Here is a 138919-nt window from a genome sequence, read left to right on the forward strand (position 1 = left end):
CCCCACTCAGCCAGACCTGCCTCCCGTCACGTCTGCTCCTCTGACGGATTCCACGATCGTCGCCGAGCCAGCTTGTACCGCCACTCCAGCTACTTCTGCTGCTCCGACGACTCCAGTCGAGCAGAAGTCTTCTTCGGTCGACGACGACTGGACGGACGACGACGCCGACGACTCCGCCGCTCAGTTTTCCACCGGACCCAGCAGGAAGACCCCGCCTTCTCCAGCTCAGGATTAGATAGCCTTTCTTTTTGGTGCTTTGTTGCCAAAGGGGGAGATAGATAGGGGGAGTAGAGATAGGGGGAGCTTGGTGGTTTGTGGCGTGTTTGGATCTTCATGGTTTTTGTGTATGGACATGTTATTTGGATATTGTGTATGCTCTGTGTTGACATGTCCCTACATGTGCTTTATTTCGAGTAATGCATGCTTGTTTATCGCTTTCAATTTCTTAAAGTATGTATCTCTACTTTGTGTTGTCATCAATCACCAAAAAGGGGGAGATTGAAGTGCATCTAGGCCGATAGATGTAATGGTAAGTTTCGGTGATTAATGACAACCGTATGCGACTAACGTGTGTTTTGAAGGAAAAATTAATGATTAATTTAGTCTCATATGAAATGCGAAAAGAGACCCCTCAATTCGGAACAACCATGCGTGCCAAGGACTCAATTTCAAAGATTAAGGACCTCTCTAGTCTCAAGTGTCACTAGGAGATGAAGGACACTTGATTTAGATAGGGTTTATAGTTTTTAGTTCTTGACTGTACTATTAAGAGGGGTTCATGAGTTAGTAGCTTGATCAAAATTGAGTTGACCTTAGAAATCATGCACACTCGCTCTAAAACAGCCCAAGATGGTAAATAGAAGTCAACACAACACTTGGAAGAAGAAACAATCGAAGTTACATTCGAATCCAAGTCAATTCAGCTGAAAACAATGAAAAACAGCAGCACCGGTTGAACCGGTGCCCTAGCATCGGAGCATCCGATGCTTGGCGGAAGGACCGATGCCCTGTCGGTCTATCTTCTCTGGATGAAGACAGAAATCAAGTCTAGCACCGGTTGAACCGATGGTCAAAAAAATAAGCACCGGTGCAATGGAAGTTCTTTGTTCCAGAGAGCATGTTTTGGTGGACTTCAACTTCTCTTCAGCACCGGTTGAACCGACGCTTCGGAATCAAAGCACCGGGGGAGGGGCACGGGCCCCGGCTGAGAAGGTATAACGGCCAATACACCCGTGATCCTTTACTCGAGTTTTTTTTTAATATGTGTGAGGCCCGTACCAAGTGGTTGTTGCCACTCCATTATCCACCAACACTGATTATTATTATTGTTGCTAGCAGCTAGTGACAGGAATCAATATCTTTCTTAGGTCTCTCGCCAGCCAAGAGAGTGAGTAGCAGAGGTTGTCATATGGTTAATCAGGTGGCATGCTAGCACGGATCTAAGATATTTATGATTATTTAGATATGAATTTTCATAAATATGGGATGCAAGATCTTCCCCATGGCATTGTGTTGTAGGAAGAAGAGACCTCACGGGTGGAGAAAATCTTTGAACTCCTCCCCCGGCACTCATACACAATGGCACTGCAACTCTTGTGAGACTAGACCGGCCTTAGACTTGTGTTTTGGAGTATGACGGACCAGAGAATTTTTAATGTGCTCCACTGAAGAGAGTATGGAGGGAGGAATTATTACTCCTCGACCTCTGAAATTCTAGGAGTCAAGTAACGCAAAACGGAAGTCACAAAATGTCCTTCCAATTTGGATCTACACAAGAAGCAGTCGCCACGTTGTCCAAACGTCTGAGCCCACCATTCGCGGTCGAGCGCCTGCCACTGTTCGCGGCGGCGGCGGCGGCGGCGGCGGAGACGGTTCAGCGTGCGCGCCCGTGGCGATCGAGCAGGAGCCAGGAGAGTGTCTCTAGCGCGTGTTCGACGCCCGGTGTCGCCTCGACCGCGAGCCGCGCCGGCTGGCAACGTGCTGCGCGCAGTTGAAGCGACGGAGAACGCCACACGAATTGCAGAACCCCCCGCCAAACACGCCCGGCCGCCCTTCAGAACCAACGGAGCTCAGAAGGCTAGGCTGATCGACGACGTTGCCAGATTTGTCCCTGCTCAGCAGGCTGCCCTTCTCGAGGCCACGCTGAACTCCGAGGGCAGGACCGTCTTTCGACGTGCCCCATGCCCTGCCGCTGCATTGCTATTTGTCAGTGCCCTCATCTCCCTTCCAACTTCCAATTGTCGCAGACTCGCAGTAGCCTGCAAGATGACGGGGGCGGCGGACTTCCATGCCCAGGCCGATGCCCTCTTCAGGAAGAACCTCGCGATCCAGGTATCTATCTTGCAGTCTCCGTCCCCTGATCCCTCCACCGTTTCCCGATTCTTTTCGCATCGAGTCGTCTGCTGGAGATGTCTGAGATCAAGCTGATGCGCTCGATCCAACTAACAATCCGCAGAAGCGCGCGTGCAAGACGAACTGCTGCATCGTGCTGTTCCCGCTGATCGTGTGCGGGCTGCTCGGGGCGACGCAGTCGATCATCGACAGCTTCTTCACGGCGGGCGGCGACGACGAGGCCGACTGCAAGGCCTGCGCCGGCGCGCGCCTCCGCGAGGACGCCGTCGGGGGCCCGTCGTGCGCGATGGAGTGCCCGCTGCCGGCGGCCCCGCGGTGGCCCGTCGCGCTGCTGCTCCCCGGGGGGAACGAGGACGCCACCGGGGAGGACAGGGCGGCGCCGCCGCCGCCCGACGACGCCGCTAATAAAGAAGAAGAATCGCCCGAGGACCTCCTCAAGTCCCTGATGAAGCCGCCCAAGTGCAGGAGCACCGAGTCGTGCGCGGCGCCGGCCAAGTTCCTCGTCACCGGCGGCAACAAATCATTTGTAGAAAGTACATGTTCATCATGCAGATCATGGCGGATTCCTTTGTTCGATCGATTCGTTGCAAAATGTTGTCCCCCTAGCTAATTCTAAAACCTGATGATGCTCTTGCAGGTCTCACGGGCAACATGCTCCCGCCACACGCGTCGGCGAACCTGACGGCTAACATCTCCGGCCTGGCTGATTTTGCTCTGGTTGGTTGCATCATTGCTTGTTGTGTGATCGTGTCATTGTGTGGTTCTCGTCAGCTGAGCAGGTCTGATTACTTTTGCATGCAGGCAACAGATGCAAATGGGCTTGGCGCTCGTAACTATGACTCCGCATTTGGTATGGGGGCGCTTTACTTCCTTCAGAGCAAATGCACTCCCAATTCTACACTTTCATTTGAAGTTCAGAACGGTCCAGAAAAGTCCACCAAGGGTGAGGTACTTAACTCACCTAGATATACAGAGAAAGCAAATACTGTCTAAGTTTTTAAGTATGACACCATCGGTCCAGACTAGACTTTGAAAAGATCTGGTGCCATTAATAGATGAATCCTAACAGCTATTGCTAACTGAAACATCTGAACAGCTGCAAAATGCACTCAAGGATTCTTTGACTGGTGTGAGAGTTCAGAAGTCATGAACAATGAATTGTATAGAGGTTACAACGAAGACAAGACCAAGAAAAGGGTGCAGAATAATAATGCTGTTGTTTCAGGTTTTACTATTCCATTATTGGTTCCTTTTTGTCCCCAAAACTGATATTCTTATTAATCGGCTATGTAACCTGTATTCTTCTGCTTACAGCATATGATCTCACAAACTCAGACCTCAAGAAGTTCAACTTTATTGTCCAATACAATCCTGACAAACAAAACGTGCTTCGGGTTGCACGGTTAATGAATCTGGTAATAACATCTTTTTCTCAACTTGGAAGAGAACATCCAGATCATATCTCTTGTGTATCATAAGAAGCCAAGCTGTCGAATAAAGTCCAAACTTCAGTTTATACATTTCCTTCTTGTTTTACAAACTGTGGTTTTATAGAGCTTATAGCTATTTTGCAGGCCTCAAACGCATACCTTCAATTGAGGGGTAATAATACTAAGCTGCGATTTGGGTTTGTTAAAGACATGCCTAGAGATGGTCACCCTCTAAAGCCTCCTGATATGTCTTTCCTAGTGGGCAAGCTGATTTTTGTATGGATTGTGATGCTTCTATTCCCGGTAAGACCTGTTTTTACCATAGATTAGAATTACTATTTTGAAACTATTTTCTTTTCCAATATTGAAATTAAATACTTAACCAGGAGAATCGGACAATGTTAAAGTATTTTTTTACATGAAAAAACAACATAATAGAACAGACGTATCTTATTAAATATTGACTACAGCTATAGTGGAAAGAGGTCCCATTGGAGGGGGGGGGGGGAGAAGAGACCAAACTCTGATATTAATGTAATGTTATGTTATGAATATAATTTCTTGTCCTATGAGGACTCTAGGGCAAACACATATATGTTTACATGTGTGGTTAATATGCACAAAACCCCTTATACAATAGGGAAACATAAAAGAGGAAAACAGACAATTAATCATTATACTACAATAATATATTGAAATTGCAGGTCATCCTGAGCAGTTTAGTCTATGAGAAGCAGCAGAAGCTAAGGGCTATGATGAAGATGCATGGCTTAGGGGATATAGCATACTGGACTATATCCTATTGCTACTTTCTTCTCATATCGCTAATTTATATGCTCTTATTGGTTACATTTGGCTCCGTTGTAGGTAATATGACACCTTTCAGACTTGTATGGAAAAGCTCCATTAAGTTTGCTTTATTACTCCCTAAGCTAATGGTTGCACAAATTCCAAAAAAAGTTAACTGATTTAAATGTGCTTTCATTTCTCTCGTTAATAATATCTGCTTTGTCTCAGAATATCTTTCAAAACACATATCATGGTCCTTCTGTAATTGCTCTTTTTGTCTTGGGTGGAATTACTTCACTTCAGAAATTAATTTACTTGTCTTTCTATTTCCAGGTATAAAGTTATTTGCATCGAATAGCTACGTGTTACAGTTCATAATCTATTTCACTTACATGAATTTGCAAATTTCATCCGCTTTCCTTATGACATCATACTTTACTACTGTCACAACTGCTACTGGTATGCTTCTACTTGAACTTCTATATTTTTTCTTTGTTCAGATGGTTGTGACAAAGTATCTACTCTCATTACATGGAACTGCATGGTGCAGTGACAGGATATCTCTACGTAATTGGATCTGGCTTTGTAGGAGAATATTTGTTCAAGCCTTTTGTTGAAGATACCTCTGTCTCAAGTCTGTGCTCAACCTTCTTTGGCTATTAACTTTCAGAAACTTTCTAATAATTATATTGTCCATTTATCCTGTCCTTCAGGAAGCGCGATTACGCTGATGGAGTTCTTCCCGCCATTTTCTTTGTACCGCATAATCTATGAGCTCTCTCCACCCCCAGCAACGGGATTTTATTCGGACTTTTCTGGTGTACAACTGGGAGATCTGAGTAATCCGGAGAATGGAATTTTAGTCTTGCTAATAATAATGGTACTTGAGTGGGCCACATTCCTTTTCTTGACATTATACTGGGATGAATTTGGTTGCCTCCAAAATGTAATGAGAAGCCGTCAGGCTCTTCAGAAGCCATCTACACAGCCTCAAAAATGTGAAGCTTCAATTGAAATAGACAGGACTGATATTATGCGAGAGGTGCGACCAAAATCTTTATATATGTATATGTCTTGTCCTGTGAGCCATAGGGCAGAAGGGGGTTACAGACTGTGTTCACCCATATGCAGTTATTGCCCCTAAGTCAGTTATGTACTATATTAGGAAGTTACTCTTTCTAGTCTTCTAGATATGGATTACTAAAGAGTAGATTAATCTCATTTTAGTAGCTCCTTAGGGGTCAAGTAATCCCTTCTATAGAAAGGAATACAATGTTTCAATAAAGGTGCAAGCAAGTGCTAGAAGGGTCAAATTCCATCTGGTAATCCTACACAGTAACAATATGTATTTTTATGTTATGCTTAACATGATCTTTTAACATTTTACTTCCATCCTAACTGGATAAAATACATAGTTTGGTATTATTCAAATAAAGACACTGGTATTTTTTTCGAAATTGCACCTGCATGAATGTGATATGTTGAAAATAATGTAGTTTCCCCTCTTTCTTCTTTTCAGAGAGAGATAGTTGATAGATTCTTGCAACAACCAGATAATAGTTATTCCATCATAATTGACAACATTAGGAAAGTGTACCCTCCGAAAGATGGAAATGCAGAGAAAGTTGCTGTCAAAGGCTTCTCACTTGCCATCCAAAGAGGAAAATGTTTTGGACTTCTTGGTTCAAATGGTGCTGGAAAAACCTCTCTCATTAGCATGGTATGTAAGCACATTTTGTATAGTAAATTTCTTGACCTTTTTATAGTCCTTGAGAGGTAGGACATTAGTGTTATATGTTTGGCCTCTACAGTAGTATTTTTAACCTCTTGGTGATGAAAATGAAAACAATCAAATATTTCTTTTCAAAAAATATGACCAACTCTAAGAATGTAGGCATACATTTGTCTAAATAAGGGGTCAAAAGGCATCAATTTAAGACACTCATGTAGAAATAGAACTACAACCCATGATGTGCGGCAACAATTTTTTGGACAAAGCTTTCTTGTTTTTATTCAGGTGCAAATAATATTGATTTTTGATTGCTACTTCACATTACCAAATTCTCTTATCCTCAGCTGACTGGATTTACTAAACCTACATCTGGCACGGCTTATATTGATGGACTGGATATACGGAGGGACATGAGCGAAATTTATACGAGAATAGGTGTTTGTCCACAGTTCAAGTAATTGCAGATTTTCACTCATAATATTCTCCTTATTTCAATGAGATAAACCTCTTTGCAGGATTCCATACTACATTATTGTAGTACAATCTAATTTGAATATTTGTTAACTTGTGCTCACTACTCCTTTTATATTTTCCATGCAGCTTGCTGTGGGAAACACTGACTGGCCGAGAGCATTTGATGTTTTACGGCAGGCTTAAGAGATTGAATGGTGCCGCATTAATTGAGGTAACATCTAGAAACAGGTTCCTCACTACTATATTTTGGTTTGGCATTGTTAATGTCCTATACTTCCATTTTCAAGCTGAAGCACCATCCAACCATTTCTATGCATTATCTACTTATAAGATGTGTGTATTCCATTTAGATATTATTGGGTCGATCGATTTACCTTTATCAGTTTAGAAATCATCTGCATACCTCTATAATAGAGGTTTCTGGAAACGTCTGTGGTAAATCTGTGTTACCATATAATATACACTAACTTACAGTTGGTACAAAAGCTGACTAGTTTACAAATATAATTTTGAACTGCTCTCTGTTTTTCTAAGAGGAAGTTCTCATATATTCTCTCGCCTGCGCGTTCGAGAAAAAAGTTCTCATATATTCTGGTGTTACTGCTAGCCCGTTTATTAGTCCTTTTTTTTTCTTTTTTGAGAAGCTAGCAGGAACACTGCTGTATCATTTAAAAAGGTAGTCCATGTTTCTCTAAGGGGCTCAAAGCTTTCTATTTCTTTCGCCAGGCTGCAGAACAGTCTCTAAAAGTATTACGGATATTTGAGGGTGGTGTTGCTGATACTTTTGTGTCACAATACAGTGGTGGCATGAAACGTCGTCTTAGCGTTGCTATATCTCTAATCGGTGATCCTAAGGTACTTGTACTATATAGTTGTCCATGATTGATGAAACAGATAGAAAAATATTTTCTAAAATAAATATAGAAAAAGCAGGTATTTTGCCCAACTGAAGATTGTGTATTTGGAGCAAATGCTGCAGGTTGTTTACCTGGATGAACCAAGTTCAGGGTTGGATCCAGCATCAAGGAATGCCTTGTGGAATGCTATCAAGTTTGCCAAAAAGGACAGAGCCATAGTTCTCACGAGTAAGATTTCCACACATACATTTTCAGACATGAACCCACACAACATTTTTCATCTGCTTGACTGGACTTGAAATCATGAAACTTTTTTCATTCAACTTTCAGCCCATTCAATGGAAGAGGCTGAAGCTCTTTGCGACCGGATAGGAATATCCGCATATGGGCGTCTTCGCTGCACTGGAACCTCCAAGGAGGTAAACTTGTATCCCTGTCAGACTCAGTTTTCAGAAAGGAGCACTGACCAGCGGTGCTAAATATCCCCCAAAATGTTTTTCCACCAGCTGAAAGCCAAGTATGGAGGCACATTTGTGTTCACGGTGACAGCCGCGGCTGGTGAGGATGAGGCGGTGGAGCAGCTAGTCCGCTCGATCTCCCCTACGGCGAAGAGGACGTACCACATCGCGGGGACGCAGAAGTTTGAGATGCCGAAGCACGGGGTGAAGATCTCTGAAGTCTTCCGGGCCATGGAGCAGGCAAAGGGATCGCTGAACATCGTCGCCTGGGGCCTGGTTGATACAACGCTGGAAGATGTCTTCATCAAAGTTGCCAAGGAGAGTGAGAAATGCCCTGATTAGATTGGGCATTTCTTGGGGGCGTGTTTGGTTTGCTTAAATGCTTGCTTTTTCTTAGACGATCGGAAGAATCTTGCCTTGCTTTGACTACCCAGGTGTATTCAAACTAAAGTCTTACTTTGAATACCTGCAGAAGAACATGTCTTTTTTTAGATGAACATGTTTTCTTTGTAAGGAATATTGTTGGACCAAAAGTTTGGGCACCTGAAGCGCACGTTCTTGAGCTGTACCGCGCACGCACTGTGGCCCATCCGACAATGACGATAGCAATGTGCACAGGATTGGCAAGCGTGCAGCAATGGCCGACACGCTTCAACAACCCAACCGAAGATTGTTTCTCCTTCCATCTTTAGCGAAACAGATTCGGGAATGCAGTATCCTTGATTTCTTAGTTTGTTTTGATCTCGTGTAAACAGGGACGATTCTCTAGGTCACTAGGTCGACTCAAAACTCATTTAACTGAACTAGTAATGCAGATTTTGAAGCAAAGTAAATAATGGAGTGATCAGAACTGCCCTTGTGGACCAGTGTAATACTTGCATCATTGACTAATCCGTGATATAAGCCGATTATATTGGTACATGAATGACATTTAACTGAACTAATCTTGATTTCGTGCTTTGCCAGCCGGCCTTATTACCACGTGTTGTGTGATTTTGACACTTCAACTTTGCCATTTCGGTATATATGCTCATATACTAGCAAGTGCATGTATATTTACGTATATGTATCAAACCCATTTCGCCCTTGACGAATTTCAGTTGTTCATACTTGTTTTTTTTTTGCGAGTACAGTTGTGTTCATACTTGTTTCGATCATTAGGTCGCCAAACAGACATAAAATAACCCACTAAAATTAGAGCAGGGCGAGACAAATGCATTGCAAATTTGGAGCAAAGAAGTTCCACACGAATTCCCAGGGATAGAACCATCCACCTAAAAGGTGCACTTTCTTTTTAAATGATGGGGCCTACATCCATCCCAAACTCAATCGTTTGAGGCCGATTTATAAATAAATAAATGCCAAATCCTTTTCCCGGGATTGGATTCCCCGAAATTGGTGTTCTGCTCCCGTGATGGAAATGAAATGGCATCCAAATTCGATCATGGAGACTGCTAAAACTGACCACGCACAACAGCCAAACCCACCCACCCGGTAGAATCAATGCCACTGCACCCTCTCGCCTAGCTCTTGTGACGTCGTGCCGTGAGTTACCGAAACTGCCCTTGCTTCGAAGCAAAGCAAGGACGCTCTCCTGCTCTGTGCAGGAGTCGAGGGCTGCAAGGGCAACACCGTCTTTTGTACGTGGCCTGCGGCTGCTTATGTAACGCTTTGCTGCCCGCGTACAACACTACTATGCATCGGCCAGTTCACACTTCACACGCCTGCTTCCACTCCAAGTGTAGCAGGCAGCAGCGTCTCGTCTCCCCTGCAAGCAAGGGGAGAGGAGGAGCGAGCGGCCATGGGCTCTGCCAACTGCCTCGCGCAGACCAATGCGCTCTTCAGGAAGAACCTCGTGATGCAGGTGACCAGTCCTCGATCAACTCCTCTCGTCAGACAAATCTCTCTTCCTGTTTCTGGAATCTGGTGGATTCCTCTTTTGCTGGAAATTTTTTTCTTCGAGGTTTTCGCTTCTGAAGATTCAGTACGGCCTGCTGGATCCTGTGAATTTCGAGGTACTGTTGATGAATGCAGCTTCATCTGTTTTGTCCCAAGAGGCCAAGATTCGATCTTTTTACCGTGTCACATATGAAAACCCCCAAAATTCTCGTCTCACCGTGCTGCCTACAAATCTACTGCTTTTTTCACTGAACACTGATGTCACCTTGTCTGACGCTTGATTCTGACATGCTCTTCACTGCCAATCTGCAGAGGCGAAATTGCAGGGCCAACTGCTGCCTCGTCTGCTTCCCCTTCCTCATATGCTTGCTGCTCGGAGGGACGCAGCTGCTCGTGATCATAGCTTACCGCAGCTCACACAGGTCCGGGATCGACTGCGGCTACTGCGCCGCTGGCACGAAGAGTTGGATCGACAGCAAAGTTGGGGGGCTCGATTGCCCAATCCAGTGCCCCCTGCCGATCGCGCCGAAATGGCCCCCGGTGCTGCAGCTGCCGCTAGATTCAGACCTCGTGAACGAGCTCGGCTCCTTCAAGTCTACCAACCTCACGGATACGTCGATCAGAAGGGCAAAACACTCCCCGGTGAAGTTCCTTGTCACCGGAGCCAACCAGCCATTTGCAGAGAGTATGTAGTTAGTACATCTTTTTCAGTAAAATTTGGGAGTTCTTTGCTTGCAATAATGCCATTTTGGCAGTGAGTGGCAGGTTCTGAATTTCACGGTTTCTGGTCCTTGCTTGCAGGTGTCATGAGTAACATGCTCCCCAAGCATGATGATGGGTTGAAGTTTGTAGCCGACATCTCCACCTTGGCTGATTTCGTGCTGGTTGATTCCATAAATTGAGCTTAGTCTGTGTGATGCTCACTGGCTCACCCGTTGATCTAAACCTTTTTTGTAAAACTTTTTCAGGGTACATATGCAATGCGCGTTATGTCTAGTGGTGCTGATGAACTTGGTTCCGATTTTGATCACTACAGCCACCTTTTTTTCCTTCAGAGCAACTGCGCGGCGAAGTCAAAACTTTCTTTTCTAATCCAAGCAGGTCGTGGCAATTTCACCAAAGGTGAGATTCTTTATTCTTACAGGCACAGCTGCTATTTAGATAAATAAAACGATCAGCTTAATACATAGCTACTGGGACAATATGTGATTTTCTGATTTTTTTAATAAAAGGAAAACAGGATTATTGTTTAGAATTTTACCCAGATATTTTCACTCCATAAACGTTCGATGATTTGTTATAAATATGAGCAGACTTTGTACCCTTTCTCAATATGAGAAGACTAAGACCTGGTGAAATAAGATGAACGCTAACAGCTATTCTTAACTAAACCGGCCTTAAGCAGATGCAGAATGTATTGAAGGATTATTTCTTTGGCGTGAGAATTCATCAGTCATGAACAGTGAATTATACAGAGATCGTTACCAAGAGGATAAGGAAACCAATAAAATTGCTTCAGGTTTTACCATTCTTCTCCTTGTTTGCATTTGCTCCCTAATTTGACCACTTCATTGTGTAACTTACATTGTTCTGTTTACAGCATATGACCTCATGAGCTCAGACCTCAACAAATTTAACTTGGTTGTCTCATACAACTCATCATACAAGGGTGCTACTCAATTTTCACTGTCGCCGTTATCTTCACTTTCATTTTCACCAATCATGCTTCGAATTCCGCGGCTACTGAATCTGGTAAATTTTTCCTTAAATTAGAAAAATATTTCCCAGTTTAAATGTTTTGCCACAACATACTATCATTTTTCTCAACCCTCTGGTATGCTTTATATAAATGTAATAAGGAGCTACAAGAAAAAAAGTATTGCCATTTTGAATGCACTTTTAAATCAAAACCTTGTGTTATTAAATAAATTATTGTTCAAAAAATTGTTGAGCTGTTTACACAGTGTCCTAATTACTTTTATGGAGGCCCTATCTACTATTGCAGGTCTCAAATGCGTACCTTGAGTTAAGGGGCAGTCATACTAAGATGCAATTTGAGTTTGTTAAAGACATGCCTAGAGCTGCTCAACCTGAAATGACTATTGATATATCTTTCTTAGTGGGGAAGGTGGTTTTTGTATGGATGATAATGCTTCTCTTCCCGGTATGACCTTACTATATATATTATATTTAACAGCATCTAGTAGATTTGTGCTTTTCCTTCTTATATAGACATTAGCTAAACCGGAAAATCTGATGTAAACACATGTTGCTATGGCAGGTCATCCTGAGCAATTTAGTCTATGAGAAACAACAGAGGCTAAGAACTATAATGAAGATGCATGGCCTAGGAGATATGGCATATTGGACAATATCATATTGTTATTTTCTTTTTCTATCACTACTGTATATTCTCTTCTTGGTTGTTTTTGGATCATGGGCTGGTAAGATGATGATAAATTCCATATTTTAAAGAGATGTGCATCATTAATGTTCCAAATAAAAAGGGAATTCATGTTAAAGTTGTCAGGATTGCACAACGTTATTGTTACGACACAAATTTTAGTTTGATTTTGTTTTCTTCAACTAATAGCTTCTTTAGATTTTTGCCTAATTTACTTGGAAAATCTTCAAAGCATACAGCAGGGATGACTTGTGCATTTCGAATAATGGGAATTATGATTTTACTTTGCATATAATTACTCGTCTCTCTGTTGCCAGGTATAATGTTATTCAAAATGAGTGAGTTCAGGGTACAATTCCTGGTCTATTTCGCCTATATGAACTTGCAAATTTCGTTTGCTTTCCTTATGGCAACATACTTTTCTAATGTCAGAACTGCTAGTGGTATGCTTCTACTCAAGTGTTCGCATTTCTATTTTGTCATATGGTTCCAGCAAATTATCGACTCTCATTATGTGAAACTTTTTTTGTGCAGTGACTGGATATCTCTTCACAATTGGGTCTGGCTATTTAGCAGAATATTTATTCAGGCCTATTTTTGAAGATATGACCCTCTCAAGTCTGTGCCCAAACATTCCTATATTTTGGCTAAGTCTATTGTTGATATATCTTATACCCTTACTATTATTTTTAAGAAAAGATATCTTCTTTTCCTGTGTTTTAGGAAACTGGACTACACTCATGGAGTTCTTCCCACCATTTTCTTTGTACCGCATAATCTATGAGTTTTCTCCACCACCATCACCATTTTATCTTACGGACTTTTCTGGAATACAGTGGGGAGACTTGAGTGATCGCAAAAATGGAATGAAAGAAATTCTCATCATAATGGCACTTGAGTGGGCCACGTTCCTTTTGTTAACATTCTTTTTGGACGAATTCGGAACCCTCAGAAATGGAATCAGAAAAATGGTATCAGTTTGTCACTCAAGCGGGGATGGGAATTCTCAGGCTTCTCAGAAGCAGACTATTCAGCTTCAAGAATCCGAATATTCAGTTGAAATGGACAGGACAGATGTTTTGAGAGAGGTGAACCTCCATATTATCTGTAACTAGTATCCTTGTGTTTTACACAAAATCTTTTTGTTTGTATGCTTTTATGTTATGCTTGATTTTAATTTGATACTTTGAACACTATATTGACCCCTAATGCCTCAAGTCCTCCCACCAAACTTGGATGTTGTTGATGGTGTGGCTTCCACTAAAATTTTCAAATAATGATCTTTATTTCCCCCTCTTTCTTTTCAGAGGGAAATAGTTGAACAACTCTTACAAGAATCAGATAGTAGTTATTCGATCGTATGCAACAATCTTAAGAAAGTGTACCATGGAAAAGATGGAAATGCGGAGAAAATTGCTGTCACAGGGTTATCGCTTTCTATGCAACGAGGCCAGTGTTTTGGAATTCTTGGTCCAAATGGTGCTGGGAAGACCTCTCTTATTAGCATGGTAAGTATGAACAGCCTTAGATGCATAAATTGGTATTGTGTAAAGCATATTGTGCACTGCAATATCTCCTTTTTTAAAAAGCTCTGCAATATCTCCTTAGAAGGAAATATGACCAATTTAGTAGTGTTGCTATACACATTTTTAAATCAGCAAACATTATGTTTTTCTCTTTGTCCCAAAAGATTCTAACTATTGTTCATCAGTTGATGTGCATATATAATTGATTTTTCATTTCTATATCACATTTGATTAACTCCTAACCTGACAACAGTTAACTGGATTTACTAAACCTACATCTGGCACGGCTTATATTAATGGAATGGACATACGATTGGACATGGGCAAGATTTATACAGGAATTGGTGTTTGCCCACAATTTGAGTAATTCAACACCCCCCCTTTTCAACCCCTGTTTCAGATAAAAAAAACAACTTACATGATTTTGAACCAAATATTCTAGTATAGTTTAAGGTGAATAACTACTTTCTGTTGATCATCTCCATGCAGCTTGCTATGGGAAACACTGACAGGTCGAGAGCATTTGATGTTTTACGGCAGGCTTAAGAACTTGAGATGTGCAGCATTAGATAGGGTAATGTCTGCCAACAGGTTTATTTTGTGCTGGTTTAGTTTTTGACATTCTTTGGACGAAGTTGATAAATTTCACTGCCATTGCTATTCACTTCCTTCAAGATGAGGCAACATACTATCATTTCCTCATATTACTTGTTTAAAGTCGTACAGGATCTGTACATTTTAGAATTGGTCTGTCCTGAACTCACCCACACTTGGGATATCTCAATTCTGAATTTTTCAGATAGACCTATTTTCTAACCCCCCCCCCCCCCCCCCCCCCAATTCACATTGCTATAATATCAATTGCATTTATATTTATGCCTGATATATCAATTTAATCAAATCTTACTATTCCTTCCCTCTAGGCTGTAGAACAATCTCTGAAAAGTGTACGCTTATTTGATGGCGGTGTTGCTGATAAGCGTGTGGCAGAATACAGTGGTGGCATGAAGCGTCGTCTCAGTGTTGCTATATCCCTAATTGGTGATCCTGAGGTACTTGTATTTACCCACCTGACCAGAATTCAGGAAATAGAGTGCGTTTCTTGTACAGTTAGAAACATTAGTACTTTTCTGAATTCATGTAAAAGGTTATGTATTTGGAGCATTTTCTAGGTTGTTTACATGGACGAACCAAGTTCTGGATTGGATCCAGCATCAAGGAGAGCACTGTGGAATGCTGTGATGTCTGCCAAACAGAACAGGGCCATCATTCTGACAAGTACCACATTCCACCTAAATTTTCAGACACCGCTTAGCTAGTCGTAGAATTTTCATCAGCTAACGTCTTGAACTTCACATGACATGACTATACTTCCTCAGCGCATTCGATGGAAGAGGCCGAAGCTCTATGCGACATGATAGGAATCATGGTAAACGGGAGCCTTCAGTGCATTGGGAACTCAAAAGAGGTAAACCTTATACATGTCACTTGACTCTGTACTTTTTCAGACATGACCACTAATCTACATAGTAGGTGCTAAAATTTTTCCACCACAACATGGCTTCCCCAGCTGAGAGCCAAGTATGGAGGCACATATGTGCTCACCGTAACAACTGCGGCAGGCGAGGAGGAGGAGGTGGTGGAGCAGCTGGTCCGGTCACTCTGCCCTGCGGCGAACAGAGTGTACCGCATCTCGGGGACACAGAAGTTTGAGATGCCGAAGCAGGGTTTGAGGATCAGCCAAGTGTTTCAGGCCATGGAGCATGCCAAGAGCTGGCTGAACATCGCTGCCTGGGGCCTCTCTGATGCAACGCTTGAAGATGTCTTCATCAAAGTTGCCAGCGAGAGTGACATAACCTCTGTGTAGAGGTGTTATCAGGACTTGGACCGTCCATGGACTCTTTGATATGAATTTAATTTCGACTTTGTTTGAATGGATATATTTGGATACTGAATATTTGGTGTATCCAAAGGTAGCAACCTTACATGTGAAATTCTACTCAATAACTACAATGTGTCAAGTTGGTATCCACATGCATGTCCTTACCAATTTGGACAATGTAGAAATTGAAAGAAAAATTGCACATCTCAGTGGTACGCGATATATGGCCATTGACAGTGGCACGCTTATGGTGACTTCATCAATATCAAGATATGCTAATCTAGTCTCTTGGAGGTATTCGTAAATGTAGGATATGTATGTGCGTATATACTTAGTATTGCATGTATGTAAGCGTTTGTACATGTAGTGTGCTTTGTAAACAAAATATAAGAAAGTTATCATATTTTTTGAAGGAAAACAAAAAAGGTGCACGGGGGCCACGGCGCAGCCCACCTCTCACCTCTAAAAGCTAGTTAGCGGGCATTGACCTGTCGTCAATTAGCTTTTTCCGTTGGAATTCCTGTCAGCGAGAGACGGCCATAAGGAGTGTAAATTGGACCGAATGTGTTCAATGACAAAATCTAGTAATGGGCCTGCACTCATAATGGGCCAGGAGAAATTTGTGCTATAGTGTCATATCCCAGAGTGGCTAGTAGACTTGGGCCGCCTATTCTGGATTGTATGCTCTGTATGGGCTGTATCACAGGTCGCCTTGGCCCAGTTTAGACTTGTGGGTGGAGTATATAAACCCACCAAGGCCTGTGTAATGAACAACAACCGAATAACAGAATTGCCGTCTCATATCGGCCTTCCCCTGTTCTTGTTCTGTTCTTCGTCTTCCTTCCGCCATTCCCCTTCCTCTTGCTCTCTGATTCTATCCTTGGCTCGACGAGTTCGTTACAAATTGGTATTATGTTCTTGTTTTCTTCCCTCCTTGGGATCAGATCGATCTACCTTCTCCCACAACGCCCCACAAATCTCCCTTTGCTCCTAACATTTTTTCTCCCCTCAGAGTTTTTTCAAACAACTTTGTAACAAAACTAAAAAAACATCAGAAAGAACATCTTGAAATTTAGCATTGTCGTGACAAGTCAACAATAGCTAGAATAAGCCAAAGTGGCAAAAAGATATAGACTCCGACTCCGTCTTCCTGATGACGACAAGTAGAGTGGAATCGTCTACTTGGTCTATCAATCCATCATCACCATTAGTGAAAGGCCACTGGCAGGAAAATAACGGCGACCATGCTATGCAATGGTGATCTGTGCATTGTCAAGTGCGCATGTTTTGACGACGGGTTGCTGCTGGGGAAGTACACTGTCCAGCAAAGACCACGGCAGCAAACCATCTCGCTTGACTTCAAGGAAGCGACGACAGGTTCCGCTCGTGCCCGGCTAGAAAAGGAAAGCAGCCAGTGCCCATTACGATGACACGACGACACTTGATCGTTCATCATCAGATCAGTCCCGGTTTTAACAGTTGGATGATTTTTGCTATCCTGTTTTATAGTTAACGGTTGAAAATCAGATTTTTGTGATAGTTCGAGGGTGTAAACTAGATTTTTTTTCCCAATTTTTGAAGGCGCCTACTTCAGCCCCTCTTCTGGTCGTCTGTTCCGATTCTTCAGCATGAATAAGAGAGAGCCCACTAGATGTCAAAGTAACCGGTGAGTCAGGATGTAGCTGATTTCTCCCATGCCTTGTTGTCTCATAGTTAGAGAAGTTTGATTTAGGGTAGAGAAGTTTCGACCTGTTCTTCCGAAGTCAAAGTTAGAAATTGAACAAGCTCACCCTCTCTTAGAAATCATTTGCTGAGATCATAACAAGACTTTCTTTCTCGCTCATGTCATTCTCTTTCCGACATTATAGAATCTTTTCGTAGCTAACATAGCTTGAACAAGTCCACTGTCTGGAGGTTTTGGTTATTGCCTGCTATTTTCTTCATCTTCAAGCAACAGAGAGCTGATGCAGCGTCGTCCAAGAGATAGCACATCGTACCACACACATCTATTTATAGGTCCTTAGCTCCCCCACAGCAGCATCCGGATTCAACTTCAAGCAAGTGAATCGTGAGTTAGGGTGGCTCCACCATGAGAGATGTTCGGTTCCACCTTGACCTACAAGTAATCCTTGTGTTGTGCCTTCTTGTGCCAGTGTTGTTTCTGCAGGACTCTGTCACCGGCTATGGCGGTGATGAACCATTGATGTGCAATCACGGTAAGGTTTACAAAGTATCTTTATATTTCATTCATTCATATTTTTCTGATTTAGGGACCATTCGGAATAATGTGCAAATTATTATCTTGACCAAGACAAGACTGAAAAGAATTCTGATAAATTTCTGTGTTAGTGAACGGGTCATTGGTTTACAGCTTTCACATGGTCTCTCTGCATAGTCCGTAGCCTGTTTTGTGTTTTTGTGTGTGCTCTCGTTTCAAATGATATTAATTGTCATTTATATGTACATGCCAGTGAACTGCGAGGAATCAGAAATGGCTGTGCCCACCACAGTGAAGCGAGAGAGCTACCGATCGATTCCAAGAAAACTGACCAGACCTCTTCCAATTCCGACCATGTCAATTGCTGTGCAGAGAAAATTAGCAGATAAACGTAAGATGAAATTAGGTTCTCTTTTATTTTCTCCAAGGGTAGAATTATTTGCTAGACTTCTTATTAATTTCGTTAGTTGTGCTAGTTCAGTGTCCATAAATGTTCATTTTAAGTAGAGCTTTAGTTGGTTGAATACTAAACATGAACTTGGCAGATACTCCCTCTGTCTCAAATTATTAGTCATTTTGGTTTTTGTAGATACATCAATTTTGCTATGCAACTAGACATATGATATATATTTTGATGCATAGCAAAAACTATGCATGTAAAGTCAAAACGACTAATAATTTAGGAGGAGGGAATATGCTATTTTTTTCTTTGATAGGTTGGTTCTATACAGTAATTTTGGGATATAAGCCATTCATTATTACTTTTTAAGTTTAAGATTTTCATTTTCAGCTAATTGGGATGGAACACACCCGATTCCAGACTTCCAGTCAGTCCGGCAGCACATAACTAAGCAATACAGAGACCAGGCAAGTGATTAGGTCAGCGAAGTTGAAGGTGGTGTACCGTAGGCAGAGATGTACTACATTAGTTTAGTGTTTACTTTCAGTGTGCAATAATATAAGAAATTTGTGCAAAATGTCATGCTTATATATGGCAATGAAGCGAAAGCCATATACATTGTTCTCATTCTCACTAAATCTGACCTCAGGAATTTGGTAAAATTGAATGTTGTTGGGGCTTAATGTCTTCGGCGAACATTGGAAACAGGTGGGATGCAGCTGATGAGCAAGGTCACCGGGGCGACAATGGAATTAATTTTGTGTCATACTTTATAACAGAGAGTAGTAGAGCGATGACTGGTGATTGATGAGAGGAACACGATTGCTGAAATGTTGGCATAAAGACCAGGTCTTATGCAATAAAAAATGAAAATAGGCAATACATTTATCTAGTTACAAAGGAAATAAACATATCCTTATAAGGCCTGATTGGAAGAATAGTGACACCCAATCGAACTTGCACCCATTTGTAAATGCTAGAGAAATTTCGACCTCATTTCATAGGTCAACAATAAGTGAGCCCGACCACCTACCCTCTTAAAGAGAACATCAATGAGAAAAAAAAAATCTGAAAATCAGGCCTGAGAGCCTGGGACATGGATTGGGTGTGGCTAGGGATGAAAACGGATCGGATACGGACAGATATTGCTGATATCATATTTATTTTCATATTTATGTTTGAATACGAAGTCGGATACGGATAGTGTTAGTTTTTGTCGGATAAGATTGTAATGGATATCGACATTATAAAATGTAAATTTTGAGCATTCGGATACGAATCGGTTACAGATATTGAATACTCGAAAACGGATATGGACGGATAAAAACTTTTTTAGACCCGATCGAATTCGAATACGGTCGAAAAATATCCGTACCATTTGTATCATTTGCATGTGTAAGTGTGGATGTCCAGTGGGTTCCGGCCAGTATTCGTCAGATTATCGCGTCAGCCACGCCGATTCTGTCTGCCTCCTCTCCCTTCTCTAGACTCCGGTCCGGTGGAATCAAGGAGACTGTCGTCACCCTCAGGATCACGGAAGGGTTGCATACCGGCGCGGCGCGCGACCGCATCAAGGCAGTGTATCAGCGCCGTCTCGCCGGTGATGGACCGGTGGTGGCGCTGGGGAGCGAATACGCAGCGGAAGGAGCACGACGGCCTGTGACTCACGTGACCCACCACTAAGAGGTCTGTTTTCTCTTCCCTCGCTGAATCCAGTGTGCCTATAGCGCATATTCGTGTTCCCACCTTCTGGATGCAGCTGTTGTGTTCGTGCGAATGCCGCAGAGCAATCTTGCTGCCCGTCATTCTATTATGCGCTCTAACCCACCTAGCACTATGGATTTTGCATCCGTATCATGTTCATATGCCAATCTACATTGTGGTCTGAACATTGAAATTGCTGGGTTAAGTCTCGTTATAAGTCCAAGGTTTTTCTTTATTTTTGGAGGGGAACCAGGAGGAGAGTAAAGCACGGATCCGTGCTGTACATGTTAGGATCAAGAGGAAAATCACTTCTGCAATTCAGTATGACATGAAAGGTACCCTTACATAATTGAGCTGAATTATATACTAGTGTTCCACGGACATTACTAATTGGAAAATGTCCATTTTTGGCCATCTAACTATTGTTCGAGTTTGGTTTTGGCCATGCAGCTCCAAAACCGGGTATCCTTGACCATTCAACTCTCAAAACCGATCAGATTTGGCCATCCTGGTGGTTTTGGGTGTGGTTTTGCTGACATGGATGCCATATGACGGTGGAGCCCACTTGTCAGCCCTCCTCTCCTGCCTCTCTCTTTCTCCTCTCCTCTCCCTCTCCTCTCACCCTGCGCCGGCCGCCCTTCCCCGCGCGCCTCTCCAGCTCACCAGGTCGGCGGTGTTGGCCCGCGGCGGAGCTCGAGCGGTGCTGGCAGGGCAGGCCGTCGCAGCCGCCGCCCCGCACAGGGCGCCAGGGCCGCCGCGGCCGCCGCCGCCGCGCGCAGGACGCAAGCATAGCAGAGCAGGAGGCGCGAGGAGAGCTGCATGCCCATATGAAGCCGGCGCGGTCAAGGAGGAGAGCTGCAGGGAGAGCCTCACTTCGCCGGAAAAATTCGACGCCGGTGAAGCACCTTCGTCCAATTCCTTGCGTCATAAGGTCCTTTGGGTACCCATGGATCTGTCTGAGCCATTTGTTGGCCAGGGCTGTGTCGCGGTGGACCGGAACGCATGCGCCGCCGAGACCCCGAGCCACGGCCATGGGAGCCGCTGTGGAGATCTCACCTCTAGCCATCCAGGGCTGCGGCCAAGAGATGCAGCATGCTCAGGGGGTCGCCATGGTGCTGTAGGAGTAGTTAGTTTAGGTCAGGAGGGGTTGTCGTGGTGGGTTGTCGCGAGACAAGGTCCGACCACTTGCCGGCGACGGCGTTCGCCGTGAGGAGATGGAAGAATAACCACGGAGGCTGGCCAGGAGAGCTCGAGCTCCGCCGCGGGCCCGCACCGCTGGCTTGCCCTGCCCTGCTTGAGCGCCATGGCGGCAGTTGCGGCGGCCTGCCCAGCCAGCCCAGCACGTGGCGGCGGCTGCAGCGGCCTGCGCGTGGCGGCCCTGCGCGCGTAGGCGGCTGCGGCAGCTTGCCCTGCCAGCACCGCTCGAGCTCCGCCGCGAGCCAGCACCGCCGCCCTGGCGAGCTGGAGAGGCGTGCGGGGGGAGGGCGGCGGCCGGCGCAGGGTGATAGGAGAGGGAGAGGGGAAAGGAGGGATGACAGGTGGGCCCCACCGTCTTGTGGCGTCCACGTCAGCAAAACCACACCCAAAACCACTAGGATGGCCAAATCTGACCGGTTTTGAGAGTTGGATGGCCAAGGACACCCGGTTTTGGAGTTGCATGGCCAAAATCAAACTCGGGCAATAGTTGGGTGGCCAAAAATGGACTTTTTCCTTACCAATTTAGGCACCAACAAGAACAGTGACCTAAGAGCAGAACATTTTTGTCAGAGTAAATTCCTTCCTTGACACCACTAAAGTGAGTGCTTCCTTCCTTGACACCCTTTTTTTTGAACTTCCCTATTTAACATCACCTCTAAATTTTATGCCCAGGATGACACTACCATTCACTTCTATTACTCCTTCCGTCAAATATTGATTCGGACCTGTCAGTTTTATTGTGAACGGATGAAATTACCCTTAGCAGCCAAAGATAGCCAGCCGTACGTGGACACTTGGGGAAAACATTTGTATTTGCACAAAAACATTGCTTTGGATTATTTTCACATCATTTAAAAGATTTCATTATGTTGAACTTATTTGTTGTACATGACATTGGAGCAAATAATGCATCAATATATATTTGTTCTCACAAACATGAAATGAACAGATTCATGGAGCATCATCAATAAATGTTACAGATACATGCATGGCATAAATCGAGTATATTTTTTACATATCACTTATGCTGATTCCCCCACTGTAAAGCTCAGCAAACGCTTGTTTGATGTCGAGTATTGCAGCAGAAACTTGTGCCATTCCTAATCGATCTCGTGGCGATGCCATGGAGCACAAGAGGCCCAACTTTAGCATTGGGAGGACACAGCTCTGTATCATTTCTGAATTTCTACCATCTATGTCATTTTGTAGCATAGTAGGGTCTAAAATCTCAGCTATGGCACCAGGAAAATTGGTTGCCACATGTCTGTGGAGGCTCATGCCATCCTTGAATTTCTCATCAGTAGGGCATCTTCCAGTGAATATCTCTAGCAAAAGAATTCCATAGCTATATACATCACCCTTCGATGAGATTGGTCCACCCATGCCATATTCTGCATTTAATTTCAAAACGTAAACAAGGGAAACCCCACTCTGCAAACATGCTATGCATAAATATAAATGAAACGAGTGGAACCTTTTTGTCTCGAATATGCAAGCGAGCTACATATCATTGTATTAATAAGTGAAACGAGTGGAACTTGTGTCAACAAAATAGTATAGGCTCATAATTTGGATTACCTGGTGGAATATATCCAATGGTTCCTTTCAGGTTGGCCAAACTTGTAGAATTAGCAGGCACTGTAGTTGAAGTAGTACACATGAATCTCGCCAACCCAAAGTCACTGACATATGCAGTCATTTCATGATCTAATAGGACATTGCTCGGCTTCAGGTCACAATGTATTATTGGTGCTGCACATTGGTTATGGAGATAATCTAAAGCATATGCAATGTCCAGAGCTATGTTAATCCTTTCTCCCAAACTCAGGAATCTTTTCTCGTCATAACCATGGTCCTTGGCGTGCAGCCACCATTCAAGGCTCCCATTAGGCATATACTGAAAGATAAGTGCTTTAAAATCCGAGCCAGTGGGATCAACTGTAGAACATAAAGTAATGACTTTGACAAGATTCCGGTGGCGAGTGGTTCTTAATGCTTCACACTCCGAAACAAAGCTTTTGGGTGCTCCATGGTGGTTAAGGTTAAAAACCTTAATAGCGACCGGATCATCCTCAGAAAGTAAAATGCCCTTGTAAACAGCACCGAAGGATCCCAAACCAACCAAGTTTACTTGAGAGAACCCATTTGTAGCCTTTGCAATGTCTGCATACGTTATTTTCTCTATGTGCACACTGGAGTGCTGCAAACTTGGTTCCCCTTTTCTTCTCCTGACAAGAATGACAACTAGACATAACAATAAAATTAAAACTGACACTGCAATCGGGATCACTATCTCCAAAACAACAGATTTGTTTTCCCCCTTTGATCCCAATTCTGGACAAAGGGGCAGGCTTGACCCTGGAGTATTTGCACATAACCTGTGGTTTCCTTTCAGGAATACTCTGCTGGAATTGCTAAAGATACCACTTGAGGGTACTGGTCCTTCAAAATCATTTAGTGACAGATTGAGTGCCTGCAAAGAACTCAACAAGGCGAGGAACTCTGGAATTTTCCCTGACAATTTGTTTCTAGAGAGATCCATTTCCTTGATGCTTTTCAAGTTCATGAGAGATTCTGGAATATTTCCAGTGAGAAAATTCCCTTCCATGTGAAGAAATTCCAAAAGCACACACTTACCTAGAGTAGATGGAATATCACCAGTCAAACGGTTGCTGGAAATACTAATGCTTCCAAGATTGATGAGTCCGCCGATCTCCATCGGTATGGGCCCAGTAAAGAAATTGTTTGACAAATCCAAGCTTTGTGAAAGTGATGAAATATTGAAGATCTCACTTGGAATGCTTCCGTCGAAGGAATTGTGAGAGACATTCAACTTCTGTAATTGTTTCCATTGGCCTAAACTTTCAGGTATGTTCCCACTGAAGTTGTTCCCATCCAGATAAAACTCAGTTAGTTGATCAAGGTTGCCAATAGAATCCGGAACATATCCAGAAAGGTTATTTTGTGCAAAGCTTAGAACCAATAAATTGCTCAAATTTCCTATGGTAGGTGGTATACTGCCACTGAACAGGTTCAGATCCATATACAACACTTTGAGGCTCCTAAGGTTTCCTATCTCCATTGGAATTCCTCCAGTAAATTTGTTTTGATTGAGCCATAGCCACTCCAGTTGCGAGGGAAGGTTACCAATGGAACTTGGCAAACTTCCTCGCATACCATTCCCATCCAAGAATAGCCATTTTAGTTGAGAACAGTTTGCAAGGGATGAGAGAAAGCTCCAATCACCTGGTTCAAGCTGGTTGTAGGAAAGATCAAGCTCCTGTAGGTTTGGTAAGGACCCAAAGGATGGCACTGTCCCACTGAGTCCAGTTCTGACAAGATAAATCATTTCTAGTTTGGATGCATTTACAAGAGAAGCCGGAATTCCCCCACTCAATTGTGTTTTTGATAGAATCAAGCTCTGCAAATTTGGAAGCCTGTAGCCAATGTCTTGTGGCAGCCGTGCGGTGAGTGAGTTATTGGCCATTTCTAGAAATTTCAAAGAAGACATGTTGAAAATAGACTGAGGCACCGGTCCAGACAAGTTGTTGAATGTGAGAATCAGCCTCTCAAGGGAAGGGAGATTACTTAAGCTTTCTGGAATGCTTCCCACCAAGTTATTTACTGCAAGCGACAAACGAATCAAGGAGGAAAGGTTGCCTAGTGTGGCTGGTATCTCACCTGTAAGACTATTCTCGGCTAGACTTAGCTTTTCAATAGGTGCAGAAGTTCCTGTGACGGTTGGTATGGGACCAACAAAGTTGTTACTCTGGAGGTAAATGGTAGTCAGAGTGGAAGTGTTGAAGAGCGATGGGGGGATCTTCCCAGTAAGGCTATTTTGCATCAGCCTAAGCACTTGAAGAGATGAGCTATTTGCCAAGAACTCTGGTATTTCTCCTGTTAGCTGATTCGCCCCAAGATCAAGATAGACAAGAGATGGGCTGCTGCCCAGCAATGAAGGTATGTTGCCTGTGAGGGCATTGTTGGAGAGATTCAAAGTTTCTAGGTCACGAAGCAGCCCAAATCCTGTGGGAATGCTTCCTTGCAACTTATTGTTGTTGAGCGCAACTTTCTGGAGATGAATGCATTGGGTTAAGCTTTGTGGGATCTCACCTTGGAGGTTGTTTTCCCATAAGCCTAGGATCTGGAGACGGCTGCAGGAAGAAAGCGCATCTGGGATGTAGCCATCAAGAGAGTTGATGCTCAGGTTGAGGTGGATGACTTTATTCAGGCGCCCAAGCTCAGATGGGATGCTTCCATGGAATTTGTTGCTCGACAAATCAAGGCTTTCCAGGGAGCTTAGGTTTCCCAGGCATGGTGGCATTGAGCCACTAAGACCTTGAGAGCTGAGATTTAACGCGGTGACTCGGAGTGGAGTCTGTAAGCTGCATGAAACTCCGCTCCAATTGCAGAAGTTAAAGGATGTGTTGCTCCAAGAGCTTAAGACTTCAGTAGGGTCATAGGTTTGAGACTTGAAGCAGAGTAGGGCTAATCGATCTTTATCAGTATCATCACAGGTTGCTAGTGGCAAGGAACATGAACACATGAAGAAAGCAAGGAGTGGAATGAATTTTGGACAAGAAACACTTGAGCGGGTCATCCTGAACAAGGCTAAAGTTCTTTTGTGTTCAGGGAAACTTAAAGTCCAGACACACACAGCCTTGTCTTAAATACTTGCGACCGCAATAAGATGGGCCAATTCCCTCACATTCAAAAAATAAATTTTCATAGTAACTGCAGATAATTGTATGAATGAATTATTGTTTTTATTTTTGAGTTCTGAGTTGACTATAACAACTTTCTCAGTTTTCTCGCAAATTATTCCATGCTGGAACGTTGAAAAGTATTGTGAAAGACAAAATTCATTTCGAAAATTAAAATAAAAATAGAAACAGCTAAAAAACATGAAATATTTTTCCACGTACCCTGGTACCCAGGACAGGAGGCTGCCATGTAGTTTAGGTAGTTATGCATTTTTTAGTTATCATACTGTTTACAAGACCTGAACCCACAACGTCCACCCTCATGTGTGTCTTCTCTCCACTGCACCATAAACTCAACTATAACCTAATGAGTTATGGTATTTCTTTTATATTAATTTTGTAAGGAATTTCTAAACCCTAGATATCATTTCTATGAGCGGACAGACATATACATGTATATACTGAGACAATATATATTTCATATTTCTTGAATTTTTTAAATGCATTGACAATCACATACTTATACATCTATATTATTGAGTCAACACACATACAATTTAATGATTTTCTGGACTACTAAAAAATCTAAAATAAAAAATTGTCAACTACAAAGTTTTAGGTCTCATCGATCTTTATATTTCTGATATAAAGTTTACCTTTATCCGAAATCTTATGAAAAAATATGAATTTATTTGCCTAGAAATATTTTTAGGGGCGGGCCACATCGTCGGCACGAGACTATTTCTATGGGTGGGTCACATCATCACGGCATCACCCGCTACTAGAAATTATCCCTATTTACAAGCACAATTTCACCCCACGGTTCACCTCTACAAATGTTTATTTCTAGGACCAGGTGATATTACCGTCCACCCTTAAAAATCCGGACTAGGGGCGGTTCACTCTGCAGTCAACCCCTGGAAATGAATTTTCAGGTGCGGACTGGAAGCTAAAGTAGGGAACTTTTCATCCGCTGCTAAACAAAAAGGAGAAACACCTAAAATTATTTTTATAGTAGTGCTAGCATGCATATACAAATTTGGGCATGGCGCGTTGAAGGCTAAACTTTGGTGAGGCGGACTGCTGTCACATAGTTTGAATTTTTCGCCTCGCTGTAAAAAATGGCGAGTTTTATCTTTTGGAACGAGGAAAGGCAATAGATTGTTACTATGGGGTACACGCATAATAAAACACACAGGGATATTTACTCCCCCCCCCCCCCCCCCACCCACATCCGGTCCTGAAATAACTAATCTACGTGCAAACCAGAATATTTGTGAGATTTACGTAATTTAAGCATAGACATGTGCTATAACTTGTATTATATTTTTCTTCTTGTTAATTCAAATACAGAAACAAGGTGTCTATATTTACATTATTTCTTTGTTTTTGTTGTTAGAACTGTGGAGTCATCATCAACTCTAACTTCTCGTGTACGCACACGACGTCGATGTCGGCATATAATCGCGTGTTTACCAAGTTGTTGCAAACTGGCACTTGTAGTATCCGATCGAATAATTAGTAAGGTCCGGTTATTCAATTCAAACATAAGAAAAGTAGTAAGGTCTGTCTGGTAGCTCGATATATAGCAGCGTTTGGAATAGAAACCCAGGCCAGTTTCAAACCAGTTGTGCATAGAGCCAAGCATATATTCCACGAAGTTCCGGTTGATATGGCGCGATCTTGACCGAAGAAACCCTGGCCGGTTTGTCAAGTCGCATGAGCGACTAACTTGTTACGTCCCTTTGACAGTACTGCAGGCCGGCCGGAGCACATGATGCATGTTTAGAGTTAGTTTCTCACTGAACTCGAGGAGTCAAGGTGACTAGCTAGTTTTATGCATGCGCGTTGAAAATTATCAAATTTGCACCAAGGTGTTGTTGAAAAATACGGCGATTTTTCCCCCCTTCCAGATGTTCCACCAAATCTTCGTAGAATTGTCTCCTTGGTCTATCAATCTATCATCACCGCCAGTGAAAGGCCATCGGCGACCATGTGATGCAATCGGCTGGTGATCTGTGCATTGTCAAGTGCGCATGTTTTGTCGACGAGTTGCTGCTGGGGGAGTACACTGTCCAGCAATGACCATGGCAGCAAGCAAGCCAGGTCGACTCCCTTGACTTCGTCAAGGAAGGAAGCGACGACGACAGGCCGGGTCCGCTCGCGTCCCGCTTGAAAAACAAGCAGCCACTGCCCACAGCCCACTACGGTGACAGGACTGACTCGATTGTTCAACATCATATCAGTCTGGCCAGACTCCTTCCACCGTACGGCGGCCCTCGTTCGGCAGCTTCAGCAAGCCATGGCATGCGCTCGTCTCCGCGTCCGGTCGTCGCCGCCGGCGGTGCTGCCCCTCCTCCTCCTGCTGCTGATGCTGGCGCCGGCGTTTCTGCACGGTGCTGCCAGCGACGAGCCTCAGATGGTGCCTGAGGTCGTCGTGAGGCTGGAGGTAGTATCCTCCAGCCCGAAGGGGCGAGAAGGCCGTTCCTTACCTCCGGCGAAACTGGCGCGACCCCTTCGGATTATAGCAGGTGAGACGACTGTTCTGGCGAGGAGAAAGGCTGCTGCTGGTAGATCAGCTCCAGCAGACACTCTAAACAACCTCTACCTAAATTAAGTTTAAAGGGTTAAGTCAGAAAAGATTCACTTTAGCAGATCCTCCGTTCGAAGAGGCCTTAAAATTCTCTCCTCCACCTTCCATCTCTAGAGGGTCTCTAGGGAGCAAATTTGAACACCCCTAAAAAATAGATGCAACTTTCATTTAACATTTGAAGGATTTGATTTAAGAAACTATTGCTAGCGATGGTAAGTAAGCTCGCTCTATCTCATTCTAAACTTCACAGGGGCGTACGCTCCCTTATTGATATCTATTCTAACTTTTGTGTACTTTCTGCTAGCGTTTGACGGGAGCCATGTGATTCCTGTCTCCCCGGGAGTGGGACACCGCTAGGCACGGTGATGCAAGTCGCGCAGGTTGGCAGGTCCAGCTGATGAGATCTATGGAGTCTGCTGGTCTGGTATAGCAAAATGCAAAAGAAAAAAAAAGAGAAAATGAGCTATACATCTACAGGACCTGACTAATGCACAGCCGGCTATAAATTAAACTGGTTGACTGGTGGTTGTACGGATCGGCAAACAGATTTGCAGATTTATTAGCTAACTTCCACTCCTCTTGTGGAAAGTACTAGTTTATTTTTTTTCAAAAGTAAAAGGTTGTTATGGACAGTGCTCGGTGCCAAGCAGCTCCCGCCGTTTTACTGCCAGGAAAACAAGCAGTCCACAGGCTCTTTGCCGAGTGTGGCACTCGGCATACCGCACGTTGGCGGAGCGGCCTCAACAGAGGCTATGCCGAGTGCCGGACGGAAAGCACTCGGCAAACTTGGTGACTTTGCCGAGTGCCGGATCTACAGCACTCGGCAAAGTTTCAAAGTTTCAAACTTTGTCGAGTGTTTGACTTGGCATAGCTCCCGTCTTTGCTGAGTGTATTTACCATGACACTCGGCAAATTTAAAGTATTTATTTTTGTTTTTGCTGTTTCCTCATGTATATGAGCCCCACACATTAAACATCAAACATAGCACAATATATACATCACAGCAATTAATATATACATCACAGGCAGTTAATCTATCACAAACATCGCACGTATAGCACAAATATCACATATCGGAGTCGAACAAATATCACATAATATTCAAATTTAGTCCACAAATCTGAGTCGAACATCCAAAAGCACAGGTCCTACATTGACAGGTCCAACATCCACACGTCCAACATCTACAAGTCTAACAACCACTAGTCCAGCATCCAATAGTCCAGCGTCCAACACACACAAGTCCGGAGTCGAACAATACCTTAATCATCTCTGGCTTGATCCCCTAGCCGGCCACTGCGACGCCGGCGAGTGCTCGTCCGGAGGCTCATTCGATGCCACCCCCGATTGATTCTGCAAAAAGGAGAAGAGACAAGATTATATTCCCGAGTCAATATTAAATGCAACTACATGGTGTCCCTACATTCTAATAGGTGAAGATATGTCTTAATTCCACCCGAGGATGCGTAGATGCGGTCAATTTCTATGGTCCACTCCTATCTAAGACAGAATTTCGGCAGCACCTCCCCACTATTCTTGAGATACACATTCCGGAAGGGAGATTGTGTATCCAGAGAACAACGGAGAGATGTTACCGAGACTCTGTCTCGGGTGGGAGCGGACCATAGAAACTAAACCCATCTATGCATCCTCGGACTGTCCAAAAAACGTGGACAATTCAAAACAGATATAGCCATAGATATGCAAAGATCTGCATATTTCCAACCGTATCTGTTTCGAATGGGAGAAGCCTAACCGGCTTACGTGGACTACAAACATAATACGAAAAGAGAGACTTCTACACGTGCTCACCTACAGGCTCGACGGCAGGCCAGGCGGTGACGCGCGTGTCGGTGCAGCTCGACCACGGCGTGCGGCGAAGTGAATGAGTCGAGGACGGTGAAACAACCTCCCTTGTCAACAAAAGAAAAAATAGTGTCAACAAAAGAAATGCATGCATGGTTATCATCATACATACAAGAAGCTGAAAAATAAACCTCAATGAGTTGCTTCTTTCAAACATTTCAAAAAAAAACAGATGTTTGTTGAACCTATACTAATGCTATAACAAACAATGTGAGAACATGTTCAGTAATGCTATAACAAACAATTTGATAGCTTCCCCTCCTACCATTTCCATTTTCAACTAATCAAATAAGCTCAGATAAATAAATTCACAAATGTGAACTAAATGTAAACTAAATCGACCAGCACGGTGTCCAAGCGGAGCTTCAGCAGCTCATATATTTGTCTGTTGATCCCTCTAGCTGTCATCACAAAAGATCAGACACTAGAGAGTAGATGAGCCTCTCATATATGCTGTTCATGCATGTATGCCTTGCAGCATTGGAAAGACATCACGCACTGACAGAAAGAATTGAAAGGATCGGAGATTTTTCTCAGCTAGATTTTGGAACAGTGAAACAGAGATATGAAATACAGAGATATGAAACTACTAGCTGATGATGACCAAATTAATTTACTAGTTCAAACTCTACCGTAGGTCATTAAGCAACAAGCCAATAAGCAACTAAATAACCAAAAATATATGCTATTTACTTCTCATGATGCTGAGAACGCACGGTCTAGTCACCCTCACCAAGCTAGTCTGCAGATCCAAGGTGACCGGGTGGCGGCAACCCCACGGGGTGGTGGTTAGCTTGGCAGTTCCTATACACCAATGTGCTACTCAAGTGTTTTGTCAAGTCTCCCACCACTCGCATTCTGTTTGAACTGGCACGATTGACTCCTTAAGTATAGTGAACCATGCATTTTCTTTTGTAAGATTGATATGTGGGTCCCATTTATCGGCTACCGGCGAAGAGGGGTCGAGTCCTTTCCCGCGCATCTTCTAAACCTATCGGCGGCGCCAGCTGAACTTGGGATTTTAGGTATAGGCATGTGCTATAACTTGTATTATATTTTCTTCTTGTTAATTCCAATATAGAAACAAAGTGTCCATATTTTATTTCTTTGTTTTTGTTGTTAGAACTGTGGAGTCATCATCAACTCTAACTTCTCGTGTACGCACACGACGATGTCCGGTAGTCGCGTGTTTACAAGTTGTTGCAAACTGGCACTTGTAGTTATCCGATCGAATAATTAGTAAGGTCCGGTTATTCAATTCAAACATAAGAAAAGTATTAAGGTCTGAGCTGAATTTCCACTGTCGCGACATGGTGAGTTGTCTAAGATGTTGCTTGGAATGTTCTGTTTTTAATTTGTGAAACAGTAATACAGCTAGCAGCGTTTGGAATAGAAGTCATCATCAGCTATAAATATGCTAGTATATGGCAGCGTTCGGAAAAACTCAGCTGTGCTGGCCAGTTTCCAACCAAGCATAGAAACCCATATGGCCGGTTTGTCAAGTCGCAGGAGCGACTTAGCTTTGTTACGTCCCTTTTACTAGTATACGTACGTTGCGGTCGTCGTCAGGCGGCTACAGTACCGCAGGCCGGCTGGAGCATGATGCATGAAGGCGCCGCCGTTCGGATTGCTGATTTCCGACGCCAGCTGAACTGGAATCTACTGTAGCAGCTGAAAATCACTGTACCAGCTAGACGGAGTGCCCTTTGCTGGCTGAACGGGGTGTCCTTTGCTTATTCCAGCCGAACAGCTGGTGCTGCACCGGCTGTGGCTGGGCTGATCAGCCAGCCCAGCCCACCCATCCTAACGGCACCTTTATCCCCGTCGTTTCCCCGGGCCGGAAGCCCACGCGGAATTCTTCCACGCGGAGTCCAGCATGAGACTTTGGAAGCCTGCTACATGGGGGTTTCCGGCTCGGGTGAGCCCGATATTCCCGTGGAATCACGCCCGGCCTACGAACATCGGGGAGAAGTCCCCGTCCGACCGTCCCTCGTCTCGCTCGCTCGACTCCGCGAGGTCGAAGCGGAAGTGCCGCCGTGTCGTCGCGAGGTTGGAGGAGGAGATCAAGTGCAGCTTCTCCTCTGCCGGTGTCCCTGCAGCCTCCTCCTTCACATCAAGTGATTCCCCTCTTCCCGTTCCCTTGCATCTCCTTGCCCCCACGCTAGGGTTCCTCCTATCCTCACATCTTTTCTTGTACATCTTGTTGAAGAAAATTCACAGCCAGGAGCAAGAGGAGATCCTGGCGTGGTTTCAACGGAGCGGGCGATCTGATATGCACGCTCCTCTCCATTCTCCCTGACCCCTCCCAGATCGGCGCTTGTAACAGGGAAGAGGCAAAGATCCAGGCTTGGGTTAAGCTTGGGTTAACCTGGAGAGCGCCAAGGCCGAAGCACAATCAAGAAAGCTGGAGGTAAAACCAAATTTGCTAGTACCATCTTTTGCATAACTCATGGGCGAAATCCGATTTTTGTAATATGAAACTATGCATAACTCATGTGGGTTTGATTATGGCATCATAGTAGTCTGCATCATGTTTCAAGTTCAGATTACATGAATTAGAAAGTTGTAGGTGCTAATTGGTTGCATTTGCAAGTCTGAAGGGCTGTGCCATTCAGTTATAGTAAGCAGAGTTTTGCGGACATTTTCGGAGACCTGTGATCTCTACCCTATGTAGTGTTCACTGAAATTAAATTTAAATGGCTTGCCAAAAGCTTGGGTATGGGAGAATTGGGGATAGGTTGTCCTAATCTTTGGAACTGGAATAGGATCTGACTTCTGACCCTGACTTCCTGACCGTGATGGCATGCTGCGGGGTCTGCAACCAGTTGAACTGCAAACTGAGCTGAGTTTTTCAAATCAAGCAGCTACATGTCTGTTTTGAATTTATCATATTACATCCAGTTCAAACATTTTTTATCATGAATTTATCCAGTTCAAACTTCCCACCTTGCATCGAAAACTTCATGTCGGTGTCCCGACCCGGGGGTCCGGATCCCAACTAGTAAATGCCGCGTGTTTCCTCGTCCCAGATGATGATGCAAGAGGCAACACAGTAACGTACGGGTTTATTCTGGTTCCGGCCACGGGGCCGTACGTCCAGCAAAGGGGTGTGCGAGGGCACTGTATTATCTTGCACTCGGAGTGCTTGTAGTAGGGGGTACAAGCGAGGCCAGAGAGGGAGGGAGGCTCCCAAGTCTCTGCTAGAAGAGAGGTTTGAGCGTGGCGAATGACGATGTCGGAGCTAGGAGTAAGTGCGTGTGTACTGAGCGGTTGGTGTCTAGAGAGTTGACTGACCCCTTTAAGGGGTGCCCGCCTCCTCCTTTTATAGACACAAGGAGGGACGGGGTACATGCGTAGGAGAGCACGGAAGTCGCCATCTTCCCCCGAATCGTGGGGTGCAGTGGTCAAACACTGTAGAAAGTACACTATGGGGCATGGCGTTGGGCGTGGCGATCGTCCTGGCCATCGTCCTTGGTCTCGCGGAGATTGCGCCGGTGTCCCGCCAACCCCTGCAGGTGGTGTGGTCGTCGCTGTAGGGCGTACAGTTCTTCAGATGTGGCGTTCCGTGGGCCCTGCGGGTCAGGGTCTTGTGTACCCCAGCGGCGGCAGGGTACGCGGCGGTCCCGGACCCCCTGGACGGAGTGCTGACGTGCACACCAGGAGGTCCAGAAAACACGTGGAGATCTCGGACCCCTCGAAGGGTGGAGGTCCGAGCTCCTGGCTGCGAGTGATGGGCGTCCCTCTCGGAGGGGCTCGTGGCGACACCGGACCTCCTCCCGAGCAGGAGGTGGGTCCGGGGCCATACGTGTGATGATGTAGAGTCCGAATGGCAGGAGTTGGCAGAATAGTACGGAACTGTGCCGAGCGCGCCTCACCCCGCGTCACAGGTCCCGCAGTGCTGCCACGGCACCCGGGATGGCGGAGCAGTGACCGGAGTTGGCGGATGGGACTCCGGTCACAGCCACCGTGGGAAATGGCGGTCTGACACCATCTGTCCTGAGCACTGTGGAGGAGTGGTTGGCACTTAAGGCCTCCGTACGACGGGCGGGTGAGCTGCAGGGCTGTTTGTCCCTCACGCCGAGGGGTAGCCTCGAGCGAGGCGGAGATGAGTTACCTGCTCGAGGGTAGGTTTGCTACCCTCCAGCGAGGCGGACATGGTTTGCCCGCTCGAGGGTAGGTTTGCTACCCTCGAGCGAGGCGGAGATGCGGGGCGCAGTCGAGGGGTCTCGACGGGGACCCTCGAGCGAGGCGGAGATCGTCCCGCGGGTTCGAGAGGAGCGTGGATGGAACGCTCCGTGTCAGTGGGCCGTGTGTTGGGCTTCTTTGAGTCCTTTCCTTTCTTCCGGATTGGAAGGAGGCCGTGGGTCTTGGTGAGCCCAGTTGCCTTAGCATGTGTCCCTGCCTTTCGACAGGCTTGAAGCTTGGCGTTCGACGCAGCTATAAATAGGGGTCGTGGGGTTCCCTTTCTTCTCCACGCTCACTGCTCCTTCTTCTAGCATCGTCTAAGTCTTGTAATGTTTTTCTTTGCCTTTCGTGACCGGGCCCCGGATGGGGTGGCCTGGCTTTTTTAGGCTTTGGTGCTAGAAGAATGCTTGCGAGTGGCGGGGGAAGATCGGGGAGGGCGTGCGCACCATCCCTCAGCTTGAGTGGGATCAGCAGAAAAGCATTGGGCCCGTGGGGTCCTGCTCCTGCGGTGTCCCCTAGCCTGAAGGGGGATGGAGACGCCTGACCGTGGCGCTGGCGCCAGGTCTGGCGGCTGTTCTTCGCATCGTCCCCCTCGACCCCCCGCGTAGTCTTCGGTGGAGGAGATGCTAGAAGAAAGCTTGCGATGAGAGCGTCCCGCTGGACCCGCGAGGTCTGGGGGCTGTTCCTCGCATCCCTAGCAGCCTGGCCGTCGTGTCAGCCAGGGGCTCAGTACCCTTCTTCGTCACTCGCTCCTCCCCAAGATAGGGAAAATTGCCACGCAGGTGGCAATGTGTTTGTATCTTTTGATGGCTTCGCGCCGGTAACCCTTTGTAATCTTTATTTGCATTGATCAATAAAGTCCCCCTTTCTTCTTTACAGGAAGCATGATAGAAGGTATAGGGGTGTGCAGAGGGTTACAGTCCTCGAATATGTGTGAGGTCTCCTTCGCGGGGGCGCGTCAGCGCACCCGCGGGTGTAGCCCCCGAGGCCTTGGAGGAGAGTTTGTGCTCGTCCAAGGGCTATAAACGTTGCCCTACCGGGTTGCCTCACCGGGAATGGCCGTCCAGCGTCTTTTTCAGCCGGCAACGACACTCTTTCAGCCGCCCTCGGCGTTCTCCGTGCTGGTACAGCGACCCGGCGTTCAGCTTAACCATCAGAAGAGCGCACGTTCATAGCGGGGGATTTGGTTAGACACGTGGAGCTTCACAATTGACGGTCGTCGACTTATTCGAGGATACGGTCTGAACCATGGTGCGCGAGGAGCCCCCGAGCCTAGGCCCATATGAAGGCGTTCATGGGTACCCTCGACTTTGATTACGACCCCCGTCGCCCTTCCGCAGGGAGGAGGGGTGAAGCGCACCATGCTACCCATGCCCGGGCCACGAGCTATGGCTGCTTCGGTGAGCTATTAGCGGGTAATTCAAGCGGACGTCCGTGCCCCGTTCGATAAGGGTCGGCTCGTGGTCCATGGACATGTCACATAGAGCGCTCGCGAGGGTTCACTAGGCGGGGCTCAGATCCGTTCGATAGGATCCGAGGGTTCGATGCTCTCCCTCGATGGGATCCCCCTTCTAGGCACCCTCGACTGGCCTTGAACACTGCGTGGGATGTCTCGAACTCCGCGTTTGAGGGTGGCTTGTACGGCACATCCCTGCAGTCCCTGACTCTGGCGATCTGGGGCGCCTGTCGAACCCCCGAAGGGACAGGCTTCGAACCCCTGATCAGTAAGGCCTCGGAATGCGATTCCTTCGAGGGTAAAGGGACCCCCGAAGGAATATTCTGTCTTGATTCGAAAACGATGCAGAGTCGCGAGTCACGCGCGCGGTCTTCCGCTGGTGGTGGGCGACGTGGCCCGATTCGTGCGGTGCGGTGTGGGCGCGCCTTTTCAGGCGGCAGCCTCGGTCAGACGAAGCGGCGTGGGCAGCGGTTGACGGATGGGATAGTGCAACAGTCGCGCCGCGCCCGCCGGTTACCGTGCCGCAGTTACTGCTGCGTGCGCGCGTGGGAGACTCAGCGGTCGCGGGGCCCAGCCGTCAGCGACAGGGAAATCTACCGCATTCAATGCGGCAGATTCGGGCTGAGGTGGCGGACCCACCCATCGTAGTAAATAAAAAACAAAGAGAAGGGGGGTGTTTGGGCTCACCTGGCTGTTTGCCTTCATCTCACTTTGCCTTCTCCGCCTCCCCTGCATCCTGAGCCCGCAGCCAAGAGCGAAAAGGAGGAAGAAGAAGGAGAGAAAGAGAGAGAGAGCACCTTAGCCATCCCGGAGCCTTCATTCCCTCGTCCCCCCTTGACTCGGAGAGATGTCGGACATCCAGAAGGCCTTGCCGTGGGGGAAGTCCTCCGCCACCATGGCGGTCCTGGAGCAGTTGGTCGTCGACCGGCTGCTGCCGCGGAATCCCGAATCGGGGGCGCCGGCATGGATTTCCCCGCATCCGGACGAGACCTAGCCGAAGCCCCCGCAAGGCTATGTTGTGAGCTTCGTGCGCCTTCACGAGCGAGGCTTCGGCGTCCCCGTCTGCAGGTTTATGTGGGCGTTGTGTGATTATTATGGAGCGGAGCTGCACAACTTCAGCCCCAACTCCATCTTGCAGGCGGCGGTCTTCATCGCCATCTGCGAGGGGTACCTCGGGATAGAAGTGCACTGGGATCTCTGGATCCACCTGTTCCACGGTGAACTCTTCGTTGAGAGCACGCAGGGCCAACCAAGGCGGTTCGCGCGCGCTGGTGGCCTGACGTTCCACGTGCGTCACTCCCGGAAGAACTTATACATCCCGAGCAAGATGACGACGAACAACGCTGGGTGGAGCCGAGGGTGGTTCTACCTTCGGAACTACAGCGGCGCGCTCCCGGCGTTCATCAACAGAGTTCTCCGGGAGCGACCGCCAAAGTTGGACTGGGGGTGTCACCCCTAGCACAACAAGACAAGCTCGAAGTCCTCACCGATGCGCTGGCGCATCTGGCGAGGAAGGGGTTGACGGCAGCGGCCGTCATCACAAACTTCCACCGGCAGAGGGTGGTCCCTCTCGTGGAAAGGCCCCTGCTGATCTTCCAGCTCACCCCCGGGAGCCAGGCTGAGGGCTCGAGGACGTCGTTCAAGCTGCTTTCCCACGCCACCGCCGCCCGGAGGGCAAAGTATGTGGTGGCGGAGTTCCCCCACGATCCCGAGGATCTTTGGAGGATCAAGATGTGCCCCGAGACGGGGTTCATTTCTTTGGTAAGTTTTGATTTAGAATCCGCTGTGTCTTGTGTAGCCCCCTTTCCTGACTCCAACTCGGGCATATTTTGCAGGGGTTGAAGTGCCACCCCTCGAAGCCTCCGGTCCTGGAAGAACGCCTAATCAACCGCCTCCACGCGGAGAAGTTGAAAAGGCGGAAGGACGCGGCGGAGACAAAGGCCGAGAGGAAGAGGAAGAGGAAGGCGAAGCATGACAAAGCGTGCAAGCTTGCTCGCGCGGAGGGGAAGCCGTGGCCCGCCACGCCCGAGTCCTCGGAGGAGGACGAGGAGGAGGCCTCGGACGCCGAGGACCACACTCTGAGGGGCGACAGGGCGGCAGTGGGTGCGAGCTCCCCGCCGACCTACCGGTGGGATGATGACGAGGGGGCGCCGGCGGCGCCGGAAGAGACAAGGGCCGTGGCGGAGTCTTCGGCGGGTCCGTCCCTTGAGGGTGCGGAGCGGGAGTCGTCCCCTCCAGCAGCCGGTGAGGAGACGCCCACGCCCCAGGTGCTTGTCCGTGGCGACGAGTCTGCGGCGGGCATGGAGTCGTCCGTGCTGGCAGCCTCGAGTCACCAGGCCGACACGAGGGGCGCGCCTTCGGTGCAGTCTTCGAGGGGCGGCGCGGTGCCGCGGGCCCGAAGAAGCGCTACGAGGAAACGGAGCATGAGTGCTCGATCCGGGTAAGTAAACTTGGGTTTCGTTTCTGTTGCGTGTTTGGTCGATTTCTCGATCCCGTTGTCCTCAACTTCTGTTCCTCGGTTTCCAGCCCTGGGGCCGTCGCCAAGGATGCGGTCCAGCTTGCCCCAGCTAAGGCCCTCAAGACCGGGGTACGCAGCACGCCGCACACGGCGCCGCAGCCCCTGCCTGCCGTGGACCTCATGGCGGAGGCGGTGAAGCTGCGGGAAGCCATGGCTCGAGGGGCCCAGGCGGCCCAGCAAGCTCGAGCGCATGAGGAGGAGGGCGATGTCAGCCGAAGCGGTGCCGAAGTAGCCGCTCAAGTTGATGACGCCGAGGAGACCGGCCGGGGCGGTGTGGATGGCGCCGCCCGGCCGGACATCGAAGTCGAGGCCGGTCAGGGCGATGCGACTAGTGCCGCCCGACCGGACACAGGAGGAGAACCTGGTGGGAGTGCGCAGGAGCGCCCTGCCGACCAAGCGGAATTTGAGACCCTCGTCCCCGAGCCCCCGAGGGCTGAGGGCGAGGGTGTCGCAGAGGAGACGACGCTAGGGGTGCCAGGGGTGGAAGGAGCCCCCGTCTTGGAGCCCACCGAGGCCCGGGACGAGGGTATCAACGCGGTGGTGCCGGTACCAACAGCGCAAGGGAGCGTGGTGGCAGTGGTGGAGCTGCCGGACAGCAGCGAGGAGTACGGGGACTCGATGGACATCGACCCCACTGCTGCGGCTAGCGCCGCCGCGCACATTGCCGAGTTTGCGTCGGCTAGCGCGAACGTGCTCGAGGCGGGGACGTCTAAGGGGCGTCATCTCGGGGCGATCGTCCTGTCCGGGCTCCCCTCGGAGTTCCTCCGCAAGGAGCAAGAGGAGGAGGAAGCCTGGAACACGCAGCTCGGCGTCGGCCGCGAGATCCTACATGCCCTCGACCGCGCGTTCCAGGTGCATCTGGGGGCGGATTACCAGGTCAGCCAGGTAAATGCTTTCCCCTGAAAATTGCTCGGATTCGATTTGTCTTTAACATGTTTTTACCCACGCCCTCCCACCTACAGCGGCTGAGGGACATCTCGTGCGAAAAGAGCACCGAGATGACCCGGATGTACTCCCAGATGAGCCAGCTCGGGCAGCACAATGCCGAGCTGGTGCTCAAGAACATCGAAGCCAACACGAAAATGGCGGATCTGGGAGCGCGTCAGCAGGCGCTGGAGGAGGATCTGGCGCGGGTTACCGATGATCGGGATGTCCAGAAGGCGGCAGCGGAGCAGAAGGCCCGGGAGGCTGAGGCGCAAGCTGCCGAGCTGCAACGCCTCCGGACGGCGCTCGAGGAGAAGGCTCGGGAAGCCGAGGCGCAGAGCGCCGGGCTACAGCGCCTCGGGACATCGCTCGAGCAGCAAAAGACCGAGCCCCTCCACAAGGAGGTGGCCATAGCTGCGCTCACCGAGACCCTCTGGGAAATGGGCGAGGCCCTCAAGGGGAAGGAGGTGGCCCTCCAGAACGTGGGGGCGCCCTTAGGGAGAAGGAAGCCTCCTTGTCCTCGCTCGAAGAGGCCGCCCGAGCCCAGAGCGAGGAGGCACAGAGGAACATCACAGGTGAGTACCTTTGAGTTTTCGTCGATTTGTTTCTTTTCATAGCTTACATTGATTTCCTTTGCCCAGAGCTGAGGCAGAAGGTGGCGGACGAGTCCGCGGCGAAGGAAGCAGTCCACACCGCACTCACAGCGGCGCAAATGGAGTTTGCTGAGCTAGAGCAAACCGCCGTGAACGTGTGTCAAGAGCTCGAGGGGGAGGGTGCTGTCTCGGGCAGTTCGGTGATCAGCCGCCTGCGCGCGCTAGGCGGTCGGATTGCCGAACACGCCAAGAGTACCTTCTGTCTCGGTGTACTGCGGGCCCTCGCCGTGGCCTCGACACACTAACTCATGGATCTCGAGAGGGTGTCATCGGGGTACATCGTTCCCGATGATGCTGATGCGGACGCCGCGTCGGCCATCATGGACGAAGCCGACGCAGCCGCAGAGGAGTTCGCCACCATCCTCGCCGGGAAGCTCGAAGCCGACAATCCTCCCATTGCTGAGTTCGACGCCACTGAAGACCTGCAAGGGGGGATGGTAGCCTGTAAGAAAACTGGGCCTCGAAGCCCATGTAATAGATTAGTGTTTATCGTAGTCACGCTTTGTAGTCGCATCTTATGAATATAAGAGATTTATTTTCGTTAAATCGACTGTGCGGCCCATCGAGGCCTTGTGCGTTCGAGCCTATGTTTTCTTTACTTTATTTCTGTGTTCTCGTATGCGACTTAGACGAACGTCTGTGAGGAATTTTGCGTTCATAAGCAACGTAGGCGTGGGGTGGTGAGGGGGGTGCCGTATCCCGGAGGCGTAGGCGGCCCGCGACTCAGCCGGCCCCGTACCGTAGTTGCTTACGCCTCGCGTCCGTTTTTTCCAAGGATACGAGAAGCTTAGGGGCGAAACGGAAATATTTCGAAAAACATTGGCGATTTTTGGGGACGTTCGGGGGTTCCCCCCGTAGTAGCCCCCGAGGGAGGCGTGGCTTTGCCGAGGGTAAAGCCAGGCGTACCTCAGTGTTCGTGCGCATCCGAGCCTTCGAGGGTTCGGAAGGTTCCCAAAAATAAACAAGTAAAGCGTACTTCTTTATTATTTTGGGAAATCGAAAATGCGAGTACAAAGGATGTACAAATAGCTTGGAATTCTAAGGATAGAAGCGACGTAGCTGTTGTATGTTCCAAGCGTTGGAGATGACTTCACCTTTTTCGTTCGCCAGCTTGTACGTGCCGGGTTTGAGCACCTCGGCGATTATGTACGGTCCTTCCCATGGAGGTGAGAGCTTGTGGCGGCCTCTGTTGTCCTGTCGAAGCCTCAGCACCAAATCCCCTTTGTCTAGGTCTCGGCGCCGGACTCTCTGCGCCTGATACCTTCGTAGAGACTGCTGGTAGCGCGCAGAGTGTAGGAGCGCCACGTCTTGAGCCTCATCTACTTGGTCCAGCGAGTCTTTGCGGGCCCGCTGGTTTTGCTGCTCTTGGTATGCCCTGAGCCTCGGCGACCCGTATTCCATGTCTGTGGGGAGTATAGCCTCGGTGCCATAGACAAGGAAGAACGGGGTAAAGCCCGTGACTCTGCTTGGTGTCGTCCTCAGGCTCCAAATGACCGAGGGTAGCTCCGTGAGCCATCTCCGACCAAATTTGTTCAATTTGTTGAAAATTCGTGGCTTCACTCCTTGGAGGATCATGCCGTTGGCACGCTCCACTTCCCCGTTCGTCTGTGGGTGTGCCACGCCGACCAATCCACACGTATGTGGTAGTCATCGTAGAACGTCAAGAACTTCTTGCCTGTGAACTGGGTGCCATTGTCGGTGATGATCGAGTTCGGGACCCCGAACCTGAAGACGATGTCGGTGAAGAATAGAACCGCTTGTTCGGATTTGATCTTGCCGATGGGTCGAGCCTCGATCCACTTAGAGAATTTGTCGACTGCCACCAGCAAGTGGGTGAAGCCCCCGGGCACCTTCTGCAGCGGACCGACGAGGTCCAGTCCCCACACAGCAAAAGGCCATGTAATGGGAATGGTCTGCAGAACGTACGCGGGGAGGTGCGTTTTTCGAGCGTAGAACTGACAGCCTTCGCAGGTCCGCACGACGTCGGTGGCGTCGGCGACCACGGTGGGCCAGTAAAAGCCTTGCCGCAACGCGTTCCCCACGAGGGTACGTGGTGCGGCATGATGGCCGTAGACGCCAGCGTGGATGTCGCGGATCAGCCCCTTGCCCTCGGGGATGGGGATGCATCGCTGCAAGACACCCGAGGGACTGCGCTTGTACAGTTCGTTGTCGATTAGGATGAAGGACTTGGCCCTCCTAGCGAGGCGCCGCGCCTGAGCGCGGTTCGAGGGTAGAACCCCTCGAATCATCCAGTCAAGGTACTGGACGCGCCAATCTCGCGAGGTGGGGGCCTCGTCAACTTCTATTGCTTCGGCCTCGTCCGCGGAGGTGGTCCCGAAGTCAATGTCCATGGACTCAGCCTCGTCCACCGGGGGATTCCCACCGGAGGGCCCGGCGGACGAGGGGCCCAGCTCCTCCGGATCCTTGAATTTGACGGAGGGTTTGGTGATGTCGCGAGCGAAGATGTTCGGGGGAACGGTGGTCCGCCCCGACGCAATCTTGACTAGTTCGTCGGCATCCTCATTGTACTTGCGCGGGACATGATTGAGTTCTAGGCCGTCGAACTTGTCTTCGAGGCGGCGCACTGCATTGCAGTATGCCTCCATCTTCAGGTCGTGGCAACTAGACTCCTTTATTACTTGGTCGATGACGAGTTGAGAGTCGCCGCGTATGTCGAGGCGTTTGACGCCGAGCTCGATGGCGATTCGGAGACCACTAAGGAGGGCCTCGTACTCCGCCATATTGTTAGACGCAGGGAAATGCAAGCGTATCACGTACCGCATGTGTTCCCCGAGGGGTGAGATGAAAAGGAGGCCGGCACCGGCACCGGTTTTCATCACCGACCCGTCGAAGTACATGGTCCAGCATTCGGCCTGGATCTGTGGTTGGGGTAGCTGAGTGTCCGTCCACTCAGCCACGAAGTCAGCCAAGGTTTGGGACTTAATTGCTTTGCGAGGGGCGTAGGTGAGGGTTTCTCCCTTCAGCTCCATAGACCATTTAGCAATTCTACCCTTAGCTTCCCGGTTGTGGACTCTCTCTCCCAAAGGGAAAGACGAGACCACGGTGACGAGATGGGCCTCGAAGTAGTGGCGCAGCTTGCGCCGAGCCAAGACCACTGTGTAGAGCAGCTTCTGAATCTATGGATAGCGTGTCTTAGTTTCAGACAACACCTCGCTGATGTAGTAAACCGGCCGCTGGACGGGTAGAGCATGGCCCTCCTCTTGTCTTTCGACAACGACCACTGCGCTGACCACTTGGGTCGTCGCAGCTATGTACAGAAAGAGGGGCTCGATGTCCATGGGTGGTGTGAGAATGGGGGCTTGAGTGGGTGATGCCTTCAGCCTGTCGAGGGCTTCTTGGGATTCGGGGGTCCACGTGAAGCGTTCGGTTTTCCTCAAGAGTCGATACAGGGGTAAGCCTTTTTCGCCGAGACGCGAGATGAACCGACTGAGGGACGCTAGGCATCCCATGACCCTCTGTACCCCCTTTAAGTCTCGGATCGGTCCCATCCGAGTGATGGCCGAGACTTTATCAGGGTTGGGTTTGATGCCCCGCTGGGAGACAATGAAAACCAAGAGCATGCCTCGAGGCACCCCGAACACGCACTTCTCGGGGTTGAGTTTTACCCCTTTGCCCCGTAGGCAATCGAACACGATCCTGAGATCGGCAACCAGGTCGTCCACCTTCCTGGATTTTACAATGATATCGTCGACATATGCCTCTACGTTGCGCCCGAGATGGTCTCCGAAAACGTGGAGCATACATCGCTGATATGTAGCTCCGACATTTTTGAGGCCAAAGGGCAACGTAACGTAGCTGTACATGCCGAAAGGTGTGATAAAAGAAGTCGCGAGCTGGTCGGACTCTTTCATCTTGATTTGATGGTAACCGGAGTAAGCATCAAGAAAGGATAAAAGTTCACATCCTGCAGTAGAATCTACGATTTGATCGATACGTGGCAAAGGAAAGGGAACCTTCGGACATGTTTTATTTAAACTAGTGTAATCTACACACATCCTCCAGTTTCCACTCTTTTTCTTCACTAATACAGGATTAGCTAGCCACTCGGGATGGAATACCTCCTTGATGAACCTGGCCGCCAGAAGTTTCTGCAACTCCTCGCCGATCGCCCGGCGCTTGAGCTCGTCGAAGCGTCGCAGGCGCTGTTTCACCGGCTTGGAGTTGGGTCGGATATCAAGGGAGTGCTCGGCGACCTCCTTCGGTATGCCGGGCATGTCCGAGGGGCTCCACGCAAAGATGTCTGCATTGGCGCGGAGAAATTCGACGAGCACCACTTCCTATTTGCTGTCGAGGGTGGCGCTGATCTGCAATGCCTTGTTGTCGGAACGATCCGGATCGAGGGGCACCCTCTTGATACCCTCGGCGGGCTCGAAGCTGCCCGCGTGTCGGTGCGTGGAGTCCAAGGCCTCGCTTGCCATTTTGTCGAGGGTGGCTGCGAGGGCCTCGTACTCTGCCTGAGCCTTCGCGTGCTCAACGCATTCGACGTCGCATTCGTAGGCATGCTTGAACGAAGAGCCAACGGTGATGACGCCCTTCGGACCCGGCATCTTTAGCTTGAGGTAGGTGTAGTTGGGGATGGCCATGAACTTGGCGTAGTAGGGACGACCAAGAATGGTATGATAAGATCCTCGAAACCCCACCACCTCAAAGGTGAGTACCTCCTTGCGGAAGTTGGTTGCCGTGCCGAAGCAGACAGGCAGATCGATCTGGCCGAGGGGTTGGACGTGCTTCCCCGGCGCAACGCCATGAAATGGCGACTTGTTGGGGCGAAGCTTGTTCAGTCTGATCCCCATGAGCTCCAAGGTGTGGGCGTACATGATGTTTAGGCTGCTGCCTCCATCCATGAGCACCATGGAGAAGCAAGTGTTGCCGATGACGGGGTCGACAACGAGTGGGTACCGTCCCGGGTGCGGGACGTAGTCGGGGTGGTCCTCGCGGCCAAAGGAAATGGTATCCTCCGACCAATCGAGGTAGGATAGCGTGGCCTTGGTGACGGAGAAAACTTCTCGGCGCTCACGCTTGCGCTGCCGGGAGGTCATGTTCGTCGTTGGTCCTCCAAAGATGAAGAAAGCGTTCTCCACTGGGGGGAACTCGTCGTCTCCACCTTTGTCGCCAGCATCCTTTTTCCTATCCTCGTCGCGATGCGCGACGTGGTTGTAGTACTTCTTGAGCATCTCGCACTGCTCGAGGGTGTGGTTGACCGAGCCCTTATGGTAAGGACACGGCTTCTTAAGCATGTCGTCGAACAGGCCACCACCGCCTCGAGGGGGGCCTCGAGGTCCTTTACGGTCCGGGGCGGCAGCGAAGGCCTCCTCGGAGTCCTCTGCCCGCCCCGATCCGCGCTGGTTTGGTGGGACCGACTTCTTTCCCTTCCTCTCCCGCTTCTGTTTCTTGGCGGGGGCGTTGGGCTTGACGTTGCTGCCCTCCGCGGGCGCATCGTCCTTGTGCTTGCTCGGCTTGTCATCGAAGATAGCACCAACGGCCTCCTCGCCGGCGGCATAGTTGGTGGCAGCGTCGAACAACTCATTGGTGTTGACGGGCCGGCTTCTCGCAAGCTCGTGCACCAGGTTCCTGCACGTCGTACCCTCGAGGAAGGCATTGATGACCTCGACGTGGGTGACGCTAGGGAGCTCAGTGCATTGCTTGGAGAAGCGCCGCATGTAGTCGCGCAGGGACTCATTGGGCTTCTGGAAACACCCTTTGAGGTCCCAGGAGTTCCCAGGGCGCACGTATGTGCCCTGGAAGTTGCCCACGAAGATCTTGACTAAGTCGGCCCAATTGTGAATCTGGTCCGCGTGCAAGTGCTCGAGCCACGTTCGTGTGGCATCAGCAAGGTGAAGAGGAAGGTTGCGGATGATGACCGCGTCTTCCATCGCACCGCCTAGCTAGCACGCTAGGCGGTAATCGTTGAGCCAGACTGCAGAATCAGTCTCGCCCGAGTACTTGACGAGGGTGGTGGGTTGTCGAAAGCACGGGGGAAAGAAGCGGTTCGAATCTCCCGGCTGAACACCCGGGTACCCGAAGGTTCCGGGGACTCACCCCTGTCGTGCTCGGGGTCGAAGCGTCCACCCCGTCGAGGGGTGTACTTCCTGCCGCCGACGATGTAGCGGGTGTCGCCGTCTTCGGCATGCCCACGTGTGTCGAGGAGCCGTTCCCTCGCGGGAAACCTCCCAATGCGGTCATGCACCAAGGGTGCCTTCGCACCGGGCGCCACGGCTGCCTTGCCCTTCGCTGTTGGTGGAGTGTGCACTGAAACCTCATGGTCCTGGTGCGCAGTCCCACCAGGCAGCTCCAGGGCCTTTGAGCGCATGCGAGACGCAGAGGTCTCGTCCTGCTGCACGGCAGCTTGCTCGATGAGCGCCTGTGCCTCGCGGCGCAAGTTGCGGCCCGAAGGCGTCGATGGCTCGGGCATGGCTTGGAGTAGGTAGGCCGCAGCGACGAGTTTTTCGCCGGCCGTCTTCAGTTCCGGAGGTTTGTCGACGTTGTCGTCGGCCAGGATGCGTTCCCGGGCAACGCGCGTCGCCGCCTGGGCACGTGCACCATGTGCGGTGCGCTGCTGCTCGAGCGCGGTGCGCAGCTCCTGGGTCTGCCATCGCTATTCATCGAGCTTGGCTTGGAGCTCTTTGAGCTGTGCCAGCTGTGCTTGAGCTTGACGAAGAAGAAGGGGCTGCAGGCAGCACCACCGGTGGGTTTGCCTGTGCGTCAACCCCGCCGTCCCCGTCGTCGCCCAGGGCGTTGTTGTTCTGCTCGTCCGCAAGATCTGCCACGAAGCACTCCCAGGCGGGATCATAATCCCCCTCGCTGGAGTCCTCAGAGCAAGTGAGGCAATAGGCCGTTGCGAGTTGGAATGAGCAGAATGCGTCAGGGTCGCGGACCCCGGAGTAGTCCTCGGCCTCCTCGGCCGTGAAGTTGTTCACGAAGAAGTTGATGTCGTTGGCGATCGAGCTCGCCGTCTCGGGGTAGTTTTCTTCGGGGGACGACGCGATGAGGTTGCGGATCGACAGAAGGTGATGACCCGGCAGATCCTCATACTCGGTGAAGTTAGTGCTGATCGAAGAAGCGTAAGTCGCAGTATTGCGCATCCCGAAGGGGAAGGGCGACGGCGAGGTCGAGCCCCCCTGGGAGGCGCTGGTGCTGAAGCAGATGACGGTGCCGGCGCAGACGACGCCGAAGCACATGATGACGATGCGGTGGCCCCGTTGGCCGCGATGCCGAGTTGCGACATGCCAGCCTCAACCCACGCGGGGGAGCTGGGACATGACGCACGGCGCCGCTCCGCGCGTGCTTGTCGAGAACGCTGGCCCGAGCGCATGTTGCGCTGGGCTGGTGAAGTCGAAGGGACGGGGTTGCGTCTGGGCGAGAGGAGCTGCATGAGGTAACCGTTGCCGGTTGCTCTGAACTCGAGACTCCCGAACCAGATCACAAACCCTGCTGGGAGCGGATCCGAAACACCCATGGGGTATGGGTTGGATCTGCCCGCCATCCCTGGAGATCAAATGGGAACAAGAGAGAAAATGTCACGCAGCGACCCCCTACCTGTCGCGCCAACTGTCGGTGTCCCGACCCGGGGGTCCGGATCCCAACTAGTAAATGCCGCGTGTTTCCTCGTCCCAGATGATGATGCAAGAGGCAACACAGTAACGCATGGGTTTATCCTGGTTCCGGCCACGGGGCCGTACGTCCAGCGAAGGGGTGTGCGAGGGCACTGTATTATCTTGCACCCAGAGTGCTTGTAGTAGGGGGTACAAGTGAGGCGAGAGAGGGAGGGAGGCTCCCAAGTCTCTACTAGAAGAGGGGTTTGAGTGTAGCGAATGACGATGTCGGAGCTAGGAGTAAGTGCGTGTGTCCTGAGCGGTTGGTGTCTAGAGAGTTGACCGACCCCTTTAAGGGGTGCCCGCCTCCTCCTTTTATAGACACAAGGAGGGACGGGGTACATGCATAGGAGAGCACGGAAGTCGCCGTCTTCCCCCGAATCGTGGGGGTGCAGTGGTCAAACACTGTAGAAAGTACACTATGGGGCATGGCGTTGGGCGTGGCGATCGTCCTGGCCATCATCCTTGGTCTCGCGGAGATTGCGCCGGCGTCCCGCCAACCCCTGCAGGTGGTGTGGTCGTCGCTGTAGGGCATACAGTTCTTCAGATGTGGCGTTCCGTGGGCCCTGCGGGTCAGGGTCTTGCGTACTCCAGCGGCGGCAGGGTACGCGGCGGTCCCGGACCCCCTGGACGGAGTGCTGACGTGCACACCAGGAGGTCCGGAAAACACGTGGAGGTCTCGGACCCCTCGAATGGGGGAGGTCCGAGCTCCTGGCTGCGAGTGATGGGCGTCCCTCTCGGAGGGGCTCGTGGCGACACCGGACCTCCTCCCGAGCAGGAGGTGGGCCTGGGGCCATACGTGTGATGATGTAGAGTCCAGATAGCCGGAGTTGGCAGAATAGTACGGAACTGTGCCGAGCGCGCCTCGCCCCGCATCACAGGTCCCGCAGTGCTGCCACAACACCCGGGATGGCGGAGCAGTGACCGGAGTTGGCGGATGGGACTCCGGTCACAGCCACCGTGGGAAATGGCGGTCTGACACCGTCTGTCCTGAGCACTGTGGAGGAGTGGTTGGTACTTAAGGCCTCCGTACGACTGGCGGGTGAGCTGCAGGGATGTTTGTCCCTCACGCCGAGGGGTGGCCTCGAGCGAAGCGGAGATGATTTACCTGCTCGAGTGTAGGTTCGCTACCCTCGAGCGAGGCGGAGATGGTTTGCACGCTCGAGGGTAGGTTCTCTACCCTCGAGCGAGGCGGAGATGGTTTGCCCGCTCGAGGGTAGATTCGCTACCCTCGAGCGAGGCGGAGATGCGGGGCGCAGTCGAGGGGTCTCGACGGGGACCCTCGAGCGAGGCGGAGATCGTCCCGCGGGTTCGAGAGGAGCGTGGATGGGCCGCTCCGTGTCAGTGGGCCGTGTGTTGGGCTTCTTGGAGTCCTTTCCTTTCTTCCGGATTGGAAGGAGGCCGTGGGTCTCGGTGGGCCTAGTTGCTTTAGCATGTGTTTGTGTTTTTAAAGCGATCTTAGTGCCCCGATTAGGGTGTCCCTAATCGTGGTACCCGACACTTCATAATGGCCATTGTCAGTACAAACAGAGGGTGTAGTGTTCAGTAACCATGTGTTTGAACTTGGTACTTTCTGTTTTGTGCATCGAGAAATTTCAGAGTTAGAAATTGCAGAGGTAGGTTGGGACTTGGGATCAGATCACGGTTGTCATTTCCGTGTTCCTTCTTACATTTCCACGCGAATTCTTGTCCGCCACCTCAGTGTCGCCTTGCTAATCCGAGTTGTTTAGAATTGTGGGAACCATGATTGTCCATTGCTTTCTATGCAATCACACTCTCACTTTTACCAACAGTGCATCGGGGTTCAGAATCCTTTGGCCGGTTTTGTTCTGAACTTGGATTGTCATCCTCAAAACCATGTGAAGAACTTCGATCCCAGAGCGCCGAGCAATATGATATCCGTTTAAACCATGATGTAAGATCAAGGCATGTGCTTGATGGCATTGTTATGGTGACACATTGCAGCAGTCCACAGCATGCTGCAAGATCGGTTTTCTGGAACCTAGTTGACATTTTTTGATGCCTTTCCCTACTATAAATATTGGCATGCATGCATGCCGGAGCCTGTTAGCATCTTTATATGTACCTGTTAGTTGAATGCATAACGGTTACATGTGTTTAGAGAAGTAATATTGGCATGCATGCTGGTGTTTTGAAGTTGTGTCATTAGTTCTTCACGAGTGCTTTAGTAATTAAAGTTAATTTTCTTTGCGTTACTTTGCAGAGCGCTTGCTGTACAGAAGGTAGAAGTTATTTTGTGGCAAGACACAAGAGTGGAGCAAATGCAGATTGGTTGATTATTGTGTTGCTCGTAACTTTGAAATCACAGATATTGGTGCTTGAGTTATTCCTACTATCCGAATTTTGTTCCAGTTCAAAAATTGTCAAATAAATTGGCTCATGTCTCATTTTATTTTGTACTATCTATCTGTGTATGTGCATGGACATGACCATATGTAAGCCATTCATCTTGGTTGGCAGTATATCTTGCTATTCAGAAGGCCACATGATTATGTTGTTGATCTATTTATCCCCTGAAATTTTCTTTATTTTCTAAATCTTTCTAATGTTCCTATATGCATGGAAATATTTGAAAAAAGTGAGCTGCAAATGGTGACTGTGTTGGAATTATATGGGTAGATAGAATATATGCTAGAGAATATACATATGGCGTCTCAATGCTGCCAAACAGCAATGGGGGAGGTGGGGTGCGGCACCCAGGGAAGCACAGGGAAACAACTAACCACAAAAATCCCCCTTGGGGGTTAACGTTCCCTAGGTTCATAACCCTGTACTCCCAAACTAAGCCTCAGAGTTAGTTTCCCACTGAACCATAGTTATTAGGACTGGACCGGCAATCGAACCGGTGAGGCTGTCGGTCCATTGGTCCAACCGTCGTTAAGAACCAGTTGAACCGCGGGTTCGATAGTATTGGACCGGATGAATGGACTGCCCAGAAATACTTCAAACCGGTGCAATAAAATAATATACAACAACATATAATTAACAATATACAGTTGACCATATATATAAAAAAGATGACAAGAAACACAATTATATAACCAGCTTGTCACTAATATTGGTGCTCTAGGTTTGTTTGACAAGATATGCAAAAAAAATGTGAACAAAACATATTATATTCTATATGAGCACTTACAAATTGGTGCAAAATGACTAGAATAGTAATCTAAATATTCGTCGTTGCAGGACAATCTCAACTGCTAAAATGAGTGCACCATTGCAAAGAGCTCATTAAAATAATCAAAATAGATATATTATTTATCTAATTTAAAGCTTATTTGGAAAAGTTACACAATTGTGAAATTTAAAAGTCAATCCATTCTCGAGCAGAGCACCACACATGACATCCAACGTTCCAAATCAGGCAGGCAGCGCGAACGAGCGCTAGCTCGGCTGGTGGGAGTGCGGAAGCGAAAACCACCGGGTCGGGGGTTCGATCCCCGGCTCGCACAGGAAAAAACTCCCTCGCTTGTCCCACGTCCAAAGCACTGTGGAGTCCGGCTTAACTCACAAGGCGACGGCCCCCGTGTACGGGTGGGGCAGGGGTTCGGGGGTTTTTTTGGCCTGCTGTGAGAAGGTCATTCTACCTCTCAAACAATGCAGTGGGGGCGGTCTCACCCTCGCAGGTCAAGTTTTTTTTTTTAAATCAGGCAGGCAGCATGACAGCAGCCTAGGCGCCTAGCGGGCCAGCGGTGGCAGCCATGCATGTAGGGATGAAAATGGATCGATGTGGACGGATATCACTAATATCGTATTTGTTTTCATATTTGTGTTCGAATACGGAGTCGGATACGGATAGTGTTAGTTTTTATCGGATAAGATTGTAATGGATATCGACATCATAAAAATGTAACTTTGAGCATTCGGATACGGATCGGTTACAGACATTGGATACTCGGAATCAGATACGGACATTGGATACTCGGAATCGGATACGGACGGATAAAAACCCTTCCAGACCGGATCGAATTCGAATACGGTCGGAAAATATCCGTACCATTTATATCCCTATATGCATGCGTGTCTCCACACCGCACACTGCAGCATGCTATCAGCTCAGAGCCACGGACCAGAACAGTTCATAATTAAGAAACCGAGCGGTTCACCGGTTCCACAAAAAACCGATCGGTTCAACCAGTTTTTTCCAGATTCGATTGCACAAGCAGTCTTTTAAGTGAACTCGAGCCGGTACATTCTCTGGTTCGTGGTTTTTTCTGTCCAACCGGCGGTCCTGTCCGGTCCTAATAACTAACCTAACTTGAGGAGTTGAGGTGACTAGTTTTCTGCATGCGCGTTGAAAATTATCACCTTTTTTTATTGACCTGGTGATGAATGATCTTAATATGCACCAAGGTGTTGTTGAAAAATATGGCGATTTTTTTCCCTTCCAGATGTTCCACCAAATTAATCTTCGTAGAATATAACTAGGTATGTGCCCGTGCGTTACGACGGGCAAAATAAATATTATATCTCATGATGTCATGAAAAGTAAATAAGACAATGTATAAAGAAAATAAATATATTTCGAAGAATATGCTTTGTATTTGGTCGGAGATCATTCAATTCAAACAGCTGATTTAAAATGTAATGCCAACTGCACTTATTAGCGATGCACTCCTTAAGCAGTAGTCTTTTAGAACTGATGGCCAATTGTCTAGTTCCAAAGATAGAAAAATATACAGATATCACACATAATATTTCAATCATTCTTGAATCCATGGTCATGTTTTATAGGCAATGCTCGGTCACAACCGTATCAGTCAGCTCCGGCAATGCTCTCCGCGGCTCTTTGTACCCCCACTCTCGTAGTGACATGGCAACCAGCAAGATGAGGAATAGCTAGGCAGCTCATATATTAGGAGTACCAACATTATACCACGTCATAGTTGTCACAACTCACAACTTCTGAAACCAAAATATTGAACCAAGCCATTTAGGTATGCCTTGTAAGTGCAAGAATATTCGACCTTTACTTGACGACATATGAAAACTTGAAAATTGGTGTGAATATGCAAGAACCAACTGCATTATATAAGAAAGACAGGTCTATTTAGGAGAACATATAGATGCAATCATATTATATCAAGAATGTAATCTTGAAAACTTTATGCGGATGCTGAAAGGAAGGGCCTAAAAGTGCAATGGCAAGAGGATTATTCATGAACTGAGGACCACCAAATAATGTGAGTAATACAAACTGAACTATAAACAACTACCAACAGTTCGTAGTTCAAATTATGCATTGATAAAAATAAGAATTTTAACAAATTACTTGCATCAAACCTAGCAAGATAGAATAATTTTGAGCACTGTACAGAAAGAAGGTTATTAGCAACCAATCATAATTAAAAGGAAAAATTGGAAAGTCTTACTTGTAGGGTTAGTGTCCTCAAAGGAGACAGGAGAGACAGCACCCTTGAATGGAGGAAAAGAAACTGAACAAACTGAAAATATTATGGTTTTGCAATTTCCATCAAGGCGAGGACTTCATACAAAAGATCATGGTCCTGATTGCTTTAGGAGGATATGTTCAACATAAATATCATGAAAGTTGACCTAGAAATAGCTGTGATTAACTTAAGCTAGTCGCGGCCTGAAGCACAAGTCACCAAATAGTCAAAATTAAACTGAACATTCTGCACTGCTTCATGCAACTGTCAAAAGATCATACCACATTGAATAGGCACATCAATTTATTTATCCTAGTGGAGAGTTACATTTGTTCAACTCTCTACCTCTAACAATAGGAAATCAACGGGGGGGGGGGGGGGGATTAAACAGATTGTTGCAGGATCCTTCATATATATTCTTCCAGTTAGATCATGTCTGCTTCTCATCTTCAGAATTCACTGCATGACAATTCATTGCTATCATACTTCTGTTTTGTACTATAAGCTAATGCATTCGGTTTTTCTCTACTAACAGATCGAAGCTCAGTACTACTCTTAATTCTAAATCAGCTATTTCACTTTCTTTAGCCATTATTAACTAAGAGATCATCATTTAAGCTATTTTTAGTACTTATTATGTAGTTCTGTTGAAGTATTTGATACTCCACAAAAGAACTCATATATTTGCTCCAAAACTTTAAGAAGAAAGTATGTCAAGCCAGCAATTACAAAACAACCTATCATGAGCAACTATTTCTTCCAGGCAAATATCTACGAAACATTAACCTGGACATCTCATGTTGCTTTGTCATTTTCCATCTACAATCATACATATATACATTTTAAATGAGCAGTACATCAGTAACATGATTACTGGGTCCAGCAATTGCTAAATCCATTGATAGAATGTCAGACCATTGACAGAAGAGGCTCATATTAAACATAAGAAAAAAAAATTACATCTCTTCTGTGCTACTATTTGCAAATTGATAAAAGTAATCACATCTCGTATTGAACTAATAAAACAAGCATGTGTGCGAGCTCGGCAACAGATCAGTAAACAGAAACTGTCATAGTGCTACCTGCTACCAAACTGAAGATTCACAGTGTAAATTCATTTTCTGTACAGTACACTCCAATCATCCATGGACATGGGAAACAGCATATACGTGGACAGGGATTATTAGAGTACAGAAAGAACAAACCTTCAAGCAATGGGTGTAGGAGGGCAGTTGTGTCCACATCGACGTCCTTGGTGATTTGGATCTTTGCACCCGAGCTCCACGGGGTGCTTCGCAAGATCTGCGACAAGCAACAAAGAACAATCAAGAGATCAGGAGCCGATCGCGGCAAATCGGGGCGAAAAAAGAGGGGAGAGTAGGAGGCTGACCTCGCCTCACCGGAGACGTCGATGAGGGAGAGCCCCTCCATGGGCGCAGCGCGGAGGCTTGCAGCCAGTAGGAGTCGCCGGAGACTGGTGGGGATCCCTTGAGCGCCCGCCAGTGTGGGGGCCTGCCTTGCCAGCTTCTTATCGGCGGTGTAACGGGCACGGGAGGCCACGGCGGCAGAGCGCACTGCGCTTGTGGCCCTGTGACCTCCTCGTCTCGCTGCCCCGGCGAGCGCAGGGAGAGGTGCGCGGATGCAGCGGCGCGAGGTGGAGTGGAGGGCGCGACGGGGGCGGGGGTGAGCGCGGAGAGAGGCGTGCGGCGGGATGAGGGGGAGGGGGGCGCGACAGTGGCTTGGGCGAGCTCGGGGAGAAGAGCTAGGGCGATTGCGCAATGGGGAAGAGCGCGATAGGAGGCGGGACGCCGGGATCTCGGGAGTGGGGGGGGGGGGGGGGGGGGGGGGGGGGGGGTAAGACACCGCGTCCACTACACGAGAAGCAGCGAATCGTCGGGCGGGTGGGTGAGTGGGAGGCGGACCGACGGAGCGGCGGCGGCGTCACAGCTCGGCGACGGGCGACTGGCAAGCGAACGGCGGCGCGATGGGCGCGATTGTAGGTAAGGGCGCGGCATTATCAGCGATTCGGCGGCTCCAAAGACGGGCGTGCGGGAGAATCACGACTGTCGGAGGCTTAACCAAAGTTGAGGAGGGGAGGATGAGCACAAAAAAAAACGTCATCCTTAGCCTCTTAGAGATTGTCTCCTTTGGTCTATATCAACCTATCATCACCATCAATGAAATTAAGGCCATCGGCGAGCATGTGATGCAATCAGTGATCTGTTCATTTGGCAAGTGCGCATGTTTTGTCGACGAGTTGCTGCTGGGGGAGTACACTGTCACTGTCCAGCAACGACTGGCAGCAAGCAAGCCAGGTCTGCTCGCTTGACTTCATCAAGGAAGCGACGACAGGCCGGGTCCGCTCGCGCCCCGCTTGAAAAACAAGCAGAGCCACTGCCCACTACGGTGACAGGACTGACTCGATCGTTCAACATCGTATCAGTCTGGGCAGACTCCGATCCTTCCACACCATACATTGGCCCTCGTTCGGCAGCTTCAGCAAGCCATGGCAGGCGCTCGTCTCCGCGTCCGGTCGTCGTCGCCGGCGGCGCTGCCCCTTGTCCTGCTGCTGCTGCTGCTGGCGCCGGCGTTTCTGCCGGCCGGTGCTGCTGGCGACGAGCCTCAGACGACGCTTGAGGTCGTGAGGCTGGAGGTAGTATCCTCCGGCCAGAAGGGGCAAGAAGGCCGTTCCTTACCTCCGGCGAAACTAGCGCGACCACTTCGGATTCTAGCCGGTGAGACTGTTCCGGCGAGGAGAAAGGATGGTGGTAAGGAAGCTCGCTCTATCTCACCCAGCGTACGCTGCGATCCCTTGTTGATCTATCCTAACTTTTCTGCACTTTCTGCTAGCGTGGGACGGGAGCCATGGGACTCCTGTGTCCCCGGGACACCACCAGGGTTTCAAATCTCGGCCGGGAACCACCGGTTTCCGGGTTTTTTATGGTTCCCGGTCCGGTCCGGGACGGTAAACCGGGTCCGGTTTTTTATATTTTATGCTTCTAAATCTAAAAATACAAAAGTAATTTTTTTGTGCTACTGTTCCGGTTTTGAACAGTGTCACCGGTTTTTGAAACCCTGGACACAACTAGGCACCGGTGATGCAAGTCGCGCAGGTCAGCACGTGCAGCTGAGATCCATGCATGGAGTCTGCTGGTCTGGTATTGTAAAATGCAAAAATAATAAAAAAAGGAGCTACGCGTCAATAAGCGTTGAAAGGGTCCAATAACAGAGTTTCTTAGTATTGTGAACTTTGGTTAATGTAGCAACCATGTAAGAGTATACTAGGATTGCAAGTACTAGTAGTATTGTAAAGAAAATATACTGTACTGAAAAAAAGAAGGAAAACATGTGGCTCCCTGACAAATGGAGAACTTTCCATAGGCCTCGTTTAGTTCGCGAAAATTTTTGAATTTTGGTACTATAGCACTTTCGTTGTTATTTGATAATTAATGTCCAAATATAGACTAATTAGGCTTAAAAGATTTAGCTCGTCGTTTACAGTTAAACTGTGTAATGAATTATTTTTTCAACTGTATTTAATGCTCCATGCATATGTACGAAGATTCGATGTGACGAGGGTGGCCAATAGTGGAATACAGATGATGGGAGCAGCTACATGCTCATGTAGATAAAAATTCACAATATATTAATTGCAAACAAAAGGAGGAACTGTGTCAGAGTTAATAGCTTACTGACAAGTGTAAATTATCAAAAACTTCATCCAACCAATACGATCCCTTGCTTTGTCAAATTTCGACTTCACCTTTAGAAAGTGCAGGGTGTACGGGTACCATCATGAGCTCCGCTATTTCTCTCTAAATATTTAACAAATCTTCTCATAAGAAACAAGACAACATATCATATGTAAACTTGCAAACTTCTAATCTGGGCCATAGGATCAACATCCAAGAAAGTGTGCAGGGGGAGTGGCAGGAGGAATTTGCAAAAGTATGATTAGGGACAGGCGGGTAAGTATAAAATTACCCAATCCCCCAATGCCCCTTATGAAACAGGTGGGATGCAGCTGAGCAAGGTCACCAGGGCGACAATGGAATTAATTAATTTTGCGTCATACTTTACAGAGAGTAGTAGAGTGATGCCATGAGAGGAACACGGTTGCTGACCACTCTACTATTTCTAAAGCAAGCAATGATTCCACTGTCCATCAATCGGAATCCTAACCAGAATTCAAAATCGAAATCCTAATCGAACCCGAGCAAATAAATTGGAATCCAAATAAAAAACCGGACAATTAATACTTCGCCTGGTCGCGGCACACATTGTACACATGTAGTTTCCATCAAAAAATAGTGCTCTCATGTATATATAGGTAAAATATTACTCGTAGTAATGTATGGGCACTATGCTAGTGCAATAAAAAATAAAATAGACAATATATTTATCTAATTATGAAAAAATAAACATATCCTCTGTAAATCAATCAACTTGCACCCATTTGTAATGGCGGGGGAAATTTTGACCTCATTTCAGAGGTCAATAATAGATGAGCCCTACCACGTACTCTCTTAAAGAAAACATCACTAGAGCATCTCTAAGAGTCTTTTTAAATTTCAATCTCTAAATTATCATTCAGACAGACTTCTGCATAAAATGAGTTGCTTTAAATTTTTTTCATTTCTCTTTTCTCTCTAACTTAAATATTAGACACGTTCCGTTACATCATTCTTTGAATCATTCCATGGTCCATGGGTTGGCCGGACTTCCATTCATCATCCTATAAACCATCACGGTCAAAGTCCATGTCTGACGTGCTTATTGTTCAGAATTTTTTTTTATCTTTTCAAAAAAAAGAATTTTTTTCTGAAGAATAATTTTGTGATCTTATGCTTGCGTGCGCTTGACGTGATCTTATGCCGGCATAATATTCTTCCATTTTTTATATGAAAGTCTTTTTTATATTTTCTCTATTCCACTCCATTTAGATCTAAGAAACAACCAATACAATGAAGGTAGTCAAGCTAGAAAACGTACACAGAAAAAAAGGAAATATGTAGACAAGTGCAATGGTCATTATTCTTTTATGAGAAATTTTACGGTACTTGGAGTTTTTATGAACCGTTGAGGGATTCAGATCCAATGGTTTAAAAATAGGAGGAACTAGTTACGAAGAACTAAACATGTGGGCCATGAACTATTATTTTGTCGACCAGGAACCACTTATGAAAATGATCTTAAGAGTATTTTAGTACGCCGCCATCCAGCCCTTGCCTGCGCATGTCCCTGGTCCGGGGACGGAGGCGTGGCACGGGGCCTTCTAGTGGTGCACCAGGGGCGTCATCTTCATTGTTGTCGCCGCCGCCGCTGCCGAAGGCCACCCCAGCCGCTGCATGTCACTTGGTCATGGGGGGCGGGGGCCGGGTAAACGGTGGAGCATCGAGTAGACTGACAACTGGGAGGTGCGGAGCTGGCATAGGGCATGGGGGCACAGCGCTGGGCAAGCTCGCGCCGCCGCCGCGCGCCGACATTCGAGACCCCTCCCGGCAAGAAGCGGCTTGTTCTCCCATCCCTTAAATGGCTCCGGCCTCTAGGAAGCGAGATGCCGCCCACCTACAGGATAGTGGATAGTGGATACAGCTGCTACAAGGCCTCTGCTACAAGGCGTCGACGCGCTGCTGTCCAGCGGCTATAGCTGTCCAAACGTGCCGGCACGGCACTACACGGCACGGCACGTGCCAGGCACGGCACGGCCTGGCACGACACTAAGTGGCACGGCAAACTAGCCGTGCCGTGCCCAGTAGTGCCACCGTGCCGGTGTCAAGGCACTAGCACGACACGGCTAACACTTTGCCGTGCCGTGCCGTGCCAAGGGGCACAGTAGTGCCAGTGCCGGCACTAGCACTATAGTGTCAAAACACATCATTCAACTCTAAATTTCAAGCACTTTCAAGTTTCAAACATATAGAAGCAAATAACAGATAAGAAATTGAACTGAATCAAACTCAGACACAAACCAAACTCAAACAGTTAACAAAAAATCAATTTTATTAGGAGCTTGTGCAATGGCTGCCTCATTAAAAACCTCTCTAGGTAAAACTCACCCTTGTGAGAAACCCTAGAGAGGGAAAAAGAGTACAGCCAAGCTCCAATTAAGTAGTTCATTACATCACAGTTCAAACTTAAAGTTCTAGAGTCCAAGTCCTAAATATTACAGGCCATTGCATAAATGATCATGAATCAAGATAAAGTTCTTCAAAAGCTTCCTCAAGCTCCTTGTCCTCCACATTCTGTTGCAGTCTTGCTTCTGCAGCCTCCCAGTCTTTGATGCAAGTCAGCATCTCCACCATTTCAGGCTTCAAACTCCTTCGCCGCTCCTCGATAATCCTGCCAGTCATACTAAAAGTGGATTCTGAAGATATGGTAGACACAGGAACAGTTAAGATATCTTTAGCCATGATTGACAGTACTGGATATGTAAGTTTGGGTTGATGCCACCAGTCCAAGATGTTAAAGTCATCAGTTAGGTGGTTTACAGTGTCACAGTCCAAGTAGGACACAAGTTCAGAAGCATTAGAAGCTGATGACCTTACTGCATTCAGTAGAGAAGTTGCAGATGTATGTCTAGACATGTTAGGATTACCAGGCAAGATACCACCACCCAAAACAGGACCATCATCATCATATATTTCATCCCAAGCAGATCTTGACTTACCAGACAGGACAGGAGGGTCAGTCCTCCTCAACCTAACAGCACCATATTTCTCATCATATTTATTATAAACATCAGCAAGTCTAGCTCTAGTGCCAACCAATAATCAGTACTGGTGAGATTACCTAGCCTTCTTAGCACCCTAGTAAAACCTTTCATTTTAGCTCTGGGGTCCAAGATGAATGCAAAAGAGTAAAGCAAAGGTATGTCCCTCCAATACTTATTATATTTGTCTATCATAGGTTGCACCACAGATCTGATGTGCACATCATTAGCATAGTTTTTTAGGTGCAGAGAAATCTTAACAAGATAATGAATCATAAGTGGAGATGTAGGATAGTACACACCAGACAATGTGACAGTAGCATCATAAAACAACTCAAGAAAGGATAGCACTTTTTGTGCCATCATCCAATGATCCTCAGTTAATAGCAAAGGCTCACCTTCATCCCTAGGATACTGAGCTTGGATGAAAGTAGTGAAAGGGGACTTATGAGGAAACAGATGTTTAAGCATTAGGTAGGTAGAATTCCACCTAACCTCCATGTCCAGTTGAAACTTTCTAGGCCTAACACCAGTTGCAATGCAGTAGCTTTTATATGCAGCAATCCTCTGATTAGATGAATTTAAAAATGATATTGCAGTTCTAAATGTTTCTATCAAAGACTTAAGAGTAGTTAGTGCCTCCTTGACAATCAGATTCAGAATATGACATGCACAACGCTGATGCAAGAATATAGAATTGACTGCATTGTTTAAACTAGATGATGCATACTCTGATTCATCAATTACTTCAAGATCAAGGTATTTAGACAAAATAGGTTTCAGTTTATGCATGGATGATGCATTAGACGATGCATTGTCCAAAGTAACAGCAAACACCTTTTCAGACAAACCATAATTAGCAAGAACAGATGCTACACGGTCAGCAATATTTTGTCCATTGTGGGACACATCAATAAGAACCAGACCAAGCACCCTCTTCTCTAGTTGCCAGTCAGAGTTTATGTAGTGAGCAACAACACTAATGTAATACTCTTTGGCATTACCAGACCAAATGTCGGAGGTTAGACACACACAGTTAACAGAAGTAGTAAAAGTCTCAACAAGTTTAGCCTTGCAATCGGTGAAGTACTTCAGTATGTCTCTAGATGTGGTTTGCCTAGACACTTTAGTATATTTAGGATTGTGAGCATTTTTAATGTACTCGACAAAAGCCTCAGATTCACCAAGAGAGATAGGAACATCAAGTCTAGCAATCAATCGAACAAGTTCAGTACGAGCGCGCATAGGACAGTAGTCCCAAGTACGCATACTACCATCAGAAGTAAAAGAGATTTGAGACTGAGACATGCGATCCTTTTCATGCTTCTTAACGCAAACTAAAATGTGCCGGGATAAGTGACCAGTGCCACCACTAGAGAAAGCAGAGTAGACCTTAGAGCAGTGAAGGCATCGAGCTCCATACCTGACCGTCTTACCATTGATTTCCTTGAATAGTTTCTCATAGTCAGCCCAGACATGAGAGGTAGAGGGGCGTGGGCGCTTGGCGGTGTTACCGTCAGGTGCAGGTGGTTCCTCAACGTGTTCGCCGTCGCCGTCGACGGGAATAGCATCATCAGCGGTTGCGCCGAATAGGGCCGCGCGGTCCTCGTCCATGTTGTCCTCGTCGTCATCTCCGGCCAAGCCGCACAACCGCCGCTCCTCGTTCATGCCCACCTCCACCGTCTCTTCGTCAGATCCGGCCATGCTCAAGCGCCAGTGACCTGGTTCCTCAACAGCTACAATGCAAACACAGAAAAGAACAGGGGTTAGGGTTAAATCTTGGAGAAGAAACGGTACTGGATGACTGGATCTAGGATTAGGGTTAGGGTTTGGGACTTACCTTTGTAGCTGGAGCACCAGGTGCACCGGCGACGTGGATGAAGCACGGATCCAGCCCTCCGCTTCCAGCCCTGGTTCCTCAACGGATCCCTTCTACATCTACAGAAGAACTGAAGAAGTGAGTGGGAGTCTGAGACTGAGAGAGAGCGAATGAGAGGGAGAGGATTCGTTTCACTTATGCTAGATCCGGATCCGGAGCACCAGAGTCCGGCGGCGGCGATGGCGACGGAGATGACGAGGAGGAGGACAAGGAGATGAGGACGCTACATGGTCTGTGCGAGATCGAGATGATGGGTCTCCAAGACCGTGCCGTCTGCTAGTGCCGGCACCAGGCCCCGGCCTCTCACCGGAGCTCAGGAAGACAGGGGAGAGGCCGAGAGGCGAGAGGGTGAGAGATCAGAGACGAGAAGAGAGGCGAGGCGAGCGGCTGCCGGGGGAGGAAATGAATCAAGATTAGGGTTGGGAGGGAGGGCGGCCGGCGCCGGGGCTTATATAGCCCAGCCACCAACGAGTGGATCACCTCCCCAACGGGACGATCCAACGGTCACCGGGGGCGCGCGGGGGAGGCTGCGGCGTGCCCATCGGGCCGCCGCCGTGCCTCACGGGCCGAGGCCGTGCCTCCCCGTGCCGCCGCTTTTGTCGGGCCGGGCCCGTGCTAGTGCCGCGGGCCTTGATCGCGACCCAGGCACGGCCCGGCGCCTGGCACGGGCCCGGCACTAGCCCGCATGCTCCCGGGCCGGACCGGGTTAGTGCCGTGCTTTCTTGGGCCGGGCTCGTGCCGGCCCAACGGGCTCGGCCCAGTTGGCCAGCTATACCAGCAGCCGGTGATTGCGCAGCGACGCCGCCGGCACCTCAGGTTGGTGGATGAGCGATGAGGGAGGGCTGTGCTCTGGCCGCCGGCAGTCGCAGGTTGGGGATGATATGCGAACAAGCATTGATGGTCTAAGAGATTTGTGACGAGGGGTAATGACTAAACTACTCCCGGTTAAAATGAAACACATGCTGTTAAAATCAACGATCCAAATATTTTTGACGGGGAGGAACCACTGGTTCCTCTCAAGCACCGTAACAGTCCTCTTCTTTTATATATATACTCTAGAAATTTGTTTTGTGAATGAAAAGTTCTAAAAATTTGTATAGAAACTTTCTGAAAATCGAGCCTGAGAGCTGGAACTTGGATGGGCGGCCATGGCCAGTGTTCGTCAGATTATCCGTGGGCCACGTTGGTTCGTCCAGCATCTTCTCCCTGTCTCCAGACTCTGGTCCGGTGGCATCAAGGAGACTGTCATCACCCTCGAGCATCACCCTCGAGCTGGCGGATTTCTCCCTGTGCCCATCGAGTCAGGTCCGCACGCCAGCACAAGATTGGCCACCGATGAAGCCCACAGCCATCAGTACGCCGGCCACCCACAGGCAGCCACACCACGAAAGCCCGGCGGCAGCACCTTGCCATCACGCCGGCCTCAACTCTTCCACGCCCGCCACCAACCGACGCGACAGCCGCGACTCAGCCTAAATCGCGTTGGGATCCGCCTGGAGCCATGGACCACGGAGGGGCAAAGGGCTGCGGCTGTGCGATGTGGAGCTGAGTGCCGCCGCGTCCGGCCGCCGGCGCCGCTATCGCTAGGATTTTGGCACTTCGTCAGAGGGCGAGCGAGAGGCCTTTACCCTTTGGGGACGGTGAGTTCTCGTCGTCGGGGTTCTGCTGGTTTCGACGTCGAAGAGCGACAGCCGACAGGAGGTTGCATTGGTCCTTTATGGTTGTGCTTCTGGGCCACACAGCTCGGGCCTTGAAAAATTAAAGTCTAGGGTCGTGGCCGGTGGCCCTAGGCCCAAATCCGTCCCTTGGCCTCAGGATCAGGGCAAGGCAGAGTGTATCGCCGCTCGCCGGTGATGGACCGGTGGTGGCGGCGCTGGGGAGCGAATACGCAGTGGAAGGCGCACGGCGGCCTGTGACTTACGTGACCCAACATTCAGAGGTTCGTTTTCTCTTCCCTCCCTGAATCCAGCGTGCCTATCGCACATATTCGTGTTCCCAGCTCTGGATGCAGCTGTTGTGTTCGTGCAAATGCCGCAGAGCAATCTTGCTGCCCGTTATGCTTTTATGCGCTCTACCCCACCTAGCATTATGGATTTTGCGTACGCATCATATTCATCTGCCAATCTACGTTGTCGTCTGAACATTGTAATTGCTGGGTTAAGGTTTAGTACAAGGTTTTTCATTACTTTTGGAGGGGAACTAGGAGGAGAGTGAAGCACGGATCAGTGCTGTACATTTTAGGGTCAAGAGGACAATCACTTCTGCAATTCATTATGGCATGAAAGGTAACCTTACATAATAGAGCCGAATTATATACTAGTGTTCCACGGACATTACCAATTTAGGCACCAACAAGACGACTGACCTAAGTGCACAACATTTATTTTATTACATATGGCATACATCGGCTATATTTACATATCACTCACGCTGATTCCCCCACTGTAAAGCTCAAGAAATGCATGTTTGATATCGACTATTGCAGCAGAAACTTGTCCCATTCCTAATCGATCTCGTGGCGATGCCATGGAGCACAAGAGGCCCAACTTTAGCATTGGGAGGACACAGCTCTGTATTATTTCCGAATTTCCACCATCTATGTCGTTTTGTAGCATAGTAGGGTCTAAAATCTCTGCTATGGCATCAGGAAAATTTGTTGCCACATGTCTGCGGAGGCTCATGCCATCCTTGAATTTCTCATCAGTAGGGCATCTTCCAGTGAACATCTCTAGCAAAAGAATTCCATAGCTGTATACATCACCCTTCGATGAGATTGGTCCACCCATGCCATATTCTGCGTTTAATTTCAAGACATAAACAAGGGAAACCCCACTCTGCAAACACGCTATGCATAAATATAAATGAAACGAGTGAAATTTTTTTGTCTCGAATATGCAGGAAACCTACATATCACTGCATTAAGAAGGGAAACGAGTGGAACTTGTGTCAACAAAATAGTATAGGCTCATAATTTGGATTACCTGGTGGAATATATCCAATGGATCCTTTGAGATTGGCGAAACTTGTAGAATTAGCAGGCACTGCAGTTGAAGTAGTACACATGAATCTTGCCAACCCAAAGTCACTGACATATGCAGTCATTTCAAGATCTAAAAGAACATTGCTCGGCTTCAGGTCACAATGTATTATTGGAGTTGGACATTGGTTATGGAGATAATCTAAAGCATATGCAATGTCCAGAGATATGTTAATCCTTTCCCCCAAACTAAGGAATCTTTCCTTGTCATAACTATGGTCCTTGGGGTGTAGCCACCTTTCAAGGCTCCCATTTGGCATATATTGAAAGATAAGTGCTTTAAAATCTGAACCAGTAGGATCAACTGTAGAGCATAAAGTAATGACTTTGACAAGATTCCGGTGGCGAGTAGTTCTTAATGCTTCACACTCCGAAACAAAGCTTTTGGGTGCTCCATACTGGTTAAGGTTAAAAACCTTAATAGCAACCGGATCATCCTCAAAAAGCAAAATGCCCCTGTAAACAGCACCGAAGGATCCCAAGCCAACCAAGTTTACTTGAGAGAACCCATTTGTAGCCTTGGCAATGTCTTCATATGTTATTTTCTCTATGTGCACGCTGCAGTGCTGCAAACTTGGTTCCTCTTTGCTTCTCCTGACAAGAATGACAATTGAACATAACAATAAAATTACAACAGCTGACACTGCAATCGGGATCACTATCTTCAAAATAACAGATTTGTTTCCCCCCTTTGATCCCAATTCTTGGCAAAGGGGCAGGCTTGATCCTGAAGTATTTGCACATAACCGGTGGTTTCCTTTCAGGAACACTCTGCTGGAATTGCTGAAGATACCACTTGATGGTACTGGTCCTTCAAAATCATTTAGTGACAGATTGAGTGCCTGCAAAGAACTCAACAAGGCGAGGAACTCTGGAATTTTCCCTGTCAATTTGTTTCTAGAGAGATCCATTTCCTTGATGCTTTTCAAGTTCATGAGAGATTCTGGAATATTTCCTGTAAGAAAATTCCCATCCATGTGAAGAAATTCCAAAAGCACACACTTACCTAGAGTAGATGGAATATCACCAGTCAAGCGGTTATTGGAAATACTAATGCTTCCAAGATTGATGAGCCTGCCAATCTCCATCGGTATGGGCCCAGTAAAGAAATTGTTTGACAAATCCAAGCTTTGGGAAAGTGATGAGATATTGAAGATCTCACTTGGGATGCTTCCGTCGAAGGAATTGTGAGAGACATTCAACTTCTGTAATTGTCTCCATTGGCCTAAACTTTCAGGTATGTTCCCACTGAAGTTGTTCCCATCCAGATAAAACTCAGTTAGTTGATCAAGGTTGCCAATAGAGTCCGGAACATATCCAGAAAGGTTATTTTGTGCAAAGCTTAGAACCAATAAATTGCTCAAATTTCCTATGGTAGGTGGTATACTACCACTGAACAGGTTCAGATCCATATACAACACTTTGAGGCTCCTAAGGTTTCCTATCTCCATTGGAATTCCTCCAGTAAATTTGTTTTGATTGAGCCATAGCCACTCCAGTTGCGAGGGAAGGTTACCAATGGAACTTGGCAAACTTCCTCGCATACCATTCCCATCCAAGAATAGCCATTTTAGTTGAGAACAGTTTGCAAGGGATGAGAGAAAGCTCCAATCACCTGGTTCAAGCTGGTTGTAGGAAAGATCAAGCTCCTGCAGGTTTGGTAAGGACCCAAAGGATGGCACTATCCCACTGAGTCCAGTGCTGACAAGATAAATCATTTCTAGCTTGGATGCATTTACAAGAGAAGCCGGAATTCCCCCACTCAATTGTGTTTTTGACAGAATCAAGCTCTGCAGGTTTGGAAGCTTGTAGCCAATGTCTTGTGGCAGCCGTGCGGTGAGTGAGTTATTGGCCATTTCTAGAAATTTCAAAGAAGACATGTTGAAAATAGACTGAGGCACTGGTCCAGACAAGTTGTTGATTGTGAGAATCAGCCTCTCAAGGGAAGGGATGTTACTTAAGCTTTCTGGAATGCTTCCAACCAAGTTATTTACTGCAAGCGACAAACGAATCAGGGAGGAAAGGTTGCCCAGTGAGGCTGGTATCTCACCTGTAAGACTATTCTGGGCTAGAATTAGCATTTTAATAGGTGCAGCAGTTGCTGTGACAGTTGGTATTGGGCCAACTAATTTGTTACTCTGGAGGTAAATGGCAGTCAGAGTGGAAGTGTTGAAGAGCGACGGGGGGATCTCCCCAGTAAGGCTATTTTGCATGAGCCTAAGAAGTTGAAGAGATGAGCTATTTGCCAAGAACTCTGGTATTCCTCCTGTTAGCTGATTAACCCCAAGATCAAGATAGACAAGAGATGGGCTGCTGCCCAGCAATGATGGTATATTGCCTGTGAGGGCATTGTTGGACAGGTCCAAAGTTTCCAGCTCACGAAGCAGCCCAAACCCAGCTGGGATGCTTCCTTGCAACTTATTGTTGTTTAGTGCAACTTGCTGGAGATGAATGCATTTGGTTAAGCTTGGTGGGATCTCACCTTGAAGGGAGTTTTTCCATAAGCTGAGAACCTGGAGATGGCTGCAGGAAGATAGCTCAGCTGGGATATGTCCATCAAGTGAGTTGATGCTGAGGTTGAGGTAGATGATTTGGCTCAGGCTCCCAAGTTCATTTGGGATGCTTCCACGGAATGCATTGTTTGACAAGTCAATGCTTCTAATGGCACTCAGGTTGCCTACACAAGGTGGTACTGGGCCACCAAGACCTTCAGAGCTCAGGTTTAGTGCCATGACTTGAAATGGGATCTGTGCGCTGCACGTAACACCTTGCCAGTTGCAGAAGTTAAGGGATATGTTGCTCCAAGAGACTAAGGCTCCACTGGGATCAGAGATTTGAGACTTGAAGCAGAGGAGGGCTTGTCGATCAGTATCGGTGTCATCACTAGTTGCTAATGGCAAGGAGCATGAGAAGATGAGAAAAACCAGAAGTGGTATGAGCTCTATACGGGATGCACCTAAGCTAATCATCTTGCTGTAGGTGCTGGGCAATGCCGAAGCTCCGTTGTGCTTATGAAAGTGAATACACATCCTTGTCTTATATACATTTTCGCTCACCCAGTGACATGCCTAATCTCACTAGTTTAAAAACAAATTCTCTTCCTATCTGAAAATATTGATACTGACACATTGATTCTATTGTATATGTTAAACCTTGTGAGTTGACTACAGTTTCTGAGTTCTGACTCATATAATCTATTTGACTGTTAATTGCTTTATTTTTTGTCTCGCATTTGAAGATGGCAATAGCCTAATGTCATGTTCACCATGCAGTTCCTCAGGAGATTAATAGAAAGTAATGGAATTTAGATTGGAGAATATTGGTACGTATACATACTTTTGCAGATCGTAGATGTATTGTCATATTTATGCTTTGAACATAACCTGTTGACGTGGTCCTTCTTGCGTACTTGTGCTTTCTTCTAATACACTATGCTGCCATGAGGTATGCTGCCATTTGACAGTGACATTTAACAACTAAATTTTATAATAACTTAGTTGAATAACCAGCATACTGAAAAGGACTGAGAAGACAATGCTGATTACTGAATTGAATGGATAACAGACAGTAGTAATAAGAGTCTAGGACAGTGATTTCCAGCATTGGACAGAAAATTTTTTATTTACTGTTTTACTCCCCTATGACATTCCTTAGCAGCGCGCATAAACAGTAAAGAGTTTTAGCCTTTGTAGGCAAGACAAATTGTGCCCCTGCACATTTTGAATAATAGTTAAAGTTTCATGTTAGATGCAGTATTATCCCAGTCAGGATTTAAAGATATAAAATATTGCTCATGTTTGAATTTCATATCTGATATATATATTATGTGCATCCTTCGAATATTTATATTGTATGTTGAGATTCTTTCGAAGACTCATTTTGCACTGGTCTCCTATCTTCAGGGTAGGCGCCAAGGAAGATAGTCCAAACATAGATGAGACTGACTCTGCCTGTACATGGAATCAATGATCCGAACTCAGTATTGTATAGCCAATGTGAGTGTCATAACTTGAAATAATATAAATAATTTAAGCTTTATTTCTGTGCAATGTTCCTTGACTTCGTACAGTTTTTGAAACATAGCTTACTTATGTTGTGAGTGCAATTATCTCTTCAATACTAGTCTGTACTTGAGTACTTTAGACTTGAATATTGGTCAGTTTTCACAATCTTGTAATGGGGTGAAGGATGAAGCTTTGGCATGATCTTCTTCTGACTGCACAGCAGGATTATAAACAGATAACGTGAAAAATTGGGATATCAAGTTGGAGAGGGATGATTGTGACTGCTGACTGATTGATTTTGAGATGACTCAATCGGTTTGGAAACACACTCTAAATAAAAGAATAAGAAAATAAGGTCGATTGTGTTGAGATAAACCTTGATAGATAAAATAAAACTGTACCTCCCTTTGTTGACCTTGCGGTGCAGATATGTAGGAGCAACAGAATTTAGACTTCGAAATGTAACATGTGTGTTTTTGGGTAAAGATGAAGTGCAGAAGGTCGTCCCCTGACTTTTCTGAAAAAATAATATAGTGTAAAGGGATAGATGCAGTGCTTAAGGTTACCTTAGTATAGGCTTTATACAGAGTCCAAACTTGTCATACATGTAGGCTCTATTCATCTTTGTAGGCCACTATGCCTACTGACTCCAGTTTACGCAAAAAGAAATTCTTACCCTTATAAAAGAAACTCCTCGAGCCCAAGCAAAGGACCACTGCAACGGTACTTTTTGTTTATCAGCCTATCCAACTCTCCAGTCTAAGACCATAATGTTTCCGTACGCGTTGTTCCACTTTGTTGGTCAAAGTGACATAGGCTATCACATTATTTGTGAACCAGAATCTTCATTAATATAGTTTATAATAACTTGGTAGGCACGTGACAATAAACATTATGCGAGAGAAACATAAAAACTCATTAGGGTTGACTCAACATCATGATCACAGTTCACAAAATGAAAGAAATCACCATCCATTCTTTTTTTTATTATCAGGGTAAGAATTTCTTTTTGCGAGACAATAAGAGCCTACCACACAGCTGCAGCCAATTAGGTTCCTCGTCTAGTGTCCCGGTCGTGTCACTAAGAGAGAGTAAGCTCTTGTGTGTGTTTGTAGGGCGTGTTACAGGTCCTTTCTGTAACTTTTTTGGGGTCTTTACCCTCTCTTATTCTTAATATATTGATGCGCAGCTCTCCTGCGCATCCGAGGAAAAAAAAAGATCCCTGATTTAGACAAATCCAGATTTTTCAACTGACTTCGGATGGCTTGATGGCAAGAGTATACAACAATCCTTCCCTAACTTGTTTGGAGCAGTGGCTGCTAGAGCAAGAAAAAGAAAAGTGGCTGATGCACTCCACAACAGAAGATGGATTTCTGACATAAAAGGGGCACTCACAGTTCAAGTTTTGATTGAATATATTCATCTATGGCAGCAGCTATCAAATGTTGTTCTGCAGCCAGAGGTTGAAGATACGCATATTTGGCAATTCTCCACTGGTGGCCAATACACCACAAAATCGGCTTATGAAGCCCTTTTCATTGGATCTACACAATTTGGGGCATGGGAGAGAATTTGGAAGAGTTGGGCCCCTGGAAAGTGTAAGTTTTTCTTGTGGACTGCTGCACACAAAAGATGTTGGACAGCAGACCGGCTGGCAAGAAAAGGATTAGAACACCCTGCTGCTTGCCCACTATGCAACCAAGCTCAGGAAACGATTGATCACCTATTAGTGTCTTGTGTGTTTGCTCGCCAATTGTGGTTCAATTTGCTACTAAGATTTGGCCTTCAAGAGCTGGCACCAAACCTTGAGGATGAAAAGTTTGATGACTGGTGGGCAACTGCAAGTCGAAGGGTGACTGGTCTGGTTCTTAAGGGATTGAATTCCATCATAATTCTGGGAGCCTGGAACTTGTGGAATCACCGCAATCGTTGTGTATTTGATGGCGCTTCACCCAGCATCTCTAACATCATCTCATCCACCTGTGTAGACATGCATCAGTGGTCTATGGCTGGGGCTAAAGGAGTTTCCTATCTCCTTGCACTGGCACCTAGGGACAGTTAGAGGTTTTTTGGATTTGGTTTTTGGTCCTGTCCTGGTCAAGTCCTAGTTTTGGAGTGTTCATGTCATAAGGATGTATTTTTATGGGGGGTTACAGCCCCTTCAAATCTGTAACATTTGGGGATAAAACCCCTTCCTTTTTCTTCTTAATATAATGATGCGCAGCTCTCCTGCGCGTTCGAGAAAAACTTCGGAGACAACTCGATACCAAATAATTGACATAGCATAAGATGGATAGGGAGACAATAAGACATCAATAGCCTCAATTGTTGACCAGAATTTTCTTCTTCATATACTTCCCTTTTTTTCAAACAATTCACATATACTTCCCTTCATCATGCATTGAAATTTTGGCCTCACATCATAGGTTAGACAAACTTCGAGTCCTTTCACACTACTATAATCCCTACTTTCTACTCTGATTCCTTTATCCTTGTCTTCATCTACTTGATCATCGTATTATAATTTTTTTTTTACATAAGTACAGCTGTACTTGTACTCAGTCCAACTATGCAATTATCTGCTGCTATTATTTCTTATGATAATCCACATCTATGAGCCTTTTATATATGCACCTTTTACAAGCTAGGAATTCTGGATTTTGATCTTTAGGTCTTTCAGTCTTTGTATCAGCTTTTGGAATTGGTAATGGACATTGAGTTGTTACCCTAGGAGCTTCTTGGCCTTGCATCTCGATACAAGCATTGCTAGTACTGCCAGTCTTGCTACAATTTCTTTACGCCCCATGTTTGCCAATGCAAGCAGCGAGCATTTGATGCATGAGTTTGCTTTGAAACAACCATTTTATTTCTTATTGTACATGATCTGGCTATGGCATTGCGTTTTCAAATACTTTGTTCTCTTAGCAGTTATCACCATAGTTCTTGTTTTCTTTTTGGTGCCAAATTGGTCAAATGAGTGCACGGCTTTCCTGTTAGTCAATTTATCATGTTGCAGTGCATAAAAAAAATTTCAAAACATCATGTATGTGGCACACATAAAGTTAATGTAGTTCTAAAGTTCAGTTTTGATTTCGTCCTAGATTCAAAAACAATATAGATAACCATTCAACACTGTTCATCATGTGCCCACAGTAACACTTGTGTTTTCTTGAATCTCAATGTGAAAGATAAATTTGAGATTAAATTCTTTGCAGGTTTATGTAACTTTGCGGTGTACTACATACATGATTTTTTGATATTTAACATTATAACATTTAGGATTAACCATATTTTGGTTAAAAAGGCCACCGAACCCCAGGACACCTTGGTCGAATAATGTAATGACCCGTGAAATAATCTGCATGTGTACACTGCGCAACAATTGTCACATGATTTGGCATACTGATGCAGTTGCTTACTGCGCATGATGCTTCATTCTTAATTTTTTAGAACAATAACATGTTTATTGTATAATCTCAAGTGATTTGATTGCTTCCATATGGCAGTGAGAAGCAACAAGGCGAGACAGTGACCACTGACCAGATCGACACAGGAAGCAAGTGATCTGTGTGAATTGATTCAATGGAAACACGAAGGTCTTACACGAATAATCTCTTCCTCTGATTTTTTTTGAGAACAGTAGCATTGCATAAGACACGAATAGCATTGCATGAGAAACGAATAATCTCTTCCTCTGAAGTGATCTGAAATTTATTCCACTGGATGTCATGCATTATAACATATATATATCATCTCCAAGACTTTGACTTTGACGTTTGACCTCGTATTAGCCCTTAAGGCCAGGGAAGGGCAACATCATGGAGGCACGAAGGAATTCTGAATCGCCATGGGAGCTACAACACTTCGTGTGTCTCAAGTATATGCAATGCTAGTCCTGTGCATAGTCACAGGATTCGGGGTCGATGCCTCGTCCCTCGACCCGGTAACGTCGTTCCGATTCGAGGGTCGGGGTCGAAGAGGGTCAGTGTCCCATTCAAGGTTGGATCGTGTCCCGGTTTGAAAGGGGTCGCAGCCCCATTGCTATCAGATTTAATTGGGATAAGGAGGTTAAGGACAGTGGATTGGTGTGGTTTTTGTTAGACAATGAGTTGAGTACGTGTAGCACGGTCTAAATGTACTCTTTTATATGTTTCTTATATGCTTGTGCAGATTAATTTCTTCATTAGTAGCACATATATAGTTTTTGTCTTTATCGACCCGAAGATATCGACCCCGATGAATTAGGGTTGCGTTCCACATAATAATTTATCGTTCCATAGATGTATACCCCCTTCGTACCACAATTTTATAAAATGACGACCCTCGACCCCGTTCCTCGACCCGGTCGACCCAGAAACTTTGTGACTATGGTCCTGTGCATCTTGCTTCTGTCGTTTCTACCTGTTTCCCTCTCTGCCCATCTAGGTAACCCACACCCTTTATTCTTGGTTTGTGTGACCGTGTCACCAGTACTCTTCTTTCTAGTTCAAGTGATTGATTTGGTGCAACTTGGTAAGAGATGGCCTAGCTAGATATTTTGATTATGATCTTCTTCAGTATCAACTAATGGCAGTGGTTGATGGCAAACTGGAGGGGACGACTGTGCCTTCCTGGCAGATGCTAGGAGGTCATCAGCTAATTCACGATGGCTCAATGAGACGGGATCGAATTTTGTTGAATGGCGGTGAGTAATTCTAACAGAAAAAAATCACACTGATTCTTTTCTTTGAGGGTAATACGATTTTCTTTGCAGAAATGAAACATTTGGAATTAAACATCTCTTAGAAACAAAGAAAATTCAAATCTAATAATTAACTTGGGACAACGCCATAGGTTTTCAAATTACACCATCACCTTGTGCGACGCTGATGTAGATGCTGGTGATGCGAGTCACTGAATCCCCAAGTACTGCAAATTGGCAGCAGCATGCATTTTCTTATTAACATGAATTTATACTTGTATTTGCTCACGCTTAGAAGGACGACATACTGCTAGGGCTTCTACTGAATGCATCCATTAGATTCCATTTGCATGAAGTTGAAATGAACTGAGCTCCCACTTCATTCCCAGCTGCGTCTAGTCAAAGTTGACCCAGAAAAAAAGCACTGAAAATTCTTTTCAGGTACTGGCTGGGGCCACCCCGTTCCCATCAACTCAGCGCGGAAAACCATATGAGGAAAGCCTGGCAATTGATATTCTCAACCGGAAAAGAGTGAATGTACCGGTGGAGTGAATCCGTGGTAGATGCTTTTCATGTCCTGGCTGATATAGTTTGATGTGCTCCATGGAGAGGGTATAAACTGTTGGATGATGTACTATAGTACTAGAAGTACATTACTTGGACCCATGACTGCCATCACTTATCTGTTCTTGTAACGAGATGTTCTAGCAACTTATAAGCAAACTTTATTTATTTGACCTTTGAGGACTGATCTTAAATGTGAAAATCTTTCCTCTTCTCTTGCAAACGCATACGCAAAATCTGTCGGTCATAGCTCTGTCATCTCTTTTTACCACCATGAAACAAACAAAATAGCAATCCCAACCCTAAAGAACTTCTAGAATCAAATTTGCGCCTGAAATGTGAATTTTGGGCATTTCAGCCAGTACTTGTAGTTCATCCATCCTGCCAACCGAGCAGAAGTGTCAAACTTTGTTGCTTGGTGCATCTCAGGTGCAAATGCCATACAATGGAAAATGGCACTAGTTTTTTAGGAAAACATACATGGAAGTTTTCAGAAAATTGAAACTTTGTACATGTCTAGACCTGGTTGGTTGGCTGGCCAATCACACAAACCATTCAGTTAGATAACTAACACTGTGTCGCTTTCGAAGTTGACATAACCATGCAAAGCAAGATCTCTGCTCTTTCGCTGCATCTTCTGATCTTCCATGTAAAATTATGGTCGAACAGTAGTGTTTGATCATTTGATGGGATAATGGCATGGATGAGAGTAGTTAAGACTTAGGAGAGGTGTTATTGGATCGATTCAATGCCCCTGTTTGCCGGATGACCAAAGCCTGCAATCATTTCTGGAAGGAGATAGAATAAGCCGATGCAAACTGAAGAAGTGGTCTCTGTTGCGACCTTTGATGCAGAAAGATCACGGAAGTCTTTGAGCTGTCTTTTCTTCGATCGTTCCGTGCTCCTCCAAACATGTTCCTGTGGGGACACGTTTAACGAACTTTGATTTGGTTGTCACCAAGTAGGCTAATGACTAACATCTTTATCTTTATTTAAAAGAAACTTTGAATTGGATGAACTCATTCATATCGAAAGACCAATATATTTGAACGGAGAGAAAAATTGTATGATAGATGACAGGGACTAGACGACCAGATCAAGATTGATTACGCATTAGTTAGCTAGCCGCGTGATACTAGAATCATGCTTTCTGCGCCTGTCTTCTTCCTTCTGACTCTGTCTTTTTCACTTATTTTTGGTACTTCAACATGGATGCAAGGACGAGTAAAGTCATCAATCTGGTTCTTAAGATTGAACATGTCTTCTGACTTTTGTTCCACTCAATCACGTCATCCATGATCGTATCATGACTTGAGCACCACTAATAATGCTTTGTATAGCCCATAAGACCAGCCCTGGGCAATTAGTTAAGAACATCATAACCGTGTGTCCTTGTGCATCTTGCATCATAACCATATGACTTGGATCGGAGGGTCTCCCTAGAAAACCTTGTGGTAAATTAATGTGTGATTGGCAGTTTATCTCACCTTACTAGGCTCTTATAATACAATAATTTTAATGTGTATGAATGTATACTCAAGTTCATAGTATTTCTCATAACCTCGGACAAAATGGTCATGTATGTAAAGTCATTCTGTGGCTGAAATGTATAAATATCATTATTACTATAGTAGGGAATGTATACGAGCTTGTCAAATATGTGCCCGTACGGTCACATGTATACCACCTAGGAAATTGTGAGCACACAGATACTATACATGCCGGATTTATGCGGGTTTATATATAAGCAGCATATATATAAAAACGTGGCTCATGGAACGAAGGTAGGCAATATGACGCCTATTAATTTAAAGGCTTGCAGATCAGCGCCATGAATGGGAACATCTTTATTTTGTGCCTCAAAACAGGCCCACTCAATTATATCTTGCTTAATATACGTCAGAGTACGACATTCGGTAGTATTATATATTACTACCATTTTTTAGATTAAATGTTATTAGTAGCATTATTTTGGAGAAACTATTTTTTATCGGATATACGCAGAAGAGTTGCACATTATTGTATTAAGAAGAGAAAAAGTTTGTTACCACAGAACAATAGAGCTCACCCAACACGTTAGGCACTAATGCAGTGCTAAGAAGCAAACAATGCCCCCTAGGGCCAACCCTGAACAGACCACTTGTTGCGCTTTAAACAACCCAAGCATCTCGCTCCGGCCTCAACCCACTACTCCAGCACCCCTCATCACCGCCGGTTTGTAAGGAGTATCACCAACGGTTCGGGAGGCGTTGGATTTAAGTCGTTGATGATAGCGAGGCCATCACCGCCGGTTCTACAACCGTTGGTGATGTGCACCCATCACCGCCGGTTCGTATCTGGAACCGTTGGTGATGGAGACATCAACACCGCCGGTTGAAGACACGAACCGGCGGTGAAGACATTTTTCCCATCAAAAAAAATATTTTCATATAATAATATTGCATCATTTGTACAACATATATAATATATAATTATAGCAGCAGAATTCAACCATATGAGCTCATACATCGAGATTAAACAAAAGAGTCCATACAATCACCTCTCAGCCTTCTCTGTATGATGTTGATGTGCAATACAAAAGAAGCAAATGGCCGTTCAAAGCACAAATCTATTTTACAGGCTACAAAGCACAAATCTATTTTACAGGCTACAAATGGATGTTTTTAAATGATAATCAAATCTATGTGACTACTAAGTTCATGCATTCCACACAGATCCTAGTATCAGTACTTGCAAAAAAAGACTTTTGTGTGCACCTTGTCAGCAAGCATCTATGATGCAGCATCTTCACCTCCTCAGAAGCCGTACACCAGCAGATTAACCGACAAAGCACTCCGCATTTCGGCTAGAGCTTCACATATAATAAACCAGCCCTTTATTAGATCCAACCTTTTTAGTGGCGATTACCAACGAAATGGCACAAATATGAAGGCCATTGTTACTGTAAGAGAAGCTCATTGATCTACCAAGAATGAGACTTAAAACAACATTACAAAACTATTTTGGTGAATGGTTTTACTTCAATGGAATGAACATCGAATTTTACTAAACAATATTGCATACCGAGATGCCACAAACAAATAAGAAGGCAAAGTCTTTGAATAGAATAGGAAGCTTCAGCATATTTATTGAGTTTAACCTTGTATCATGTGCATTCAAATTTTCAGATATAGCATTCTTGTGGTTACACATCCCCTACACATATAGCTAAAAGGTTGGTTATCAAGATAGACAAACTTCTCATTAAGCAAATGCTACGAACATGCACATGTTGAACAAAATGAAAAGGTATAAGCTGCTACATTATGTAGCTGCTCTTAGTGCTTTCCATGGGACTGATCATATATCAGGAACTCGAAAGATGCATCTACTGATTTCGATGTACAAGTTGCACCACAAAATTTTTGAACATGGTACCTCGACATAGAATAGAGAATCTAAATTGAATCTATCCAGCCAAAAAAAATTGATAACAGTAAATATATATTTTCTGAACAATATTGAGAACAGGGTAATGCTGGAACAAATAAAGAGAGGAACAAACCTCTGCATTTCTGGTCGACAGAACATTATTTGGCCCATGAAACTTGCACATCTCCGCTGCTATGCATCATATTCTTTCATCTCCCCTCTTTTTCCAGATGACATACGAACAGTTCTCCATATCATCATCTTCTCTATGCTTTAACCCTAAAAATTTCCAGTGTTATGTTAGCCTCCAACACCCTGGGTGATTCATCATTAAAATAGAGAAATGCTAGACGACTCACCTTGGCCTATTAAATGGAGAAGGGCTGGAATGCCTGGCAGCCTGATCATCCATCAGACCAAATTGAGAAGGCAAACAAAAAAGATTTCTTTACAAAATATGCCTAAAGATGAGATTACAAGGTTCTCTAGACACCAAACCAAGGTTACGTGTATTAGACTGAAATAAGAGAAATATTTTAGCCAGCTGAATCACAATCTTTGTTAATTGGAAATTCACAACTTAAGGTAGTGCCCCCAAACCTAGCACTCGTGATTGGGCTAATAAGGGCCTAGAATATTGAAGGGCAAAGGCACGACAACAAATCAGATAGTGCAGTCAATAAATATAAGATGAACTTCATCATACAGAAATGCATGCCAGTAAATCAAAATTACCTGGATGTAGAAATTTGTGCCGCCAACAATAATAGGGAGGCCACCTCCATCTAGTTTTTCTTGTATAATCTGTGACCAGAGTTAAAGATGTGAGCCATCCGTCAAAACCAATCATAACGGAACATGAAGAGTAGAGGGAAATCAAAATCAACGGGATGGGCCATCTCCAATTTCCATCCATCAAAATCAATCATCAGTGTGTCGCCATCGAGCTCTGAAGAAGACGGGTGAGGCAGCACCGCGGGAAGCGGCGCTCGAGCGAGGAAGGCAAATCGACGCCTCACCTGTGCAACCACCAGGTTCTCCATTGCAGATCCAGCCGCATCCTTCGCGGATGCCATCCATGCCTACATCGCTTCATCCACGAGGAGCTGGATGGATTGCACAAAACTTTAGAAGAGGGGAGGCGCGAGAGGGGCTGTGGATGGAGGGGTGAGGTGGTGGAGGGATTCGCGAGCAAAGAAGGTGCGGCAAAAGGGGACTCACTGATAACGCTACGACGGAGACGGCGCGGGGAAGAGAAGTTGCGGCCTCGCGGCTCACGCCGCCACAGCCGCTACTCGCATTGCTGAGCCCACGCCGCTGCCGCGGCCGCAGCGCACGCCGCCGCTGCCGCTACCCGTGCCTCCACTGCTGCGCGCGCCGCCGAGCACATGCCGCCGCTGCCACTGCCCGCGCCTCCACTGCTGCGCGCGCCGACGGGGACGGGAAGGAGAAGGGGGGCAGGGGGTTGGAGATGGGGATGAGAAGAGAAGAAGGTTCTGAGGGGCATCGGTGCGGAGCTAGGATAAGGACGCACGAAAAAAATCTGAGGAGATAGGAAGACAGATCACCGTCGGTTCGTAATACGAACCGTTGGTGATGTTTCATATCACCGCCGGTTCGTATTACAAGCCGGCGGTGATGCGCTCGCAGGCCATCACCAACGGTTCGTACCACGAACCGGCGGTGATATGAAGCATCACTGCCGGTTCCAACGGTCACTACGGCCACTTGGTCTGGACCCGGCGGTGATACCTCATCACCGCCGGTTCGTGTTGAACCGACGGTGATAGCCCGTTTGCGATGACCAATTCTCTAGTAGTGACCCAAAGTCTATCTCCTGTCTCTCCTGCAGACAGATCATCGAAGCCCTGGTTTCATCTCAACCACTACTCGAACCACGTCATCACGCAATGCTCTAGCTAGTGTTAAGACACGGACGTTCCAGGATATAGCTAGTAGGTTGATTTGATCCATGGAACGACAACAACCGTAGAAGGTCGGCAGCACAGGCACATCACTCAGGCCGTGATGCCCACAGCCGGGCAGCTAGCACCGGCAGGAGTTTTCAATGCCCAAGCCTTCTTGGAGTGGCCGTCGTCGAGCTTCTCCTTGTAGGCCGCCTCTGGGATGACCTTGAAGCGGCGCATCAGCACCACCTCCGCGTGCTTGGAGGAAGACATTGGCTAGAGGATGGTTTGCCAAGGGTACACTCGTAGTTGAGAGCGACCAAGAATCAGGAGGAGATGCTATATGTGTGCCGGGCAATTTCACATAGCACACACTCATATACCTTCAGTTTGGATTTTATGTAAATGTTCTATACCAAATTTCAGATAGTGTACAACTTGTGTATGCTCAACTGATGGCCACTATTGACAATGCAAACATCTTGTATCTCTACACACATTTGATGTGATAGTTTTGAAATTTTGAATTTTGCATCTAATCAAGGGCTATATATGGAAAAAATACGCTCGGTGGGGCACATGTAGCTATTCATGCACATATTTGACAAGTTCACATATCCACAGCACTTACGCTTATAAAGTGATACCACCATGCCAAATTATGGTTTAGTAAATATAGTTTACTCAAACTTTTATTCTCTCACGATATCACAATTCACAAATCTGTATCCAAATGTTCGAATCACCGCATTCTTTCACGGGAAAGGCTCCGATCCCCACTGTTCTTCACTTTAATTTATTCTCCCAGGCATGAGACTAGATCATCACAAATTGTCTCCCTGAGACGTCCCGTCCGGAACCGCTCTCAAGCGACGTACGGGCTTGTACTGCGGCTCACCGACAGCGGACGACGGCGCTGTCGCCGGCGCGGCGGACGGGGCGGCGAGCTGATGGCGTCGCCGCTGGCTGGGGCAGTACATCCAGCACTGGTGCTGTTCCCAGAAGCACGTGCCCTGCAGCGTTTGGCAGCAGTAGCAAGTGTTGTCGCTAGGGCCGCTGCACCACGTCTTGAAACACAAGATGATGTGAATCTTGCTGCTTCCGCCGGCGACGACCATCTCCTCTCGGTCCGGCCGCCGCCGGAGACCGCCCGCCGCCGACCTCTCCGCGCCACCACCTTCGCCTGCAAGCATCATTTTTCTCGCATCATATATATTTCTTCCTAATTAAAGTATACAATAATGGATCCAGTGATGCGGTGAAGTGAAGAAGGCATTACATTTCGCAGGGGACACGAGGCATGCCAACACAAGGGCGAGGAGGATCGGCGCCATCATCCCCTTGGCATCCATCTCGCCGAGACGATGAACCTGCAAATGTTTTTTTGTCGACGAATTGAGCACACACAGATAGTATACATGCCGGCCTTACACGAGTTTATATATAAGAAACATGTAAAAAAATTGCTTTGTGAAACTACTGGAAGGCAGGTATATATGCATGCGCCTTTAATTACGGGATTGCAGATCAGCGGTATGAAGTATGAACGGGAACATCTTTATTTTGTGCCTCAAAACTGGCCACTTCAATTATTTCATGCCTAATCTACTTCAGAGTTCAGAGTACTACACTTAGCAACTGCATATATAGTGCATTTATTTGGGAACAGTTATTCTTCGGCTACCAATGGACTTGGACCTGTGAATCCCAAAACATATATATAGTACAGTTACTTGTTAACCCTAAATTCAAAACTATGTTTATCACAAAGTTAATGTAGGCTATATAATGTCCTAAACCATATTTTAGTATGAGAAACTAATACAGGCTATATATTGTCCTAAACCGCATCTCAGATTTTCAGTATGAGGAAGTCTTTATAAGCATTGTCAATTTGCTACAAAAGCAACATCATCTAAAACCTCTTTTTTGTGATATCGATCCTACTGCTAGATAGAGTAGTGGTAGATGACATCATGTTTTTTTTTTTTGAGAGCGTGCCTTAAGACGTATTCTATTAAGATGAAAAAGAAGAGTTACAACACCAAAGCCAGTGCAGGGGACCGGCCGGCACAAGAAGCACCAAAACAAAAACTTACAACGTTACAGACAGTTTTGCGACCTAGTAATAACCTGCCAAGGAAGGAGTGAACCTGCAGAAAAGAAGCCGGCAGTTGCCCAAACCTTGAGTCCTTGCCAAGCGATTTGCGAAAGAGCGAAATGGGCGCGTGTTCAACAGGGAAGTCCTCTATGCCTTGAGTCCTTGCCGACAAAATTGTGGACATCATGTTAATTAGGATGGACAATAACTTGTTGGACCTGGCTAATGTACGGGCCACGGTACACTAGTCCTGCCGTACGGCCGCTGCTTCTAGGGAAAATCCCTAATCAACATTTTCTATTTTGGTAGTATTTTCCCACTCCACTCAACTTCCGCATTGTGTACAAGAATATATACGATTTCAATATCGAGCGTCCAAATCAAAATCTAATGATGCAGTTGCACTCATTGCAATTAAAGCTTCAAAACAAGATCCTACGCCACTATATTTCAAAAAATATATTTTTTCATATGAGAAAATATTTTTTAGTGTATTCGAATTTGCTTAAGAGTTTTGCAAAAGTTGCTCATCGTTTTACAAAATATTGCTTGACTCGCCTGAGTTTAGTTAAGTGGATATTAATGTTGGTATTTAGAAGATAATTGGATGATGTGATTAAGGGTGATGATGGCAAACAATTTTGTTGGTGTAGGTGAATGTTTAATGCACAGTGATAGGCAACTTTAGCAAGTCAATTGAGCATTAGTAATTTATGTTGGTAGTTTTCTAATTTATGTAAGCAATTTATATGTATTTAAAAAATATTGTTGAAACATATGCAAGTGACATCTTGTTTTGAAGATGTTTTCAAAATAAATATAGTTGTGCAACCAAAATTTGAATTTGACAGCCGGTTCAAGAACTATAACTTTTTAAGCGAGTAGTAGAAATGAAAATGGTTCTCCGTGAACCTCCGACCCTCCCCTTCGTGTGATTTGTGATTGTGTTACTAGAGATAGCAGATAAAGGCATGTGGGACAGGTCTCTAAAACATTGCATTCCACCGTGTGCCTTGGATCGAATGTAAACGATAGATAGAGGCGGCCGGGCCGAGACGAGTTCCGGTTTGTAACTAGTCTTTACCTAATTATTAACAAATAAATCGACGCCAACTTCCATCTTTTATTATTTTTTCATTTTTTGCTTACAAAATCGAAGCCCTTCTTACAAAATCAACTCCTGACGACGAGTGACTCCCGGCCAAGTACGACGGGAACACCTGCCAACGACTGTGCCATCATCGCCGCCGCGGCGGGCAGGCAGCAACCGCAGCGCTGATGGTGATGGGGCTGCGGCCCGGGTCGGGGACATACGAGTAGGGCAGAAGTCCCAGCACTCTTGCTGCTCGGCGTAGCAAGGACAACCGGGCAGCGCCATGCAGCAGTAGCAGCTGCTCAGCTCAGGGCCGCAGTACATGCTTAATGAATGTCTGAAGCACAGCACGATACGAAACCGGTCGCTCCCGATCGTCCCCTCCCCGGCCGGCGGCGCCGGCCGCCGGAGACCACCTGCCGCTCTCTCTTCGCCGCCGCTGCCGCCGCCGCCATCGCCTGCAACCGCGCAACGTCGTTGCGAAACTGCATTGCGTCACGTTTTGATTCTCACAGGGAATAATTATACATGCCTTGAGCTAGAACAAATTGTGCACTCACAACATTTTGGAGAAAAGGCTAGGCACGCCAAGAGCACGGCGACGAGGATTGCCGGCGGCGCCTTGGCGTCCATGATGCCGCCGATCAATTAACCAGCAGCCGGCACTGAGTTTTTGGTATTTAATTTACGGGAAAATACCACTTAGCAGTTGAGGACACAGACAGAATATGCTGGAGCCTCACGCAATTTATAGAAGCAGTTTCATGGAAGTGCAATTATTTCCTGCTCATTCTTGAGCAGTACAAGATGCAGTACTCTCCACTGTTTATTATTAATACATGCATGGCATGTTTTAATTAGGGTAAGAACTTAAACTCTGCACAAGTATACGTTTTGATCATCAATTTCTCCTACTATAAATGTACTGTCAGTTGCTAAAAATACCAATATAATATCATCTTAGAAGCAACAGTCTCTCGTCTTCATCTGGTTTAGAGTGTAGACACCTCTCCTTCCGCATGACCCTCCCATCCCGCCCATGCTGCATGCGTTACTTTTTATTTCATGTTTCGGAAATTTGATCAACCTTTGGAACTAAAATTAACATCAGTGCAACAAAAAAACTCAAACAAATCCAATTTCCAATCCTTGAATCAGGAACATTATTCCAATGTAACTCTCCGAGTGAGCCATCTTATTATTCATGGGGCCAACAAAGGGGCTACTTCTGTCAGTCTCTCCACAATCAGAATTCATGGCCTGGAGACGGCGAAGATGGGGAGTGACTCTCCGAGTGAGCCTGCCACCAATCTGCCGGCGCCGGCGCCGGCAGCTCGTGCACAGGCTGGTGGGGTTGCGGGCTACTTGGGCTGGCGTACCTGTGCTGTTCCCACCAAACCCTCTGTTTAATCTTGCTGCTCTCGCTGCTGTCCCACTGCCGCCGGCGACACCAACCGGTCTCACCACGTTGTCACCGTCGCCTGCAAGAGTGCAAGTGTGCGTCGCATACCACGTCGCGTCACAGCATGCCTAAATATTTTTATCAGGATTTTTAATGACAGGTTGAATGTTTGTGCTTACACTCCGCAGAGGAAACGGGGCTGGCCAAGAACACGGCAAAGAGAATTGCCATCACCATCACCTTGGCATCCATCTAAGCGCCAACCAACGAGTCGATCGACGACAGCCCGTTAGTCAACGCAGTTTTTTTTAGTTTTCACCGATACACCTGTTAACAGTACACATAGACAATATGAATGCTGGAGCCTTTTTTTTTAGGGCAAAATATGCTGGAGCCTTAGGTACTTTTTACACAAGCAGGGCAAGTTTTCCTTGGTAGCACAATTATTCCCTGCTTATTAGACACGAGAGTTCTGGATACATGACACACGTACAACAGGAAACTACAATAATAGCCTGCTAAATATTGCATTCACTTCATTTATGGTTACTCCCTGCATCCGGGAATATAAGGCGGCATTGAAGATTTCAAAATTTGCACTCCAATATAAGGCATTCTAGAACTTTTGGACAAGTATTAAAGGAAATTATTTAATTTTCCTTAGCTATACCTTTTCTATTCGTTCCTCAGATGCTTAATCTTCGGAATAACTTTAATTAGGGCTGGTAAACGATGCATCTTTTGTTTTCTTCCTTAATCTGTATTAATTTATTCTAAAATTGCTAGAATGTCTTATATTACATGACAGAGGAAATATGTGTTAAACAGGCTTGTTGTGCATCCACAAAAAAAGTACATTATTAGATCATAATTAATCAAGTGATGTCCAAACATGGCAAAGGGACCATCAATGTCATATAAGGGAACCTCAACAATTTCAGTGGAAGGGAAGTCTTAAATAACCATTCAAAAAAATAGATAGTACCCACTATTTAGTTATAGACCATATTAAGTTGGATACATCTGGATTACATATGTTCATTGAAAGCAAATGGCCCAAATGATATGTGAGAGAAATATCCTTACTTCATGAAGTCTTTACGTGTAGATAACTGATAGATTTTTTTTAAACGAACAAGCAGGAGAGCTGCCGATTATATTAAAAAGAAGAGACAACACCCAAACTGACATAACACAAACAACAACAACAACAACAACAACAACAACCGCCGGTTGGATTGGAACATCAACACGGCCGTATAACTCCACTCAACTCGACTCAACAACAACCGGTTGGATTGAGACATCAACATGGCTGCAAACTCAACACGACTTCCCACCAAACCACCACCACATACTAGGAAAAAGCCGACAAGTGGCCTCTGCAAGCGCCGTCGACCCCGACGATGTCCTGCACCAATCAGCCGCTGCCATGCAAGACTAGCCGTCATAGTCCGCTGCCAGCCAAGTAGCCACCACAACTCCTCCACCAAATCACCGTCGTCTTTAGGTCAAGCACCCACGATTGTTGATCTCCTAGACCCCGACCAAAGTGTTGGCAGAAGTCAGAAGAGAAGCCCACCGCACCACACCGAAAGGGTCACCGCCATGCAATGCCCCTCACCAAAGTACCGCTACAGCATCATGCACACCAAACAAACAAAGTGCCGTGCCAGATCCTGGATCTTCGAGACAACTCAAATGCATGGGGGCTTGCCACATCCACCGACGCACACCACTCCTCGGACTCACCACCTTAAGCGCACGGAGGCCTCGCCACTTCCACCGCTGGATTCATTAAGGATCTGAGTTTGCTTCGCTGTCGGTAGCGTCATAGTGCCACTGAGCCACTCCAAAAATCTCACCCACACTGTGCCAACGTTGGACACACAGCTACATTACAAGTGTGGACTCAAAGCCTCTAGAGACTTGGCCCACCACACCTGCCTAGGTCGAATTGGGGCATCGACCCTGGCCATAACTCTCTCTCTCTCCGCCTGGTCAGATTGGGTCGTCAACCTGAGCCTCTCCACCCTTTGCAAGTCGGATTGGGCCCGCACTAGAGCCATGACAACACAACTTGCCACACCCAGGCAACCACCAACACTGCCACCACCTCCCTTGGCTGCAGATCCCCACCAATAGCAACACCAACACTACCGCAAACCCAGCCAGGTCTCCAGAAGCGACGCCTCCAAGGAGGGAGCGATGCCAATGGTGTTCCGCCAAAAGGCTTTCGCCCGAAGTGTTCCCGGTCGGCCCGAAACACCACCTCGATGCCATGAGCAAGCACATATATACCACCTTAGCCCCACCACTATGGTCTCCCGGCAGCACGAGGTCTCCCGGCGGGGAGGGCGGAGCGAGGTCTCTCGGTGGGGCGGGCGGAGGGCAGAGCTGGGAGTGCAGGAGGGTGGGCCCGGGAGCGCGGGATGAGGGATGCCGAGCGCGGTGGATTTGCCAAAGTTGCCGAATGAGGACCTGGGTTTTCCGAACGGGATAGCACGAGAAGGAGAAAGCGAATCTGTTGGAACGATGGTTTTCTGTGGTTTTCTTCTCTTTTACCGATCCCAGAACTTTTTCATAAGCTGTTGGAGTCGCTCTTAATAGCCAATCTAAACAACGCAGGGCAGCAGCCCCCTCTTAGGCTTATAGACACATCTCCTTCCCCATCGTTCCCCCACACTGCCCCGCTGCCTTACAGTTTTATTCATGTGTCTTGGTGATTTCATCAACATCTATGCATGAAAACTCAAAGAAATCGAAATCATTTTTTTGAGGAACATTATTCAAATTAGTATATAACGATATCCATAATTATTATTGGGACCAACAAACGGGCTACGTCATGCTCTGTCAGTTTCCCTACAGCAAGAATTTTTGGGCCGGAGTCGGCGAGGCCGGAGTGACTCCCGAGTGAGCCTGCAGCTGCCGACCTGCCGGCGTCGGCGCCGGCGCAGCTTGCAGGGGCTGGTGGGTTTGCGTGTTACCGGGGCATGCGTCCAAGCAATCTTGCCGTCCCCAGAAGCAAGGATTTTTCGGCAGCGTTTGGCAGCAGTAACAGGTCTTCTTGAGAGGGCGGCACAAGAAATATCTGAAGCAAAGCTTCAGTTTAATCTTGCTACCCTCGCTCCTGTTCTCGCTGCTGTCCCACTGCTGCCGGTGACCACCTACCGGTCTCACCATGTTGTCATTGTCGCCTGCAAGTGTGCATCGCATGATACCACATCGCGTCACAGCATGCCTAAATATTTTTATCTGAATTTTGAATGGCAGGTTAGTTGAATGTGTGTGCTTACACTCCGCGGAGGATGCGAGGCCGGCCAAGAACACGGCAAGGAGAATCACCATCACCTTGGCATCCATCTGAGCGCCAACCAACGAGTCAACAACAGCCCGCGAGTTAGCACAGCCTCTCTTCCTTTTTTTTTTAGTTTAATTTGACCGCTACCTGTTAATAGTTCAAATAGAGAAATATGGTGGAACCTTAGATCTTTTCTTGGACACAAGCAAGGCCAACGACTAGGTGTTTTTCTTGGTACTACAATTATTCCCTGCTTAGACGTGAGAGTTCTGTATATATATAGTACATATATAACACGGAACTACAATAATGACCTGCTAAATATTGGTTTCACTTCATTTATGGTTGTGTGTTAAATTAGGCCTGTTGTGGATCCACAAACAAAAGGTAACTTGTTTAGGTAATAATCAAATGATGTCCAAACATGTGTCATAGGAACCATCAATGATATATAATAATGTTATATAATAAGGAAATCTCAAAATTTTCAGTGAAACTGAAAGTTTTCAATAACCATTGAAGAACAGATACACTGCTACAGAACAGTTCATTCCAAGCGTCCTATCACCATCGGTTTGAACTTAACGGGCAGTGATAGTAAGCATCACCGCCGATTCGTATTACAAACTGATGGTGATAGGTTTGACGGGCATCACCGTACCACCAATTCGTAATACGAACCCGCGGTGATGCCAACTATCACTGCCAGTTCCAAATATGACCCAGCAGTTGTCGGGTATCACAATTAGGGACACCCTAATCGGGGTACTAAGACCGCTTTTAAAAACGCAAACACCTGTTAAGACAACTAAGCCCACGGCCTCCTTCCAATCTGGAAGAAAGGAAAGGACTCAATAAAGCCCAGCACGCGGCCCATTCACATCCCCCTCGAACCCGCGGAACGATCTCCGCCTCGCTCGAGGGTCCCTCTCGGGCCCGCTGGACAATCTTCGCCTCGCTCGAGGGTAGCGGATCTACCCTCGAGCGGTGACTCATTCTCCGCCTCGCTCGAGGGCTCCCTTCGGGACCCTCGATCACGCAACGCACCTCCGCCTCGCTCGGGGGTAGCGGATCTACCCTCGAGCGGTGACTCGTTCTCCGCCTCGCTCGAGGCCGTCTCTCAGCACAAGGGACAAATGGCCCCGCCGCCCAACCGCTCGCCGTACGAAGGCATTGAAAGCCGGCCACTCTGCCACGGCTCAAAGGACATGCGGCGTCAGGCCACCACTCCCACAGTGGATGTGACCGGGGTCCCATCCGCTGACTTCGGTCACCGCTCCGCCGTCCCAGAGGCGGTAGCAGCACTGTGGGACATGCGACGCGGGACAAGACGGGTCCGGCACTGCTCCCGTTACTATTCTGCCGAAACCGACCATCCGGACTCACCTCCCACTGGGGAAGGGGTCCGGCGATGTCACGTGTCCATCCAAGAGGGGCACTCAGCACGCACGAGCAGAGTCCCGGACCTCCCCTCTTGTGGAGTCCGGGACCGCCGCGCGTCCCCTGGACCTCCTAGTGTGCACACCCGCACTGCGACCGGGGGGCCCGGGGCCGCCACGCACCCCGCTGCTGCTGGTGCATGCGGGACTCTAGTCCGCAGGGCCCACCGAACGCCACCGCGCCGTATATGGAAGACCACACATCGGCGACGCGCGCCGCCTACAGGGACACTGCAGGACGACTGGCGCGATCCTCGCAGAACCAAGGACGAAATCCAGGACGACAGCGACGCGCGCCGCCTTCCCACAGTATACTTCCTAAAGTGTCCAACCACTGTACCCCCGCGATTCAAGGGAAAACGACGACTTCCATGCCCCCACTCATGTGCACCGCCCCTCCTTGTGACTATAAAAGGAGGAGGTGGGCTCCCTTTAGCCGGGGGGTTGGTAGCGGGCTCTCTGGCTTCTATCTCCCAAGAGAACTCTCAGCACTACTGAGCACTCATCTCAACCGATCCCACTCCTAGCAGAGACTTGGGAGCTTCCCTCCCTCTCTCGCCTCGCTTGTATCCCCTACTACAAGCACTTCGGGTGCAAGATAATACAGTGCCCTCGCACATCCCCTTTGCTGGACGTACGGCCCCGCGGACGGAATCAGGATAAACCGTGCGTTACTGTGATTGCCTCTTGCATCATCATCTGGGACGAGGAAACACGCAGCATTTACTAGTTGGGATCCAGGCCCCCCAGGTCGGGACACCGACAGTTGGCGCGCCAGGTTGGGGGCGCTGCGTGACTTTTTTCTCTCTTTTTCCCATTTGATATTCAGGGATGGCGGGCAGATCCAACCCATACCCTATGGGTGTTTCGGATCCGTTCCCAGCGGGACGCGTGATCTCGTTCGGGAGTCTCGAGTTCAGGGCAACCGGCAACGGTTACCTCATGCAGCTCCTCTCTCCCGGACGCAACCCCATCGCTCCGACTTCGCCAGCCCGGCGCAACAGGCGCTCAGGTCGGCGTTCGCGACAAGCACGCGCAGAGCGTCGTCGTGCGGCACACCACAGCTCCCCCACGTGGGTCGAGGCTGGCATATCGCAACTCAGCATTACGACCAATGGGGCCACCGTTTCGTCATCGCGTGCCTCGGCGTCATCTGCGCCGGCACCATCGCCTACGGCAACAGTAGTGCCTCCCAGGGGGGACTCGACTTCGGCGTCGCCCTTCCCCTTCGGGATGCGCAACGCTGCCGCCCACGCCTCGTCAACCAGCGCTAACTTCATCAAGCATGAGGATCTGCCAGGTCATCATCTTCGGTCGATTCGTAGCCTCATCGCTTCGTCTCCTGACGAATCCTACCCCGAGACGGCGAGCTCGATCGCCGACGACATCGACTTCTTCATGAACAACTTCACGGCTGAGGACTACTCCGGGGTTCGCGACCCCGACGCTCTTCGCTCGTTCCAGCTGGCGACGGCTTACTGCCTCACCTGCTCCGAAGACTCCAGCGAGGGGAATTTCGATCCTTCCTGGGAATGCTTCATGGCGGACCTCGCGGACGAGCAGGTCGACAATGCTCCAGCCAACGACGGGGACGGCGGGACGGACGTGCGGGCAAAGCAACCAGTGGTCCCGCCTGCAGCCCCTTCCTCGTCAAGTTCAGCGGCGCGACAAGCTCAACTGGCGCAGCTCAACGAGCTTCAAGCCAAGCTCGACGAGCAGCGTCAACAAACCCAGGAGCTACGCGCCGCACTCGAGCAGCAGCGTACCGTGCGTGGTGCACACGCCCAGGCGGCGGGACATGTTGCCCGAGAGCGCATCCTGGCCGAAGACAACGTCGACAAATCTCCAAAACTGCAAACGGCCGGCGAAAAACTCGTCGCTGCGGCCTATCTACTTCAAGCTATGCCCGAGCCATCGACACCTTCGGGCCGCAACCTGCGCCGCGAGGCACAGGAGCTCATCGACCAAGCTGCCGTGCAGCAGGCCGAGAGTTCTGCGTCTCGTATGCGCTCGAAGGCCCCGGAGCAGCGTGATGGGACTGCGCGTCATGACCGCGAGGTTTCTGTGCACACACCCCCAGCGGGGAAGGGCAAGGCAGTCGTAGCGCCCGGTGCGAAGGCGCCCTCGGTGCACGAGCGCATCGGGAGAGTTCCCGTAAGGGAGTGAATCCGTGACACTCGCGGGCACGCTGGCGACGGCGACGCCCGCAACGTCATCGACGGCAGGAGGTACACCCCTTGACGGGGTGGACGCTTCGACCCTGAGCACGACAGGGGTGAGTCACCGAAGCCTCCGGGCACCCGGGTGTTCAGCCGGGAGATTCGAACATCATCTTTTCCCCCGCGCTTTCGACAACCCAACACCCTTGTCAAGTACTCGGGCGAGACTGATCCTGCAGTCTGGCTCAATGACTACCGCCTAGCGTGCCAGCTAGGCGGCGCGACAGAGGACGCGGTCATCATCCACAACCTTCCTCTTCATCTTGCAGACGCCACACGAATGTGGCTCGAGCACTTGCCTGCGGATCAGATCCACAATTGGGCCGACTTGGTCCACATCTTCGTGGGCAATTTCCAGGGCACGTACGTGCGCCCTGGGAACTCCTGGGATCTCAAAGGGTGTCGCCAGAAGCCCCGCGAGTCCCTGCGTGACTACGTACGGCGCTTCTCCAAGCAGTGCACCGAGCTCCGTAGCGTCACCCACGTCGAGGTCATCAACGCTTTCCTCGAGGGTACGACGTGCAGGAACCTGGTGCATGAGCTCGCGAGAAGCCGACCCGTCAACACCAATGAGCTGTTCGACGCTGCCACCAACTACGCCGCCGGAGAGGAGGTTGTTGGTGCCATCTTCGACGACAAGTCAAGCAAGCGCAAGGACGATGCGCCCGTGGAGGGCAGCAACGCCAAGCCCAACGCCCCCGCCAAGAAACATAAGCGGGGGAGGAAGGGAAATAAGCCGGTCCCACCGAACCAGCATGAGCCGGGGCGGGCAGAGGACTCCGAGGAGGCCTTCGCTGCCGCCCCAGACCGCAAAGGGCCTCGAGGCCCCCCTCGAGGTGGTGGTGGCCAATTCGACGACATGCTCAAGAAGCTGTGCCCTTACCACAAGGGCCCGGTCAACCATACCCTCGAGCAGTGCGAAATGCTCAAGAAGTATTACAACCGCGTCGCGCATCACGACGAAGACAAGAAGAAGGACGCGGGCGACAAAGGTGGAGATGACGAGTTCCCCCTAGTGGAGAACGCCTTCTTCATCTTTGGAGGAGCAATGACGAATATGACTTCTCGGCAGCGCAAGCGTGAGCGCCGCGAAGTCTTTTCCGTCACCAAAGCCATGCCATCCTACCTCGACTGGTCGAAGGATACCATCGCCTTTGGCCGCGAGGACCACCCCAACTACATCCCGCATCCGGGACGGTATCCGCTCGTTGTCGACCCCATCATCGGCAACACCCGCTTCTCCAAGGTGCTCATGGACGGAGGCAGTAGCCTCAACATCATGTACGCCCCCACCTTGGAGCTCATGGGGATCGGACTGGACAAGCTCCGCCCCAGCAAGTCACCATTCCACGGCGTCGCACCAGGGAAGCGGGTCCAACCCCTCGGCCAGATCGATTTGCCTGTGTGCTTCAGCACAGCATCCAACTTCCGCAAGGAGGTACTCACTTTCGAGGTGGTGGGATTTCGAGGGTCCTATCATGCCATCCTTGGTCATCCTTGCTACGCCAAGTTTATGGCCGTCCCCAACTACACCTACCTCAAGCTCAAAATGCCGGGTCCGAGGGGCGTCATCACCATCGGCTCTTCGTTCGAGCATGCCTACGAGTGCGACGTCGAGTGCGTTGAGCGCACGGAAGCTCAAGCGGAGGACGAGGCCCTCGCAGCCACTTTCGACAAAATGGCGAGCGAGGCATTGGACTCCACGCACCGACATGCCAGGAGCTTCGAACCCGCCGAGGGTATCAAGAGGATGCCCCTCGACCCGAGCCACTCCGACGACAAGGCGTTGCAGATCAGCGCCACCCTCGACGACAAATAGGAAGTGGTGCTCGTCGATTTCCTCCACGCCAACGCAGATATCTTTGCGTGGAGTCCCTTGGACATGCCTGGTATACCGAGGGAGGTCGCCGAGCACTCTCTTGATGTCCGACCCAGCTCCAAGCCGGTGAAGCAGCGCCTAAGACGCTTCGACGAGCTCAAGCGCCGGGCGATCGGCGAGGAGTTGCAGAAACTTCTGGCGGCCGGATTCATCAAAGAGGTATTCCATCCCGAGTGGCTAGCTAATCCAGTATTAGTGAAGAAAAAGAGTGGAAACTGGAGGATGTGTGTAGACTACACTAGTTTAAATAAGACATGTCCGAAGGTTCCCTTTTCTTTGCCACGAATCGATCAGATTGTAGACACTACCGCGGGATGCGAACTCTTATCCTTTCTTGATGCTTATTCCGGTTACCACCAAATCAAGATGAAAGAGTCCGACCAGCTCGCGACTTCTTTTATCACACCCTTCGGCATGTACTGCTACGTCACGATGCCCTTTGGCCTCAGAAACACCGGAGCCACGTACCGGAGGTGTATGCTCCACATTTTCGGAGACCATCTAGGGCGCAGCGTAGAGGCATACGTCGATGACATCGTTGTGAAATCCAGGAAGGCGGACGACCTGGTTGGTGATCTCAGAATCGCATTCGATTGCCTACAAGCCAAAGGGGTAAAACTTAACCCCGAGAAGTGCGTGTTCGGGGTGCCTCGAGGCATGCTCTTGGGCTTCATTGTCTCCCAGCGGGGCATCGAACCCAACCCTGACAAAGTCTCGGCCATCACTTGGATGGGACCGATCCGAGACCTAAAGGGGGTACAGAGGGTCATGGGATGCCTGGCGTCCCTTAGTCGGTTCATCTCGCGTCTCGGCGAGAAAGGCTTACCCCTGTATCGACTCTTGAGGAAAACCGAGCACTTCGCGTGGACCCCCGAAGCTCAAGAAGCCCTCGAAAGGCTGAAGGCATCGCTCACTCGTGCTCCCATTCTCACACCACCTACGGACGGCGAGCCCCTCTATCTGTACGTAGCTGCGACTACCCAAGTGGTCAGCGTGGTGATCGTGGTCGAAAGACAAGAGGAGGGTCATGCTCTGCCCGTCCAAGGACCGGTGTACTACATCAGCGAGGTGTTGTCTGAAACTAAGACACGCTATCCGCAGATTCAAAAGCTGCTCTGCGCAGTGGTTTTGGCTCGGCGCAAGCTGCGCCACTACTTCGAGATTAGCGCGTCTCATCTTTCCCCTTGGGAGAGATAGCCCGCAACCGGGAAGCCGAGGGTAGAATTGCCAAATGGTCTGTGGAGCTGATGGGAGAAACACTCACCTACGCCCCCCCCCGCAAGGCGATCAAGTCCCAAATCTTGGCTGACTTCGTGGCTGAGTGGACGGACACTCAGCTACCCCCACCACAAATCCAGGGCGAATGCTGGACTATGTACTTCGACGGATCGGTGATGAAAACCGGCGCCGGTGCCGGCCTCCTCTTCATCTCACCCCTCGGAGAACACATGTGGTACGTGATACGCTTGCATTTCCCCGCTTCCAACAACATGGCGGAGTACAAGGCCCTTCTCAGTGGAATCCGCATCGCCATCGAGCTCGGCGTCAAACGCCTCGACGCGCGCAGCGACTCTCAACTCGTCGTCGATCAAGTCATGAAGGAGTCTAGCTGTCATGACCCGAAGATGGAGGCGTACTGTAGCGTAGTGCGCCGCCTCAAAGACAAGTTTGATGGCCTAGAGCTTAATCATGTCCCGCGCAAGTACAACGAGGACGCCGATGAATTAGCCAAGATCGCGTCGGGGCGGACCACCGTCCCCCCGAATATCTTCGCTCAAGACATCATTAATCCCTCCGTCGAGTTCACGAACCCGACGGAGTCAGGCCCCTCGTCCGCTGGGCCCTCCGGTGGGAACTCTCCGGCGGACGAGGTCGAGCCCCTGGACATTGGTTTCGGCACCACCTCCGCCAACGAGGCCGAGGCAATGGAAATTGACGAGGCCCCCACTTCGCGAGATTGGCGCGTCCAGTACCTCGACTGGATGATTCGAGGGGTCCTACCCTCGAACCGCGCTCAGGCGCGACGCCTCGCCAGGAGGGCCAAGTCTTTCATCCTAATCGACAATGAGCTACACAAGCGCAGCCCCTCCGGTGTCCTGCAACGATGCATCCCCATCCCCGAGGGCATGGAGCTGATCCGCGACATCCATGCTGGCATCTGCGGCCATCACGCCGCGCCACGTACCCTCGTGGGTAACGCGTTTCGGCAAGGCTTTTACTGGCCCACCGCGGTCGCCGACGCCACCGACGTCGTGCGGACCTGCGAGGGTTGCCAGTTCTATGCTCGAAAAACACACCTCCCGGCCCATGCTCTGCAGACCATCCCCATCACGTGGCCGTTTGCCGTGTGGGGACTGGACCTCGTCGGTCCACTGAAGAAGGCGCCCGGGGGCTTCACCCACTTGCTGGTGGCGGACGACAAGTTTTCCAAATGGATAGAGGCTCGACCCATCGGCAAGATCAAATCCGAGCAAGCAGTTCTGTTCTTCACCGACATTGTCTTTAGGTTCGGAGTCCCAAACTCGATCATCACCGACAACGGCACCCAGTTCACAGGCAAGAAATTCTTGGCGTTCTGCGACAGCTTCCACATACGTGTGGACTGGTCGGCTGTGGCACACCCACAGACGAACGGGCAAGTGGAGCGTGCCAATGGCATGATCCTCCAAGGACTAAAGCCAAGGATCTTCAACAAGCTGAACAAGTTCGGCCGGAGGTGGCTCACAGAGCTACCCTTGGTCATTTGGAGCCTAAGGACGACCCCGAGCAGAGCCACGGGTTTTTCTCCGTTTTTCCTCGTCTACGGCGCCGAGGCTATCCTCCCCACTGACTTGGAGTACGGATCGCCGAGGCTCAAGACATACCAAGAGCAACGAAACCAGCGAGCTCGCGAAGACTCGCTGGACCAAGTGGACGAGGCTCGAGACATGGCGCTCCTCCACTCTGCGCGCTACCAGCAGTCCTTGCGAAAGTACCAAGCACAGAGGGTCCGGCGCCGAGACCTCAATGAAGGGGACTTGGTGCTGAGGCTTCGACAGGACAATAGAGGCCGCCACAAGCTCTCACCTCCATGGGAAGGACCGTACATAATCGCCGAGGTGCTCAAGCCCCGCACCTACAAGATGGCAAACGAAAAAGGCGAAGTCCTCACCAACGCTTGGAATATACAACAACTACATCGCTTCTATCCCTAGAACTTCAAGTTTTTTGTACATTTGCTCGTACTCGCATTTTCAATTTCCCGAAGTAATAAAGTACGCCTTGCTGGTTTATTTTTGGGAACCATCCGGGCCCTCGAAGGCTAGGATGCGCGCTAACTCTGAGGTACGCTCGGCTTTAACCTCGGCAAAGCCGAGCCTCCCTCGGGGGCTCCTACGGGGGGAACCCCCGAACGTCCCCAAAAAGTCGCCAATATTTTTCGAAATATTTCCGTCTCGACCCTAAGTCGTATCCTTGAAAAAACGGACGCGAGGCGTAAGCAACTACGGTACGGGGCCGGCCGAGTCGTGGGGCCGCCTACGCCTCCGGGATACGGCACCCCCCTCACCACCCTACGCCTACGTTGCTTATGAACGCGAACCCCCTCGCAGACGTTCGTCCAAGTCGCATACAGGAACACGGGAATAAAGTAAAGGAACACAGGCTCGAACATGCAAGGCCTCGACGGGCCACACATTCAAATTACGAAACAAAATCTTTTATATTCATAGGATGCGATTACAAAGCGCGACTATGATAAACACTAATCTATTTACAATGGGCTTTGAGGCCCAACTTTCCTACAGGCTACCATCCCCCCCTTGCGGGTCTTCAGGGGCGTCGAATTCAGTGATGGGAGGGATGTCTGCCTCGAGCTTCTCGGCGAGAACGGTGGCGAACTCCTCCGCGGCTGCATCGGCTTCATCCATGATGACCGACGCGGCGTCCGCATCCGCATCATCAGGAACAACGTACCCCGACGACACCCTCTGGAGATCCATGAGGAAGTGCGTCGAGGCCATGGCAAGAGCCCGCAGGACACCAAGGCGGAAGGTGCTCTTGGCATGTTCGGCAATCCGACCGCCTAGCGCGCGCAGGCGGCTGATCACCGAACTGCCCGAGACGGCACCCTCCCCCTCGAGTTCTTGACACACACTCACGGCGGTCTGCTCCAGCTCGGCAAACTCCATCTGTGCCGCCGTGAGCGCGGTGTGGACCGCTTCCTTCGCCGCGGTCTCGTCCGCCACCTTTTGCCTCAGCTCTGAGCAAAGGAAATCGACATTAGCCACGAAAGAAAACAAATCGACGAAAAATCAAAGGTACTCACCCGTCATGTTCTTCTGCGCTTCCTCTGGGTACGGGCGGCCTCTTCAAGCAAGGACAAGGAGGCTTCCTTCTCTCTAAGGGCGGCCCCCATGTTCTGGAGGGCCACCTCCTTCCCCTCGAGGGCCTCGCCCTTTTCCCGGAGGGTCCCGGCGAGCGCGACCACGGCCACCTCTTTATGGAGGAGCTCGGCCTTCTGCTGCTCGAGCGTCGTGCTGAGGCGCTGCAGCTCAGCGCTCTGCACCTCCGCCTCGCGAGCTCTCTCCTCGAGCGCCGTCCGAAGGCGCTGCAGCTCGGCAGTTTGCGCCTCGGCCTCCCGGGCCTTCTGCTCCGCTGCCGTCCTCTGGCCGTCTCGCTCACCAGCAACCCACGCCAGCTCCTCCTCCAGCGCCTGCTGACGCGCTCCCAGGCCGGCCATTTTTGTGTTGGCGTCGATGTTCTTGAGCACCAGCTCGGTGTTGTGTTGCCCGAGCCGGCTCATCTGGGAGTACAGCCGGTTCATCTCGGCGCTCTTCTCGCGCGAGATTTGCCTCAGCTGCTGCAAAGGGGGAGGGCGTGGGTGAAGACGCGTAAAAGTTAAAACCGAATCTGAGCAATTTCCGGGGGGAAATATTTACCTGGCTGACCTGGTAATCCGCATTCTGATGGAGCTGATAGGCGCGGTCGAGGGCCTGCAAGATCTTGCGACCGACGCCCATCTGTTTGTTCCAGGCCTCCTCCTCCTCCTGCTCCTTGCGGAGGAACTCTGAGGGGACCCCGGACGGGACGATCGCCCCGAGGTGGCTCCCCTCGGACGCCCCCGCTTCGAGCACGCCCGCGCTGGCCGACGCGAACTCGGTGATGTGCGTGGCAGCGCTCGCCGCAGCAGCGGGGTCGATGTCCATCGAATCCCCGTACTCCTCGCTGCTGTCCGGCAGCTCCACCACCGCTGTCACACAACCTTGCACCATTGGCTCAGGCACAACCGCGACGGTACCCTCGTCCAGGGCCTTCGCGGGCCCCGGGAGGTGGCTCACAGAGCTACCCTTGGTCATTTGGAGCCTAAGGACGACCCCGAGCAGAGCCACGGGTTTTTCTCCGTTTTTCCTCGTCTACGGCGCCGAGGCTATCCTCCCCACTGACTTGGAGTACGGATCGCCGAGGCTCAAGACATACCAAGAGCAACGAAACCAGCGAGCTCGCGAAGACTCGCTGGACCAAGTGGACGAGGCTCGAGACATGGCGCTCCTCCACTCTGCGCGCTACCAGCAGTCCTTGCGAAAGTACCAAGCACAGAGGGTCCGGCGCCGAGACCTCAATGAAGGGGACTTGGTGCTGAGGCTTCGACAGGACAATAGAGGCCGCCACAAGCTCTCACCTCCATGGGAAGGACCGTACATAATCGCCGAGGTGCTCAAGCCCCGCACCTACAAGATGGCAAACGAAAAAGGCGAAGTCCTCACCAACGCTTGGAATATACAACAACTACATCGCTTCTATCCCTAGAACTTCAAGTTTTTTGTACATTTGCTCGTACTCGCATTTTCAATTTCCCGAAGTAATAAAGTACGCCTTGCTGGTTTATTTTTGGGAACCATCCGGGCCCTCGAAGGCTAGGATGCGCGCTAACTCTGAGGTACGCTCGGCTTTAACCTCGGCAAAGCCGAGCCTCCCTCGGGGGCTCCTACGGGGGGAACCCCCGAACGTCCCCAAAAAGTCGCCAATATTTTTCGAAATATTTCCGTCTCGACCCTAAGTCGTATCCTTGAAAAAACGGACGCGAGGCGTAAGCAACTACGGTACGGGGCCGGCCGAGTCGTGGGGCCGCCTACGCCTCCGGGATACGGCACCCCCTCACCACCCTACGCCTACGTTGCTTATGAACGCGAACCCCCTCGCAGACGTTCGTCCAAGTCGCATACAGGAACACGGGAATAAAGTAAAGGAACACAGGCTCGAACATGCAAGGCCTCGACGGGCCACACATTCAAATTACGAAACAAAATCTTTTATATTCATAGGATGCGATTACAAAGCGCGACTATGATAAACACTAATCTATTTACAATGGGCTTTGAGGCCCAACTTTCCTACAGGCTACCATCCCCCCCTTGCGGGTCTTCAGGGGCGTCGAATTCAGTGATGGGAGGGATGTCTGCCTCGAGCTTCTCGGCGAGAACGGTGGCGAACTCCTCCGCGGCTGCATCGGCTTCATCCATGATGACCGACGCGGCGTCCGCATCCGCATCATCAGGAACAACGTACCCCGACGACACCCTCTGGAGATCCATGAGGAAGTGCGTCGAGGCCATGGCAAGAGCCCGCAGGACACCAAGGCGGAAGGTGCTCTTGGCATGTTCGGCAATCCGACCGCCTAGCGCGCGCAGGCGGCTGATCACCGAACTGCCCGAGACGGCACCCTCCCCCTCGAGTTCTTGACACACACTCACGGCGGTCTGCTCCAGCTCGGCAAACTCCATCTGTGCCACCGTGAGCGCGGTGTGGACCGCTTCCTTCGCCGCGGTCTCGTCCGCCACCTTTTGCCTCAGCTCTGAGCAAAGGAAATCGACATTAGCCACGAAAGAAAACAAATCGACGAAAAATCAAAGGTACTCACCCGTCATGTTCTTCTGCGCTTCCTCTGGGTACGGGCGGCCTCTTCAAGCAAGGACAAGGAGGCTTCCTTCTCTCTAAGGGCGGCCCCCATGTTCTGGAGGGCCACCTCCTTCCCCTCGAGGGCCTCGCCCTTTTCCCGGAGGGTCCCGGCGAGCGCGACCACGGCCACCTCTTTATGGAGGAGCTCGGCCTTCTGCTGCTCGAGCGTCGTGCTGAGGCGCTGCAGCTCAGCGCTCTGCACCTCCGCCTCGCGAGCTCTCTCCTCGAGCGCCGTCCGAAGGCGCTGCAGCTCGGCAGTTTGCGCCTCGGCCTCCCGGGCCTTCTGCTCCGCTGCCGTCCTCTGGCCGTCTCGCTCACCAGCAACCCACGCCAGCTCCTCCTCCAGCGCCTGCTGACGCGCTCCCAGGCCGGCCATTTTTGTGTTGGCGTCGATGTTCTTGAGCACCAGCTCGGTGTTGTGTTGCCCGAGCCGGCTCATCTGGGAGTACAGCCGGTTCATCTCGGCGCTCTTCTCGCGCGAGATTTGCCTCAGCTGCTGCAAAGGGGGAGGGCGTGGGTGAAGACGCGTAAAAGTTAAAACCGAATCTGAGCAATTTCCGGGGGGAAATATTTACCTGGCTGACCTGGTAATCCGCATTCTGATGGAGCTGATAGGCGCGGTCGAGGGCCTGCAAGATCTCGCGACCGACGCCCATCTGTTTGTTCCAGGCCTCCTCCTCCTCCTGCTCCTTGCGGAGGAACTCTGAGGGGACCCCGGACGGGACGATCGCCCCGAGGTGGCTCCCCTCGGACGCCCCCGCTTCGAGCACGCCCGCGCTGGCCGACGCGAACTCGGTGATGTGCGTGGCAGCGCTCGCCGCAGCAGCGGGGTCGATGTCCATCGAATCCCCGTACTCCTCGCTGCTGTCCGGCAGCTCCACCACCGCTGTCACACAACCTTGCACCATTGGCTCAGGCACAACCGCGACGGTACCCTCGTCCAGGGCCTTCGCGGGCCCCGGGAGGTGGCTCACAGAGCTACCCTTGGTCATTTGGAGCCTAAGGACGACCCCGAGCAGAGCCACGGGTTTTTCTCCGTTTTTCCTCGTCTACGGCGCCGAGGCTATCCTCCCCACTGACTTGGAGTACGGATCGCCGAGGCTCAAGACATACCAAGAGCAACGAAACCAGCGAGCTCGCGAAGACTCGCTGGACCAAGTGGACGAGGCTCGAGACATGGCGCTCCTCCACTCTGCGCGCTACCAACAGTCCTTGCGAAAGTACCAAGCACAGAGGGTCCGGCGCCGAGACCTCAATGAAGGGGACTTGGTGCTGAGGCTTCGACAGGACAATAGAGGCCGCCACAAGCTCTCACCTCCATGGGAAGGACCGTACATAATCGCCGAGGTGCTCAAGCCCCGCACCTACAAGATGGCAAACGAAAAAGGCGAAGTCCTCACCAACGCTTGGAATATACAACAACTACATCGCTTCTATCCCTAGAACTTCAAGTTTTTTGTACATTTGCTCGTACTCGCATTTTCAATTTCCCGAAGTAATAAAGTACGCCTTGCTGGTTTATTTTTGGGAACCATCCGGGCCCTCGAAGGCTAGGATGCGCGCTAACTCTGAGGTACGCTCGGCTTTAACCTCGGCAAAGCCGAGCCTCCCTCGGGGGCTCCTACGGGGGGAACCCCCGAACGTCCCCAAAAAGTCGCCAATATTTTTCGAAATATTTCCGTCTCGACCCTAAGTCGTATCCTTGAAAAAACGGACGCGAGGCGTAAGCAACTACGGTACGGGGCCGGCCGAGTCGTGGGGCCGCCTACGCCTCCGGGATACGGCACCCCCTCACCACCCTACGCCTACGTTGCTTATGAACGCGAACCCCCTCGCAGACGTTCGTCCAAGTCGCATACAGGAACACGGGAATAAAGTAAAGGAACACAGGCTCGAACATGCAAGGCCTCGACGGGCCACACATTCAAATTACGAAACAAAATCTTTTATATTCATAGGATGCGATTACAAAGCGCGACTATGATAAACACTAATCTATTTACAATGGGCTTTGAGGCCCAACTTTCCTACAGGCTACCATCCCCCCCTTGCGGGTCTTCAGGGGCGTCGAATTCAGTGATGGGAGGGATGTCTGCCTCGAGCTTCTCGGCGAGAACGGTGGCGAACTCCTCCGCGGCTGCATCGGCTTCATCCATGATGACCGACGCGGCGTCCGCATCCGCATCATCAGGAACAACGTACCCCGACGACACCCTCTGGAGATCCATGAGGAAGTGCGTCGAGGCCATGGCAAGAGCCCGCAGGACACCAAGGCGGAAGGTGCTCTTGGCATGTTCGGCAATCCGACCGCCTAGCGCGCGCAGGCGGCTGATCACCGAACTGCCCGAGACGGCACCCTCCCCCTCGAGTTCTTGACACACACTCACGGCGGTCTGCTCCAGCTCGGCAAACTCCATCTGTGCCGCCGTGAGCGCGGTGTGGACCGCTTCCTTCGCCGCGGTCTCGTCCGCCACCTTTTGCCTCAGCTCTGAGCAAAGGAAATCGACATTAGCCACGAAAGAAAACAAATCGACGAAAAATCAAAGGTACTCACCCGTCATGTTCTTCTGCGCTTCCTCTGGGTACGGGCGGCCTCTTCAAGCAAGGACAAGGAGGCTTCCTTCTCTCTAAGGGCGGCCCCCATGTTCTGGAGGGCCACCTCCTTCCCCTCGAGGGCCTCGCCCTTTTCCCGGAGGGTCCCGGCGAGCGCGACCACGGCCACCTCTTTATGGAGGAGCTCGGCCTTCTGCTGCTCGAGCGTCGTGCTGAGGCGCTGCAGCTCAGCGCTCTGCACCTCCGCCTCGCGAGCTCTCTCCTCGAGCGCCGTCCGAAGGCGCTGCAGCTCGGCAGTTTGCGCCTCGGCCTCCCGGGCCTTCTGCTCCGCTGCCGTCCTCTGGCCGTCTCGCTCACCAGCAACCCACGCCAGCTCCTCCTCCAGCGCCTGCTGACGCGCTCCCAGGCCGGCCATTTTTGTGTTGGCGTCGATGTTCTTGAGCACCAGCTCGGTGTTGTGTTGCCCGAGCCGGCTCATCTGGGAGTACAGCCGGTTCATCTCGGCGCTCTTCTCGCGCGAGATTTGCCTCAGCTGCTGCAAAGGGGGAGGGCGTGGGTGAAGACGCGTAAAAGTTAAAACCGAATCTGAGCAATTTCCGGGGGGAAATATTTACCTGGCTGACCTGGTAATCCGCATTCTGATGGAGCTGATAGGCACGGTCGAGGGCCTGCAAGATCTCGCGACCGACGCCCATCTGTTTGTTCCAGGCCTCCTCCTCCTCCTGCTCCTTGCGGAGGAACTCTGAGGGGACCCCGGACGGGACGATCGCCCCGAGGTGGCTCCCCTCGGACGCCCCCGCTTCGAGCATGCCCGCGCTGGCCGACGCGAACTCGGTGATGTGCGTGGCAGCGCTCGCCGCAGCAGCGGGGTCGATGTCCATCGAATCCCCGTACTCCTCGCTGCTGTCCGGCAGCTCCACCACCGCTGTCACACAACCTTGCACCATTGGCTCAGGCACAACCGCGACGGTACCCTCGTCCAGGGCCTTCGCGGGCCCCGGGGCAGGGGCTCCTTCCACCGCCGGCACCTCTTGTGCCGTACCCTCCTCCGCGACGCCCCCGCCCTCGGCCCTCGAGGGCTCAAAGTCGAGGGTCTCTTCCACACGGTCGGCAGGGCGTTCCTGCGCGCCCCCACCGGTCTCTCCTTCCGTATCTGGTCGGGCGGCGCTGTCCGCGTCGCCCTAGCCGGCCTCAACTTCGATGGCCGCCTAGGCAGCGCCATCGAGACTGCCCCGGCCGGCCTCTTCGCCGGCATCGGCCACCTGAGCAGCTGCTTCGGCACCACGCTGGCCGGCGTCGCCCTGACCGGCGGCGCCCTCCTCCTCCTGTGCGCGAGCTTGCTTCGCCGCCTGGGCTCCTCGCGCCATGGCCTCCCGTAGCCTAGCGGCCGCCGCCTCGAGATCCTCGGCGGGCTGGGGCTGCGGCGCCGTGTGCAGAGTGCTGCGTGCCCCTGTCTTGAGTGCCTTGGCCGGGGCAAGCCACACTACATCCTTGGGAACGGCCCCGGGGCTGGAAATCAAGAGACGCGAGTTGAGCAGGATCGAGAAATCCACCAAATACGTAACAAAAACGAAATCCAAAATACTTACCCAGATCGAGCACTCATGCTCCGCTTCCTCGTGGCACTCCTTCGAGCCCGGGGCATCGTGCTGTCCCTCGAAGACTGCTCCGAAGGCGCCCCCTCGTGTCGGCCCGGTGGCTCGGGGCTGGCAGCACGGACGACTCCTCTCCCGCCGCAGCCTCGTCGCCACGGATCAGCACCTGGGGCGCGGGCGTCTCCTCGCCGGCCGCCGGCAGGGATGACTCCCGCGCCGCACCCTCGAGGGAGGGATTCGCTGATGGCCCCGCTACGGCCCTCGGCTCCTCTGGCACCACGGTCGCTCCCTCTTCTTCATCCCACAGGTAGAACTGTGGGGGGCTCGCGCCCTCCCCGTCCCTCCTCGGAGCGTGGTCCTCGGCATCCGAGGCCTCTTCCTCGTCCTCCTCCAAGGACTCGGGCGTGGCGGGCTGCGGCTTCCCCTCCGCGCGAGCGAGCTTGCACGCCTTGTCGTGCCTCGCCTACCTCTTCCTTTTCCTCTCGGCCTTTGTCTCTGCCGCGTCCTTCCACCTCTTCATCTTCTCCGCGTGGAGGCGATTGATCAGGCGCTGTTCTGGGACCGGGGGCCTCGAGGTGCCGCACCTCAACCCCTGTAAAACACACCCGAGATAGGGTCAGGAGAAGGGAACTACACGACGCACGACGAGTTCGAAGCCAAAACTTACCAGGGAAATAAACCCCGGCTCGGGGCGCATCTTGATTCTCCAAAGATCCGCGGGATCTTGGGGAAACTCCGCCACCGCGTACTTCGCCCTCCGAGCGGCGTTGGTGTGGGAGAGAAGCTTGCTTGACGTCCTCGAGCCTTCAACCTTGCTCCCGGGGGTGAGCTCAAAAATCGGCAGGGCCCTTTCCACGAGAGGGATAACCCTCTGCCGGTGGAAGTTCGCGATAACGGCCGCTGCCATCAGCCCCTTCCTCGCCAAACGCGCCAGCACGTCGGTGAGGCCCTCGAGCCTGGCTTGTTGTGCTGGGGGCGACACCCCCCAGTCCCACTTCGGCGGTCGCTCCTGGAGAACTTTGTTAGTGAACGCCGGGAGCGCATCCTTGTGGTTCCGAATGTAGAACCACCCTCGGCTCCACCCGGAGTTGTTTGTCGTCATCTTGCTCGAGATATAAAAGTTCTTCCGGGTCGGGCGGACGTGGAGCATCAGGCCACCGGCGCGCGCGAACCGCCTCGGCTGGTTCCGTGCGCTCTCGATGAAGAGTTCGCCGCGGAATAGATGGATCCAGAGGTCCCAGTGGGCTTCGATGCCGAGGTACCCCTCGCAGACGGCGACAAAGACCGCCGCCTGCGAGATGGAGTTGGGGCTGAAATTGTGCAGCTCCACTCCGTAGTACTCGCACAAGGCCCTCATGAACGTACTGACGGGGACGCCAAAGCCTCACTCATGGAGGCTCATGAAGCTTACAACGTAGCCTTGCGGGGGCTTCGGCTCGGTCTCGTCTGGGTGCGGGGAAATCCACGCCGGTGCTCCCGAGTCGGGGTTCCGCGGCAGCAGCCGGTCGGCGACCAGCTTCTCCAGAACCGCCACGGTGGCGGAGGATTTCCCCCACGGCTGAGGCTCCTGGATGTCCGACATCTCCGCGAGTCGAGGGAGGATGCGGGAAAGGAGGCACCGAAACGGCTAAGTCTCTCTCTCTCTCTCTCTCTTTCTCCTTCTCCTTCTTCCTCCTCCTCGCTCTTGGCTACGGGTTCAGGAAGCGACGGAGGCGGAGAAGGCAAAGTAGGATGGAGGCAAATGGCCAGGTGAACCCAAAACATCCCCTTTCTCTTCATATTTATTCACCATGACGGGCGCATCCATAGCCATGGCCCAAATCTACCGCATTGAATGCGGTAGATTTTGCTATCGCCGACGGATGGGCCCCACGACCGCGGAGTCTTCCACGCGCGCACGCGGCAGTAAACGCGGCACGGTAACCGGCGGGTGCGGCACGACTGTTGCGCTATCCCATCCGTCAGCCGCCGCCCACGCCGCTTCGTCTGCCCGAGGCGGATGCCTGAAAAGGCGCGCCCACACCGTGCTGCACAAATTGGGCCACGTCGCCCGCTACCGGCGGAAGACCCGCGCGCGCGTGGCTCGCGGCTCTGCGACGTTTTTAGATCACGACGGAATATTCCTTCATAGGGCCTCTTTACCCTCGAAGGAATCGCATTTCGAGGCCTTACTGATCAGGGGGTCGAAGCCTGACCCTTCAGGGGGTTCGACAGGCACCCCAGATCACCAGAGTCAGGGACTACAGGGATGTGCCGTACAAGCTACCCTCGAACGCGGAGTTTGAGACATCCTACGCAGTGTTCAAGGCCAGTCGAGGGTGCTGAGAAGGGGGATCCCATCGAGGGAGAGCTTCGAGCCCTCGAACCCTACCGAATGGGTTCGAGCCCCGCCTAGCGAACCCTCGCGAGCGCTTTATAGGACGTGTCTATGGACCACGAGCCGACCCCTATCGAACGGGGCACGGACGTCCGCTTGAACAATCCGCTAATAGCTCACTGAAGCAGCCATAGCTCGTGGCCCGGACATGGGTAGCATGGTGCGCTTCACCCCTCCTCCCTGCGAAAGGGCGACGAGGGTCGTAATCGAAGTCGAGGGTTCCCCTGAACGCCTTCACACGGGCCTGGGCTCGGGGGCTCCCCGCACACCACGGTTCAAACCACACCCTCGAATAAATCGACAACCGTTCATTGTGAAGCTCCTCGTGTCTAACCAAACCCTCCGCTGTTGACGTGCGCTCTCCTAAAGGTTAAGCTAAGCGCCGGGCCACTGTACCAGCACTAAGAATGCCGAGGCCGGTTGAAAGAGTGCCGATGCCGGCTGAAAAAAGATGCTGGGCAGCCGCCCCAGTAAAGCTACACGGGGGGGGGGGCAGCGTTTATAACCCTTAGACGAGCACAAACTCTCCTCCAAGGCCTCGGGGGCTACACCCGTGGGTGCGCTGACGCGCCCCCGCGAAGGTGACTTCACACATATTCGAGGGTCGTGACTCTTTGTACATCCCTATACCCTCGGGGATCCTCCCCGCAGAGGAGAAAGGGAACTTTATTGCTCAATGCAAATAAAGATTACAAGGGATCACCGGCGCGAAGCCATCGAAAGATACAAACACGTTGCCACCTACGTGGCAATTTTCCCTGTCTTGGGGAGGAGCGAGCGACAAAGAAAGGCACCGAGCCCCTAGCTGACGCAACAGCGAGGCTACTAGGGATGCGAGAAGCAGCCCCCAGACCTCACGGGTCCAGCGGGACGCTCTCCTCACAAGCCTTCTTCCAGCGTCTCCTCCACCGAAGACCACGCGGGGGGTCGAGCTGGCGGACAGCGCCCTCCGCACCATCTCCCCGAGAGCATCCTTGTCGCCGGGGGGGACGATGTGAAAAACAGCCGCCAGACCTGGCGCCAGCGCCACGGTCAGGCGTCTCCATCCCCCTTCAGGCTAGGGGACATCGCAGGAGCAGGACCCCATGGGCCCAATGCTCTTCTGCTGATCCCACTGAGCCTGGGGGATGGAGCGCACGCCCACTCCGGTCTTCCCCTACCGCTCGCAAGCATTCTTCTAGCGCCAAGAGCCTAAAAAAGCCGGGCCACCCCATCTGGGAGCCGGTCACAAAAAGGCAAAGGAAACATTACAAGATTTAGGCAATGTTGGAAGAAAGAGTTGGGAGGCTGGAGAAGAAGGGGAACCCCACAACCCCTATTTATAGCTACGCCGGGCACAAAGCTTCAAGCTTGTCAAAGAGCGGAGGCTTGTATCGCCCGTGACGAAGCGGCGCTCCACGAGCAAAGGATGTCCTCGGTCCCTGCGCCGAGACATGACCAAGCAAAATAAAGCAGAGCTGATCCCCTGGACGCTAAGCGGTGCAGCATCAGCTCTGGCCGGATGCCCTCGAATGGCGCATCGTAAAGCGACCAGGAACGCCGGGGCCAAAGCCCTACGTGCGGGACAGCGCGATGGGAGCACCAGCTGCCAAACAGCGGGCGCTACCATCACCCTGACCCCCCTCAGCGTGCGGACACGTCTTGTCCTTCAAATAAACAAACAAACAAAGAGGCGCGTGCCTCGAAGTACTCCCCCCCACGGGCGTACTGTCCCGACCGGCGTGTTGTCACATCCGCCGGGCTGGTGCTCAGGCGCGTCTGGCGGGTGTGCGACATTAACTGATCACGTCAAAAGGGAAATCCCCGAATTACCCTTTGGCTGAACCCACTGATTCAACCAAAGCCTCGGGGGCTACTGTCGGGTATCACAATTAGGGACACCCTAATCGGGGTACTAAGACCGTTTTTAAAAACACAAACACCTGTTAAGGCAACTAAGCCCACGGCCTCCTTCCAATCTGGAAGAAAGGAAATGACTCAATAAAGCCCAGCACGCGGCCCATTCACATCCCCCTCGAACCCGCGGAACGATCTCCGCCTCGCTCGAGGGTCCCTCTCGGGCCCGCTGGACAATCTCCGCCTCGCTCGAGGGTAGCGGATCTACCCTTGAGCGGTGACTCATTCTCCGCCTCGCTCGAGGGCTCCCTTCGGGACCCTCGATCACGAAACGCAACTCCGCCTCGCTCGGGGGTAGTGGATCTACCCTCGAGCGGTGACTCATTCTCCGCCTCGCTCGAGGCCGTCTCTCAGCACAAGGGACAAACATCCCCGCCGCCCAACCGCTCACCGTACGAAGGCATTGAAAGCCGGCCACTCTGCCACGGCTCAAAGGACATGTGGCGTCAGGCCACCACTCCCACAGTGGATGTGACCGGGGTCCCATCCGCTGACTTCGGTCACCGCTCCGCCGTCCCAGAGGCGGTAGCAGCACTGTGGGACATGCGATGCGGGACAAGACGGGTCCGGCACTGCTCCTGTTACTATTCTGCCGACAACGACCATCCGGACTCACCTCCCACTGGGGAAGGGGTCCGGCGATGTCACGTGTCCTTCCAAGAGGGGCACTCAGCACGCACGAGCGGAGTCCCGGACCTCCCCTCTTGTGGAGTCCGGGACCGCCGCGCGTCCCCCGGACCTCCTAGTGTGCACACCCGCACTCCGACCGGGGGGCCCGGGGCCGCCATGCACCCCGCTGCCACTGGTGCATGCGGGACTCTAGTCCGCAGGGCCCACCGAATGCCACCGCGCCGTATATGGAAGACCACACATCGGCGACGCGCGCCGCCTACAGGGACACTGCAGGACGACCGGCGCGATCCTCGCAGAACCAAGGACGAAATACAGGACGACAGCGACGCGCGCCGCCTTCCCACAGTATACTTCCTACAGTGTCCTACCACTGTACCCCCGCGATTCAGGGGAAAACGACGACTTCCATGCCCCCACTCATGTGCACCGCCCCTCCTTGTGACTATAAAAGGAGGAGGTGGGCTCCCTTTAGCCGGGGGGTTGGTAGCGGGCTCTCTGGCTTCTATCTCCCAAGAGAACTCTCAGCACTGCTGAGCACTCATCTAAACCGATCCCACTCCTAGCAGAGACTTGGGAGCTTTCCTCCTTCTCTCGCCTCGCTTGTATCCCCTACTACAAGCACTCCGGGTGCAAGATAATACAGTGCCCTCGCACATCCCCTTTGCTGGACGTACGGCCCCACGGCCGGAACCAGGATAAACCATGCGTTACTGTGATTGCCTCTTGCATCATCATTTGGGACGAGGAAACACGCAGCATTTACTAGTTGGGATCCAGGCCCCCAGGTCGGGACACCGACAGCAGTGACAATCTAACAGACTAATAATTAAAATCTCTGCATCCTTCTCTCCCTCTCTTATCCATTGCTATTCTTTCCCAGACCTCTCTCTCGGGCCAGCGCAGCGAGCGCGCTGGGGCAGCGCAACGATGGGAGACATGGTGACCCGTGCGCGGTGATCAATGGATCCGCTCACCCATTTGCACCCCCCTCCCCCATCGGCCCCTCGCTCTCAGTGGTGGTGAGTCAATGAGGAACGGTGGTGGGGTGAGGAGCGGGGTGGTAAGACCCGAAGCAGCCGGCCTGGTCCCCTAGCCCCTCTCCCTTGGCGGGGCGGCGGCGATGGCGAGTGGAATGCCCGCGGTACGAGGAAGAGCCAGTGACGGCGCGAATCCTCGCATGTTGTCGAGGCCCGCAGGGCAGCGGTGAGTGCAGCGGCTGCAAGCGGAGCGGCTTGAGCAAGGCGGCTGCGTGCGGGATCAAGTCAGCCGCAGCGGTGAGCGAGCGGCGGCTCGTGGGGCAGCAACAGCTGCGGCATGTTATTTTTTTTAAAAGAGCAACACTGTCAGGTGATGAACCGATGGTATTAGGTATAACCATCACCGTCGAGTTAAATCAAATGGTGCTCAAACCGGCGGTGATGTGTTTTTAGAACCGGACGTGATAGTGTGGATGGAGTAGTGCAATACAACCTCTCAGAGGTTATCTGTGTCTGAAAATTACGCATTTATATTTGTCTTTGTAAACAATATGAATATATTTGAGAGCAGAGCTTGCAAAATAATATAGCAAATCACCTAGATCTATTCGTTGGAGAACTTACGTGCTCCGTTAATATACATTGCCATCCACTGGTCATATGGTTATTTCAGGGGGGCTTCATGAAAAAATATAGAACGTGGTTGCACTATTACATAACTAGTGGATTGCGCGCGCGTTGCGCGCGCGTAGATCGGAGGTGTTTATTGGTTTAATTATTAATTTGTAATATACGATGGTAAAGAAAGTGTAATGGATCTCAATTTAGAGTATACGTTTGGGGGCTCTGTTTCATGAGATGTTTGGGGGCTCTGTTTCATGAGATGTGCTATGTAATTTGTAATGGGCCAAGAAAAAAAAATACATTTGGGAGCTTTGTAACATTCGAGAGGTAAGATATAGTTTAGATGTAGTAGACTGCTATATCAGCTTAATAATAGGTATTCCTCAGTACATTGATTATTTGGAAGCAAATATATGATGCTCGAAATGGGATTAGTGCACGATAATATTAGCTTAGTACACAGTGTAGACAGTGCTAGATTTCTTCAAAGTACAATGACAGCTAATACTTGCAGAATGATTCAGCTATTGTTACTGCTAATCATCACTAAGAGGGATGTGCATCTATACCGCTTTTCTACCAAAGTGGTTTCCCACTGTGGCACTGCATATTCTAACTTGGATAAAATAAACTAAGATGCATTGTTGCTGCTTGTAACTTGATGAAGTTCTGCTCTTCCACAGCAGCCTTGGAGCATGTGAATTTTCTTATTTCTTATGGCTTCGTAATCCCTTGGAGGATGTAGCTTTTGGGACAGTAAGTGGTTCTGATTCTGTAGCTCCTCTGAGAGAGTACAAAATGTAATAATCAGAAATAAGTAAAGTAAACACATTACAGCATTAGTATCGAACTACGTGTTGTGCAAAATAGAAGAAATGTACCTTTTAACACCAGCATGAACAACATCTTCAGAGTTATTGGTATTGGGTGATAAGTTTTGTGCAGCTGTATCTGCATTTGTGTCTTCTTCCTAGAAAAGAAGATGAAATATTATCATATTACCCAAAGTTTTATAGATAAACAAAGAATGGAGTATCAATATGCATACCAAATTTATTTCTTCCAGAAGTAATTTTCTCTTTGTCTTTTCGTGAGCTTCATCTTCGGGATTCGGACTTTAAGTTTGCAGTAAAATTGTAGACCATTAGAAAAGTACCACAGCAAAACATTTGTCTCAAATATTCTGTTGACAATACTATTGTTGACAGTATCTTACCTTGCAAGTGTGCGGCTAACTTCCTTTGAAGGAGGCGTCTGCAGGTAAACTTCATTAATGGGCAGAAGTTTAGATGGTGTATTAGCACAACTTGAGGAGCCTGCTATTTCAGTTTGACTGCTCTGAATCTGATTTGGCAAATGGTATGGAATATTCTTTTGTTTCCCAAATGCTGTAATTATTGCTGTAATCTGATATGTTTTCTTTGGGTTCCTAAAGCTTTTTTCACTCATGGTTACAGCGAAAGTGAACTTTGAAGAAACTATAGCTGCAATATCCATAGGAAGTCCATCACGACCTCTAGGGGCTCTCATGACAGTTTCAACAGATTTACCGACAATTCGACGGCCAATCTCACTAAAACATATCATTTCAGCTTCATCAGTCCCATCAGTGGCAATGAAACATAGTTTGTACCTGTAGGTAGGGCATTGTGTTAATTAAGAAACTGTCTACTGGTGTGCAATATCTTCAAATAACCAACATATCCAGATAGAGGAACATACTTGTATGTATATTTGTTAGTTGTGCCACATTCATAACATGTATAGTCTGCACCATCAGCTTTGCAAGATCTGTTGCACAAGTTGCACGAAGGAAACCACCATGTTCGATCGTCAATCAACCTTGAGATTGTGACAGTACATGTGCAACCTTTTTCCTGCAGAAGTAAATCACATGGCAATTCTATTTAATTTTGAGATGAATACTAATGTGGCATTCTAAACTGTAAAGAATGTCAGGGTTCTATCTTACTGGAAATTCATATGGATCGATCTCCTGCATTTCTTGTAAAGTCATACTCTGCGCAACAGGTCTAGGCGCTGGTTGAGTTGCATCAACAAGAGGAGTACCAACACGTCTTATTGCTATGTCACTTCCATGCAAGCTAAAATCCAAAAACAAACAGAGTTTGGCGATTAAAAATTATTTAAAATTAATTAATTTAGTTCATCTGCAAATAATAGAGAGTTCTTTTATTTAAATGCTTACGATCTGAGTAGAACTTCTGCCTCAGGTATATTTGGATTAAAATACCAATGGCATGCAGAACTTCCACTCAGGTAAGGTTGGCCTTTATTAATTAAAACACGAAATAATTAGTCAACATGCGTATTTCATCTTGCCGAATGCAGTCTAAATTAAAATCAAATTGCATTCCCAGTTGTGGGAAAAAAGTTTATATTACCTTGGTATAATTTGACTAAACATCCAGTTAGAAGCAGAATAATGGGATTATTGTTAGATTCTATTGCCATATCAGTGGGCAAGAAATCTCTAACACGACGACCCCATATAGATACTTTTACTTCCACATGCCTATTTAAGCAAAGAGCAATTAAAAGAGGATTACGAGCAAAAATGTTGTGTGAGCATGAGAATTGCGGAAATTAAAAATATATCCAAAATGATTGTGAAATATGGAATGCTGTTGTACTGTACTTGTCATCTCTAATGACTATGTCCCTTCGCAATGCAGGCGTTGCTTGGTTAGCAAAATGAACCCATTCTGGTTCATTGATTTGTACAAGGAAGCCAAGTACATCTACATAAAACAAATAGAATTATTCCTGAACAACTGTTCTAGCTGTTTCTTATGATTTAGATAGTAAAGGCGGTTACCATGAAATTTTTTCTTGTCTCCAATATATCCTGGAATCTCATCAAAAGGTGTTAAGAAGTAAACATACTCCGGAAATGTTGCTGTTTCACGTGCTAAATTAATCCGAGTGTGGCATGTAATCTCCAACATGTAAGGGCCTGGTAAAGACTTGCAATAATTCTTGGCATTGCAAACTCTGAATCTGCTCATAATATATATTTTCCCTTCTTCAAGAGTTGAGCTGTGTCTTTCTGCCTCAGATGCTGGGATCTCAGCATAAATAGAATTACCCTGAGTGAAAAAATGGAAAATTTAAATAATTAGAATCCATTATTATATGTCCTATAAAGTCACTGTGTTTAAAAAGTCAAATGATGGCATAGTACAAAAATAATAAGCAGAAGTGCACAGGTGCGCAACCTGATCATCTACAAGCACTAGATCAACATGCTGCAGAGGTCCATCATCGTTAAGCCCTCGGAACTCCCATTTTCTTGATACTTTCACACAAATTGTTTTCAGCTTATCTTTAGGAGTTAAAGTAGAGAGCTGGCTGAAAGACAATGAGGACACTCGTAATCAGGTGAGCCATAATAAGAAGCACACTTTACTCTCTCTTGAAACCAAAAAACAACATGACAATGAGGACACTCGTAATCAGGTGAGCCATAATAAGATCTCCCAGTGTATGATTCTGTATTTTTTCCCCATAAGTTAATATTAGATTTTTTGCACTGAAAAAATAGCAAACATGGAATTGACCTAGACAATTCCATACCTTTCAACGCATCTATCAATTCCTTTGGAAAATGGCCACAATTTAGAGGGGCACCAGCAAGACCATTTTGTACTGAAGAGAAGTCAGCACACATTTTCCGAACAATCATGCATTATTTTATTTATTTGTGTACCAACAATAAATTGAATTAGTACCTGCTTGTTTCATTTTCTTTTGGTTCAAATATTTCCTACGCTTGTGGCGAGCTTCCACGGGATCAGAAACAATAGGTGTGTGTATAGCTGGAGTGGCTGGATAATAAATTGCAAAGGTTAATTAAAATGAATTTAATTTAGTAGGTTTTACTTTCTGTAGTTAAAAAAAACCTTTTTGCATTACTTTGGTCTCTATCATAGAGGTTGGAGTTTCGTCGTTTGCGCCCCCCTCCATCTCAGTTTTGTTTGTTCTCTACAAAGGCGAATTAATTATGTACTTAGAATGGTCCTGATGGACCGCAACCAGATGTGGCAGAAGATTTTAGCATGACAATCCAAGTAAGCATAAACACAAGGGGGTAAAAATTATGAGCACAACGTTGAATAAGCACGTGTACATAAAGCAAAAATTAGTATAGATGGGAAAATAGTAGAGACTACAGCCTCCTATTCATTCCTATCATTTACTGGATATATAAAGGCGATGCAGAAAAGCTATTGACTGCAAAGCAGACTGCTCGTAAGCCACAGCAAAAAATGTGGTAACAGTAGTCCAAAAAAAATAGCGATGTCGAGGTATAACAAGCTCTAGTTGAGGCAATTCCAATTCAACTCCGCATAATATATCCCTATCAAATCCAATCTCAGCTATCAATGAGGCATATCAAAGGCAGTATTGTCTACACAAGGTAGCAAGAAAATGTACGGAGCTCCCACCGGGCGGAGTCCTACTGTTTACACGTAGACAGCGATCTAAGGTAGTTACTGAAAAAAATGGAAACGGGCATATTAAAGTGATGTACCTGAATAATTAAAGTAGAACCAAGGCACAAACGAGATGTGAATAGTTTGATAGATGTAACCTACCAGGATTTCAGGGAGGAAGCTAATTAGTAACCTCCAAGCATTTAGTAACAGAATTTAATAGATGTAGAAGAAATAACTGAGATACACATAATAACTGTACAGGTACGGATATTAAGCAATATGAAGAACACTAATACATATGTAATCTAATCTTAACGTTCACGAGGTACGCATGCACATAATTAGGGTGGTCCTGTCAGTGTAATCGGTTCATAGGTCTAGATTATCGTCACTTTATAATAAGTTGACTAACTGGTAAGCATCCCTATGTAATTAGGTTATGCCGGCCTAATTAGGTTACCCTTATGTATCCAGTCGCTAGACAAGATTAGGTTACTGTTGTTTCGCACTAAATGGCCGAAAAAAGAACACTTTTTTTTGTATAAATATAGCATTGATTTCCACAATGACCATGCCTATACAACTAAGTTAAAAACTCAGCAAACCATTTTTTTCCCTGCCGCTAACTAAAACACATGGAATCGGGAAATATGTGCAAATCAGACATCTCTATGTCAGGATATTTGAAGCCAACGCTAGAATGAGCAGCACTGTAAACATTACTCAATAAATATAAATCAATCATAAAGATCTTCAGTTCAGAAAAGTAACCAACCTGTTAAACCGAGTTCAATGTTCGTTTCAGCACTCAGTTATCCAAAAAACAAATGGGAGGATCAGATCTGGAAACCGTGGCGTTTGGAAATATCACGGACAGAAGATCGAGACGCGCGACTGAAGCGCAAACCTTTACACTCAACGAGCAGCAAAAATATAAATCAAAAGCTTGAATGTTTCCATAAGGATTAGGCGCGCAGACTTGAAAGAACAAATGGAAGGGGAATAGCTGCTTACCAAATCGATGATAAATCCCTCAGTAAGAACCTTGAACCGAGCGAACGAGAAATCCCGACGAAGAAGCCTCAGCCCAGTGAATCGAAATGCAGGACAAATCGATGGGAAATCCCTTAGCAAGAACCTTCAGCCGAGCGAATGAGAGCTCTGTCCGAGTGAATCAAAATGCAGGAGAGAACCGCAAAGAAGGATGCCAACGGGAGAGTAGGGAGACGCGGGTTGACGGGAGCTGCTAGGAAGAGGAGCTCGCTGCAGGGTCTGGTGATTTGAAAGGTCAGTGGAGTGAAGCTCGAGGCGGGCTGTTCACTTTAGGATTCGACGCCACCACTTCAAGCATGGTGTGAATACGGAGAAAAATTGGTGCGCAGTTATTACCTCAGTGTGAATATTTAGACGTGGTAAACGGCGCTACAGTTTCAACTGTGGATAACTGTGGCCGCGTTTAGTTCGAAAAAAGGTGGGTGAAAAGTTCCTGTGGTATCATTGTTATTTGACAAATAATGTCCAATCATAAACTAATTAGGTTTAAAAAATTCATCTCGTACTAATCAGTTAGGCTGTGTAATTAGTTTTTTTTCAATTACATTCAATGCTTCATGCATGTGTAGAAAGATTCGATGAGACGGGTACTGTAGAAAATTTTTGGGTATGGCCGTGTTTAGTTCGTAAAAAGTTGGGTGAAAAGTTCCTGTAGTACGTTTCGTTTTTTGCTCGACAAATAATGTTCAATCATGAACTAATTAGGTTTAAAAAATTCATCTCGTACTAATCAGTTAGACTGTGTAATTAGTTATTTTTTCAACTACATTTAATGTTTCGTGCATGTGTCGAAAGATTCGATGTGACGAATACTGTAAGGGAAAATTTTGGGAACTAAACGGGGCCTATCTTTACCGTCCGATGTTTAATGGACAGTAAAATTGACGCGGGTTCACAGGAGCTGCTAGCAAGAGGAGCTCGCTGCAGGGTCTGGTGATTTGAAAGTTCAGTGGAGTGAAGCTCGAGGCGGGCTGTTCACTTTACGACTCCACGCCACCACTTCAAGCAGGCGTGAACGCGGAGAAAAATTGGTGCGCAGTTATTGTGAACTATTAGACTGAACTCAGCAGCGTGTGGTGGAGGCTTCCAGATGTTGACGTGGCGGACGGACGGGTGGACGCGGCGGACGCGGCTGGGGACGTGGCGGGCGGGGACGCGGGCGGGCGGACGCGGCTGGGGACTCTGCTGAGGTCAGTCTTAGACGCGGTAAACGGAACGGCGCTACAGTTTCAACCGTGGAGAGCAATTTTTACCGTCCGATATACATCGATTGGGCAGTAAAATTTCCGCTGACGTGGATTGTCTGAGCGCGCAGGAAGCCGCGGGGGTCTAATATATAGAATTTGGCTTCTTGTACCGGTTTTCAACCCCTTTTAGTTTCGGTTGTAGCAACCGGGACTATGGGTCTCATTTGTTACAACCGGGACTAAAATTGTGCCTCCATGTTGAACACGAGACCTCTTAGCTCGCGCACAACTTTCTTGCCACCCCACCTACACAGCACATGTAACTCTACATAGGATGCTTTCTTTTTGAACTAAGAGCAACTCCAACAGCTTATGTAAATAATCTTGGATAGGAAAAAGAAGAGAAAAAGCATTAAAATCTATTTCCAACGGAGGCGCTAAAGTGGTAGCATTGCTTTCCTATTCTGCATCCCATGAAAGCTGGTAGGCTTCTTTGCCCAAGCCCCGCCGTTCGCCATCCTCGCTTCCGCGCGCGCTCGTCGCCCTCCCGCGCCCGTTTTCGCGCCTCCCTGCCAGTGCGCCAATCTTCAGGGAGCTGCCTCGCCCGTGTCCAGAAAAGGGTCGCGCCAAGCCCCATCCCCTCACCTTCTCTCGAGCCACCCAGGGAGCCACGCCTCCGCTTGCCGTCAAGGATCCCCTCCATCCTCATGTACAGGCCGTCGCGCCAGTCGACGGCGGACCGTGGGGCAGCGATGTTGAATCCTCCCTCATGCTGTTCTGTTTGGTCAGAACGCGCAGGGAGGGTTCAATCCGGAGGCCCATCGTCGCTCCAATGGAGAATTTGATCCCTCCAATGTTAGATTGATGCGCCATCAAGTGGTTCCTCCCACGAGCAACCAGATGATTTGTTCGAACATGAGGAAGAGGACGCGGATTTGATGATTGATGTTAAGGGCGTTACAAACCGACACTACTATCCTTTAAGGCACCCGTTGAAAATGCCCTTTGGTACCGATTCTTACAACCGGTACTAGGTTACTAGAAAAACTGCTTAAGGCACACATTGAAAATGCCCTTTGGTACCGGTTTTTACAACCGGTACTGGGTATCCGGGACTAAAGGGGTGAGGCATTAACACCGGGTGGATGACCCGATACTAAAGGGTCTCTGCACTTTGCAGAAATAGAATATATGCACGTGTGCAGTGGCTAGAATTCGAACCCATGACTTTTTACCTCGCATGTAGCTCCCTTACCATATCACCTACAAAGCAATTGTGATTAAGATGAGGCAGATATTTTTCTTTTGATGTACACACCTGCTGGTACCAATGTCTACCTACTAAGGCCAGCTCTAGTGCTGCAGCAAAACAAACCGTGGGAAGAGTGAATCGAACCGTGAACACTAGAAGCATCGAACCATGAGTGTCAGAAGAGAAATCGGCATTTGCAGAAACATCGAACCGAGACAAATTAAATAATACTATTTCATGCGCATGGCTGTTTGCCTCTCGCCACCCGCCCATGCAAGCGAGAGAGGGATGGAACTCTGTACGTGGGTCCTACCAGCGATGTTGACACTGGGGGATCGAACGTGTCTTGCGTTCGCTTTTCATCTCTGACAATGTTCGACGTGTACACTGGAGCTGCCCTAAAGGATTTCCCGACCTTTCCATCCACTTCAAAAGTATCAGAACAAAGATGACCCTGTATGCTAGATTTAGTACCGAGTCATCTTGATCCCGGTACTTTTGGGGTGGACCGATGGCCTCTTTTCTAGTAGTGTGAGATGGGAGAACGGTTATGAAGTAGTGTTAAGGTAAAACTTGTTTGATATATATAGCGTTAATTAGCATAATAAAGCACAGTTTCATCTACTATTAGCTAGTTTACATGTCTTGATGATTTGGTAATAATTTGATCATCCTTTGAAATTAGAATCGACATATCTATGCAAGCAAACTCAAATAGATCCGAATCAGTTTTTTGAGGAATAGAACATTGTTCCAAAGTAGAGCATATATAGATAATTAGCGATCCATATTATTTTCGGGACCAACAGATGAACAGGCTACATGGTCTGTGAGTCTCCCTACAGCAAGAATTCCGGAGACGGCGAGGCTGGAGTGACTCCCGAGTGAGGCGTCTGCTGCTGCCGACCTGGCAGCGCCGGCGCTGGCGCCGCTGGTGTTGCGGCCGGGCTATTGGGGCAGTAGATGAAGCAATCACTCTGAGTCCAGTAGCAAGGAAATTTGGGCAGCGTTTGGCAGCAGTAACAGGTCCTCCAGTGACGACCGCTGCGACAATCTCTTGCGAAGCATAAAATCACTGTAATTTTGCTGCTCTTGTTCATGCCCTCGCCACCTGCCGATCTCACCATTTTGTCACCGTCGCCTGCAAGTGTGCGTACGTCACATACCAACATTGCGCCACATCATGGCTACTTATTTTTGTCTGATCGATTTTGAATAATAACATGATGAATGTGTGTGCTTACACTCTGCAGAGGAAACGAGGCATGCCAAGAAGGCGAGGAGAATCGCCGCCTTCACCTTGCTGGCATCCATCTGAGAGGCAACCGATGAAAGCACAAGAGTCAGCACGGCCCCTTTTTTCTTCTTCTAATTTTGACCTATATACTTGTTAACAGTACACATATATATAGACAAATTTGCTGGAGCCTTATTAGACAATTTTTTATATGCAACTGCGAGCAGGCCGGCCACTGGATGTGTTTTTTGGTAGTACAATTAATTCCTGCTTAATAAGCGTGAGGGCCAATAATAGTCTTCTAAGTATGGGACTCACTTTATTTGTTGTTATGGGTTAAATTATGGGTTAAACAAAAGGCACATACCGTGTTTAGGTAGTAATCAAATGATGCCCAAACACATGTCATCATATATCTCCCTTTTGAAAATTTTCAAAAATACCCCCGGTCGCCCCCATAGGGCGACAGGCCCTAAGTGTAATTTTTTTTTCTTCAAATTTGCAATGAGGTCCCTGACCAAAAAAAGGGGGCCTATCGCCCCCCCTCAGGCGACAGGGGCCTGTCGCCCACCCCAGGGGTGACAGGGTCCCTCCCCCTATATATAAGCCCTGGCCGCCATTCCCTTGTTATTTGAGCTTAAAAATTCAAGAAAAAAGAGAAGGGTGAGGAGAAGAAAAGCGGCGAAGCTCTGCCGAATTCCGCACTTGTGATCTACCGGTAACTTCCGTATGAATCCGTTGATATTGTATAACAATTTTATTTAATTAGCGGATTAGCTGAATTAGATTTGGTGATTTAGAATACTCATTTAGTATTACAATTTGAGTACTATTACATACTTGTTTTTAAATTAATTATGCATTAGAATAGAATTATGACAGTACCTTATTGATATTGCAGCATAAGACAATAGAATTATGACAGTACCTATATTTTCACGCATCGATTTGGTATACGATATGTGCATTATTTAAATCATTATTCGTCATTTGGCGCACCACACTATAGCGCCAATGTCTTCGTCAGGATCAACCTACATTCAGTGGAGCAAGTGTGTAGCCACCGTACCTGAAGGAATTGATATGCCAATGTGCTTCTGCGGTTCGTTATGCAAGTTCATGCAATCTGAGGTTTTAGGAGATGACTACGGCATGAGATTCTTTATGTGTGAGAACTACGAATATGATCCACATAAGCGATACGGTAAAGACTGGGCCAAGGTAGCAGGACATCATACACTATTTTTTTTTTGACCTAACATTGAGTTATGATTCTAACTTTTGTTGGACAAAGTCTCCTCCGCCTCTTTGTGATTTTATGCAGTGGTTTGACACCGGGAATCTATGAAATGTTTGAACTTGTCCTTAATATTTTCGGAGCTTTTCATGTCACTAGAATACTAAAAAGCACACATTTAATTAATATAACGATAAGAAATAAGAACTAAGAAATGCATTACATAATGTGAACCATCAAAATTTACATCATAATACAACGATAATGAAAATTTACATCACACATGCAGTGGCATGGCAGAACCCGTTGCAAACTACGGTAAACAGATTCCGGACTAACCTAACATGCCTTAGGTAATTTTAAAATAAACACAACAAACACAACGATGCAGCATGTCACTAGCACTAGGGTAGTCCTAGTAGCCATACCCCCACGTAGCAAACTGTGTTGAGCCTTCTCCGCAGTATCCACCCATTGCAGGTGGTGCAGGCGGTGGTGCCGGAGGCGCAGGGCCCTTCTTCTTGTGACAAGGGCAGTTGCAGTAAGGAATAGTGCATGGTTCATCCTGTGAACCGGCAGCATTGCTGGTATCATCATCTTCGTCGTCTTTGTTACTCTCGCTCACTTCCTCATAATGGTTTACCTTGCATTCCAGATCAAAGATCTTTATCTGGAGGTACTCGATGAACTCCTGAACCGAATCAATTGGTGCAGGATCGACCCACCTAGTAAAACCACAGTTTTCTGGAGCATCGAAAGACTGCAAAACAAATTTCATGTAAGGTGTCTCATTGAAGATAAAGAAATGAAACAACCGAGTATTACCCATGCGTGTGGACATCGAAATGGCATAAATGGTGCCATGTTCCTTACAAGGTCCCTGGCCAAAAAAAGGGGCCTGTCGCCCCCCCCCCCCCCCCCCGTCGGGCGACCACTGGGCCCCGCCCACAGGCGCGGCAGGGGGGCCTGTCGCCCCCCCCCCCTCGGGCGACCGGGGTACCCTCCCCTATATAAGCATCCGACCCCCATTCCCTCTCATTTGAGCCCGAAAATTCCACCAAAAATCCAGAAAAAAAGAGAGGGGTGAGGAGAAGGGAAGCGGCGAAACCCTACCGGATTCAGCACTTGTGATCTGCAGGTTAGTACATTTAGTTTATGTATTTTTTCATTGGTATTGTAGAGTAATTTAATTTAATTAGTTCTATAGTAGAGCCATTTAAGTAGGAGTTTAATGATACTTTAGTTTGTAGTTACGTAGTAGTAAATTAGTTTAGAAAATTAGTACTACGCATTTATTATTACAATTGCAGTACTATTAGAGACGTGTTTATAAATTAATTATGATTTAGAATAGAATTTGACATATGCAGTATAGAATTTGAGTGTCATCACGTACTTATGAATACTTATACATTGTAGTTGAATTCCATACTTAGTTTTTACGGATTATTGAATAAGGTAGTGAAGTAAAGAGTATAACTCGATAAGTATTCTGTGATATACAGATATGTCGAGCAAGATGCAGTTTCAAGTATTTTATGGTGACTACAATGTTTTGTATGCGCCAAATGGAGTAGATCTTTCTGCCTTTAAGTGCACATCTAGCGCCATAGATAAACCTCTGGAAAGGAGTTTTGGTTCCATATGTAAGTGGCTGCAGCGTGGGTTCCGTGTTGATCCGTTGACACATGTGATCACCGTCCAGTCTCTTGTTAATTGGGAGGTAGAAAGTGATTTATGGGAATTGATGATGATACACAGCACTGATGACTGGCAGAAGTACATGCAAGCAGCTCTAGAGCGTGGGTGGCCTCTCGCCATCCTTGTCCAAATCCAGGAGAAGACACAAAATGAAATCCAACATGGTGCAGATCAAGCAACTCCGAGTATTCGAAGAGAGACCAATTATGTTGAGCAAGATGAGTCAGAAGAGACAGAGAACCAAAACATAGGACCACAGGGCCTTGCTGATGAGGGAGAGAGGATACATAGCATTGTGGACGAGATGGAGGCAGAAGACCAAACCGCAATAGAGATATAAGAATATGAGGGCTAATCTGATGACGAGCAGTACTCATTGTCAAAAGAGTGGAAGGAGCATGGTTTTGACAGTCATGTCGCAGAAGACGTACGAAATCAGGAGTGGGAGTACAGAGGGAATAAGGCAGTGCAAGGTGCAACATATCCAAACATTGAAGCCGTAAAATATACTGTGAGACTATGAGCAATATCATTGAAACGAGAATTCAGAGTCGTAAAGTCTGGCAGTAAAGAATATGAGGTGAAGTGTGTGAATGATTGATGTCCATGGCGAGTACATGCATTCAAGGGAAAATGGAAGTCGAACTGGAAATGTTCTATTGTGACAGAGCACACTTGTTTGCTGTCAGAAGTTCTTCCCACGTATCGCAATATATCATGCGACTTTGTTGCAAAGCAAATGTATGGGTTGATTATGTACAACCTAAATTATGAGCCAAAAATGTTTGTTCGACACATCGAGCAGACTTACCAGTACACCATTAGTTATTTGAAGGCATGGCGGGCTAAACAAAGGGTGTTCGAGATGCGGTTCGGCACATACGAGGCATCATATGATAACCTACCTCGTATGTTATCCCAGGTTGCTGCTAGAAATCCTGGAAGCTTTTATGACGCATACCTCGTACCAGCCGTGACTAGGGAGCAAAGAATTATGCAACGAGCCTTCTTTTGCATAGGTGCTTGTGTTAGAGCATTTCAGTGTTGTCTTCTGGTGATCTGCATTGATGGCACATTTCTGACTGGAAGGTATAAAGGTCAGATACTTACCGCAATCGGGGTAGATTGCAACAACCAAATAGTTCCGCTCGCATTTGCATTTGTTGAGAATGAGAACTTAGACAGTTGGTATTGGTTCCTTGAACGAGTGAAGGTTCATGTTGTTGCTGCACATTCAGATGTGTGCCTTATTAGTGATAGGCATGCAGGTCTGCTGCAATCAATTCTGAAATTGCAACGTGGAACTGCGACAACACCTCCATTGTGGCCCGATGTCCAAAACAGGTGGTGCATTAGGCATATGGGTGCAAACTTCTATGACCACTTCAAGAACAAGGATCTTAAGAACCTGTTTAAGAGGTTGTGCACCCAAAATCAACAGAGAAAATTCAATGCATTATGGCAGATGCTTGATCAGTTGACTGCAGAGCTATTGAAGGTAAGGGCATCAGGAACAGGCACGAGTCAGGCTGCAGAGGCTAGGGATTCAATTGAGAAGCCATTTTCACACTGGATTCGAGGTGCACCTAAGGAGAAATGGTCATTCCTTTATGATACCAACGGAATACGGTATGATATTCAGACAACGAACCATGCAGAGTGTTTCAATATGGTTATGCGTTCTTGTCGTGCCTTTCCTCTTGTGAGAATTGTTGAGTTCATCATGTATGGGTGCATGAAGTATTTCATAGAGCGTTACATGGCTGCAAGCATAAACATCAGCAACTCCCAAATTCCGTTTTGCACAAGAGTGACACAATATATACAAGAGAAGATTGAAAAGGCCAAACTGCACCGCGTCATATCGACAGGTACAATGGAGCATAGATTTGAGGTTCTATGCAAGGATAGAACTGGTCGTGGTATCCGTAGAGATAGGGTGGTATATGAGAGTTTGATTACAGTAGATGGCAAAGCCTTCTGCACCTGCATGAAGCCTAAGTTATTGCATTTGCCATGCCCGCATCTCATTGCGGCATGTGCAGAGTCTGGGTTGCAGCCAGGAGTATTTGTTTCACCTTACTTCAGCAAGGAAGCAGTTGTATCTACCTGGGGACATGAGGTATACGGGATTGGAATAGTGGGGCCTTTCATTCAGGATAATGAGAATAAGATGTTTATTCCTGATCCAGCCAATAAGAAAGGCAAAGGCCGCCATCAGACATGTCGTATTCGGAATGGTATGGACGATTCCGAAGCAAGCAAGGCACAAAAGCGTTGCAGTCAATGTGGAGCATTGTGTCACAACTACAAGAAGTGTCCTCAGAATGCACTTCACGATGCTACTGACGTCGGTCCTTCCGGAAATCCCAGAGATGGAGCACCTCCTACGTTCAGACGACCATCGGCGAGAATTGCTCGTGGAAGGCATTCGGTGTCATGATCCACAATTGTATCGAACATATTTGTAATATGTAGTAATCGTGCGTCCAGTTTGTATGGAACATATATGTAATGTATAAATATCGTGCGTGGAGTTTGTATCGAACCTATCTGTAATATATAGTAATCGTGCGTGCAGTTTGTATCGAACCTATCTGTAATGTATAAATATTACGCGTCCAGTTTGTATGAAACATATATGTACCTATGTGTTCTCATATATTTTTGAATGCAGGTATGGAGATGGACTCCTTGCTAGACCCAGTTATCGACTCGAGCCACATGTCTTACTTTGCAGCAGTTGAGCACCGAGCCCTAGAGGTGCTACGTCCTCGTCCACTCGGGGAGGCGATCTCTATACACCACGATTGGTGTGACAGGTATGTAATGAAATATTATTGTTTATCACTTATGTATTCGTCGGTATTTCTTTGTTTCGACAATTTTGTTTATTGCAGGTTACGTGAGGCCGGTCTACTGACTCTGAACCGTCTTGTCGAGGTTGGGCCTATTCAGCTCGACCGATCCCTCCTGACGGCGCTCGTTGACAGATGGAGGCCGGAGACACACGTTCCACCTCCCGTATGGGGAGATGACTCCTACGCTGCAGGACGTGGCCTACCTCCTCGGCCTCCCTATCGTCGGGGAGGCTGTAGGTCCGCGTGTGGTGGCGGCCTCGTGGAAGAATGACCGGGAGGCCCGTTTTGCCCTGGTTGACCGCGTGGAAGAAGCAGGTCCGATCAACCCGCACCCGCGAGCAGCAGGTCCTTCGAAGACCTGGTTCCTACAATTTACAGTACGTATTCATTCCATATTTAAATTTAATTGTTACAATTCACATGTTCCATTGTCAGTTGAAACCATTAATCTTAATTGTTTATGCAGCCTGCCCTGTTGGCTGCGGATGCCGAAGAGTACAGTGTGACCAGATCACTGGAGGCTTACCTACTTTAGTTGTTTGGTTACATCATGTTCAACAACACTCATGGCAACTCGGTCGATAGGATTCTCCTTCCGTATGCATGGGAGATTGCGGATGGGGACGAGGACGTACCGCCCTACAGCTGGGGTGAGGCGGTACTTGCAGCCACTTACCGTGGACTCTGCGACGGCTGCATGAAGACACATGGGAACGCTATCCTGGCAGGGTGCCCACTACTGCTACAGCTTTGGTCGTACGAGAGGCTAGCCGTTGGTCGGCCCATGGTCAGCCACGAGCCTTACCACGGGGACATGTACGACGACGAGGAGGACGAGAGGCCCACTATGGGAACTATCTGGATCTGGCGTCAGGTACGTTCGCAACAAATCTAATTTTATTATTTATTGTTACATGATGCATTAGCGCACTTTTAATTTTACTTATTGGGAATGCAGAGGTCCTGGGCGCATGCGCAGGTTAGACGCGCATATCCTGAGTTTGTTTCAGAGCTCGACATGCTGACGCCCGAGGACGTTGTCTGGAAGCTTTACAGCCCAGAGGCTGTGGCTACCCGTGCGCCAGCAGGCCTTACAGCCCAGGTGTCTTGTATGACCAAAGTTAATTAGTTCATGTTTTATTTAATTGCTGCATGCTTGCTCTGGCCCCGGCCATTTGAGTAAATGATTAGCTTGGTTATTAAACCACGTTGAGCCCTTGTGTATAATCTAATTAGTCTGGCATTTTTTATAGCTAGTCTGTTGCCTATTGTTTTCTCAGTTAGCGCTTGAATTGTTTAATTGAGCAAACATGAATTGTTCAATTGAGCAAGTTTTGATTAGAGAAGGGTTTTAGCTAGGTGCTTTATGAGCGGCTTCTTTATTGTCTTTTATATTGTGTCAGCCTGTTTTCGAGCTTTGCTAATTTTTGTTGAGTCGTTGCTTGCTTATTGAAGTAAACTCTGTTGTGAATCTAATTGGAAAAGCTTTTTTCGGTGCATCGGTAAATTGGTACTTTCCATTACGTGCTGTGTTTGACTCGAGTAGGATGCTTTTTGCTTGATTACTCTTTGCGTCGAGTTTTTTCTAACCGTTTCTAGAGTGAGCTCGTCACGAATAATTGTCTTGTGTCACGTTGGCGGTTAGAAGAGAAGCGTATCGGATTGTATTTGGGATCACTACTACAAAAACAGTCTTTTGTCCCGGTTCCATATGGCCATTTGTCCCGGTTTTGGAACCGGGATTCGGCCGCCGGGACAAAAGCGCTGGAGGCTTTTGTCCCGGGTGGTAGAACCGGGACAAAATGTCCCTCGCGTTAAAAAATATTTGCGCCCTGCGGGATTGGAACCCAAGACCTATTGCCTAGCGCATGGCTTCCTTGCCAACTCAACTAAGTAGTACATGTGACTCAATAAAGAATAACTCTCTTTTGAACTATCACGTGGAGGGGCCTTTTGTCCAGGTTGGTAACACCAACCGGGACAAAAGGGTCCTTTTGTCCCGGTTGGTACCACCAACCGGGATAAAAGGGGTTGGACCTTTTGTCCCGGGTGGAGCCACCAACCGGGACAAAAGGGGGGCTTTTTGTCCGGGTTGGTGGCTCCACCCGGGACAAAAGGCCCCTGTCCCCCCGCTGGCCCGGCTAGCCTTTGGACCCGGGAGAAAAGCCACCTTTTGTCCCGGGCCCAAAGGTAACCGGGATAAATGACTTGGAACAAAGGCCTATTCTGTAGTAGTGGATATAGGTCTTGTTCTTAAGCCTGAAAGAATGCCTGAACAGTTGGGTTGACTTGAATTGCTGACCACGCACGGTGTTGGTCTGTTTTTTTGGAGCCAGAGCCATCTTGTGTCGGAGGTCGGCCGTGACACAACTGGCCAAGAAACTAAGGTGGCGCTTGGTTTGTCTTTTTCTAACGTGATCAGCTCATAGCGTGAAGCGATTTCGATAGTTTTCGTTTGGTTATGGATCTCTGTACTGTGTAATTGGTTCCCACCGCTATACAAGTTCAAGCGGGCAGATATATTTCAAAAGCAAAAAAAGTTTGGTTAAGCCCTTTAGGAAATAGAAGCATGAATTAATTAGTTAAAGCGGGCAGATATATTTCAAAAGCAAAAAAAGTTCATTTAGTCCGAATAAGATGGAAGAGTAAGCACCTTAGCACTGTCATCAATCATATCTCCTTCACTATCATCATCATGTCAAGGATCATAGTCAGATTCAGAGTCTTCTCTATTTCTATTATTATCAGTTTCCTTCTCATGAGAAATGGAACAAATGTTTGCAAGCATGCTTCTCTCATGAGAAGCGATTTCGATAGTTTTCGTTTGGTTATGGATCTCTGTACTGTGTAATTGGTTCCCACCGCTATACAACTCTGATTACACCCAAATTCTCTGCCATCATTGTGTAGATCGGTGCTGCCGTTAACACTGACTTCACCCAAATTTGTATAAATAAGTAAGTACACAACGACGATCGATATTATTATTGGGAATTTGGGACCAACAAACGGGCTACATCATGTTCTGTCAGTGTCAGTCTCCCTACAGCAAGAATTCATGGCCTGGAGACGGCGAGGCTGGAGTGACTATCGAGTGAGCGTGCTGCTGACCTGACGGCGCCGGCGCCGGCGCCGGCGCAGCGTGCAGGGGCTGGTGGGGTTGCGGGCTACTGGGGCACGCAGCCCAGCAATCACGCTGTTCCCAGAAGCAAGGAAATTTGGGCAGCGTTTGGCAGCAGAAACAGGTCCTCCAGTGACGACCGCAATAGTTTTTGAAGCATAAAATCACTGTAATCTTGCTGCTGATCTCACCATGTTGTCACCGTCGCCTGCGAAGCGTGCGTCGCGCGCCACATCATGCCTGCACATTTTATCTGATGGATTTTGAAAAACATGATAAATGTGTGTGTGCTTACACTCTGCGGAGGAAACGAGGCAGGCCAAGAACACGGCGAGGAGAACCACCGTCATCACCTTGGCATCCATCTGAGAGTCAACCAATGAAAGCCTGCCCTGCGAGTCAGCATGCACGGCCTTTTTGTTCTTCTAATTTTGACCTATATATATATATATATATATATATATATATATATATATATATATATATATATATATATATATATATATATATACCAGTTAACAGTAGACATGGACAAATATGTTGGAGCCTTAGACAATTTTACATATGCAACTGCAAGTAGGCCGGCCACAGGATGTGTTTCTTGGTAGTACAATTATTCCCAGCTCAATAAGCGTGAGAGGGTAGTATTATATATGCATGGTACATACCATGGAACTGCAATAATAGTCTGCTAAGTATTGGACTCACTTTATTTATTGTTATGGTTTAAATTAGGCTTGTCAATCCAAACAAAAGGTACATACCTTGTTTAGGTAATAATCAAAAGATGCCCAAACGACATAGGTATAGTGAGCATCAATGTCTTGTAAGGAACCTCAAAAGTGTGTGAGCAAGAACAATGCTGTATGACAATCTAATTAAAAAGGAACACATCCAAGTCAATACACGGAGTACGCGTACAGGCATATAGCGGTGAGCCGGTGACAAATAAATATCACAAGATGCTCTAGTGCTCTTCCCAGCGACAGAATCGTGATATTTTAGACAAGGTTTTTTGGAATGTTGGAAATATATGTTTAAATAGACCAAATTTTAAATTGAGACAAATTGCACAAAACAATGCTACTGCTATGTATTTTAGATCGAAAAATAGACAGAGCAAAATGAGTTGTATCAAACTCATGAAAAAATTCATTACACTTGCTGATCAGCGATCCGTCCTCGTGAAGAAACGATGCAGTGCCGATCGTAGTTGAGGCAGCTCAAAATGTAGTCGATCGGACTTGAATGGTCGCCCAGTTGCGCTGCCCAGAAACTTAATTGCCGTCCCTCCTCCAGGCTTCACGACAGCAACGGCTCGAAGATACCGCTCACCCTTCTCCTCGGTGCACGTTAAGGAGAAGAGCCGACGAGAAACCAGCAGCTCAGGGTCACAACACAGTTCACCAGATGGAAAAAGAGAGAGGAGGATGTGTTTTTTGTGTGTGTTCCTGGACGTCTCCAGGACTTTTTATAGACGGCAAGTGGGGATGCACATGCCTATGGCTTGTGTTTGGAAAAAGATTATTTCTAAAAGAAGATATGAGAAAAAAAATACCATCATCAACATGTAATTGTCGCTTACGACGATCTAACGTGTTTGTGATATCTCCAAATGGTCAACAACCATCCATTGCTAGGAAATATTCAACAAATCAAAATCTTCAATTATATTTATGTGTCAATGGACAAGAAATTCTTCAAGTAAAGCATCGGCCAAGTGGATGTCTAGTAGCACGGTGCCATTTTCATATATCAAGATTGAAATTTTTAAACCATGATTTTCTGCCAAGAGAAGAGAGTGATCATGGCAAAACAGAAACTATGGCCTAAAGTATTTCGGGCATCAATTTTATCTTCAACTATAGTATTGCCGCACTCAAAATTTCCACTGGCAGCTACAATAGGAAACAATACTCACGCCAAAGCTCATGTCGAAATAAATGTAAGAGCTGATCAAGGCCGATCCCGTCATAATTTATAAAAAGCAAAATAGGCAAAGACGTCCCTGGACTCTTGGTAAAGGGCCAACTTCGTCCTCGTACTTTCCCGCAGGCCAAATTAGTCCTCCAACTATTGGTTTTTGCTTCAGTTACATCCTTGACCACGTTCGGACATCCCCGCTGTCGCCGACGGACATCATGAAAAGACCAAATTGACCTTGTTCTTTCCAGCCCCCCCCCTCTCCGCCCGCATCATATCCCTTCGCAGCCGCTACTGCGAGCTGCTCCTCCCGCCGCTCCTGGGTGCCCACGCCAACGGCAGGCCGGTCCTCCATCCTCGGCGGCGCCTCAACAGTGGCCCCAGAGCTCCTCCCGCCGCTCTGCTCGCCGCAGCCGCCCCAGAGTTCCTCCTGTTGGTCTCCTCGTCAGTGGCCAACCCGGAGCTCCCCCACTCTCCTCCTAAAATCCCACGCACGGTAGTGCTGATGGCACGTGGCAGCGGGCACAGGCTGGGGAGAGAGGGAAGATCAAGCCATGACGAGGAATCAGATCCCAGGCGTGGAGAGATATAGGTGAGGCATCCATGGTGCTTTTGTGGTTCAAATCGATTCCTTTCCTGCTTTGATCTCATGACGAATTCTTTTGTTTTTGGCAGCTCGAATGCTTGCTTGAAGAACACAGAGAACGAATGTCCGAACAGGGATTATTACTTGCCGCCATGGACAGTACCCAAGTTTGGCTTGTGGATGCTCAGGAGTGGATGCAGGGAGAAGGTTCTTGCAATGAGCAAATGTGGGGAATCCTTGTGATTTCAAGTACTTGGATTGACCCAAAATTTTATGGAAGAGCAAATCGAGTGAATCAGGACATGATGTCTATGAATGGAAGCTTGTCATAGATTCTACGACATTTTCATGGGCAATGGGATGAACTGCTTGGTTCCAGACAAGAGGCACGGCAAGAAAATCACAAACTGAAAGCCATTGTTAGTGAAAAACATACCCGGGCCGGAGGGGCGTGCGGCCGGTGCGGCCGCACGGCCCCCCAAAATTTGTATAGGGCTCAAGGAGAAGGTAAATATGTATTTTTTAATTCCCGATCTACATGTACTTGGTCTCAAAAAAAATCTACATGTACTTGTATCCTTTAGTGACCTAAAAGAAAAACTTAATGATTTGGCCATGATAGCACTTGAAAGTGACATGTTGAAGAAGATTAATTATGAGTCTATTATTTAAGATTTTATTTCAAAGAATACGATAAGAATAAAGATGTTTAAGTCAAGGCTATACAATCACGAATAAATATGTACAATTCTTAATGCATTTTATTTCTATATAATATATTATAGTGTGTTTAATATTTGATGGTTCTATTTGGCTAGTCTAGTAGGCCTCGCTTTAGAGTTTCGCATAGGGCCCTGATTTATGCCGGCACAGCCCTGGTAGAGGTTCGTAGGAATCTTGTTGTGTTTTTGTGTTGTAATGGCATGTGGCCTTTTTGGCTGCTATTGTAGGCATGTAGGTGATGGCAATCCATGAATTTAATGTTGGTAAATGCAATAAATTGACGGTGAAAAATTTCCTCAGTTTTGATCATGGCATTTCAGTAGACAATATTTGACTCAATGTCTCATGTTCAAAGTAACAGATAATACAAGCAAATGTCTCAGGTTCGCAGATGGCAAAAAGGTTTACACCAACTTGGCTTGGCTGCTCGCTGCATCCCAAGTCAAAGTCACATGGTTACTCACACGAAAATATGCGCACATATGCACGCGCATTGTGTAAACCAGCCTCATTCTTCCCTTTGTTGTATATTCAACCACAAGGGAGAGCTCTTCTATTTAAGTTGGCTTGCACTAACTCAACTAGCAGTATGGGACTACTGGATGCCATGCACTCTTGCTTTGGAATTTTCGAAATGAGTCTCTTCAATGGGCCTATTTTCCAGCATCAAGTTCTTGAAGCTTGACTGTCCATATTTTTTAAAACATTTTAGATTGGAAGCATGCAAATTGCATGCATCATGCATACATTTGTATTGAGAAGTGTAGTTTCATAATGTCATATATGTGTTTTATTAAGATATTCTAAAGTAAATGGTGGTTCAAGTAGAAGACCGTGTGGTTGTTGGTTGTCCAAATATTAAAATTGTGACTAAAACTATTACAGTCCCATTGAATCATATCAATTTCTCCAAAGCTAGCATGTCCTGTAATGCATGTATGATATAACTCTCATAATACATACAAATTATCTGAGGTTGTTATTTAGAGCCCCATGGCAATTAATTGTTATATGACGTTGTATATGTAGCAATTAATTGTTGTGTATATTACAAGGAGTTTGGCTGTCAGCAAAAATTTGCATGATGTTGAAAATCATTTTACCTCTCTCCTCAATAATTCACTACAAAGTCAATAAACAAAAAAAATGGGCATGTAATGATTGATGTGTATGGCTACTCAAGGAGTACATAGTAGCATCATGGTACATCATCAACTTCCGGTTAGTTTTTTCCTATTATGGAATTATTGTTATCAACCGTTAAAATTGCGATAAAAAATTGTAGCTATTAATTCCATCAAGTGAGACAAGCCTTATCTCTTGTTTTCCTTATTACAGTGTGTGTATGCATAAGCACACGAATCTTTTGCAGATGCACCAGCATGATGCTATGCCAATTATGAAACTTTCTAGTGTCTTCGGAACTAAAAGTGTAGAAACTTTAACTTAGGCGTGCTCCTTGTCCGCTGGCAGCTAAATGCATGTTCTCTCATTCCTCTGAAGCAATGCAATGGCACGGATTGCGTGGTGGCCTGCGGACGGCTAGGCCGAAGAAGCTCCTCTCCAAGGAAGCGGTTCGGCTGGCAGACGACCGGAGCAGATTCTCAAGCAAGCGTCCAGTTCCAAGAAGCAAGGCTTGGTGGGCACCGTTTGGCAGCAGAAACAGGGGTTGCCCTCGCATGTGCTCCTCACGCACGACCCCGCCACCATGTTCATCGTCATCTTCCTCCTGCTGCTGCTCCTCCTTACGGTCATCAGCGGGTCACCGGTTAGCAGCCACCGGCGGCCACCACCAGGTGGTCGCCTCTCCGCGTAGCCGCCGCCGCCTTCGCCTGCGAGCGCTAACATCGCATCAATCACGTGTAACCAGAGGTAGATCGAACGATGAGAATTTAGAGGTGTACAGGCTTACAGTTTGCAGAGAACGCGAGGCATCCCAAGAGCACGGCGAGCAGAAGAATCGGCGTCACCATGGCACTCATCTCGCTCGCAGCCGAAGAATCTCTGCAGCTGTGGAGGAGAATGTCGTGTTGAGCGCATAGCAGGCAGTGAGCTAGAGCCTTGAGCAATTTATACGTCGTTGATCGGCAAGATAGATGCTACTACACGCAGAAGCAAGTCAGTTGGTGCCTAGCTGGTTGTTCAGCTATCTCCGTGAACGCTGGCGAGGCACGCGAAATGCGTGCTTGCCTGTGTGCCCGGAAACACAGAACACGTGTAACTGGTTTCCTGGGAATAAAGTTTTCAAAATTTGAGGACTCTGTTTATACATGACAGGAATACTGTAGTCACATCAAAATAACTTTTTCCAGTAAAACGGAACTTTGAACAACTTTTTGAGGAAATATTTTACTGAAAAATTATTTTAAAACCCTTAAAGTACACCAGCAGTTCCTAAATTTGTCCCGGTGTGTCATCTAGACTCCTAAACTCTTAAAATACATTTTCAAATCCCTGAACTTGTTTCAAAGTGTCACGTAGCTAGGTCCCTAATCTCTCAAAATGCATTTTTAAGTTCATAAACTTGTCCACCCATGTCATGCAGGTCCCTAAACTCTCAAGATGCTTTTTAAATTTATTATAAATACTTTTTTGCTACTTTAATTTAATCAAAAAATATTTTGCTATTTTAAATTTAATAAAATTGCTATTTTGATTTTTATTGAGAATAGGAATAAATTTATCTTAATAAATTTATACAGAGCATGCAAAATATAAATAGTTAGTAGGAAATATTCAGGGTTAGAATTGATATATCCATGTTAAATGAGAAAACTATAATATCCACCGTTGATATCAAATGATCTAGACTAACCTATGATGGATGATTAATAAACAACTAATTTAGAATTAAAATGGTCTTAGTGGTAAGATTTCTAAATGGATTGGCTGAAAAAAATAGTTTAATAAACAGTCCATTTTAAATACAATCAATGGTAATTTACAGGGATATAAAAATTCATCTTGAGAGTTTAAGGACCGAAATAAGAGAAAAGTTCAGTTTATACTCTTGAATTATCATAAAAATCTGATTTTCAACCTTCAACTATGAAATAGGATAACAGAGGTCATTCAACTACTAGAAGTGGGCAAATTTAGCCCCTTATGTGGTTCTGAAGGTGGTTTTTTATTTTGTGAAAATTAAAAATATTTCATTTTAAACAAAAAAATTCATAAGTTATTCACTTTAAGTCAAAAAATTACGAAATGGGTATCAAAAGTTTTCTAAAAATGTAACCTATCTATTGGCATAATACTTGTTAGTTATTCAGATCCAATTTTTTTTTATATTCATAGTATTTTATTGCTTGTAGTTATTTCTATTATTTTTTAATAACTAAGATTCAAATGGAGAAATAATAGATAGGTTATATTTTTAGAAAAATTTTGGTACTTGTTTTATATTTTTTTAATTAAAAATGAATTATTTTGATTTTTTTAGATCTAACTAGATTTTAAAAAAAAAATACAAACCACATTCGAAACCACTCAAGAATCAAATTTGTCTAGTTTCAATAGTTGAATGATCTATGTTGTCCGGTTTTATAATTGAAGGTTGAAAATCGAACATTTGTGATAGTTCAAAGGGTCCAAATTTGTCCAGTCGATAGTTGGATGATCTATATTATTTGGTTTTGTAAAAATTAAGATAGTCGGACTTTTCCCGTATTTTTGTGATGCACAAATTGGCCCAGGACCATACAGATTCTTCCCAAGGGCCCTGCCCACGTCACACGATACATCTTGAGTCTCGATCTTTATATTCAAATCTCGATTATTTCAAACAAATCAAATACATATCGAATGCACACGGCCTTCAAGCTCTCCTATTACGTGCATCCTGGTAAAGCCGAAACTGGTCGGCTGGAGATAATTTATTTCCCTTTTATTTACTGGTGTGCATGATAGATGTGTGATTATTACTGATTAGGCTGCTCCATCAGTGACCATCGCATTCATCTATGATCCGTAGTACATGCGGGATCGCTACCCGCTGTTGATGCATGGTGGCCGTGAAAATCATGGCAAGCGGCCGCCGGTGCCGCCGGAGCAACCTTCAGGTGGGCAGCGCGGCGGGCAGAGGCGGCAGATCGGCCGGGGGAAATGGAACGGAGCTGCAATCAAAAGCAAAAGCCAGTGATTTCATTAGCCTCCTTGCATCAGTATAGCTAGAAGAACTGAGGCAAAGCAGAGATGGACTCACGAGGAGCTGGGGTGTCCGGTGTTGCCGGCGGCGTCGACAGGAGGGCGCGCGCCGGCACCCCGGATGGAACGCTCCGGCAGAGGCAGCCGCCCGTGGCCGCCAGCAAGAGCGCCACGGCGAGCGCCAGGAGGCCGGGGCGCCGCCGCAGCTGCACGGCCATCGCGCACGCAGGTCGCAGGCTCCGATCCGGCAGGCACGCGCTGCCACCGTCTGGTCGATGAGTTTGCGACGACGGCAAGTGCTTTGGTTTTGCTTCGATCGATCTTGCCTACCTGCGTTGTGTTACTTATAGGACACCCGGCCACTCTCCCGATCAGCTATCCAGCCATGGACACTGCTGCCGCCGCCGATCCGATCCGTCGTGTGAACGTGCCCGCTGGCGGTGGTCACCGTTGGTGGCCTGCACGTTGGCGCCAATTTTCCATGTACGCCATGGCTGCTGGTCAACAATGTACACGCTGCGAAGAAAAAGTGCCACCTAGAGCCGTCGCGTTCCTAGATAATATAGGCCAATGAATTGACTGGACCTGTAAGCAGTGAGCACTGAGCACGTACGTCTTTCCAAGGGTAGCTAGTCAAGTGGTAGTGAGGAAATATGTGAAGAAAAATTTATGAGCGACGACCGGCGACTGAGGACCTCCGGTCGGTCTCTGTTTATAAATCCATCGAAGGGAATAGGTAATGGTACGTTTCGAACAAATGTAAAATTGTAATAGTATTTTTTTAATATCACGAACAGTAATGATGTATCTCTGAAATATAACTATTGCAATGGCATGTCTCCAATTAATCCAAAAATTAAAGGGCCAGAAAGCCAACGAATAGCCTCCACAAGTTGAGTCATGGATGAGACATGCAAAAGACAGGACACATTCAAAAACACCGTTCCTATATATCTTTCCTACTCCCTCTTGAAGCACGAGGTACACGGTTTAATTAACCTACTTTGGCCTTGAGTGCTGGAATTTCGCTGGTACTATTTTTCTTTTGAGAAAACGCAGATGCTCATATACACGCACGCACGCTCACCTCAATAAATACACGCACAAAGACGAAAGTTCATGATCATAGATCAATCAGGAAAGAGACACACCATATAATGGAATTGCTTTCAGATCAACCCTTCAGTCTCGAGTCGCTTTCAAATTATATTTTTATGTATTGGTTCTGAGAATTGGAAAGTACATGCGTGCCTTCAAAAACTATACATTATGCGTCGATTTCGTGATACATCCTTATTTAATCTTTTAACTACTCTATCGCACATTCAAATACATGTATAGCCTCTGCGAGACGTCGTCGATGGCGCAGCAAGAATCATGGCGGCAAGCACCGGCGACCAATGCACGGCGGGATTGGGCGGCGTTGCCACAGCGGACCTGCAAATTAAACGGGAAGAGCAGAGCCCATCGTCGATTAGCCGCGACTGAAGTAGAGCAGCAGGCAAAAATAAATCGAAGAAGGCGGAGGAGCGACGACTCACGGGGAAGGGTGGGGTAGGACGGCACCGGCTGCGGATTGGTGGGGTAGGACGGCTGGCAGAGGCAGCCGGTGAAGGCCGCCAGCCAGAGCGCCACGGCGAGCTGCGCCATCGCCAGGAGGCCGCGGCGCGGGAACAACACGGCCATGGATCAAGCAGACACCAACACTACCCGTGCACTAGCTAGCCGATCGGGGCTGGGCGAGCTAGCTCCTTTGGCAGACTCCAATGATCATCCGTCCGTGCTCGCATCGTGCTATTTATAGCACCCTCAGCCATGGGACAAACGGGCTGAATGTTCGCGGCACCTTCCAGTGGCAGCAGCAGTGGTCGTCGCTGTAGCTGTATGCTTGGCTTGGCGCAATTTTTCCAAGACGACCCACCATGTACTAGTGCTGCATTGACTGGACCTGTATGCAGTGAACGCGTACGGCTTTCCCAGGATAGCTAGTCAAGTGGTAGTAAGGAAATATTGGAAGCAAAATCTATGACCGGCGACTGAGGACCTCCGGTTGGTCTCTCCGTCGTCCTGCGTGGAGAAAAACAAACCCTTCAAACTACACAGATAAGCATCACCTTTTTCTTCTTACACAGGAGAAGATAGGCGGGTAATTTGGTCATGAAATGATTATAAATCTTTCGAATGCGTACGTAATGGCATATTTCAAACAAATGTGCAATTGTAATTGTATTTTTCTAATATCATGAACAGTAGTGGTGTATCTCCAGAATGTAACAATTGTAATAGCATATTGCCAATAGACCCAAAAATTAAAGGACCAGAAAGCCAACGGATAAGCCTCCACGTGTTCAGAGTCATGGATGAAATATGCAAAGGACACATTCAAAAACACCGCTCCTATATATCTTTCCTACTGCCTCTGTTTTCTGATCAAGTTGATGCCTGGAAATGATCGTTAGTGAGCGTCAACAAGATCCCCCAAGCAGTCCTTTGCTCATTCCGAGCAAAATAGGACAAATCATGTTGTTGTTGATCAGAAAATCACTTTAACTCTTACCTACTTGCTTCAGTCTTGCGCTGGAATTTCGCTGCTATGTACTACTTTTTTCCTATATACATTTCCTAGTGTCTCTGTTTTGAAGTACGAGGCACGGCTTAATTAACCTGCTTCAGTCTCTAGTGCTGGAATTTTGCTGCTACTATTTTTTTTAGAAACACAGTATAGACGTGGACGCTTTATGTACACCAACCCCTATGAATATAGGTACGGAGTCAAAAGTTGATGACCATAAGATCAATAATACAATGGAATTGCTTTCAGAACAACACTTCAGTCTCCAATTGCTTTCAAATATTTTTAAGTATTGGTTCTGAGAATTGAAAAGTACATGCGCGCCTTCAAAAACTATACTGGCTTAAAGCCAACCTTCTCTCGTAGCTAGAGATTTTCTTCGAGGACAAATTC

At 48.3% G+C, this 138919-nt stretch overlaps 5 protein-coding genes and 8 long non-coding RNA genes across 17 annotated transcripts; 6 read left to right on the top strand and 7 right to left on the bottom strand.

Annotated features, from left to right (window-relative positions):
• Positions 1-2663: 2663 nt before the first annotated feature.
• On the top strand, positions 2664-8583 carry LOC120688133 (ABC transporter A family member 7-like). Of its 2 annotated transcripts, XM_039970340.1 has the most exons (17): positions 2664-2885; positions 2990-3069; positions 3154-3295; positions 3449-3577; positions 3667-3767; positions 3927-4085; positions 4487-4649; positions 4905-5030; positions 5122-5205; positions 5285-5613; positions 6091-6291; positions 6648-6757; positions 6904-6988; positions 7504-7632; positions 7757-7862; positions 7965-8053; positions 8141-8583. In XM_039970340.1, exons 1-17 carry the CDS (start codon positions 2798-2800, stop codon positions 8432-8434), a joined length of 2415 nt encoding a protein of 804 aa, XP_039826274.1. In that variant the 5' UTR covers positions 2664-2797; the 3' UTR covers positions 8435-8583. The 2 variants fall into 2 exon arrangements, with proteins under 2 accessions (XP_039826274.1, XP_039826350.1); XM_039970416.1 differs by lacking the exon at positions 6091-6291.
• A 1217-nt stretch (positions 8584-9800) lies between these two features.
• Positions 9801-15928, top strand: LOC120688261 (ABC transporter A family member 8-like). Its single transcript, XM_039970541.1, has 18 exons — positions 9801-9956; positions 10304-10676; positions 10793-10875; positions 10960-11113; positions 11397-11510; positions 11592-11743; positions 11997-12155; positions 12273-12435; positions 12713-12838; positions 12930-13013; positions 13119-13483; positions 13703-13903; positions 14175-14284; positions 14411-14495; positions 14845-14973; positions 15094-15199; positions 15301-15389; positions 15492-15928. Exons 1-18 carry the CDS (start codon positions 9894-9896, stop codon positions 15786-15788), a joined length of 2853 nt encoding a protein of 950 aa, XP_039826475.1. The 5' UTR covers positions 9801-9893; the 3' UTR covers positions 15789-15928.
• A 6288-nt stretch (positions 15929-22216) lies between these two features.
• LOC120688327 (probable LRR receptor-like serine/threonine-protein kinase At3g47570) lies at positions 22217-26092 on the bottom strand. The gene is made up of 2 exons (XM_039970643.1): positions 22901-26092; positions 22217-22713 (listed from the first exon to the last, which is right to left on the bottom strand). Exons 1-2 carry the CDS (start codon positions 25920-25922, stop codon positions 22334-22336), a joined length of 3402 nt encoding a protein of 1133 aa, XP_039826577.1. The 5' UTR covers positions 25923-26092; the 3' UTR covers positions 22217-22333.
• A 2093-nt stretch (positions 26093-28185) lies between these two features.
• LOC120688401 lies at positions 28186-29554 on the top strand. The gene is made up of 2 exons (XR_005681087.1): positions 28186-28556; positions 28923-29554. It is a non-coding gene; the product is annotated as an uncharacterized LOC120688401 (long non-coding RNA).
• A 3157-nt stretch (positions 29555-32711) lies between these two features.
• LOC120651242 lies at positions 32712-50361 on the top strand. Its single transcript, XR_005666001.1, has 2 exons — positions 32712-32894; positions 50058-50361. It is a non-coding gene; the product is annotated as an uncharacterized LOC120651242 (long non-coding RNA).
• Positions 50362-52374: 2013 nt separating this feature from the next.
• LOC120688455 lies at positions 52375-55077 on the bottom strand. Its single transcript, XR_005681111.1, has 2 exons — positions 54635-55077; positions 52375-54546 (listed from the first exon to the last, which is right to left on the bottom strand). It is a non-coding gene; the product is annotated as an uncharacterized LOC120688455 (long non-coding RNA).
• A 7608-nt stretch (positions 55078-62685) lies between these two features.
• Positions 62686-72902, top strand: LOC120688662. The gene is made up of 6 exons (XR_005681174.1): positions 62686-63774; positions 65637-66109; positions 68145-68194; positions 68775-68867; positions 72383-72472; positions 72668-72902. It is a non-coding gene; the product is annotated as an uncharacterized LOC120688662 (long non-coding RNA).
• Positions 64035-67991, bottom strand: LOC120688584 (probable LRR receptor-like serine/threonine-protein kinase At3g47570). The gene is made up of 2 exons (XM_039970985.1): positions 64817-67991; positions 64035-64629 (listed from the first exon to the last, which is right to left on the bottom strand). The coding sequence occupies exons 1-2, from the start codon at positions 67899-67901 to the stop codon at positions 64250-64252; spliced, it is 3465 nt and encodes a 1154-aa protein (XP_039826919.1). The 5' UTR covers positions 67902-67991; the 3' UTR covers positions 64035-64249.
• Positions 72903-73246: 344 nt separating the features above from the next.
• LOC120688729 lies at positions 73247-74323 on the top strand. Of its 2 annotated transcripts, none has more exons than XR_005681182.1 (3): positions 73247-73301; positions 73434-73560; positions 73999-74323. It is a non-coding gene; the product is annotated as an uncharacterized LOC120688729 (long non-coding RNA). The 2 variants fall into 2 exon arrangements; XR_005681177.1 differs by having other exon boundaries at positions 73450-73560.
• A 2220-nt stretch (positions 74324-76543) lies between these two features.
• Positions 76544-79074, bottom strand: LOC120688819. 3 transcript variants are annotated; one of them, XR_005681191.1, is made up of 6 exons: positions 78754-79045; positions 78552-78638; positions 78268-78336; positions 77892-77932; positions 77666-77811; positions 76544-76972 (listed from the first exon to the last, which is right to left on the bottom strand). It is a non-coding gene; the product is annotated as an uncharacterized LOC120688819 (long non-coding RNA). The 3 variants fall into 3 exon arrangements; XR_005681190.1 differs by having other exon boundaries at positions 77892-78336; positions 78754-79053; XR_005681186.1 differs by having other exon boundaries at positions 77666-78336; positions 78754-79074.
• A 31762-nt stretch (positions 79075-110836) lies between these two features.
• LOC120651246 (replication protein A 70 kDa DNA-binding subunit B-like) lies at positions 110837-113843 on the bottom strand. Its single transcript, XM_039928684.1, has 11 exons — positions 113707-113843; positions 113307-113577; positions 113127-113229; positions 112873-113003; positions 112677-112758; positions 112440-112572; positions 112190-112344; positions 111684-112100; positions 111516-111582; positions 111349-111437; positions 110837-111250 (listed from the first exon to the last, which is right to left on the bottom strand). The coding sequence occupies exons 2-11, from the start codon at positions 113494-113496 to the stop codon at positions 111175-111177; spliced, it is 1443 nt and encodes a 480-aa protein (XP_039784618.1). The 5' UTR covers positions 113497-113577; positions 113707-113843; the 3' UTR covers positions 110837-111174.
• Positions 113844-113891: 48 nt separating this feature from the next.
• On the bottom strand, positions 113892-114315 carry LOC120651252. Its single transcript, XR_005666006.1, has 3 exons — positions 114220-114315; positions 114065-114136; positions 113892-113980 (listed from the first exon to the last, which is right to left on the bottom strand). It is a non-coding gene; the product is annotated as an uncharacterized LOC120651252 (long non-coding RNA).
• Positions 114316-137109: 22794 nt separating this feature from the next.
• LOC120689410 lies at positions 137110-137960 on the bottom strand. Its single transcript, XR_005681219.1, has 2 exons — positions 137496-137960; positions 137110-137391 (listed from the first exon to the last, which is right to left on the bottom strand). It is a non-coding gene; the product is annotated as an uncharacterized LOC120689410 (long non-coding RNA).
• Between the last annotated feature and the right edge of the window lie 959 nt (positions 137961-138919).

Source organism: Panicum virgatum, chromosome 1K, assembly GCF_016808335.1.
Source record: "Panicum virgatum strain AP13 chromosome 1K, P.virgatum_v5, whole genome shotgun sequence".
Taxonomy (NCBI): Eukaryota; Viridiplantae; Streptophyta; class Magnoliopsida; order Poales; family Poaceae; genus Panicum; species Panicum virgatum.

What these genes read in the sequence shown, in the direction of transcription:
- LOC120688133 (XM_039970340.1), top strand. Translation starts at nt 2,798, where the DNA reads ATGAAGCCGCCCAAGTGCAGGAGCACCGAGTCGTGCGCGGCGCCGGCC. An exon ending in GCCTGGCTGATTTTGCTCTG is followed by an intron (nt 3,070 to 3,153) that starts GTTGGTTGCATC and finishes TTTTGCATGCAG; the next exon opens with GCAACAGATGCAAATGGGCT. An exon ending in TACATTTGGCTCCGTTGTAG is followed by an intron (nt 4,650 to 4,904) that starts GTAATATGACAC and finishes TTCTATTTCCAG; the next exon opens with GTATAAAGTTATTTGCATCG.
- LOC120688261 (XM_039970541.1), top strand. Translation starts at nt 9,894, where the DNA reads ATGGGCTCTGCCAACTGCCTCGCGCAGACCAATGCGCTCTTCAGGAAG. An exon ending in GGAAGAACCTCGTGATGCAG is followed by an intron (nt 9,957 to 10,303) that starts GTGACCAGTCCT and finishes GCCAATCTGCAG; the next exon opens with AGGCGAAATTGCAGGGCCAA. An exon ending in GGACAGATGTTTTGAGAGAG is followed by an intron (nt 13,484 to 13,702) that starts GTGAACCTCCAT and finishes CTTTCTTTTCAG; the next exon opens with AGGGAAATAGTTGAACAACT.
- LOC120688327 (XM_039970643.1), bottom strand. Translation starts at nt 25,922, where the DNA reads ATGACCCGCTCAAGTGTTTCTTGTCCAAAATTCATTCCACTCCTTGCT. An exon ending in CATTGGATATATTCCACCAG is followed by an intron (nt 22,714 to 22,900) that starts GTAATCCAAATT and finishes AATTAAATGCAG; the next exon opens with AATATGGCATGGGTGGACCA.
- LOC120688584 (XM_039970985.1), bottom strand. Translation starts at nt 67,901, where the DNA reads ATGTGTATTCACTTTCATAAGCACAACGGAGCTTCGGCATTGCCCAGC. An exon ending in CATTGGATATATTCCACCAG is followed by an intron (nt 64,630 to 64,816) that starts GTAATCCAAATT and finishes AATTAAACGCAG; the next exon opens with AATATGGCATGGGTGGACCA.
- LOC120651246 (XM_039928684.1), bottom strand. Translation starts at nt 113,496, where the DNA reads ATGAGCAGATTCAGAGTTTGCAATGCCAAGAATTATTGCAAGTCTTTA. An exon ending in GCAGAAGTTCTACTCAGATC is followed by an intron (nt 112,573 to 112,676) that starts GTAAGCATTTAA and finishes TTTGGATTTTAG; the next exon opens with CTTGCATGGAAGTGACATAG. An exon ending in TCGATCCATATGAATTTCCA is followed by an intron (nt 112,345 to 112,439) that starts GTAAGATAGAAC and finishes TTACTTCTGCAG; the next exon opens with GAAAAAGGTTGCACATGTAC.